We start from the raw sequence: 144179 nt of genomic DNA, 5'->3' as shown, positions 1-144179 counted from the left end.
TCAGTAAACATTTACGGGGGATTCACTGTGCGCCGGATGCAGAGCTAAGGATGCGCTTTCAAATGAGACACTCCTCACCCTCGACTCACCGTCATGCGGCTTCAGTCTAATGGAACAGACAGACCTCAAGCAAATAATTTTAATGTGATGAAGGGCACTGGGGGGGAGCTGGATGGGAAGGAGAATCCAGGCAAAATCCATGTGGCTTTTACTTTAGCCTGGATGAGTCCATTTCTCTCTCATGGATTAAAGGAACGTTTTAAGTTTGTTGCTTAGGAAATAATTATTCATTCACTTTTTTTTTTTTTTTTAAGGGCCGCACCTGCGGCATATGGACGTTCCCAGGCTAGGGGCTGAATAGGAGCTGCCGCTGCTGGCCTACGCCACAGCCACAGCCGCACCAGAACCTTAACCCCCCGAGCAAGGCCAGGGATTGAACTCTCATCCTCATGGATACTAGTCAGGTTCTTAATCCACTGAGCCACAGTGGGAACCTGGTCATTCACTTTTATAAGTGAGTACTTGGGAAAACGTGTCATTGGCCAAATTTTTTGTGTCAATTCAAAGGAAGAATATGAATTACCAAAGGACGGTTCAAAATGTGTGGAATGGTGAGTTTTATACACGGAATTGCAGAATCTATATCCACCCTGTATTTTATGAGGAAGGGGACTAAGGGCTTATTGTATTTGTCGTCGTGATGGATCCTGAACCTGGTCGAGGTGCTCATGTAAATACACGTTATGGGCGGTTGGGTCACATCATGGCTTCGACTTTGGCTGAGTCCCCCCAAAGAGAGCCCTGTGACAACATCTTACTTATGGGCAGTTTCTTCAGAGACGTAGCACCCGAGATAGACGTGGGGAAGGAATGGAGAGGAGTGAACCTTAGAGGGAAGACCCGTCCAGGGGCATTAGAGACCTGATCCCCTGGTGGGACCCTTTGGCCCCTTCCTCACAGGGACAGCCTGGGGACCTTGCGAGTGTGCCTTAATATCGTCATCGAGCCAATTCATGCATGGTCCCGCCCACCACCAGTCAGGAGGTGCCCACAGGAACGGGTGACTTCTCCATCATGCCCAAGAATGGCTGAGCAGCCCTTGCAGGTGTCCAGTCCCTGGTGGTGGAGCCGTGCAGGACACAAAGCAGATGGAACCTCTGAGGCAAGGAGCCGTCAGGTCCACCTGATTAGGGCAGTGTCCTGAACAAGGGACAGCAGATGTCCCTCACAAAGGACTCTTTTTTTTCGGTCTTTTGTCTTTTTAGGGCCGTGCTGCGGCATATGGAGGTTCCCAGGCTCAGGGTCGAATCGGAGCTGTAGCTGTTGGGCTATGCCACAGCCACAGCAACACAGGATCCAAACCCTGTCTGTGACCACAGCTCATGCACTGCTGGATCCTTAACCCATGAGCGAGGCCAGGGATTGAACCTCTGTCCTCATGGATGCTAGTCAGATTAACTGCTGAGCCATGATAGAAACTCCACAAAGGAGTCTTAAAAATAGCTCCTTCCTTCTTTTGCACAGCAAAGGGAACCATTGAAAAAAATGAAAAGACAACACACAGAATGGGAGAAAAATCTTTGCAAACAATACAACTGACAAGGGCTCAATCTACAAAATATACAAACAGCTCATACAACTCAACAACAAAAATTTAAAAACCCAGTTGAAAAATGGGCAGAAGGCCTAAATAGACATTTCTCTAAAGAAGACATACAGATGGCCAATAGGCACATGAAAAGATTCTCATCATCGCCAATTACTAGAGAAATGCAAATGAAAACTGCAATGAAGTACCACCTCACACCAGTCAGATTGGCCATCATTCAAAAGTCTACAAATACTCAATGCTGGAGATGGTATAGAGAAAAGGGAACCCTCCTTCACTGTTGGTGGGAATATAAATAGGGGCAGCCACTACGGAAAACAGTATGGAGGTTCCTCAAAAAAACTAAAAATGGAGTAGCCATATGACCCAGCAACCCACTCCTGGCCATTTATCTGGACAAAACTTTCCTTGCAAGAGATACATGCACCTGTATGTTCATTGCAGCACTATTCACAATAGCCAAGACATGGAAACAACCCAAATGTCCATGACAGATGAATGGATTAGGAAGATGTGGTGTATATACACAATGGAATGCTATTCAGCCATAAAAAAGAAAACAATGCCATTTGCAGCAACATGGATGGAACTAGAGATTCTCATATTAAGTGGAGTACGTCAGAAAAAGACAAATACCGTATGACATCACTTATATGTGGAATCTAAAATATGTCACAAAAGATGCTATCTACAAAACAGAAACATCATGGACATGGAGAACAGACTTGTGGTGGCCAAGAGGGAGGGGAAGGGGGAGGGAGTGGGATGGATGGGGAGTTTGGGGTTAATAGAAGCAAATATTACATTTAGAATAGGTGGGTAATGGGGTTCTATTGTACCGCACAGAGAAGTGTGTACAGTCTCAGCTTAGAATATAATAGAAGATAGTATGAAAAAAGAATATATTATATATATGAATATATATGTGTGTATGGCTGGGTCGCTTCACTGTACATCAGAAATTGAAGGAACACTGTAAATCAACAATAATAAAAAGTTAAAAAAAATAGCTCCTTCCTTTCCATGGACAAAGGTTGGGGTCACAGCACCTGCAATGTACCATGGTTTAATTGGAAGTGCAGAATCTTTTCCTTCTGAAGCTTCCTGGGCACAATTCTATGAATTCCGGGTACAAAATGGCCTGGGGGGAGTTGCCAGAACTTGCCAGAGTTTGCCAGAGAATGCGGGGCAATCCCTTCACAATGCTGATGTTTGTGGACCAATAGCAAGATTTATTCATCTCACTCTTAGACCAATGTTCTCAGGCTCCTTCTCTGGAGCCACACGCAGGCTGGATACCGGGGGTGGAGGCAGAAGAAGGGTGGTTCCTTTCCTCAAAGATGGCTCCGTCCGGCGTAGAGAAAATCAAACAGATAAAAAAACACCCCAAGAAAGTTCTGAGCCATCTGATGGATTTGGTGAGAACGAGAAGAGCACAAGCAGCTCTTGCTGGGAAGCTGGGAGGGTTCACAGAGGGCCAGGGCCGGGATAACGGTACCTTCTACCATAACCGTTCACCCCCCATCCATGGTTGTAACTTGTAGGATATACACAGAAACGCAAGAATTAACGTCCTAATGATTCGTATTATGATGTGGTGCTAATGGATGCGGAGTCAGCCTGTCTTCAGCCCGAACAGCGTGTTTAGATTCCATCAAGCAGCTTCTTAGTTGCTAAGGACTTCATAAACTCCTCTCGGTAATGGACTTGCTTTCAGACAATCATTGTTAACTGATAAATAGGGGAATTGTCAGGTGTGGCGTCAGTGGTGAGAGAAAGACCGTTTCTCCACTGCGCTTATGAAGAGCTCCGAGAGGACCTCTGATCCCATTAAGGACATCAGCTCCTCACGTGGAATTGATGACAGCCCAGGGCTGCTCGCGTCCTCACTGGCTCGGCTGCTCTCAGCGCCTGTTCAGCCGAAGGGAGATGAAATCAGTGCATGAGTTTCGTGGCCTCCAAGAAAATGACTGTGGGGGGGTGACCCAGTTCTTTGACTGGTGTCACCAAAAGCCAGGCCTCCTTGAGAAGCGCAGGTAATGGCACCTTCCAGCTGCTTCAATTTTCTGTATCATATGCATGGGCTTCCCAATGACTTTAGCATTTTAGCATAAACGACCACTTGCTTTCCTCCCAGATTTGGGGTCTGGGCATTTTGAAGGCAGCAGGCAGAGGCAGGCCTGACAAGAGCAGCAAGCCCCTCTGCATCTCGCGGGCTGGGTGGGAGCATGTGCGCTTAGGTCCCTTAATGATGAAGGGCTAAGAGAGCCGCATGAATCGATGAGTGATTCCAAAGGGAATTCCTTCCTCTCCTTCGTGGGTTCTCCTTCACGAGGATGGCAGACAGCGGTGTGAGCCTAAACCCTGGGCCCTGGGTCACAACGCCTGTGCTGGCATCGGGTGTCTGGCCTTACCCACTCACATGGCTGCACGGACTTCCGAAAACTCTTAAAAGGATCCCATTTTGTTCCTGTGAAAGATCTAGAGCTACGTGAAGAAAGTGGGTTATGGGAGTAGCAAAGGCAAGACAGAAAGCTCGAGCAGAAGCTACAGCAGTCTCTGCAAATGAATGACATTCCTTAGGATTCTTTCTTGATTTGCCACCAGCGCTGCACCTGCCAGACGCCTCCCCTCTCCCTCCTCCCCCACCCTGCCATCAGTTAGGGAAAGAGCAAAGATGGCATGTATTGTAAAGAGCTAACAATATGTTTAAAGAACTAATAATATCGGGGGCGGGGGGAGGGGAGGGACGGGCATTTTGGGGTTTTGGGGGAGGCAAACTGTTCTATTTGGAATGGATGGGCAATGGGATCCAACTGTAGAGCTCAGGAACTGTGTGCAATTGGGTCACTTTGTTGTATAACAGAATTTGATGACACATTATGCATCCACTATAATAATAATAAAAAAAGAAACAAACAAATAAACCCATATTACTAAGTGCAAGAAGCCACAGGTATGTGTATATAAAAAAGAACTAACAATAGCAGCCTCAGAAATCTTTTCAATTGAGTTGGGTGCTGACCACATGCCAGGCACGACTCGTAGCAACTTTCCCATCTTAACTCAGTTCATTCTCACAACAGGCTGTGGGGACCTGCTCTGAGTCCTCCTTTTTAGATAAGGGACTGAGGCACAGAGCACCCAGGAACCAGCCTAAGGTCATAAAATTAATGTGTCCCTTCCTTGGGCTCCACACTTCTGCTTGGGGTAAACGATCAAATGAAAAGCTGTGTAAGGGACTAAAGTTAATTCCTATCATTTATTTGCCAAACGGAAGAGCGGGTGTTGGAAAGTGTTGGAGGGAGAAGATCCATGCCTTTCCAAGGGAAGGGATTATGGCCTTTAGCCTCTCTGAGCTGGTAACATCCTTTCAGATGTGGGAGCCCCCGAGCCATCCTCAGGGAACCCCACGTCCAGACAGGTGACACCAAACACTTTGCCACCCCAACCTGAATGCATGGCTACTGAAGAGGGCGACCAGCATCTTAGAGAAAATCAACAGCAGGAAGCTCCCACAGCACACCTTCCTAGGGACCCACATATTGTCACACTCCTCCGTGGGCACGGTGTCACCAGTTGCTGTTGGCAGGAGGGTCAGATAAGGTGCAAAGTCTAAGTGGCACTGCGATCTCCTTCTGACCCAAGGTATTGGGACACAGCAAGTTTGTGGTTTCCAGGATGCCTTTGACCCAGAGGAAAAACCTTGGGAATTTAACTATAGTGGGGTCTCCTCTTCCCACATTCTCTCTTAGAGATGTACCCCATGAGGAATCGGTGAGGTGGGTGTCATCTGGGAGAGTTTTTGCTTTTTTTCTTTCTTTCTTTTTTTTTGCTGCAAGTAAAACTTCCCAGACCTGGGATTGAACCTGAGCCATGGCAGCGACCTGGGCTCCAGCAGGGACCACACTGGATCCTTAACCCACTGAGCCACCAGGGGACTCCTGGAAGAGCTTCTAGAAGGAACTCCTGGGCCTTTGTCCTTCTTGTTGTGCACCCTGGAGGCCAGTGAGCACATGTGGGCAGAGACGGAAGTTTCCCACCACTCAGTCTGACTCCGACTGTAGGCTTGGGTTGGGTTTGCCGAATGACTGACTTATTCACTGTAGCCAAGAGTTGAATGTGAGATGGTGGAACACTGAGTGAGCTCCCTAAGAGGTACCCAAAGAGCGGGCCCCCCAGGGTCCTTTGGGGGAACTCCATGGGGGGAGGGCCTGAGCTTCGCTGGCCCCACTGGGCGCTGCTAGTGAAGCTGGGCACTGGTGTCCGCCTGCTGACCAGCAGCCTGAGGCAGAAACAGTGCAAGTCCACGCTCTGTGCCCGCATGCCTCGTGTGTGTGCTTCACGCATTTGGGAAGACACAGCCCCACATCATAAAACCTCCCTGAAAGCCACTGAGGTACCTCTCTCAAAATCGTAATGGACTGTAGTGAAAGCCTTGCTTTGACGGATGTGTGGTTTGGGACTCTACCCAGGTAAGCATCCATGCAGCAAGGAGACCAGAGAAGCAGGTGACCCAGGGTAGGGCCAAACTGTTTACCAGCAGATGTGTTTTTGAAAATCTTCCTTAACTGGTCATGGCAGCGGAAAATATCCTGCTGTTAAACGCATCTGCAATCCGTGCTCTCCCAGTCCGCCTACAAAAATTTTGACCTTTAAAGAAATGATGGAGAAGCTGGTGATTTTTTCCATGGCATTGAAGCTCAGTCTATTTTAGGCTCCAAGGCAATTGCAGCCCTCTTTGCTCCCTATTTCGCGTCACTTTTAAGTCTTGTCCTGGCCACCATGAACCCTTCAGCACCTCTCTCTGCGCAGTCACTCGAATCAAGATCTGTGATTTGCAGATGACACGTACATTTCTTGGCTGGTGGTTGCTGAAGCAGTTTGCAAACCTAAGGCGGTTAAGCAGGTGGGCGGGGGGTGGAAGAGCAGGTTACACAAACTCTGATGCCGCCCTAAATTTCTATTTTCATGCAAAGGTGTGACTGCTTTCTCATTACTGGGATTGGAGGAAAGGTAACTCAGTGTTCCTGTTGGCATGAATGACCATATGCATGTTTGGTGACCAGATAACAGGCTGATTTCTGTGGTGTGTCACTCCTGTGAGAATGCAGTACCTTAGAAGAGCAGGTGGGGAGGAAGGCATTATAAAAAATACTGTTTCCCCCCCAAAATGTCCAAAGACAAAGATAAAATCTTAAGTTCCTCTCATTACGGCAGTCTGTTACAAGGATGCTTGATGACACTCAGCTGCCTGAGCTTTAGAACAATGATGGCTGCATTTTGGATCTTTTATTTGAATATCTACAAACTATGCCAATTACCGAAGTGATGAGAAAAGTTATTTCCGGTGTCATTTACTGAAATAGTCACTCATGTAAAAATGACCAGGTTAATGAAAAATAAGCCCTATTTGATTTTCAGGCAGACATGACACATGTGTGAATATAATGCGATCTGAAGCACGCATTAATGAGATTTCCATCAGAGGGATTACAGAGGTTCGGTGTTCAGACACCGAGAAGAGCGCAATGGGTGCATCAAGCCTCTATTCCGAATCTTCAAAAGCAAATTTATTGAAGTGTCTCAGTTTTGCCAAACAGCCTCCCATCTGCACATGGGCCCAGATTCCTAATGCTGTCACAGCGTGGGCTGCAGATTAAGTGAATGTATAAACAATGCCTCTGTCGCTGTCCATAAACATAGACTTCTGCTAAATCAGGTGCGGGGCGGGGGGGACGACAGAGACCCCATACCACAGGCAGACTTCGTACTGTTCAAATCCTGAAAAAATAAAAACTATTTTAAAAGAACAGTTGTAGCCTCTGATAGTTCTCCCTTTATCTCATTCAAGGGAAGTTCATTGTACGTAGAAGCTGCCATACAAATGTGTCAATAGCAAACGTGAAGCCAAGACACGGAATTAACGCTCCATCATGGGTTCCACGCGTGACATACGCTCTTCCTGTTTGTAAGCAGTCAAGAAAATAAGTACTCATTGAGATTTCCCATTTCAGTGTTCTCTAACGGAAATTAATTACCTCAGTGGTCTCTGCGGACGTCTCCTTTACCCCGTACTATTAGATATGAGCATGTTTGCCTAGGATTCCCTGAGACCTTTGCAAACCTCCTCTAGGAAACAAGTAGAGAATGAAGCCGTGGAATGGAGGTAAGTGACTCTCGCCCGCCGCCCAGTGCAGGCGAGTCAGACGCATGGCTCAGCAAAATTACAAAGGACTTCATGTTATGGGGTTGCAGGGTCATTTAAGAACATTCAAAACCACGAATGTTAAAGCCACAATTGCCAAGGGCTGATTGCACTACCTGTGCAGCATGGGGCTCGGTTGTTATTTTCAGGGACGATGCAAAGAGCTCCCCTTTAGATGAACCACCACAAGCTTTTATAGGATTTTAGATTTCTGACTAATTTGTTTAGCCTTTTGAATTACATTTGCTCAAAGTCAATAGGAGGGAATGTCTAGATGTTCCGATGGCTCCTCAGAGAAATTGGAGAAAATCGTTAGAGACAACAGCATTCACAAAGCGTGGGGGAAAGGTTGAGCTCTGTCCCCTTAGAACTTTCCAGAACAAGGAAGAGGTATGCTCGTAGGACATAGGATCGTATTTTCAGAAGTGTAGAAGGCAGACATTTACATTGTGAAATGCAAGCCACAGGTCTGTTGATTTTGTTACTGGAGGAAAAATCCCAAGTCTTCCCTTCATATGGAGAATGAAAGCAAAGAAAACTAATGCCCGCTTTGGGCAGCCTCTTCCCTTTTGCTGTCATGTCTACCTGGCTTGGGTCATATTTGCTTCCCACAGGAACCCGTGTGTTCATGTCGTCGATACGTGTTGAATTTAGAATTGCTCAGAACACTGATGTTTAAAATTCGGATTCAACTCTCTCTGTCCACCGTGCAGTTCTAGTTTTGGCAGCAGTGATCATACCAACGTTTGCCAAAGCAAAGCCTGTCCTTTGGTGTCTTTGGAGGTCAGTCTCCTAGCGGCTCCCTCTTCAGCAGCCTTGTCTAAATGTCCTCCTCTCTAGGCTCCCTCCCCATCTCCCCACTCCATCATCTTTTTCTTCGTGTGGTTTTGAATTCCTGGGGCGGGGCTGACGGCAGCCTTAAATATCTCAGGGCTACGAACACCAACCAAGGGCAGCGCTTCAGGACCAACCACAGGGATTCAGGGGCTCTCACAAAGTCCCACATGGCAGCTGCAACATCCATGCTCAGTATCTTTTATCCCAAAGCTCACAACATGCCCAGAGTGGGACTCACGCAAGGCCCACGGTGGACAGGCATTCGTAGACTGGCCTCAGCCACTTCATCAGCAACTGTAACGGAGACAGGGCAGCTCTGCCCTCCGTGATTGGTCGGCTGGTGGGTTGAGGTGGCCTGGAATGGTAGGATTGAGGGCAGAATGGGTTTAAAACAGCAGAAATGTTCCCTGGGATGGAAACACCAACATTGGCCCTGAGCACAGATCTGATCCCAGCCCGATTCTCTTGGGTAGAGGTCCCACCAACATGGCAATTCACTCTGAGTCCATAAGAGTGAACGTAAGCTGCGACCAGTGGTGCTCAACCCAGCAACCTGGGCTTTCAGGAATTGGAGCGCTCTCTTCCCGTGTTCTTATGTATGTCTCGTTTGCTGTGAAAGTCGAGTCCAAGCTGGTCATTTTACATGAATGAGTTCATGTGCCTAATTCCTAAATCCCACACATCCCTCTTCTTCCTCCTCTTCCGCCTCCTCATCCTCCCTCCCATCCCCTCTTTCTCCCCTCTCCTCCCCCTCCTCCCCCTTCTTCTCCTCCTTCTTCTTCTTTTGCCCCAGGATGGTAAACGGAAGCTCAGAGAAGGAAAGAGGCTAACCCTGAGTGCAAAGGACCTGAAAGATTGCGAGTCCCAGGTGCCCTGGTTTCACAGACCAGAGAAATAAGCACGGGCTCGTAAAAAGAATATCTTTGAACTCTACAGGAAAACTGTGGTTGTCCTCCCCTATATAAACCCATTTCACAGCCATCTATTAAGACACTGCACCCCACAAAAAAATTTCATCAAATTTATAAAGCGATTTACATGGGTGAAGAGGACTACGTAAATTAGAAACTGGCTATCGTTTTGGTTGTCCTCTAAGTTTCTTTGCACGTCTAGCTTGTGGGCATGGACTCATTTGCATGACTAGCTTAACTAACTTATCTGATTTTGAGGTCTACATCGGCAGAAAGTTAGATCAGAGGGTCTCTGGTTTCAAATTCCATTTTCCTCTGGAAGTAATGAATCACAAGAGTCTATACTCTTGTGTAGTCAAATAAATGTAACCAAATGCTCTTGTGCTTCCTGAAACCCTGAACGATCTGGCGACACTGAGGAAACAAGTACAATCGTAATGGGCAACAAGTGATAGGAAATTAGTTTCTTGGTTAACTTCATTCTTTCTGTTATGAAGTCTATTATTCGCATTAGAGGTATGATATGTAGCCTTGCAGAAAGAGCCCAATTTCATTTGTTTTCTAAAACATTTTAATTGAGAAGCCCATCTTTTGTAGAAATCACATTAAGAGAATTTTACCAGTGGGTCCAGATACCATCAAAACAAATGTCAAGCATTGCCTATTTTTAACACTAAAGCTCCCTGAATAGAAATTAGTCACAGTTGTTCAAGTGCCATTTGAGAGATTGGCACGTCCACAAAAAAAGGGGGCAAGTTCAGTGAAAAACTTGGTCAAGGAAGTATTTGGTTATCAACTGCTGTATAACTAATGTCCGAAAACTCAGCCACTTGAAGTCATCATTTATTATTTGTTATCGCTCGTGGTTCTGTGAAGGTGATTGGGCTCGGCAAGGTGGTTTTCATTGGGATTTCTCACAGGATTGCAGCTGGGGCTGGCGTCCTCTGAAGGACTGACCGAGTGGGTGTCTAAAAGGGACTCTTTCCTTGCCTGTGTCATTTGGGATGGATGGATGAGCTGGGGGCTGGCTGGGTGTCTCTCTCCACATGGCTCACTTATGTTCCTAGAATCTCCCAGAGCGAACATTCCAAGAGAGCCAGGCAGGTGCAAAGCACCTTGTCACCTAGCCTAGGAGTCCACGCAGCATCACTTCTGCTGTATCCTACTGGTCAGAGCAGCCACACGCGAGCTCAGACTCAATGGATGGAGGGTCAATGTCAACACTGGCTGGAGGAATGGCAGGTCCATGTAGAGAGGGGACGGGGCGCCCGTGGACATCGTGAAGACAAGTATCACCAGGAAAGCAAAGCATGTTCCTTCCTACCTATAATGTGAGGGTGAGATTACATTGGGGATATTTCCGCTTAGTTTCTCCATAGAGAACATGCAGATTTTAGAAGGAGACAGATGTGTTGGTCAAGGCCACGTGTTGGGGGAAACTTCTGTAACGTGTGGGTTCCCGTGAGGGCCTGGCCTCTCCGTTCTTCTCTACACGAGGGAAAAATAAAGAGGGCACGTTTCCAAGCTTTCCCCACGACCTCCCTGCATCCTCCCTTAGGAAGAGGAAGAGACGTAGGTGGTGGGGGGGGGTTGTTTAGAGGATGCAGTTGAGCTGGGGAAACTCAGCCTCTGTAGGCTTTTCTTTCACTCCCCCTTTTAGAGGTGGCCGGCAGCGCAGCTCCTCTGGAGCCCCACGTCTACTGCACATGCTCCAGGCCAGGGACGGGCTGATTCTGACATCTCATTTCTCTGCTGGTTCACATCTTGGCCCAGTTCCCACAGCAAGAGTCTCAAATACTCATTCCTCTCAAAACAAGTTCCGAGGCTAAAATTTTAGTTGAAGAGCACTTGTCTTCCTTCTACCATTTATTGGCTGTTCATCTGGTGACAGGCACAAATTTCCTGCTCAGAGTTTTACATTTCTTTTCTTTCTTTCCTTCTTTCCTTTCTTTCTTTCTTCCTTCCTTCCTTCCCTCCTTTCTTCCCTCCTTTCTTTCTTTCTTTCTTTCTTTCTTCTTCCTTCTTCTTTCTTTCTTTCTTTTTTCTTTCTTTCCTTCCTTTTGTCTTTTTAGGGTCACACCCGCTGCACATGGAATTTCCCAAGCTAGGGGTTGAATCAGAGCTTCAGCTGCCCGCCACAGCCACAGCGACACGGGATCCTTAACCCACTGAGTGAGGCCAGGAATAGAACCCACATCTTCATAGACACTAGTTGGGTTCATTACCGCTGAGCCACAAAAGGAACTCCCAGAGTTTTACATTTCTTAGCTGGTTTAATCTTCATGGCAACTCTGTGGAAAAGATATTGTCTCCCCACTTTTTGGGTTAGGAATCTGGGCCTCAGGGTCACACAGTGGCCCTGTGGTGACTGCACATTTTGAGCCCAGGTGGCCGGCCTTCAAAACCTGTGTTGTTATCACTGTGCTTCTCTGCATCATAAACCAACTGCACACATGCTTCATTTATGTGTATCTTTTGACTGATGATGTTTTCCTGTGACTTCTTTGTTTCAGAAGTTTTCTTTTCTTTTTTTCTTTCTTTTCTCTCTCTCTCTTTTTTTTTTTTTTTTTTTTTTGTCTTTTTGCTTTTCTAGGGCCACTTCTGCGCATATGGAGGTTCCCAGGCTAGGGGTCTAATCAGAACTGTAGCTGCCAGCCAATGCCACAGCCACAGCAATGCAGGATCTGAGCCCCGTCCTCGACCTACACCACAGCTCACGGCAACGCCAGATCCTTAACCCACTGAGCGAGACCAGGGGTGGAACCCACAACCTCATGGTTCCTAGTCGGATTTGTTAACCACTGAACCACGACGGGAACTCCTAGAAAGTTTTCATATCAGGCGATGGTAATGATAATAAGCATTAGTACACAGCACACGCTTCCAGTGTCAGGCACTGCTGTTCGGCTTCCCAAGGATAAAACTCTAATTGTCACAATAATCCTGTGGTGTCGGTACCATTATTGTTCTGTTTGCACAAGTAAGGAAACTGGGCACGGCAGGTCCACGGTCATGCCGTAGGATGCTGGGAAGAATGGTTTCTGGGATACTGGAAACCTCTGTGGCACCCCAACATCCTCCCTACTTGTTCACTGCTGTCTGACACGCCTTCATTGGAAAACACAGCAAGGAAAGAAAGCTTAATCCATAGACACACCGAAAGGGCGGGCATTGACTTAACACCTCGCAACACGCATCAGGAATGCAGTCTCGAGAGTCGGTTGTGATGGGGTGACAGGCAAGGTATTCCGGGGCAGGGGTACCCCGAGGAAGGGGGCACCACCAGGGCAGAGGAGAAGGTAAGACACGAAAGAGGAGATGCTGCTTTCCTTCCACTCTGCATCCTTCCAGGAAAGGGCTCTTTCTCCATGGCATTCTTACCAGGAGTCATCCTTTCCCCTGAGTTCTTAAAAGCAGGAGCTATTGAGAAAGGAGCCTGTCTGAAAGTATATTTCCTGCTGTTTATCTGCTTCCAGAACTGGCCGAAGTTTACTTTTTGGTCCTCCAGAGACCTAGCTTCTTCTTGCCTTCTTCCAGTGCAGTCTATTTAATCTCCTGTCGTGTGGGAAATTACGTTCAAAATCTCCGTGATCCTCTGTCCACAGTAAGTTATGCATGTAGTGACAAGTACATGCCACAAGGTCTTGAGATTATATCTGCAATGTGTTGCTGCCGACTGTTGATCAAGATAGGCTGGAAGAAAAACATTATTTTCAGGTGTGAAAAACCGTCACCTTTATCAAATAATTTTTCTTGCATTTTTCCCAAGACGTTGTAGCCTATTTAAACTTGGGAGGTTAAGTTTGTAGCATTCATTACGACTGAAAATTTAGTTCACACAATCATGATGCTCTCTTTATTAGGTGTTACCGTTAAACAATATTAAAATAAACGCAATGTGGCTGGCCTTTTGTGAGCGACATGGCATGTTTACTTCTCTGCTTGCTTTCTTAATTGCATTTATTCATCTTTCCGACTACCAGTGCCACGGCCACTCTCCGTATTTGCTGTTGCGAGGTATGAGGTTTACATTACGTATTGTCCAATGCCAGCGCTTGATGGAAGGCCTCTTATTTGAGTGGTTTGTAGTGTGTTGTGGTTTGAATCCTTGGCTGGCAGTTTGGCATGATCCCAGCTCTTGTGTCTGTATAGTGTACCAGATGGAGGGTGGTGGCCCTTTAAAAATTCCCTTAATTAAGGAGGTTCCATGTTGCCAAAGCTGTGGTGCAGCTAGCAACTGCGACAGAGGTTCGGTCCCTGGTCCGGGAACTTCCAAATACCACGGGTGTGGCCAAAAATAAATTTAAAAAATTAGAAAACTAGTGTGTGTTTTTTTTTAACTCAGTGAAGAGTCTCATGAGAGTAGAAGAGAGAGACTGTGGAAATATCAACGTAAACCTCTCAGCTTCTGAAAATCACAGAGAGGATCGTGAAAATGATTGATGCCAACGTGTTCGCACAAAGAAGCCACCTGTGAGATTAAAGGCCCTGCGCCTGGCCATTTAAAAACAATGAAAAAGGTAAACTTCCTCACTCACTTTGTTCCCCCAAATTAGACAGACTGAACTAGCCAGACCCCGTTTTAGGGGAAATGCCAAACACTGAAGGAGGCACTCTTGGTAGCGTCAAGGTCTTTGAAGCCATCGAAGCAACACTGAGGACAAATTTGAGTGCCGGAAAATCACACCGAATCTCACTGTCCTAACGTTTATCACCTACAGGACGGAGGTTGTCTGTCCCAGGCACCGTCATAGAATATACCTTCTCTTCTCCAAGGGCTTACTCGTTAACAGGGCGTAGGGGACGCACGGCTCCATGCTTTGCCTTAGCCACCTGTATGGAAATGACTTGATAACTTCCATCTCCTTGCTTTCGCAGAAGGAGATCTGCACAGGTACCTTCACCTCTTTTTTATTGTTGACTAATACCCTTAGAATGGATTTTCATAAGCGAGGTTATCCGTTCAAAGGGTAGGAACACTTTAATGGTCCTTAATTACTGGCCGTATTGGTTGCCAAAGAGGTGCAGGCAGTGGACATGCCAACTCCAACAGAATGAGCCTGGCCATTTAATTCCGATGTAACAGTGGGGCTACCACGGTTAGATATTTCCCAGCCTAATGGAGAGCCTTACAAATATAAACCAACTTTGATTACTGTCTTTGAGGAGCTGCTGTTCAGCCAACACCTTGGCATCTTTGTTCTTGGGAAGAAAGGAGCTAAAATGACCACTAGGCAATGCGTGCTCCCTGGAGCCCCTGGGGGAGAGGCTTTGCAGAGTGGCTCGTGGTGTTTTCTGGCAAGGGGCCAACGGCACCAGCGCTGCTTCAGACCTCGGGCCCACGGAGAAGACAGGTACAGCCTTGTCCGCATCAAGGAAGAACATGAGTAGCAGGAGACCGAAGAGTGAACGAAAATTGAATTATCTGTACTTCTAGGACTTGTCTATTGAGAAACAGCAGCGCTGGCAACCATTTACTACCAACAAGAGGCAGTTTCAAGAGAAGAATATAAAATATGCTCTGCTCAACCCCACGAAACTCAGAGTGTCTCACAATGGCCAATTTATTATTTTTACCCTGTCCAGTGACATGGAAGGATACATCAGGGAGCTGCTAGCCTCTGCGATGAATAACTTAAGTCAGGCTGCAACATGTGAAATAATTCAGCTGACCAGGATTTATAACACTAGCTGGAGTTTTTGCTTTCTTGGGGGTTCATGAAGCATGGTGCTGCGAGATACCACAGGAGTCCTGTGATGAAGTTACATATCTATTTCTCTTCCTTATTTTTATTTTTTGGTATTTTCATATTATTTTATTGCCTAGTTCGGATGTCTTTCTAAGCAAGGTCCAGTCTCCTAGGGGACGCCTCTCTTCTGACTTTGAAAATTAGAGCTACAGACAGATCTGGCTTCGAAAGGCTCTGTTTTTATACTTGTTCTTTCCCATATCTAGTCCCAGATGGTTTTTCTGCCTGATGCCTTGTGGGCTGTGTTGGGCGGCAATTTATTTTGCTCAATTATTTATGTGCACTTTGCCCAAATAAGAGGGGAGGCAACGAAGCACGTGGGTACCACCCAGCCCAGCCCATTCCTCAGGTCCTGCGTCAGTTTGCAGGCCAGCTGGCTAGATTTGCAGGCGGGGGTGGGGGTGCGGGTGGGGGAGCCATCCCCTGTCACTGGGAAACAAGGCTTTGGGGCGCTACCTGTGGCAGGACTCTTCTCTTTGCAGGTGAGGTCCGGGCATCATTTTATGGCATGAAGCAGGGTCTGAATCTTTGTGCTCAGCTGACTCAGAGGGCTTGGACCCAGGGCAATGGCACATCCTGATCTTTATACACATTATACATGGATATTAGAGCTGGAAGGGACTTCAGAAGAATAGCTGGTCAAACTCTCTACCTTTCTATCCCCATTTTTCAGGGGCCAGTGATTTGCAACATTCCTCTTGTTATGTGTTGTCATTCAGACAGAGTAACTTTCCCAAGTTACTCTGTGGCCCTTCCAATTCCTGTTTTAACTGGGAAGTTTTTTTTTTTTAACTTTTTTTATTATAGTTGCTTTACATTGTTCCATCAATTTCTGCTGTACAGCAAAGTGACCCAGCCATACATATACATACATTCCCGATCTTATATTATCTTCCATTATGATCTATGCCAAGAGACTGGATGTAGTTCCCTGTGCTATACGGTAGGATCTCATTGCTTATCCATCCTAAATGTAACAGTTTGCATCTACTAAGCTCAAACTCCCAGTCCTTCAAGCAGTTACATAGGGAGAAAAGCACTTGTGGAAATAGAATTCAGAGTAGCCATGGTCTTTGTTGACAAATCCCCTTTCGACTTTTTAACATCACTGAATCAAGTCCCAGGGTCTTGAGGGGTTATTGCCTGACCATGGGTTAAATATTTTAATATTCACTGATTGGGGGAAAGGACCACGGCAACTAATGCAGGAGCCTTGAATGCTGAGGGCATTTGTGGCTCCATAAAATGTAAATGCCTTCTTAATTATCTCAAGTCACTGCACGCCCAAGTAGTTCTCTTGCAAGAAAAACACAGCTTACTGATAATGAGCACGAAAATTACTAAGAGATTGTGGGGTAAATCTCTTAAACCTCTTTTCCTTTTTTTTTTCTTCTCCAAATTTGGATATGACTTTGCTAATTTGCATGTGTGCCCCCTTCTAGATTCTACAGATGAACATGGAGCCTCACAGGGATTTAGGGGGTTGCAATTACAGCAGTTTCCAGCTTGGGAGCCAGCTCTAAAGGGTATTAGGATTATCATCATGACTTCCTTTATTGGATCCACGAAGCTTTGGGGATCTGAAGAAAGCCAGGGATACTAAGTAGTTGCACAGTGATTTTATTTTTACATGTACATTTTATCTGCTACCTCCTTTTACGGCCACAGCATCCCCACAAGGCAGGTGTTTTATTCCCATTTTTCAGTGGGAAAGCTGAAACACAGCAGGGCCAATGACTTCTCTCTGGCCATTCACGTGGAAGTGGGGACTGGGGGCTGAACCTCGGGTTCTCCGCCTTCAGCCCTGGGCTCCGCCTTTCCCAAAGCCCCCCGACTTCTTCAAGCCCAGTAACAGGGGTGATTTGAAAGCCACCTGCTCTCGTAGAGGGAGCCTGTGGTGGCAGCAGATGAGCCTTAACAGAGGTCCCTTCCATCACTACCCCCACCCACACGTACCCAAGCAGGGCTGGTCAAGGATGCTCGTGGGGCATCTGATGAAGAGCAATCACTGCAAGGGCAGAGGCTGGACGCCGCGCACCGCGACAGGCAGAAGAGCGACGCTTCCGGGCGTCATTGGTGCGGCCTGTTCCACCGCCTCGAAGGACCGAGACACCTCTGCCAACAATGAGGACCCCAAGTGGCTGTGACCTCGGCAGGACGTAGCAGCATCGCCCGCCTGCTTCCTGAGCATCTTCACGGGGGTGTCTGCTAGGCCTCTGCCCGGGAGCGGCTGTGCACCTGACTCCCCCAGACTTGGCCTGGGTTTCAGAGCAAAGTTAAGATCTTCGAAGCCCCTGAAATCCGGGGCGGTCCTACCACGACTGAGCTGGAGAGGCGGAGGAGGGGATCACCTTGGGGCTGAGCCCTCTGCGCCCCTACCCTCGCCCTCACGAGACCTTGTGCTCAGCCCTCTTCCCTGCCCTCCGTGTGGTCACTGCCGCCCCAGCCTGCCACGTGCTCTCTGCCTTCCCCAGAGGGACCAGCCCCATCGCTGGCGCTGACACCTCTGCTGGCTTTGTGGGATGCCAGCTGTGCAGCCAAAGTACTCAGAGTTCAGAAGGGGCCTGCCCTTGAGTTTATGCTCTTTTGTTGCTGTCTTGAAATTCTCCGTAACTTTTGAGCGAGGAGCCCCGCATTTTCATTTTGCCATACCCCAGAGCCAATCCTGCCAACGCTACGGGGGTTCCTGGCTGCCCGGGTCCCAGATCCGCTAAGAAGCTTAGACGCCATGGTCTGACTCCACCCTCACAGTTTACAGAGAAGGACAGGGAAAACCACCATTGGGTGACTGGCCTGAGGTCACCCAGAAGACCAGAGGCAGGGCTGCAGCGGAGACCAGCTGGGCTCCCTCTCCTGTACATGACTTAAAGCCATCTCTCGAGCACAGGAATGAGTCTGCCTCAGAGTGGCCCCCAGCAGCTGCGATGTCTATCTCAGGCACCTCTTCTCCTCCTTGGCTTTGGCCATGGGAACAGGGAGGGACAGTAATATCAACGTTCCACCCTCTTGGTGCACCTGCATTGCCTCCAGAAAGCAACTCTCAAAAGCTTGGAGAAAACGACTGATATTGGAGAGCTTTGGCTTCAGACAAGTGTTTCCACCACAGCATCAAAACAGAAGTTTGTCTCAGTCAAAAAAAAAAAAAAAAAAAAAAGAAACATCACAGGAAGATTATCGTTATTACACAAATTAAACTGATGGTGCTTGTGGATGATCTGTACACACACCTGCACAACCATACGAGAGAGCGTAATTGACTTTCAGAGAGTGCCATTTTCCCTGGGATTATGATGGGCTCTGTGGGGTGGGAGCTGTGCTTAGTACTGAGTGGACCGTAGGCAGGCAGTCCCGCATCTGCTGTCCTCTCCGGTGTGAAGAAGAGTGGCTGAGAACTGAGGCTGTGTGAGGTATTTACTCCTCTCAGTCCTGCGAGATTTATGCGAAACCAGATCCGGAGAAAGCCACCTATTTGTGTCTCATTCCTTTAACCTCTTAAGTTGAATTTTTACACAGAATCACAGGCATACCTTATTTTATTGAACTCGCTTTGTTGCATTTTTTACAAATGGAAGATTGATGACAACGGCTTTTGCTCACTTTGTGTCATGTTTTGATAATTCCTGAAAGATTGCAAACCTCCACCAGCAAAAAAGATTATCACTCGTTGAAGGCTCAGGTGATGGTTAGCTGTTTACAGAAAAGGTTTTTGTTTTTTTTGTTTTTTTGTTTTTTGTTTTTGTTTTTTTAGCAATAAAGTATTTTAAAATTAAGACACACTCAGTGTTCATATAGACATAAGGCTGCTGCACCCTTAATAGATTATGCTATATCTTAAATATAGCTTATATGTGCACTGGGAAACCAAAACATTCACGTGACTCACTTTATTGTGATAGCCAGTTTATTGTAGTGGTCTGGAACCGAACCTGCGATATCACTGAGGGCCACCTAGAGAAGCTCACAGTCTTCCAGATTACTTTCTGAGAGCCGATCGAAGTCACCTCCAGCTCTACTGAAATGTCTTTGCATTTTTGTTAGCATCGCTGTCAAGGACCTTGTACATGATGTCAAGCAAGGTTCTTCATATTGAAATCCACACGCAGTTGAGACCTATGCTAAAGCAGAACTGGGGAACGGCTTAACCCGCTAAATCTGTTTCCTTCGCTGATTGGTTTGGTTGCTAGGAAGCAAGGATGCTCAGAACGAGGTGTTCTTGTTTTCACCTGCTCCCTCCTTTTTATTTTAGCAAGGGTTTCTCTTTCCTTCTTGGCTTTTCCTTTTAATAAATTTAAAAGCTACAGAGACATGCAAAGAAGATAATAAGCACCTGTATTTCCAACCCTCACCATTAACATCTGTTAATATTTTCTTACATTTGTTTTTAGTAGTTATTTTTAAAGCAATAAAGCATTACCACTTAGCTAATGTCCCACTCTCACCACCCCAGTCTCACTCTCCTCAGTGTCCCCGTGGCCAGTCACTGAGGTGAATTTGTTGTGTTCTTTGGAGTTCATTTTCTATACTTGTGCACAAAGACATGTGCATTTGTAAAAAAAAATTGGAATTTAAACACTTGCACAAATGGTATACAATACATACAGTTATGCTTTTTGCATTTAATGTTTTTCCAGATCTGATCATGTTGATGCATATAGATTTAGCTTATTCCTTCACCAGCTGTGCAGTATATGAAGTTCCATCATATAAAACTGCCATATTTTATTTATTCCTTTACCCAATAAGGAACATTAAGGCTATTTCTGATTTTTTTTCCTATTTCAAACAATAGTGCTATGAACAGCCTTTAATATGTTATTACGCACAGGCAAAGATTTCTCCAGGGTGTGATGTGTACACACACGTAGCATTTTCTCCAGACTCTAGAGCAATGAACAAACCAACTAGCAAAGCAGTTTCTGAGTTACAGTCTCTCTTTACTACATGTATCTTTTATTCCATGTTAATAGGTTCACCTCCCTGGCATCCCTGAACTTGTTCCAAGCCACTTCACATCCTTTTAAGAATTAAGTTCATCTAGATAAAAAGAACCAGGTAAGTCATGAAATATTCTAAAGATTTGTGAAATAGACATAGGATGAAATATTAAAATGAAAGTGCCCATAAGTGTCTAATTTCTTCAGGGTCAACGTACAGATGCTTGGGAGAGAGAAAATGCTTCATCTGGGGCCAAAGTTTATTATTTGGAAGGTAGCCCCAAAGAAAAAAAGAGACAAAAATCAGTTTTCAAAACAGGAAATTTCATCTTTAAAATTCCAAAAGAAATAGCGAAGGAATAATCAGAAGAGATCAGAGTTACCAAGAGGTGAGTGGGCAGCAGCCTTCCTTTTTCTTCAAATTCTTTTGTCATCATTTCTTCAATGTCCCAGAAAGGCTGTTGGATGGTGCTTGGGAGCCTTTTGTGTTATCGATGTTGGACCAGTGTGCTGACGTGAGCTCTCCCCTCTCCCTTCCCTCCTCCCCAGGATGGCTTCCCCTGCTCCCCACCCTCTTCCAGGGTATAAAAGAGCTTTCCCATAGCCTCATCCCATCCCAGCAGTCAGCAGGGCTCATATTAACAAGATCTTTGGCTGCAAGGAAGACATGAATCCAACTCATTTGGATGAAATCTTAAGGAACCTTTATTATTTCACAGAAGTTCCAAGGTAGGGAAGTCCCAGGGCTGGTTCTTGAGCAGCCCATCGGCATCACCAAGGACCAGGTTCTTCCCACCCTTTTGTTCTGCCATCTTCTGTGTAGTGCCCTTTACACGTCAGACCACCTGCTCCGTAGCTGCAGGATGACCACAGGACTTCCAGGCATCACACCCAGCGTGATAATGTCCAGCCAAAGAAGAGGGGCTATTTATTTCTGTATCTTTCTTTTCAATCAGAGAGCAAAATTTTTCCCAGATGTCTGCCAGCAACACTCCCCTTAAGTCCTGTGGATTAGAACTTGCATCACATGATTACACTAAACTGCTCTCTGGGGGGAACACAACCACAGTGTTTCCCAGTCAAGACGTGAGCAAATGTATTTTGTATTTTTGGTCACAATGACTAGAGAGGCTACTGGCATTAGCGGGTGAGGTCCCGAGATGCTGAACCAACTTAAATGTGTAGGACACACAGCAAAGACTATTCCCACTGGAGGCCCAGCAGCACCCATATTTAGGCTACCTTAGACAAATCATAGACTCCCGGGGATAGTGGCCACATGGGGAGGGGCTTCCTTTGCCAAACTGAGGTATCTGTTGTGAAGGAGGAGGGAGAAACCAACCCTTCACTCCAGCTTCACGCCACGTCACCTGCTAAGGCAGTTGGAGGCCCGCACGGAGAGTCACTAAGAGACTGTGCCTCTGGCTCCCCTGGGCCTGCTCCTTAAACCAGGGAGAAGTGGGCACCCCACAAACTCAGTCACGTCCGGGTAAGGACTCCTCTCCCCTTAACCTGACCTCAGGCAACTACACCTGTGATATCCTGGTATAAGAAGAAATATGATGCAGCAGGTGCAGCCCTGAAAAGACACAAAGAAAGCAAGAAAGGAAGGAAGGAAGGAAGAAATAAAAAAAGGAGAGAAGGAAAGAAAGAAAAGAAAAGAAAAGAAAAGAAAGAAAGAAAGAAAAGAAAGAAAGGAAGGAAGGAAGGAAGGAAGAAAGAAAGAAAGAAAGAAAGAAAGAAAGAAAGAAAGAAAGAAAGAAAGAAAGAGGAAAAGAAAGAGAGAGGAAATACGTATTTGGGTCTTTGTCCCTGGTTCCTGACCAGACTGTCTAACACCTTTGTAACTTCCTAAGGGATGGTGCTAAGAGCATCTTTTGTTCTAAATTTAGTCTTTGTCTCCAGGTCCTGACACAGCGCTCCTAAGCCTCTTGGAATTTCCTGGGTGATGGGAGCATCTCTTGCTCTAATGAGACAAGGCTCAGTGTCATCTTTGATTGCTTCAGCTCAGGGGCCAGTCACCAGAAAGATCAAGTCAAGTCTCAGCTTGGAACTTCCCAGCATCCTCTGGGAAGACTGTGTGGTACAAACTCCATAAAAATCTCTGAACTATGGGGTTCAGGGAGCTTCTGGGCTGGTGAGTCCATTCACATACCGGGAATGTGGTGCACCCCAAAACCTTGAGAACAGAAGCTCCTGCACTTGGGATTCTTCTGGATCTTGTTCTATGCTTCTCTTTATCTGGCTGTCCATCTATATCCTTTGTCATGCCCTTTATTGAATAACAAACTGGCAATGTAGTGCGTGCTTCCCTGAGTTCTGTGAGCCCCTGTAGCAATTATTAAGCCCAAGGAGACAGTCTGGAAACCCTGGGTTATAGCGAGTTGTTCAGAAGCACAAATGACAAGCTGGGGCTCATGATTGGTGCCTAAAATAGGGTGAGCTTGTGAGCCCTTAACCTATGAGATCTGCCTCCAGTCAGAACTAAATTGAATCGTGGGACACCCAGCTGGGTGTCCCTCCACACACTTGGAATACAGAGGTATTCAGTGAAACAGGAGTGTTGTCCACTTACAACACTTTAAAGGCTTTGAGATCTGCCTCCACTCAGAAGTATTCAGTGAAACAGGAGTGTTGTCCACTTACAACACTTTAAAGGCTTTGAGTAAAGATGACTTTTAGCTTCTTCTTCTCCACATTGTTGAAGCACTAGTATGTATGGTTCTCTGGCATCATGGCACTGGGACTGCTAGAAGTTATTTATGGGCTGGGACATCACAGGAAGAAGAACACTGAGCTCAGAATCCCACAAACACAGGTGGTTCTGCGCTGTGCCACTTTCACCATAAACAATGCTCTCAGCATTGTCAGTGCTCTCCAGTATCAATGCTATCACCAATATCAGGACTATCACCGGTACCAGTGCTATCATCAATATCAATGCTCTCAGCATTGTCAATGCTATCTATCTCCAGCATCAGGACTATCATCAGTTCGGTGCTCTCAGCGTTGTCAACGCCCTCACCACATTTCCTTTGAAACTTCTAAAGCATGATAGATGACCAAGAGGTGGGTGTCTAGCTAATAATGTTCCTTGGATACACTATCCCAGAAGGTGAGATGAATAGAATGGTGTCCAAAATAAACATTCTTATAGCCACTTGCAGGTTGCTTTCATCAAGTTGGAAAGTCTGAGAGAGGAAGCAAGACAGCTCTCCTGAAAGCTCCGAAAAGGCCAAGTACTTCTCAGGATGTTGCCAGCATGTGCATGCTATTACCCAATTCTTTTTCCTGAGTTTTCAAGCCGCTTTTGAAAGTGGCTGTGGCTATATAAAACCATAGTTACAGAAAGAAGCAATCTGTTGATCTCTTCATGGTGGAGTCTATATATCATTCACACTTCACTTCTCTGTGGGTAGAAAAGCTTTTTTCATGGTTTATTTAGCAGGAAGTCATTTTGATCAGCAAGATGAGTAATACTTTACAGCTGTTTGCAATTACTGCCTTTGCTCTGCCAGGAGTTTTAACTATTATACAAACTGAAATACCAAATGAGTTGAGGCAAGATGGGGAGAAAAGAAATGCATATTTCATAGGTCCATTCATGTCATGAGAAATTACCCATCACTTGTTTTTCCATTCTAGGTTTCCAAATTCAAAGTCACCTTTCAAGGTAATTCCTAATCTCCTTTCTAATTCTGAAAGTTTTTTTTTTAATCAATTAGGTACAACCCATAACACTAGGTTCCATCCACCATTGGGAGGTCACCACAGTTTAAATTCCCTGTAAGTATGAAGCCAGTTTAGCAGGAAAAACCTTCACCTTCACCTGCATCTCTATCGCTTCGAAACACCCATTGTGAAGGTACAATGATCAAAATAATTCAATGACCAAGTGAAGAAAATGCCAAATCTTTTTCCCTTCTTATCTAACAGAAATTTGATTTAACAAATCTACATCCAGGGGAATCTGGAGCTCTCTGTAAATTGTTAATTTGGTGAATAACCTATTTGTGGAGCATAAGAGCTGGGAGCTGGAGGACAGACCTTGGTTTAAATCCTGACTCTCTAGTTGTGTGACTTTGGGCAAGTTTCTTAATGTGCAAAATGTGGATAACGGTGATATAATCTACCTCAAGGGGTTAGTGGGGATTAATGATGATCCATATAAAGAGTTAGTACAAATTAAAGTCCTCCCTACATAGTAACAAAGATCTTTCTAGAAATGATTCTTCATGGCTTTAAGGTCCAGGGATCATGCTTCTTACTTGCCTCCCAACCCTGCTCACCTGGGCATACCTACATCAACTGAGCCTTCTTCAACCACCCTACTTGCGCGCATTTAGCTGAGGGAAAGAGCTGGGGTGGGGTGTCTTGGGACTATTGGGATTGTTCTGATTGTCTCTGATTGGATCACATGCCTGAACCTAAAGGATGCCACACTCCGATTGACAAGGTCTGGGTCGCAAGCCCACCTCCAGGGACGGAGGAAAGATCGGCTTATTTAATTGGCCTCTTTGGGTTGAGCTCTGGTGGATCTCCCAGAAAACTATTAAGTGCTGTTTGCAGAAAGAAAAGGAACAGAAAGAGAATGAACAACAAGCTTGCATTTCCACTCCAGATATTTTTCTCCGCTGGGCGATTGACCATGGGGTAAAGTGATCCAGATGGCAATGATTTACTGAAAAATGCCACACCTGTTCAAATTGCCCTAGTCAAGCTGACAATAATTTATGAAACTTGACTAGACCCCAAAGTCAGCCCTCTACCTGTATGGTCAGGCCACTCAAGAGGGCTGTTCTCATGCTCTCTGTACATCCTCTGCCAGACCAGTGCCTGGTTGACTTGAACCCCATAAACATGCTTGCCCCAGGCCCCAGCTGGTGATTGTTCTCATCAAAGGGGAGCTTTGGGGCGTGGCCTCCACTGGTTTCCTAGGGAACTAATGAGCCAACCTATAACTGGCTCAGTTAACTGGCCGCCTTGTCCTGCCTGCCAAACCCCTCGTCTCATCGCTGGCTGGCTGGCTGCTGCACAACCTGAGATGTCCTGCTCCACGACCTGCCTCAGACATGTAAGCTCCCCCTTCCACAAAACCACTGGTGTCTCTCTTGCTGACACTGGCCTCTTCCTTTGGTCATGAAGCTGGGCAGGCACAAGCCTCACAGGCCTGCGGGGTGCAGTCTAACTATGGGTGGTGCAGCCGGGAGAGGAGGAATCTCCTGTGAGCACCGAGAGGTCAGGAGATGCAGGACAGAAATGGAGAGCCGTGAGGGCCGCCCACGAACATGTGGGACCCAAAAGTTGCAGTGGCTGCCCACTGGTGTGTGGGCTCTGTGGTGGCAGTCCTGGATGAGTGGGGGCTGCCCAGGGGTCTGGAGAGCAGTGGCCCCGTCCGCCTCTGCTGCTGTAGGAGGCGAGCCTTTTGTCACGGGTTCAGGCAGCTCTCCAGAAGGAACTGGCTTTTCTCGTGCCTTGGAGGTGGAAACGATGTACCTGGGCTTTCTGGAACTTTTCTCTCGTGTGATCTGCGAGAGTAAAAGAGGACAAAAGCTTTTAGGTAAACGCTATGGAACTAATTATGTTTGGGGAATGGCTATTTAAAATGGTCCCTCCTAGAGTTCTGTTGTGCGGTGTTTTAAGGGTCTGATGTTGTCAGCGCGTCGGCTTGGGTTCCTGCTGTGGTGCGGGTTCAATCCCTGGAACTTCTGGGTGCTGGGGGTCTGACCAGACACGCAAACATAGTCTCTCCAGATGTTGGTAAGTTTAAACGAGGAGAATTCCTTGACTACCTGGGTCCTTTCAAGTAGGATAAAATATTGGGACATTAATTGCTGGGCAGGGCTTTGCCTTCTTGGGAGAGGAAGGCCTAAGTATAAGGGTCCTGGTCGGGAAATGCTGGTAACAGTTCAGCATTACCTGCTTCTTGGTTTTTAAAGGATTAAGGTTATAATCGGTCATAATGCTAGTTATTGTAACCAAGTTTCTCTACCGGTGACATTGTCTTAAGTATTTAACTATGCCTTTATAAGTCTTCTGTCTTTATAGACAGTGGTTGCTGTGCTCTGTTGCTTTTGCAACAGCACTTCAAGAAGGTTTGTAGGAAGGTATTTTTTGACAATAACCGGTCTCTGTAAACCTCAGAAGATACTGCCACACTGGGTAAGAAATTAAAGAATCCTAATGGAAGAGCTGGCAGCTTCATGAAAAGCTTAACAGAACGATTGGTTACTGAGTGAACTGGTGGTTATAATTTTTCTGGGTTTTGCCTGGAATATTGCTGGGTTTGATCTGTTTTCCTGGCTACAGGGAAGCCCTTCTCTAGTTGTGACTTAATAACAGCAATCTGATAAACTGTATCTGTGGACAGAATTGAAACATTTTTCTCTCCGCCTGGTTCCTCCATAAACTGGAGGCTCTTGGGTTCTGTGCAGCCTCACTGGGGCAAAGGAAAAGACTGTCTCCTGGCATCTGCAAGAAGCTTGATATCTGGGGGAGCCCTGGGAGAGAAATCCACCGAGGTGGTGCCTGATGGGAGGCTTTTGGCCCAGGGTTGAGAGGCCTTTTGGGAATTCAGGCTAAGGCTCTCTGAGGAATGGCACAGAGCCAGTTGGGGGAGCCTAAATAATCAATTGACCAGACTTCTTTTGCAAACTAACCAGCCTTGACTTGGCTGGGTTTGGTAGAGATGAGGGTCATTTTTAGGGGAACAATGATGTCTCAATGGATGCTCAATCCTAGTTCTCCTCTTTGAGGTCTAGGTTATGAAAGCTGCTGTGCTAGCCCCGTTTCTGCCCTGATGTTCAGGAAGGGAAGAGAACGACTGAATCGAGCTGTCACCTGAGGATAACTAGTCACGAGGTGTGACACTGCTTGCTTGTCAGTCTGCTACTAAAAGCACACGTACAATGCCTGGGTGACGAAAAATAAGGAACAAAATGTCTGACCTCTAAAGGGTTTCCCCATGAACACACTTCTGAGCCTATTCATGAGACCGGATTAGTTTTCTCCCAACATGAATGACAAGGTGAATAGAAGGGAGGCTTTAGCCCCCCAGCATCATGGGACAAATACTTTGAGAGTGGGTGTAGTGCTTCCTATTGAAAGATTTCAACCGAAAGGGGAGCTGATGGGAGAATCTGCAGTATTGGGGTATGGGGAAGTCGGAAGGCTTATACACGGTTTAACCTACGTTGTACTGACCAAGGCGGTCTGTTATGTGGGCTTTTTCGGATATGCATTATACACCTGCTTTGGCCATCAAGGAAGGGGATGCATTTTAAAGTCCAAGCGGAGTAGATGTGAAACTAGGCAGCCTGTGTAGGCATGATTTTATTTTTATTTTTTGCTTTTCAGGGCCGCACTCATGGCGTATGGAAGCTCCTAGGCTAGGGGTCCAATTGGAGCTATAGCTGCTGGCCTACACCACAGCCACGCAGGATCTGAGCTGCATCTGTGACTTACACCGCAGCTCACAGCAATGCCAGATCCTTAACCCACTGAATGAGGCCAAGGATCGAACCTGCAACCTCATGGTTCCCAGTCGGATTCATTTGATGATTTTAGGCACATTCCTGTATTACTGAAAAGCTGGGTTTTCTGAACTGAATTACAGACCAGGACAAAAACCACAGGTGTTAACCCCGGAATGTGGTTGCTGCCTGTGCATTGTTCGGCCGTCACAAACTGCCCACGCTGTGCCTGAGCGAGGGGAGTCTGATTGAGGACTGAGCAGCAGCAATGACCTCACCGTGGAATGAGTCTGATTCTGGGTCTGCAGCAAGATGCTGTTGTCTGCTCTGGACTCCTGTGAAAAATCCACCTGCCGCATGCGACTGTGGAGTGGGGGTGGCTGACAATGAGGGGACAAGACTCTCCCACCTTCCTGTCTCACGGGCCAGTACCTCAGAAGGACGCCCCTGGGTGAACATGGCTGTACAGCGGACGGCCCGTGGGCCCCTGGGCGAGGCCACGCAGAGTGGAATAGTTGGCTTCTGGACGAGCAAGTCCAGCCAGTGGGATTAATGGGCTTTTGCTGTTGTTTGGAAAGACCTAAGGGGTGCCCCCCCCCGCAAGATCACATGGATGGTAGACCTGGACTGGGACTGCTGCCTCCTGACTAGGCCACCAGAATGTGCCTTTCAGAGCCAGGGCCTGCGGTTCCCAGTGGGGTGGCTCTGGGCTTGTGAAAACCAGGGGTGGCCTGACCTTCTGTCTGTGTTCTATTTGTGGTATGTGGTTGCAGCGCCCTCTGTACCTGACCCCTGGGACATCACAGAAGGGGGGCGAGATTGTGCGGGTCAGCCAGGGTGTGCAGAGGTGGAGGGCACGGTCAGGCCGCTCAGGACGGCTGTTCTCTTGCTCTCTGTACGCCCTCTGCCCAACCAGTGCCTGCTTCGCCTGAACCCCATGCACGTGGCTGACCTTCCTCCTACGTGCCCCAGGCCCCAGCTGGTGACTCTTCTCATCTAGGGGGTGCTAAGGGGCGAGCCCCTTACTGGTTTCCCTGGTAACTAATGAGCCTTCCTGATGGCAGCTCCCCTATAACTGGCAATCACCCCTCCCCCTCGGGAGCCAGGACTGCCGCCATGTCCTGCCCGCTCTCTGCCACACGTGGCGGGGTGTTGCTCCAGGACCTGCCCCAGACGCATCAGCTCCCCCATCCATGAAACCCCTGCCATCTCTGTTACTGACTCTGGCTCTTTCTTTGGTCTTGAAGCTGGACAACACAGGCCTTGTAGGCCTGCGGAGTGCATGCGGCCCAACACCAGTGAAAGGGGAATGCGATGTATTATTAATACGTATTAATAATTGATAACTACTCTTAGGGATACCCTGCTCCTCGCTTAGCAGAAGATGTTAGATGATAGATGAGCCATTGATCAAAAGGTCAGAGGGGCGCAGGCAGTCTTGTGATGTAGCAGGCACTGGAGACCTTGTGTCGATAGCCCGGGAATTTTCCATGGGTATCAATAAAGCCAGATTTTGATTCCCAAACACTGACCCACATTCTAGTTTGGCAAGCTTTGTTTTTTCTATTCATATTTAGCTCCCAGTATTTTCAAATGGAGGTTAATGCAGGGAGATGACCCAAAGGAGAAGGAGGGGAAGATGGGGTTTTTTTCCCGCAGACCCTGTGATATACATGGAATAACAAATGCAGGGATGTAAACAATGCTGACAGTTGTAAACGTCCACTAACTCTGGGGCCAGAGGAAGAACATGGAGAGAGAACAGGATTCCGATGCCAGATTTACCAGCATCGGAAGAGGTCCCAAGGGAATTCAGAAATCCAGACCCAGACCTGACTCGCCTGAGCATCTACAGGCCAAGCCCTGGGCCAGTCCTCTCCCACACATGGTCCCGTCTCATCCTTACTAGCCTCCCGGGAGATGGATGGGGCATATTCGCCTCCTTGTGAAGAAGAGGAGGTTGAGGTCAGAAAGGTCACGACCACCGACCACAGGACTTCTCAGAGCTGGGAAGTGGAGCCAAGCCTTCTAACGCCAACCTGCTCCAGTATCGTCCTGTCTTCCTAAGATGAAATGTACCGTCAGTCCAATGTTTCTCAATTATTGTAGACGATAGTTTTAATTTTTTTTTTTTTGAAAAACGCAAGTGCGGTTTTATTGAACTGCAGCAAAAACACCAAAGCACTGACCTCTCCCCTGCATGGAAGGCCGGCACCACCAAGGCCCAAAGACTGTAAAATCCGGAAAATGGCTACTTCTCTAAAATGGGGGTGAGGGACCAGTGCTTGCTACTAGAAATTAAGTATTTGGATGACTGTCTGGGGCTTCAGGAGGGAATAATGGGGGTTAAGCTAGAAGGAACTGGTAAAGCAGCGTGGGCATTGAGTCAGTAGGACCTAGAGGACCTAGATCTGAAGGCAGGCATAAATAATAACAGGCATAGCTTTGGAGAACCTTACTGAGCCTCTTCTGGGGAATGAAAATAATAAAACACCTACCACAGAGGATTATTCTGAGAAGTAATTAAGATCATACATATAAAGCACTTAGCACAAAGCCTGGCCCATGGTAAGGATGTCATAAATGATAGTAATTTTATTGGTAATACTAATAGTATTAAAACTATTAATGTTCCTTAAGATTGCTCAGCACTAAATCCCTTTGGTTGGAGGAGGGGAAGTGTATTAATTTAATTTATAGAAATAGGACCCGCTAAGTCCATCACTTGTGGGAAGCCGTGGGTGCAGCAAAGCCATGAGGAGGAGACAGCTGTGCTACATCCTAGGGGCGGGGGTCAAGGGCAGAGCTGGTGTCCAAAATGCACCTGCTGCCCCAGAAACACAGAGTGGCGGTGGTGTTGGTAAATCTCCCGTCAATGAAGTCATCCCGAGAAAAGTCCTTTGTAAACACGGAGAAGAAAAATTAAGCCTAGAGAAACACATGGTCCTTTTAAGTGCGATTTAGGAAAGGGTTAGGTCCAATTTAGGGGACATTCTGGAGTAGCATTTGGTTTGCACAATGAGTGATGGATTAAATGACAAGGGCACATTATTGAATCATTTAAATGAATGGTATTGACTGAACCTACAAGCTCTGGAATATCTGGGGCGAGTAAGAGCAAACCAGGTGTTTGTGGATTCACTTGGTGCCACCTGCATGGCCACCTCTGTGTGGAGGAACCCTGATTTGCAGGTGGCTCTTGTGCATCAGCTGCTTCAGTTTTCTTCCTGTTCCTTGTTGACACCGAGGAGGACCAAACTCCACTAGAGATTGAGATGGGCAGAAGGGCCAACCATTTGTGTTAGTGTCTGGGGTCCCTTGCCAGTTCTGACTCATTTAATAGGGAATCTCTGGGGGAAGGAACACAGACCGCCACTGTTGTGGGGAAGAAGGATCTGCAGGGTTGGGGAGAAGTTGGAATGTCTCATTTGAGACAAGAGTCGTGCTGCCTTTGGATGGCGCTCTATCAGGGAGACTCAAATCCTGAGAAGGAGGGATGGTGCCTGGCAGGTGGGGGAGAATCTATGGGGGGAGGTGGAGAGGAAAAGAAAAAAGATGAGAAATCTTCTTAGGACTCTTCTTAGGTAGAGATCTAACAGAAGTCAAAATGATACTCGGTGGTTGAGCATCAGAGGGTCTGTATGGATTACGCCCTCACTGATGGTGTGGAAAAAAGAAGAGCTAGTGTCACTGATTGGATTGGAGGTGGGGTTGGGGGTGGATGCAGACATGCCCTGAGCTGGCAGTGCCCTGGATGGCCCCAGGGGACGTGGAGGCTTCCTCTAGTGCGGGAGGTCTTTGCCCGGTGTGGTCAGGGCCGGGGGCATCTTCACCCCTGATCTGAGTGCTCCCCATGGATGCTGAGGGACCCTGGAGCCCTGTGGGACGTGGGATGCCTGGCTTCTTTACCTGCAGCAAACACGTGGCTTCACGATTCTTTCCTGTGATTCCTTTGAAACACAGTCATTTGGATTTGGAATTCAGAAGACCTGGGTTTAGATAGGACATTACCGCGGACTTTGGGGGAAATGACTTTTCTGAGCTTTTGATTCATCACCTATACAAGGAAGATAAGGCAGCTTTTCACAAGGTAGTTGTTAGGATTCAACGAGAATTTGCATATGAAAATGCTACAGTGACAGAGTTGTTTGGAAAATCTTAGTTATTAGAAACCAAAACATTGGGTGATAGAAGGATCTAAGATCTAGACTCAGAGACGCTTGCTTTCAAATCTAGGATATTCTGTCCCTAGCTTTTTATTTGGGGTAAGTCATCGAAAATCTCTGGTTCTATAGTCTCTGGTTAAAATCAAAGTAATAATACGAGTGATGCTGTGTGAATAGTTGAAATACTATCAATGGTAGTTATTGTCATAATGGATTCAGCATTTATTGGGCTTCTAATATATGCTGGAGCCCTTGAAATTCAAAAAATATAGTTTCTGATTTCAAGAACTCACCATCTCATGAAAATTATATACAAATGTTAGAAATAGAAGTTTGGAAGGGCTGGTAGAGGCAAGAACAGGGAGCAGGGAAGAGGTTCCATTTCAGCACTGCTTTGGGGACAGAAGGAATCCTGCAGCACGGGACCTGGGAGGTTACATGACCTGGGAGATCCCACAGGTGCCGGTCAGCCAGGACCAGGGGTGGCGCAGCGGTGAGGAGGTCGGCCAGCCAGCAGGGACTTGGTGGGAGGAGGGCTGACGAGGCCAGACCACATTCACCTGTGTTAAAAAACAAACTTCAACCCAGTACACGGTAAAGGTCTTATTGGGTTTACCCAGTGATTCATGAATTGGGCAGCATCCAATCCACCAGATAGACAGGAACTCTGAGGAGCTCTGCAGAGTGCCGTCCACGGGCAGAAGGGCACAGGAACAAGGAAGTTATTCCAGACAAAAAAGTGGATTGGTTACTGCAAGGTTACTCCGGGGCATGGTAGGGGTCTGGCAGGCAGAATCCTAACTGATCAGGCTGATCAGGCAACTCCTGATTCCATTTAGAATTCTTAAGATTCCATTTCTGGGGGAGCCGAAACTGTAACTAAATCTTGGTTGATGACTCGGGGCTTTGGGACTTTGGGCTAGTTATCTTGTTTCTAAGACCTGCTACAAAATTTGAATTTTTATTGCAATTTTTCTCTTAAGTTGATCTCTCTCTGATAGGCTGTGATCAATTGGTTTGCAAAATGAGAACTTTGTGTCACCCAACTGAATTTTCCTGGTGGAGAGACTGTCCAGATTTCTAAAGGGGAGTTTGCTCCTCGAATAACCTGTCTCCCGGTGCTGTCAGCATCCCTGACAAGGGAGAGCAACATGGAGAATTTTCTGTGCAGGCTGTTTATAGAACAAAGCCAGAGAGGCTGGAGCTGCCCTGTATTCACTGGGGATGACACCCCAATTCATTCATTCACTCGTCCTGCAAAGGAGGCCTGGCCCTGCTCTGGCTGGCAGGTGGGGGTTGGGGGGGGGAACTCACGCCCCCCCTTCCTCAGATGTCGAGCTGCTTCATAATCACCAAGCAGTGGCACCTCACACTGTCCCATTAGAGAGGCGTGTGCAGCCTGCTTGTTGGGCATGTCGATGCAAGCTTGGGAAGGAAAACATAATTCACTTTTGCCAGTGACAGAAATGTTAACACTTACTTGAAATAGCTGATAATCTGACACAGGAGAGTTAAAGGATTACTGTATTTCATTTGGCTAATAAGAAAAGCTGTTTAAAAGCTACATTAAAAAGACTTAATGTATGGTGACTGAGCATTGCTTTAATGTATTCTGTGTCATCAACTATGAGAATGCTTCCTCTCTTATTATGCTACCCGAGATTTCTGCCTCTCTTCTCCAGGAAGAGAAAATCAGACGCAACCTCCATTCACAGAGATTGTCCAAAGACACGTTCATTCAACAAACATTTCTTGAGCACCTACTGTGTGCCAGGCGCCATGCTGAGCAGTGGCGAATCAAGGACAAAAGAGAGGTGGTCCCTGAGCTCTGAATAGCGGCATGTTTTTGGAAGAACTGATTGGAGAAGACGGCAGACAAAAGAAAATCATGTTTGAGATTTAGTCGATAGGAAATATTCTTACTCAACCCTCATTTAATAGACAAGGAAACTGTGGGAGTCGCTGAAGGCACGCAGGCTGATGAGTGGGAAATTGGGGTCCTCCATCTCATGCTTCTCATTTGGGTGCCGGGCATGATTTTCTGCAGTCCCACCCCCTGTGGCAAGGACGACAAGGATGAGGACTTGATCCTTACACCCCCGCAGGATGGCATGCTCCTTCCTCCCCAAGAACTCTACCTGTGTCAGGGGAGAAAGCCTGGTGGGGATCTGGAAGGGCTGTGACTGCCGGACATGCCTTGGCAAGCCATAGGACGGGAGCGACTGTGTGGGACTGGACTTTGTAACCACACAGCACAGTGCAGACTGGACGGCTGTCCTCTGGCCCTACTGAGCAGACCTGCTGTGCCCTCTCAGGGAAGGCCCTGAACGTGGAAGAAGAACTTGGCCCATAGAGCTGCTCCCAGTGGTTCTGGACATCTGCCCTCTTCAGGCCTCTCTGCCTCCCTCACCCCACATCCCATCTTGCAGTCTGTGGGCCACCCCGTGCTCTCTTTGGAAGGCAGCACTTGGTTTCCTGGTGAGAGCAAAAATGCCACACCTGGAAAGTGTACGTAGGCTCTCCCTGCTAGGAAGGCTTCTAAAGTTATGCAGCTTTTTCATGGTTACAACCCTAACTCTAAACTTGACGTTGGGGAGACTAGCACGTGCTCATCCTGCAGGTGGAACCATCAGAACAGGTGCAAATAAGGCCTAGACTTAGAGGTAGGAGTTAGGATGACACCCAGGCACTCGAACTTCTAGACTGAACCCTTTCTCCCTGGATTCTCATCCCAGATCCCATAATCTGTGGGGTTGCTGATTTGCCATGAGTGATCAATTGCTCCTGCACAAGGAGCGGCAACCAGTAGAAGGCTTCCTCCCTGCCATTAACAGGAACCTCGACTTCACTAATTTTAGACTTAATATGAAAAATCCCATTGAAGCAGAGGACACTTAAGACATCAAGCATAGGTATCTTTCAAGTAAGAAGAGTAGACGCTGAGGTCCAATGTCCATCTTCCCAGCCCCTGGCACATTCCTCATTCATAGCAAGGGCTGAATACCTGTCAAGTGAATGGAACAGTGAGTCAGTACAAAGTAATAAGACAATTATTTCTACTCTCAGATGAATATAGTCAGAGGTGGCTACATAAACTGCGGGGCTCAGGGTGCAACTAAAATATGAGGCCTCAGTTAAAATAAAAATGCTTTTAGAAGTTCTAAAATATAAAGCTTTTTTTTCTTTCTTGTGCCCTCTTTCAGTTCGTCATATACTTACTTCATGTCGTTCTGAAATATTAACGTGGATTTAACTGTTAAACATTGTATTGTGCCCTATTTTAAATGCAAATATAAGCGCATTCACCATGATTGCAGAATCCCTGAAATGACTCCATTTGTATATTGTAGCTTGTACACAAATATATATTTTGCTCGTACTGGGAGTGTGGAAACCCTGCACAAAATGAACTTTTTTCCGTCCTTGATATGAGTACATTTTACTAATACTTCCTTCCTACAGCTTCTCAATAAGTAAGGAAGAATTGAAAACAAAAGGATTATGGTTTGCCATCCTTTCCTTCTATGCTTCCATTTTTATCATAACTGGAGAGAAAGAAAAAGGATATGATAGGGTTTCTCGGGCATTTGCAGTTTTCAGAATGCCCCTGCCTTCTCTCTGCATTGACACAAGTTTAGGTTCAACTTAGTCATAGAACACACTCATCTTGCGCTGGCTTTGAGGGCCACTGAACCCCACCCATCACGGGTCCACCGGCATTCTGTGCTCATGGAGTGTCATGTATGCCACATGCAAGTGCAGTGACATGAAGTGGGGGACACACTTAGGAGCACAGCTCTTCTGCTCATGCTCCATGTTCCATCACGTTTGGCTTCACAAAACACAAGATCAGAGAAAAATCGTGAAGAATTTCAATAAAGGGAAAGTCGGGCATTAAGCCAAGAACAGCATAACCGCACTGGGCCACCGACCTAGGAAGCCAGCTCTGCCAGCTCGTGGCCAGGGTCACCGGGTAGAATTCCCATCCCGTTTATCCTCATATAGAGCAGGAGCCCATATGCAACGAGCAATGACCATTGCCAAAGACTTAGAATAATGTCGCTTAAGCAACAATGTTCTTTCAATCCACGTTTATTGTCTGCCTGTCATGGAGGAGAATTGTGCCTTTTCTGGGCTTATTTGTAATTTTATTTTATATAGGGTAAGTTTCTTCATTGCTTGGTTAGTACAAAAGTAAGGTTCAAACAACTCGTCTGACTATCACAAATCCCAAATGAGTGGCGTCGGTGGCTAACTGATATTTTCCTACTAAAGTCAAACCATCTCAACTGTGGGCCTGCAGATTTGGAAAAGCCCTGTGGCGAGGGCGTTCACTTGGGAGGAAATAAAGGCCTTAAAGGCGACTGTCAAATTGAGATAAAGGTCAGAAATATTCGTATGAAGCTCCTACAAATTCGTGTGCATTAAAAATCCATAAAAGTAAACACTAAATAGTCAGTCAACAGGCAATATGGTCGAGCACACCCGAAATTAGTAGCGATGCGCGGCGCATTTATTGGCCTTTCCACACCCAGCGTGAAACTTTGCAGATCTGCTTCCCCTCTCTTTCAAAGGATGGCTATCAATTTGTTCGGCTTCGTTAAAGGTAATCTGCATATGCAAACAAGCATTTTTCGGGGACTCGCACCGCCAGCCAAATGTTCCTGCCTTTCTTCTTTTGTGGGGGGGGGGTCCTCTTTTTCCAATGTCCCCTCCAGTCTGTGCAGTGGCATCGGAGGGACTCAGCTGCGGGTGGAGCAAGCGGCGTGGCAGAGCCGGGCCTGTGCTCGGCCGCCGCGGGCTTGGATGGTTCGGGTCTGCGCGGGGCCACGTTTCCGCCCCCTGCTCTGTCCCCAGGCCCTTCGTCTTCCCTTCTCCTTCCCAGTGCGCAGTGCAGGATCGTCTCCTCCTTGCCCTCGGTTTCACTGCCCCTACCTATTCCCAAACCCCGCTTCTCTCTTTTTAAAGTGACTCCCGCTGGGGCTGGGCTGCGGTTCCCTCGGACTGCAACTGGGTTGCTAAAAGGGGGGTGCATTTGTGGGCCGTGGAATTTTCCTTAAAGGGAAGTTGCAGTTCCGGGGAAAACTGTAGGCTGCTTCTTTTTTGGGTAGAAAGAGCGTGTGTTTGGATCAGCTAGATTAAGTTTCAGATTTTAGCTCTGCGCCCTGAGCGGCGAAACGACTGACCTTGGACAGATGTGCACAACCTCTCAGAACCTTGGGTTTGACTCCCTACTGATGGAAATAACGTTATCTCCCTTGCAGGCACCTGGACATAGTGAATTCAAGAGGCAGATTGCAAAATGCATAAACAATAAACAATATGATGTCATTTACAGAAGGTGTGTGTGTGTGTGCGCGCGCGTGCGCGCAAAAGGGAAGGAGTATGGAAGGATTTTCAACAAAATGTTGACAGTAGCTGGCTTTGGGAGACATTTGCTTTTTGCCCTTTTATCTTCCTGTAGTGTTCGATTTTTTTTTTTCCTACCAATTAGTATTTTAGCCAAGGAAACAGGAAAAATGTTTCTTGCTTAAATAACAAGATTATTGCAGCCTTGAAAAAAAAAATATATGTATATATGTTTACATAGATACACATATGTAGACATATATAGGTGGATGTATGTAAATACTTATATACATATGTGTGTGTTTATATTCATGGGTACATATGTATACATATATGTATCTATATAAAACATGATACAGATAGCCACAGTTTATTAAATTTCTGCTAAATGCCCAACATTGTGCCATGTTCTTTGTGCCTGTTGTTTAATTTAATCCTTACAACATCTTACAAGGTTGATGCTGCTCTTAGCCTAGCATGATGCCTCGTTCATAGTGGGTACCTGGGAAATTCTGGTTTTCCTTCTTTCTTCTCTGGATGATTATTATTTTTTTTTCTTATTCACATCACCAGATACAGAAGCTATAGCTTCTATTTTTTTCAGGGCTTTGAGACACTGAAGATTGCACTAAACATTTGGGGGTGGGGGAGTGATGAAGTGTTCCGGGCAATACCTTACACGTAATTTGGGGGGAAAGGGCTTTTCTACTTTTCTGCTTTAACATACACTTTAAGCCTGACATCTCTTTGTAAAAATTTACTTGGCTTTCTATTTTTCTAATGACTGCTCTAGCTGGCAAGGGCAGCTTTGTCACAAGGGCAAAATATGAGATTTGCATAAATTTGATGCACATTATCAATTGTTGTCTTTTGCGTGTAAATATTAACTAGGTTTTATTTTTTTTAAAAAGAAACATACAGCGGCAAGTACTTAAATAGTCTAGAGACACAAAATAATTTACTTTCTTCTAAAAGGTATCTTTTGGACACATCCAAGCATTAATTACCCAACTTTCAGACTCCGCAGATCAATACTTATTCATGACTGGGACCCATCAGCAGCTAGTAAGTGCTTTGTGCCATTTTCAGGTCACTTTTGTAGGTGAAGGTTTTCCATTCTGTCGCATGGAAATCCTTTTCTGCAGAGCGTAGTGGGCATGTCTCAGCTATGCTCCACAGGGGAGAGGCAATTCTAAGAGGGGCAGCGAGAGAAATGGAAAAGGGGAGTCTCAACCTTTCTGGATGAGAATGTGTATTTATTCTTTCAGAAAAGTAAACCTTTGAAAAAAAATATTTACAAAGAAAGACAGTGTGTACAGGGGCTCCCAATGGCGGAGGGTGGCTGAAGAGCCCTGGGTTACGAGGGCAGGTGTAATGGGAGGTACGATTTCCACGGCTGCTGAAGGGCAGAGCCCACTGAAAATGCCAGTGCAGCCTCTGCTTTCCTCTGACATGCCTATTTCTGGTAATATAAGTGCTGAGCTGAATTGCTCTAAAACTTAATGTGGCTTTTGCTTCACAAGACAGGGCGAGAGCCCAAAAGGAGATGGCGTAATTCTTATTGCTGTTGATTTGTCCCGTGTGGATTACATCTAAAAGCTATTTGGCAGCTCTTCCCTTTTCTGGGTCTATACCTACCCTTCTGCCTCTTACATCCCCGGATGACCCAGTGGCCAAGAAAACAAAACCCTCTGGGCGTCTTAAGCTTCACTGTCTTAGTTTCGGGTGTGTGGCAAAGTGAATCAGACATACATACAAATATACCCATTCTTTTTTTCCCATATAGGTTATTAAAAATGACTGAGTAGATTATTTGGCGCTATACAAACATTGTAAGTCAACTCTACTCCCCTAAAATTAAATTTAAAAAAAAGCTTCATTGTCTTATCACAGCCCTCAGTAGAAGATGCTGCCAGAAGGATCCGGACAGGGTGGGAAGATCAGCTAGGTGACTTTTGCCGCCGAGGTCGCTTCCAATTCAGGGTCTCGGATATTTTGTTAAAGAGGCAGACCCATCCTTTCATACATGAAAGTGGTCTGATGAATAAACGCCGGCAATATTCACATTTAAGAAAAGCACCCTCCCGAAGTACAAAAGAAGGCCAATTTGTGTGTTTGCCCTGAAAGGAACACACACATGCACACACGCTGCATCTAAACCCTTGAAGTTCAGGCTGGACCAAGAATTTTCACTTCTGTTTTGCAAACGTAAAATCTAATTACAGATTCTGAATGTGAGGGTCGGCACTGCTTTAGAGACCAACAGACTGGATAAGCATCTTCTGTTGCAGGGCCGCCAGTTCGTTTCTCATCTCAACTTGAGTATTTTGCATTGGCCTCTCACCGTTCAGGGAGGAGCCCGGCTCCACATCAGGAGCACAGAGGGAGTGGAGACTCTCAGAGAAGGCTGCTCAGTGGAATGGAAAGCACAGAGGATAACTTAAAAAGGAATTGTTTTGAGGCATGACATAAACACAGTGAGGTGCCTGAGCTTAAGGGATCAGCTCGATACAGTTTCACATGTGTGTACACGCTCACGATCCCATCCAACTCAAGACAGAGAAGATTCCAAGCACCCCAGAAGGCTCCCTCCAAATCTCATACCCCTTCCCCAGAGGTGACCACTGCTCTGACTTCTAGCCGCACAGCTTGGTTTCGCCTGTTGTTGAACTTCACATAAATGGACCCCTTCAGCATTGACTCTTGTTCTGCTGGCTTCTTCCTTTCCATGTTCTGTCTGTGCATTTCTTCTATGTGACTGTTTCTGAGATGGAGTTTTCAAGAACTTGAGAAATACACATTTTCAACTGTGCATTTGCCGTTGACACGGTCCCCTCAGGAGGCGGCACCTTCATGCTGAAGATGTAGCTGGGCGCCAAAGCCAGTGGGCAAAGCTGAAGATGTAGCTGGGCGCCAAAGCCAGTGGGCAAAGCTGAAGATGTAGCTGGGCGCCAAAGCCAGTGGGCAAAGCTGAAGATGTAGCAGGGCGCCAAAGCCAGTGGGCAAAGCTGAAGATGTAGCTGGGCGCCAAAGCCAGTGGGCAAAGCTGAAGATGTAGCTGGGCGCCAAAGCCAGTGGGCAAAGCTGAAGATGTAGCTGGGCGCCAAAGCCAGTGGGCCAAGCAGGCAGGCAGCCTATGGGAGCACGTGAGAGCTGCATTTCCCTACTGACTCCACCCTGAAGTAGGACCCTCCTCTTTGCTTCATCAGACCTGTTTCTAGGTAACTTGTGCAGAATAAAATTTGCTCTCCAAAGGTAACAGTCCTGACGCCTCTGTGCAAGGCCGTGTGCTCCCACACTCTACACAGGCCACCTCTATCCCCGCAGCACACCTGCGATTGTCCTCAGGATGAAAATGAAACGGAGGCTCCGAGGGAGTACATCACTGGCCCAGGATCATACAACCCGTAAATCACGGAGCTCAGATTTTGAACCCAGACCCATTGGGTTTACAGAGCTTCTGTGGGTCCTGAGGACACATCTCCAGGACTCTTCCAGTGATGACAACAACTGGCCAACATGGAAGGAAGTGGATGGAAACCCAAGGGATTACTCACTTCACTTACGGCTGCCCTCCCTCCGAGCCCGGCCCCCAGCACTGCCCTCCGTGTCAGAGCCAGGCGGCAGCAGCCAGGCTCGTGGTGGTGAGAAGGGGCAGGCTGGAAGGTTCCAGCACATGATGTAGTGAGACGGGCTGAAAAACGGGACCGTACTGGCTCTAACCCTTACTGGCTGCTGTGATGTGGGGACATGTATTCATTCCACCTTCTGTAGGACGGAGAAATGACAATGATGTACGCGTGACACAGTTTCGCTGGGATTAACTGCTTTGTGTAGAGCACTAACACAACGTCTTAGATTCCCGATCACTATTAACTCACGCTCTCATACTTAATATAAGCAAATGCCGCCTCTTGAGTCGAACATTTAGAACAGAACTTTATCAAAGTAACGTAACGCCAAGGGAGGGCATCAAACTGGAGCGTCGGGCAGGTTTATGAAAGTGAAAAAAGAATTGCATTGGCAGCCCAATATCGGCCACTCATTTAATCAATTCATTTACTTCTCACAGCCCAAACACAGCCATTAAAAGGGTTTACTCGGCTGCTTCCCTCTGTCTGTATTGATTCCTTTTCAGTGAAAATATTGATAAGTTTATATAGATCGAGACCTTCAAGTTACTTAATTATTGATTGAAAACAGTTGCTCAGGCTGAGCAGGTGGGGTTTTACTTTGTTTAACAACTAGAAGAAACAAGAGGGTCTCTGCAGGATAAAGCTGGCACCAAAGCCCCTCCTGAGTGGGCTAACCCTTGTCGGCTCTAAGCCTCAGCCTCGCGAGCTGCAGCATCTGTATCCCAAGATGACCATGCATGAGCTTGATGCTTATCAGCAACTGGGAGTAAATTAGAGCAGTACCACCCAGAGTGATTAGACCCGGTGCTGGGCTAGGCTGAAAAATGAATATGGATTTGAAGTTATTTTTTGAGTGTGTGTTTTGAGCTATTCCTTACCTCTGTCAATGCAGAAGCAATCCAGCAGTGCCTACCAGCACCTGAGGTGCCCTGGAGGATGCAAAAATCAATACGGTACAGCCCCTGACCTCAAGGAGTTGAAAAATTACTTAAGAGTATGAGGTTAGCTTTTAAGTCTTCATAATAAAACGTAGGGAGAGGCTGAAATACTATTACAATAGAGCACTATGGATGGCCAACAAAGGAACATTTTTATCAAGGGGAAAAGTCTTCCTAGAAAAGCGTCACCAGTTCATTGAACATGTGTATGACATCAAGCTAAATATTTTGTTGTATTTTATTTTATTGCTTCTTAGGGGCGCACCTGTGGAAATGGATGTTCCTAGGCTACGGGTCCAGTTGGAGCTACAGCTGCCGGCCTACACCACAGCCACAGCAGCATGGGATCCAAGCCACATCTGGGACCTACACCACAGCTCACGGCAAAGCCAGATCCTTAACCCACCGAGAGAGGCCAGGGATCGAACCCACAACCTCATGGTTACTATTCAGATTTGTTTCCACTGTGCCACAATGGCAACTCCTCAAACTAAATATTTTTTTAAAAAATTTTATGGAGGTGGAGTTGATTTACGATGTGTTAATTTCTACTGTGTAGCAAAGTGACTCAATTATATATATAGTATCTTTCGTGTTCGTTACAGTTTATCATGGGATATTGAATGGAATGTACTTCCCTGGGCTATATAATAGGACCGTGTTGTTTATCTCAAACTAAATATTGTATTTTGTACAGCTTCCTTTGGCCATGAGGCTCCTTGTTCCATGGTTCTCCCCAAGCCCAAACTCTTCACCCCTTAATGCCACCTGCTTGGTTGATGGAGATTCTTGAGTTTGCAGAGGCCTGCTGGAATCTTCTTCAAAGAGCTTGTGCCTGCTGCGTGGAGTGTGGTGCCGTGGGGAGAACCGAGGGACATAAGCGGCACAGTTTGCCCCTGAGAGACAGAAACCCCGAAGTAAGGGCCTAAGCAGGAGGGAAGTTTATTTCCTCTTTGGTAAACAAAGCAGATAATCTGTCCACAACTGGATTTGTGACTCTATCAAGTTTATTTCCTCTTTGGTAAACAAAGCAGATAATCTGTCCACACCTGGATTTGTGACTCTATCAAGTTATTCCGCTCTCTTCAATACGTGGCTGGCTTCTCATGGCCTAATATGCCTGCTTGTGCCTCTATAGTCATAGCTGCGTTTCAGAGAGAAGAAAAAGACAAAGGAAGAAACGAAACACAGGCCTTTAAGGATGTTTCCTAGAGGCTGCCTATGAACCTTCCGCCTCTGTCACACGGGCAGAACTTGGGCGTGTGGCCGCACGTCTGGCTAAAAGAGAGGCTGGGAAATCTTGCCTTTATTCTCGCTCATCTGTCCTCAGCTAAGGATGGAGGATCTTGCCCGTAAAGGGGAAGCAGAGAAGAGGGAGGTACAGCAGCCTCCGTCACAGAGGGTATTGCAGACGCATGCACATCTCTCCGTGGCAGCTGGCAGGATGCACCAGGCCGTAGTAGATGCCTGGCAAGTGCTGTGGGAGGATGGCATGGGGGTAACTGGGGGACTTGGGGAGAGGGGGGGTTCCTGAAGGGGCTGGTATTCTGATGGGGAAGTTGGGCACAGGCCTTTTTAAGTAGAGGGAATGGCTCTAGATAAACAAGCACGTGGCGACAGAGAAGGAAAGACACGTGGTCCACTGTTGCTGATCTCAAAACACCAGGGCTCAGCCAAGGCTGAGGGCCAGGGAAGTGGTAGAAGATGAGGTAGATGTGTCTGTTGGAGCCAAATCTCGTCGTCCTGATTATGAGTTGAAAAGCGGACGCCTTGTTTTGTAGAGTATGTGGCAGAAGCTTCTAACTGTCCCATGCACGCCTTACCCTGAAATTGACCACCTTACGGCAGACCCCTCGCATAGAGCTACCTGTGCCCTGGCCCGGCCTCGGCTGATCAAGATCCACTTTCCCGGTATTTTTGCCTTGATCCTGGGCCTCATTATGCATTCTTACTCCGGGCAGTCACTACCAACATCTGAACTTAAAATGAGAGAGAAACCCTGTTTTCCACCCGAATGGCACGATCTTCTTGGTTGGTTCTTGCTATAAAACGTCAACCATCTGTACTTCTCTAAGAGGAATGCGTTCTGACTCAGTTTCAGCTGAAGATGCAGGAATTGAGGCTGAGCACAAAGCAATAGGTACCACAAGGCCCTCATGCCAAAGCAGGAAGTTAGACTGTGCATGTCACCTGCTGGTAAACCAGTTCATGCACCTCAGCTCATTGCTCGCCTTGATGGTATAGAAGGGCTGACGTGCAAGAGACTAAAAGACATGACTGAAGAAAGAGTTGGAATGCTGCAGTGCTGGAGGCCAGTTGGAGAGCTTTTTGTCTGCCCCTGGAGTTCGGGGATGTGGCGGACTGCTCCACAACAAACCAACTCACTGGTACATTTAAAGAAGCTCCAGGGGTAAAGTGGTTTTCTGCTTTGACCTTCTTGAGACTGGCTTATTCCATGTAATGCTTCCAACTCTATGACTATTCTTTCATTCTACATTTGTTTGTTTTTGGTCTCCTCTCTGCTCTGTTTCACACAACACATGAAAACGCAGTGAGTGTTTGGTAAATAGTTGAATGAATGAGACAATTCCACAAACAATCATCATTTCCAATGTAATTGAGCTCTGACAGTCAGATATGGGCAATGGCAAATTAGGTGGGTGAGGGACAGCTGAGTCCTTCTTAAATGGACCTCAAGTGGGAGGTCCCTTTAAGGAGAGGGAAAGAGCCATGCGGAGTAGAAGCCCACACTAAAAGGGGCCTCTTGCCTCTACTTAGACCGTGTGCATGAGGTTAGAAGTCAAGAGTAATCCTTGTGGGTGTTGTCAAGTGTAAAACAGCAGAATAGATTGTTTTAATACAACCGCCTTGGTTACTTTTAGAGCTTCAATTGACCAGATGTAAAGGTTCTGAAGATGGTTGAGAGAATTATGTATAGCTTTCCTTGACTTTCCCAGGTAAAAAGAGCTTTACATACCCAGATTGGGAGAGAGTTGGAGGCCTCTAGTTATTTATTTCTTGAGCACAACAAAAGTAGAGAGTCTTTAAAACTTTTTAGTATGACAGCAAGATATCAGATGCCACATGTTTGGATAGCAGTGGAATTAACCTGTGGACAAAGGTATTTTAGCCCCAGTCCTTTGTTACTGTGTTTGTTTGTTTAATGTTAAGACTAAAATAGGGCCCTTTGCCATGAGCAACAGTGTATCCTGCCTAAACTTTTGCTTCAGGGCCCAGGGGTTATTAACAGTAACCACTTAGCCAGATTCCTCCCATCATTTATTTTTAACAGCTCTATTGAGTTATAATTGATATACAGTACCACAGAGCTCACATAGTTAAAGCGTATACTTTGATGAATTTTGACATGCGTACACCTGTAAAACCATCACTGGAATCAAGATAATGAACAGGTGCATCACCTCCACATGTTAACCTGTCTTTGGTCGTACTTCCTCCCTCCTGCTCTTCTTCACCTTCCCCTGATCCCCCAGGCAACCCCTGACCTGCTTTCTGTCTCTGTAGATTAGTTTGCATTGTCTAGAATTTTATACAAATGGAATCATACAGAACATACACTTTTTTTTTTTGGTCTGGCTTCTTTCACTCAGGATAATTATTTAGAGATACCTACCTGTCGAGTATATCAATAGTTCATTCCTCTTTACCACTGGGTAGTCTATTATTTGGATATAGCATTGTTTATTTTTATCCCTTCACCTGCAGTTGGACGGTTAGGATGTATCCTGGGGTTTTTTTTGGCTATAGCAAACGAAGTTGCTGTATATATTTGCAGACAAGTATTTGTGCAGACAGATGCTTTTACTTCTCTTGGGAACATACCCAGGAGCACACTGGCTGGATCATTTGGTAGGTGTATGTTTCACTTTTAAGAAACCGTGGAGCTATTTGCCAAAGCGGTAGTACTATTTTATATTCCCACCATCAGTGTATGAAGAAGGTTTCAGTTCCTCCACATTCCTCACCGACACATGGTAGGGTCAGTCTTTTTATTTTCAGTCATCTACGCATAGATGCATAGAAGTAGCTCATGGTGGCTTTAAGTTGCACTTCTCTAGCAACTAGTGATACTAAGCATCTTTTCATGTTCTCATTTGCAAACCATATAGATCTTTGGGGAAGTGAAGATGTCTGTTCAAATCTTTTGCCTATTTGTGTATTTTCTTATTGAGTTAAGAGCTATTTATATATTCTAAATGTAAGTCTTATCAAGTATATGATTTGTAGACATTTTCTCCCAATCTGTGGCTTTTTTCCCCCATTCTTTTAGCAGGATCTTTTGAAATGCAGAAGCTTGTAGTGTTTTTAACTTCCTATTTATCAATTTTCTCCTTATGAGTCATGCTTTTGTTGTATTCTTCTCTTTGGGAACTCCAACTGCATAGGTGCTTGAAGCTGTCCTACAGCTTACTAATTTTTTCTTAAACCTTTTTCCCTTTGAATGTTTCACTTTGGATAGTTAGTATTGCCATGTCTTCAACTTCACTAAATTTTTAAAAAATGCCTAATTTGTTACTCTCATCTGGTGTATTTTTCACCTCAGACATTGTATTTTTCACCTCTAGAAGTTCAATTTTGGTTACATATGTATATTTAGGAAAGAGGATGGAAATAGATGGCCCGAGGAAAGGGGATATCTAAAATGATGAGGTTCAAATTTGACATCTTTAAGAATCATTTGGAGAATCTATTAAACTGCAGACTTCTATGGACCACATGCAGAACTATCTTCATAGAGAGCTGGAGGTGATCCAAGAATCTGCATTTTAAGGGGAATCTCAAATAATTCTGTTGCAGGAGCTCTACAGCCCACTGTGGAAACAGTGATCTTGATCTAACATTAGGTCAGATGCCATGAAAATTCCTAGGAGCAAAAATTTTGTTGTGGTCTAAAGTGACAATGAAGTTTTTGTCATGATAGTCAGCTTGTTCTTAGGCATGTTTCTGACCCATTTCTGCTGAATAATTAGTGAAAAAAAATGAATGTCTGGCTGAATGAATAAATTGATGTAGATTCTGCTTTCTGTGCTCATAAATTGATGAAACTCCTAATAACCCTATTAATTATTGATCTAAATATAATTGGTGCCATCATCCCTTATATTGGCTTTCTAAGAACACATTAACTGATGGCCTAGTGATCTATTTATACTGTAAAACAACTTAGCAAATCCTTTTCAAAATAGTATAAATGCAAATTCTAATCCAACACCAGCAATATACTCCTAGCTTTGGGGTTAGAAATGTAGGAAATATTGAAGCCTCCCTAGGCTTATGAATGTTTTAATAAGAAAAAAATCACCCATTAAAGAAATATTTTATACCTATGGTCAATTGTAAACAGTTATTCTTTATGATATGTCTTATTTCCTCAAGCATTTATTTTTGATGCGTAACAAATAATACACAAGTGACACAAATATGTTAAAAGATGTTCACTTTGATGTATCACGGCAAATAAAATCTGAGTAGAGAAACTTTTCTTGGTTACAGAGAGAATTTCTTTCCTTCCACATCTTGGAATAGTCAATAAATTAATAATTAATTTAGTACTGTAAAAAATTCTTTCATTTTCAAATCTGTTTCACCAAGGAACCATTCTATCTCTGACAGTTCATTTGAGCCTGTCAGTAAATGAGAGCGCGAGTTTGAATTTCATAAATGAATCTCATAAAAGGGTTGTAAATTAACTCCACTGTAAAGGCGATGGATTTTTAAATCAACGAATGTTTAATTTTTTTCTTTTTTTTACAATTGAGATGCCTAAACACAACTTTTATTCAGAAAAACGACTACCTCTCTCAGAAGGTGAAATTGAGAACTTTTAAATCCATGACCATCTGTGTCACGCATAGACAGCAGCACACACATCCGTGACAGCGTGTCATTGGCTAAGACACAGAGTGATGAATCATGATTCGAGCCAAAGCAGGTTACCCACATCTCCAGAAGACCTGCTGTATTTCTAGAGAAGAGCCACTCCATTGACCGTAAAGAGTATTCTGATCTTTGCTTTCAATCCTGAGTCAGTGAGTCATTTTCAAGACCCAGAAAAGAGACAGAGGGTGTGAAGGAGGCTTAATTTCTGATGTCTGCCTACGACTTTTCCCGGCAACATTCTCGCTCTGGGATACATCTGTCAAGTTGTGTTCCTGGATAACACCTCTGTAGGTATGCTCTCAATAAGGCTTCCTTCCCAAACTCTTCATTTGACAGACTCCTTCTGATCCTTAAAGAAGCATCAACCTCATTGAAGCCTTCCCAGGCTGACTGTGGCGCTTCTTCTGTTGTTATTGATGTGATTGTTTACATCGTTGCTAGTCTTGGTCCCCTTACTTGGTCCCCCTTGGTCCCCTTGGACTTACTACGTTTCAGCTCTGAATTCCTAACACTTTGCACAGGGCCATGTGTGTGCACGTACACACAATCCCTAGATGATGCTAAGACTAGATAGTAATACATGCATGTATAATACGTATACACACACATAGTCATGAGTTCCAGAGAGAGCTAGGACTTTATTTATTTATTTACTTATTGTCTTTTCAGGGCCGCACCCACAGCATATGGAGGTTCCCAGGCTAGGGGTCAGATTGGAGCTGCAGCTTCCGGCCTACACCACAGCCATGGCAATGCCAGATCCAAGCCGCATCTGGGACCTACACCACAGCTCACAGCCAACACCGGATCCTTAACCCACTGAGCAAGGCCAGGGATTGAACCTATGTCCTCACGGATGCTAGTCAGATTTGTTTCAACTGAGCCACGATGGGAACTCTGGAGGACTTTAAAATGTAACATAATAACTTTACAATTTTTAGAGGAAAATATAGGAGCACAAACATTCACACACACAGACACGCATATACATACACAAATTCACCTCATAAGATGAGTTGGGAGTGGTTCCTTTTCATATTCACTGAATAATTCATGTAAGATTGGAATCATCTATTCGCTGCACATTTGATAAAACTCACCTGGAAATCCTCTTGAGCTATTAATTCCTCTTTTTATTATTACTTTTTAAACATTTTACCTTTGTTTTATTCTATGGTTCCCCCCTCCCCACCCCTGAACAGTTTCATTTGGGGATTATTTTTTCAGCCATTTTTTAAAACCATAATATAAGCATTCAGGATTATAATTTTTTTTGAAATGTAGCATTTTATTATTTTTCTTTTTTTTTCTTTTTTCTTTTTTTTTTTTTTTTTTTTTGCTTTTTATGGAAGCAACTGCAGCATATGGAAGTTCACAGGCTAGGGGTAGAATTGGAGCTGCAACTGTCAGCCTACACCATAGCTCACAGCAACACCAGATCCTTAATCATGAGCAGGGCCAGGGATCGAACCCGCATCCTCATGGATACTAGTTGGGTTTATAAACCACTGAGCCAAAATGGGAACTTCAAAATGTAACATTTTAAAAATTGTTAAGTATCATCTAATTTTCATTTTAGTTTCTTCTTTCACTCATGAGGTTAATAGAAGTATAGTTCTTAATTTTCAGGAATTTGCATTACCCCTATAACAATAGCTGATCTAGTTGTATTTATGTTTGGCTGTATGATACTAATTTTTATTTTAATTAGATGGAATTCACATTAGGTCTGGTCAATTTTTATTAATATTCCTGTGTGCTTGAAAAGAATATTCCTCCTCCAGGCATTGCAAGTAGTGTTTTACATATGTGATTTAACTTGTTGCTTATGTTGTTAAAGATATTCCGCATCATTGCTGCTTTCTTGACTGATCTACCAATGGTAACAAAACCACCCGCCAAGGGATTGATTTATCACTTCATAGTTCTATCACCTTTTACTTTAAATATTTTGAAGCTACCTTATTAAGTGGATACAAATTAGAGTTGTATCTTCCCGGTATTAAACTTTAAATGACAGGTATCTTTAGTATGTGTATTGCCTTAAAGTCTGTTTTGTCTAGTATTAATGTACAGCTACATCAACTTTCTTTTGGTAATTGCATTTTTATTCTTTCAAAAAATTCTCTGAGTTCCTGCTGCAGTGCAGTGGGTTAAGAATCTTACTGCAGCAGCTCGGGTCGCTGCAGAGGTGAGGGTTCAATCCTCGAGCTGCTGCAGTTTTTTTAAAGGATCTGGCTTTGCCATAGCTGTGATGTAGGTTGCAGCCATCTGTAGGTTCAGATTCAGTCCCAGGCGCAGGAACTTCCATATGCCAGGGGTGTGGCCATAAAGAAAAAAAATTCTCTAATTGTTTCTTTGTGTTGTGGTGTGGTCCTTGTAAAGAGCACATATATAGTTTGGATTTGTATGTTTTATCCTGTGAAATTTGACTTTAAACTGACAATTCTAGTCTATTTCCATATATCATGATTGCTCATCTATTTGGATTTACTTTATCACCTATTTTATACTTTGTTTTATCTTGCTTAATTTTTAAAAATTCACCTTTTCTTCCCATTGCTTTGGATTGAGATTCCCCTTTGTTTCCTCCATTAGTTTGGAAGTTTATATTTTATTTTTATTCTTTTAGCGATTATTCTAAAATTTTAATAATTTCAATCGGGAGCTGTCTTTGTCCCAAACAATATAAAAAAAAATTTAGAATTTCTATACTCTGATTGTTTCCATCCTCCGTTTACATGCAGTTGTGTTCCATCTTATTTCTTCAACTCCCTAGATGAGACATGGTTTTATACAATGTTACCTTTTTCAGTTCCCACCATTTCTTCTTGCATTCCAAACGTTCCTTCTGGAATCCTTTTTCTTCCTCCACAAGTACAGTCTTTGAGAATTCCTACGGCGAGGGTCTGTCAGTAGCACGTGCTTTCAGTTGCTGTTTGTCTCCTACCTCCTAAAACATTAATGGAATTCCCTGGGCCAAGAGAGGGGGACCACTTGACTGCTCAGTTTGTCCATCTCTGCTGCAGATGGCTGGCAACAGAATCCCTGGCTGGTGCCAGGAGCCTCCTGTCCCCAAGGCAGCGACAAGGTTCTCTTCAGAGAGGTGCTTTCCTAAGCATGGCCAGAGCCCTGAGGGCAGAGCATCTTAACCTTGGCATTGCTGATATTTGTACATTTGGGACCAGATAATTCTTTGTTACGGTGGACTCTCCTATACATGGTAAGATGTTTAGCAGCATTTTTGGTCTCTCCACTAGAGGCCTTCCATGTGTGATAACCAAAAGTGTCACCAGATAGTGGCCCATGTCTTCTGGGGAGCAAAACTGTCCACGGTTGAGAACAGTTCTTCGAGGCTCCATTGGATCCGCAAGTTCAGGTCACACTCTTTACTGTCTCCTTTCTAGTGTCACATTTTCTCATTGGCAACAGAGCCGACTTCATCTGCATCAGATAAGTTAAACCCAGGTTACACGCACACATTTATATCGCATACTATGTATACACACATATATATTCCCAAATATATTCGACCAGCATTACCACAGCCTCTTTGGTATAGAGCATAGAGCAATAGTTGCTTTACTGAAGCTCAGTCAGTGTTTAATTGATCTTTAGATCACTCAATACGCATACCCTTTAGGTACTGCCTAAGGAAAGATTAATTTTCAGCCCCAGGAAAGATTTAAAATGGGAAATTCCAGGCCATGCTAATGTGACTACGGCTTTACCTTAGAAGTAGCAAATCTGGAGAATTAAAAATGAACCCCATTTTGGCAAAAAAAAAAAAAAAAAAAGGCGCAGTGGTGCTGTTTCTAGATAGTTGAAATTTTTTAAGCAAAAAGGAAGAAATCCAAGTGTATTCTGAGTGATCTAAGTAGAGTCGAAAGTTGAGGGTGGTACGAAGAGGACTGTGGACTGAACAGAAAAGAACTAGGACTCCAGATCGCAAAGGAGAGCGAGTGGTTTCACGGGAGTGGTTGCGATGGATGAAACAATGAGGAAGTGGAGGAAAAACACGAGTGAGGGAGGGAGTGCGTGGGTGTCGCAGGCCTGGTCCCAGGAGGGTGACTGGACTAGCTCATCATGGGGGCCACCCCCCACCAACTCCAAGGAGATGAGAGACTCCCTTTGTTCCCGAGGAGGGTCTAGAAGCCGAAGCAACTTGTTTGTGGTCACACCCAGCAGGTGCCTGAGCTGAGAGGGTAAAAGTACAAAAGCAGAGACATGAGAGTAGAACTTGGGCCCACAATCAGCCTAGAGGGAGATGCCTAAGCTGGGACTAGCCCCCTAGCTCCCTCCCACTACCCTGAAACTGTAGGCAAAGTGTTGTATTTATGAGCGCCATCGTTGTCGTGGGAAAGAGATGTGGAGTTTCATCAGATTTTCCTAATAAAAGATTGAGACCCTATGCTGTAAAGATTTGTGGGGTTTTAGTCTAAAAGACTATCTCCATAGTTCTGTAATGGTACAGAAAAATATACCCCAGATTTGCTTGGCAATTCCAAGTAGTTTTTTTCACTCTCAAATACTTTCCAAAGCTTACGTCATGAGAAGTTAATAGCAAATTCTTAAGCCAAATTCACGAAGTGTATCCGTGTTTTCTATCTTTTGGCCAAAAGCATGAAGTGAGCAGTCACAAAGGCTGCTGAGTTGGGCTGGATAGGAGTGAAGCGATGTAGGCTCTTGTGTCATCTGTGAATTCCTGGAATTATGATCTTAGATAATACAGTTTGCATCCATTGTCTTATCTTTTGATTGCCCTTGTGAAAGCTAACAGGTCTGCCTAACTCAAAGCAAAACAGAGTGGTAGAATTTGAGTGAGAAGTGTCTTTCCTGAATATCTGTCCTAAACACTTTATTTAAAAGGGTTGGGTCACTTCCTTGGGCCACTTAGACCAAAACCCTTCCTGACCTGTGTACAATGCTGTTTCCATGACACCAGGCTGGGTCCTATGTCAACACTGTAAAGATGCTTGAGTGAAATGGATTTTCGCACCATTCATTCATGCTATCAGCCATCAAGTCCCCAGTATTGAAGGTGACCTTAGCTCCTTTGTCCCAGGAAAACTGAAAGAAGATTAATGCATGTCTACCATGTATCAAAACTGTTCTAATTGAAATTTAGAACTCAGCTTCATGGAAACGAGGTTGTTCAAGTGGGTCACTACCCTCTGCTTCAAAGAATTTCTAATACATGTATTGGAGTACCTACTGAAAGGAGAAACACAATGAGGTAGGAAGAAAGAGTTCTTAAAATCTTGCAAGCCGTAGTCTCTGCCCATATGGACTATGAAATTAACTATGGAAAGAACTCTCTGTGGGAAGATACACTGCACCACCATATAGCCATAGCGGAACCACAACAAGGGTTAGACCAAACAACACATATGGATGTCTCTACAAATCAACCTCAAGAAAGGAACACCATGAGACTCTGGTCTGTATTGGACATCCTTCATGAAGTCAGCTACTAAGTTCTGAAAGAGGAAAACTGTAAGAGCAGCCTTCTTGCATGTCCCAGGACAGCATTTAAAAATAATTCTTCCTTCTCTCTTGTTCCCCTTGCCCAGAATATGGTGGGTACCTTTGACCCTGTTGTTAGTACAGGATTTTAAAATAAACTATCCTGCGTCGGAATGAACTGCGAGACCGCTTGTTTCCAGGTATTGCCCATGCCCAGCATCTACCGACTCAGTCCTCTTCTACACCCTTTATTTGGGTTCAGGCAGGTGCCACTCACTAGAATGTGAGATCCCCCAAGGGCAGGGACTCTGTCTGACCCATCTTGGTATCCCTAGCATCTTATATAGTGCCTGGAATACTGGAAAGACTTCACACTTCATTAGCAAGGTGAACTGAAGATATGAGATTGTTCTTCAAGTAGAGAAATTAAGGCATAGGGAGAAAAAATACGAGTTCAAAATTGCCTGGCATTAGAAGAGGTGGAATGCTCAAGTCTCCAAAACTAAGTATTTACACTTAGACTGCAATGTTCCTGATCCACAGAAAACCACTCATCTGATTTTAGGGTAAAAAGTCTGCTTTTTGAGTTTTTAAATAGAAACCAACTGTAAGTGCAGAATACTTGATGGGAAAGAGAATGAGACAAAGTAATTGATGAAACCAGTGTACTAGAATAGTAATCAACAATGTGTCAATTTCAACTCTCCCAATGACAGCCCAATCAATGAATCTGTCTTGGCAGATAATTACTTGCTATATCCTTAGTCCATAATGTTATCAATAAAGTCAAATGTCCGGTTTAATATGTTACATTTAATGATTATACAATAACAGGCAGCATACTATATGTTGAAGGAGATTAATGAAAGGATTAGACATGGTGCCGATACTTTTTTCCTTTTAATTAGTGAGGCCCTAATGGAGAATTCAAAATATGCTGAAGTGAAGGCTTTCTTTCTTAGCAGCTAAAATTATGTTCAGAGATTTGGTTATTGAGTTTCTAATTGTCTAGCAATTCAAATGCTTTGCGGAATGCTTTGAGCCTTGCCTGTCCTTCCGGTTGAGGAACTGGCTTGGTGAGCCCAAGTGGCTGTGCTTTTTCAGGGGGAGACAGTGTTCCCACCCCCCAACCCTTGTGCAGGGTCTCCGGCCTGGCTGCGCTGTTGGCCAGGTGATGTCGTCCCCAGGAGGAGTGGGGGCTGATCCTTTCTGTGGTCAGGTTCCTCTGAGCCCTGCCTGCCCCTGCTCACTTATCATGAACTTGGCTTCACTAAAAATTCACCACAAATCAATTTTGTCAGTTTCCATTATTTTATTGCTCACCAGGGAGTAGACCAGGCAGGTACTGAATAATTCATGATGGCAGTGGTGTTGATCCTATTTTGTGGGTAAGAAAAATCTAACGCCCCAGAAGGCCTCCGTCAGTGAGTCAGTCCCCAGGCGTTGCAGTGCCTGCTTAGCACCTGCTACTGGGCAGGGAGGTTTAAATGGCCTGTGCCACCAAGAAATGCACCTTTCTCGCTGGTCCACGTGTGAGCCATGTACTTATCAGTAGGTGTCGTCAAGGGGGAGAGTTTCCAGGTTGGAACTTAACGTAAGATATGTATATAGAGGCCTGGAAAGATGAGAGTTAGATGGTAAGAGTCTCAATCGGCGAAGTCTGAGCAGAGAATCAGAATCCGATTCCAGGACTCTGTCAGGACAAAGGTGGACACAGAAAAAGACGCAGAAATAGGGAAATGTATTCTTATATATGCATGTGTCTACATTCGACGGAATCTTGGCTGCTAGGCAACTCGGAATAGAAAACAGTTACAAGGATGGTAAAGAATTCTCAAATCGTGAATAAGCAAGCCAGAGACACTGAGTTGCTGTCTCCAAGGCAGATTTCCCCGTTTTTAGGATACAGGGTGTAGGCTCCCTCGAAGCCAGCATTCTACGTTATTGTCTTGGTTAAAGCCAAAAAGCCAGGACAGAACGGCAGGGAGCAAGGGTGGCTGACTGCCCAGGATGAACAGGAGGGGACCAGCACTGGGGGAGCCCTGGCTTTCAGCCTACAGCTCTGACCCGGTCTCCTCAGGGTGCTCTGCAGAGAGTGGACATGATGGCAGGGACTCAAGCTCCACTCCCAAGAGACTGCTGCTTAACCAAGATGACAGGCTGTCCCCTTACAGCCAGACTCCTTGACTGCCAAGGGGCCTGGACCACTGAGGTCTGCGGGCAGATTCTCTCCATGGAATGCCCACCTGAGGGGCCACTAAAATCAGAAAGCCACATGGGAAGCTGAACAAGTAGGGCAGCAATGAAAAAGCTTCTGCCACAGCACAGCCAACAATCAACAAAATGGAAAGGCAACCTACGGATTGGGAGAAATATTTGCAAAGCACCTATTTCGCAATGGGTTTAATACCGAACTATGTATGGAACTCATACAACACAGTAACAAAAAAGGAAACAACCTGATCAAAATATGGGCAAAGGACCTGGGTAGGCATTTCCCCAGACAGCATATACGAATGGCCTACCTACGACAGGTGCATGAAAAAGTGCCCAGCATGACTAATCCTCGGGAAAATGCAAACCAAAACCATGATGCGATGTGACCTCGCACCTGTTAGAATGACTACAACGAAAAGGTAACAGGTGTTGGCAAGGACGTGGAGAAAAGGGAACCGTGTGTGCTGTTGGTGGGAATGTATAGTGGTGCAGCCACTCCGGAAAACAGTGTGGAGGTTTCTAAGGAAACTAAACAGAACTGCCAGGAATCCTCTTTCTGGGTTACAGCCAAAGGAAATACAATCAGCATCATAAAAGAGCTATCTGCACCCCTCTATTACAGCATTATTCACAGGAGCCAAGATATGGAAACAAGAACCCACCATGGATGAATGGAGGAGGGACTCATGTATACAATGGCGTGTTACGCAGCCTCAGGAAACAAGATCTGGGCATTTGTGACAATGTGGATGAACCCAGGAGACATTATGCTAAAGGAAGTAAGCCAGGTACAGAAAGAAAAAAACCGATCTACTTACATGTGGCGTCTAACAAAGTCAAATACATAGAAACAGGAGTTAGAACACTGGTTGCCAGAGGTGGGGAGGCAGGAGAAATGGTAGCGAATGGTTACAAAGTTGAAGTTATGGAGGATGAAAAAGCCTAGAGATCAAATGTACAGCTTGGTGACTATAGTTGAATACTGGAAATTTGTTATGAGAATAGATTTCAACTGCTCTTATCACATGAAAAAAAATGCTAATCATGGAGTTCCCCTGTGGCTCACAGGTTAAGAACCTGACCTAGTGTCCATGAGGATGCAGGTTCGATCCCTGGCCTTGTTCAGTGGGTTAAGGATCCGGTGTTGCCGTGAGCTGTGGGGTAGATCACAGATGCAGCTCAGATCTGGTGTTGCCACGTTTGGGGCTGTGGCGGCAGCAGCAGCTCTGATTCAACCCCTAGCCTAGGAACTTCCATATGGGGTGGTGTCATGGGGCAGGTCACTGAGGCTCTAGGGAAGCCTGATAATCTATGCTAGTTTTAATGTGTTCAGGTACATTTTTTTCCTCCAAGTCTGGATAGATATGTATAAACACTAAAGTCTGAGACTTTGCCTTTGTTTTTCATTTTTTGTGTGTGTGGCAAAATATCTACCTACCACGTAAAATTTGTCTTTTTTTTAAAATTTTTTGGCCACCCCGCGGCATATGAAGCTTCTGGGCCAGGGATCAGATCTGAGCCACAGTCTCACTCTAAGTTGCAGCTGCGGCAACGCTGGATCCTAAACCCACCGTGTCGGGCCAGGGATGGAGTCCACATCCCAGCAGCTCCCAAGACGCTGCTGATCCTGTTGTGTCACAGCAGGAGCTCCAGAGTTTACCATCTTAACCCTTTGGAGTGTAATTTCAGTAATGTTAAGTGCGTTCACATTATTGTGGAGCCATTGTCACTGTCCATCTCCAGAACTTTGCATCTTGCAACATTGAAACTCCGCTGTCATTAAACAATAACTCCCCATTTCCCCTTCACCCCAACCCCTGGAAATCACTGTTTTCTTCCTGACTGCTCTAGGTACCTCACATGATAGGAATCATGCCATATGTCTTTTTGTGACGGGCTTATTTCACGTAGCATAGTGTCCTCAGGTTCCTCCATGTTTTGTGGCATACATCAGAATTTCTCTGCTTCTTACTCTGAACAATATTCCATTGTATGTATATACAGTTGATCCTTGAACAACATGGGTTTGGACCGCATGGGTCTGCTTATACTTCGATTTTTTCAATAAATGGTACTCTAGAACTAAATGATCCGCAGTTAGCTGAATCTACAGACGCAGAACCATGGACATGGAAAGCCAACTGTTAAACGATACATGGTTATTGGCTTTGAAGGGGGTTGGTACCCCAATTTCTGCATTGTTCAAGGGTCGACAGTACCACCTTTTGCTTACCCATTCTTCTATCAAGGAACGCTTGGTTCGCTTCTGCCTTTGTGCTATTGCGAATACAGTGCAATTTTCTCTATACCGCATTTTCACCAGCAGTTGGTGGGGTTATTATATTTTCTTATAGCCATTCAGATGGGTGTTTAGTTATAGCTCATTGTGATTTGAGCTTGCATTTCTCAAATGGCTAATGATGCTCAACTTCTTATTTGCCATCTGACTATGATCTTCAGGGATCTATCTGTACCTGGCTTTGGTCCATTTTCTATTTGTATATTTTTTGAGTTTTGAGAGTACTTTACGTGTGTGCTGGTCTTTTGTTGGATATGTGGTTTACAGACGTTTCCTCTTCGTGTGTAGTTTGTCATTTTCCTAACAGGGTCTTTCATAGTGTAAAAGTTTTCCATTGCAATGAAGTTAAATTTACTGTTTCCTTTTGTAGATGTTGCTTTTGGTGTCCAGTCTGAGAACTCTTTGCCTAAATCCTGATGATTTTTGCCTACTATTTGTTTCTACCTCTTTTATAGTGTCATATTTTACATGAAAGTCTGATTCATTCTGAGCTAATTTTGTATAAGATGTGAGACTAAGGTTCAGGATTTTTTTTTTTTTTTGTCCTATTGATGTCTAGTTGCTGCAGCAGCATATTTTGAAGATCATCCTTCTCCGATGAATTGCTTTTGTACTTGTGTCCAGTATCAGTGGGCATATTTTTGTGAGTAGGGGTAGGTCTATCTTAGGTTCTCTCATCCACCCCATTGATCGGTGTCTATCTCTGCCAAAACCATAAAGCTGATCACTATGGTTATATAATAAGTTATAATCAAGTAGTCTGATTCCTCACATTTTATTCCTTTTCAAAATTGTTTTATAGTTTTGAGCTTCTTTCGCTTTCTAAATATGTTTTATTAGAGTTATATAAGACTAGAAAAAAATCTTGTTGGGATTTTGATAGAACGGATTTGAACCAGCATATCTTTTTGAAAAGAATTGACATCTTTCCTATGTTGAGTCTTTCAATTCATGAAAACAGTATGTCTATTAATTTAGAACTTTATTTCATTGGCATGTTGAAGTTTTAACATATTTCACCATCATTTTGTAGTTTATTACAAACTACATTTTCCTTCAGCCCCAAACCCAGTTGTTTTCAGTTCCAGACAAATATATGGTCATAGCCTAACTTACAAATGAACCTTATTTTGGCCAAGCCTAAAATAAAATCCTGTATGTGATTGATTGACATCTAAGTATTCCTCTCTTTTCTCAGTGATTGTAAGTGGTATTGGGTTTTAAATTTTGTTGTTTATGCGTTCATTGCTTGTACAAAGGCCCTTAGTTGATTTTTGGTTGCTTATTTTGTATTCTGAAACTAGCTTATTAATTCTAGTACGGTTTTTTCTTTTTTTTTTTTTTGTAGCTTCTTTGGGATTTTTTATGAAGACCATCAGATCAACTGCAAATAGGTAAAACTGCAGTTTGACTTCTCCCTTTCTGATATGTATGCCTTTTAGTGCCTTATTGCACTGGTTAGAACTTACAGCAGTGTGTCAAACAAAGCAGTGAGTTAGACGTTCTTTCCCTGGTCCTGATCTCAAGGGGGAAGAACGTGGTCTTCCACCATCAAGTAAAACGTTATCTGTAGGGTTTTTGTAGATGCTCTTTGCAAGTGAAGGAGCTCCTCCTGTATTCTTGTTTTTCTTAAGTTTTTACCATGAAAAGGTCTGGATTTTGTCAGATGCTTTTTCTGCATCAGTTAATACTATCATGCGCCTTTTTAAAAATGCTTGCTAATATAGTAGAGTACATTGATCGATTTTAAAATATTGAACCAGCTTTTCAGCCCTGGAAACATGGCTTGCTGCTTTGTTGCTCTTGGCTTATAATTTTTTTGAAACATTGCTGAATTTTATTTGCTAATCTACTGTTCAAAATTTTTCGTCTATGTTCATGAAGGATGTTATCCATGGTTTTCTTACTTTGTACACCTATTTGTCGGTTTTGGTATGAGTTTCACAAAATGATTTGGGAAGCATTCCTTCGTCTTCTGTTTTATGAAGAGATTATGTGGAAATGGTGTTAATTCTCCTTGAAAAGTTTGGTAGAATTAGCCAGTGAAACTATATGGGCTTGGAGCGTCCTTTTTTGAGAGTTTGAAAATTATGAATTCAGTGTGATTGATAGTTACAGGGCTATTCAAATGTCTCTTTGATATTGAGTGCGCTGTGATCATGCTTGTTTTCGGAGGAATTGGTTCATTTTATTTAAGTTGTCAAATTGGTACTGGTAGAATTGTTTATTGTGTTGCCTTGCTATCCTTTTGAAGTCTGCAGGGTCTGTAGTAATATCACCTGTTTCATTCCTGACATTGATCATCTGTGTCTTCTATCCCTTTTCTTCATCTGTCTTGCCAGAGGTTTGTCAATTTTATTGATCTGTTCAAAGAACTAGCTCACTGTTGCATAAAAATTTTTTTTTGTTTTCAGTTTCACTTATTTCTGCTCTTATCTGTGTTGTTTCCTTCTTCCCAGTTATTTGCATTTATTTTGTTCTTTTTCTAGATACTTGAGGTGAGATCTTAGATTACTGATTTGAGGCTTTTCTTCTGTTTTCCTATAAATTTCCCTCTTACCACTGTTTTAGTTATATTCCCTAAATGTTAATATGTTGTATTTTTTTATATGTTGTATTTTCATATAATTCCATTCAATGTATTTTTATTTTCTTTAGAGCTTTTACCTTTGGCCTATGGATTATTTAGAAATATGTTGTTTCACTTTTAAATGTTGGAAATATTCTTATCTCTCCATTATTGTAGTTTATTGTATCGTGTTGGAGAATACACTAGTATCATTCCTCGTCTCTTAAATGTGCTCTGGACTATTTTAAGGCCCACCATACTATCTTGGTGTGTGATCCATGGCATTTGAAAAGGAAATTTATTTTGCTGGTTTGGGGTGAAATTTTCTGTATATGTTGGTGATGTTGATTTCTCCTATATCCATGCTGATTCTCTGTCTAGTGGGTCTATCAATTGTTAGGAGTTTTAGTCTCCAGCTGCATATGTAGATTTGTCTATATCCCCTTTCAGTTCTATCAGTCTTATTTTATAGCTCTGTACATAAACATTTAGGATGTCTCTGTCTTCTTGGTGAACTGACCTTTTTTTTTTTTTTCATTATATAATGCCCCTCTCTGTCCAGTACTTCTCTTTGCTCTAAAGTCTACTCTATTTGATATTTCTATAGCCACCCCTGCTTTCCTTTGGGACCCATCTACCTGATAAATCTTTTCCCATCCTTTGACTTTCAACCTGCATATACTGTTATACTTGCTGTGGGTGACTTGTTGACAACATGTAATGGAGTCATGGTTTTTAATCCACTCTGATAATCTTTGTCCTTTAATTGGTTTATTTATTTGATTTTTATTAGAGTATAGTTGATTCTCAGTGTTGTGTCAATTTCTGGTGTACAGCATGGTGACCCAGTCATATATATATTCTTTTTGTCATAATATCTTCCATCATGTTCTACCGCAAGAGATTGGATAGAGTTCCCTGTGCTGTACAGTAGGACTTCATTGCTTATCCATTCTAAATGTAATAGTTTGCATCTACCAACACTAAACTCCCCGTCCATCCCACTTCCTCCCCCTGATCCCTTGGTAACCACAAATCTATGCCCTGAGTTTGTTTCTCTTTTGTAGGTAGGTTCATTTGTGTCATATTTGAGATTGCATAAGTGATATCATATGGTATTTGCCTTTCTCTTTCTTACTTACTTCCCTTAGTATGAGAATCTCTAATTGCGTCCATGTTGTGCAAATAGCATTATTTTGTCCTTTTTAATGAGTGAGTATTATTCTACTGCATATGTGTATACACCCCCCCCCACACACACACATGCATACACACACCACATCTTAACCCATTCATCTTAGGTTGTTTATATGTCTTAGCTATTTTGAATAGAGCTGCAAAGGACATAGGGGTGCATGTTTCTTTTTCACTGAAAATTTTATCTAAATATATGCCCAGGAGTGGGAATGCTGGATCATATGGTAGTTCTATATGTAGTTTTCTGAGAAAACGCCATGCTGTTTTCCATGGTGGTTGTACAAATTTACACTCCCACCAACAGTGAAGGAGGGCCCCCTTTTCTCCACACCCTCTCCAGCATTTGTGATTTGTTGTCTTGTTAATGATGGTAGTTTTGATTTGCATTTCTCTAATAATTAGTGATGTTGAGCATTTTTTTCATGTGTCTACTGGCCACACATATACCTTCTTTGAAGAACTGTAGCTTTAGGTCTTCTGCCCATTTTTGATTGGGTTGTTTGGATTATTTGCTATTGAGCTGTATGAGCTGTTTGTAGATTTTGGAGATTAGGCCCTTGTTCGTGGCATCATTTGCAAAGATTTTCTCCCTTTCTGTGGGTTGTCTTAAATTTGAGTTTTTTGTTTGTTTGATTTAAATTTGATTTCAACTTAAAGCTGTGCAAAAGCTTTTACGTTTAATTAGGTCCCATTGGTTTATTTTTGTTTTTATTGTCGTTATTTTAGGAGGTAGATCAAACAAGATGTTGCTGTGATTTATTTCCAAGAGCATTCTGCCTGTGGTTTCCTCTAATTTTATAGTACCTGGCCTTACTTTAAGGTCTTTAATCCATTTTGCGTTTATTTTTGTGTATAGTGTTAGAGACTGTTCTAATTCCATTCTTTTACATGTAGCTGTTTACATGTAGTTTTCCTAGCACCACTTATTGAAGAGATTGTCTTTCCGCCACTGTATGTTCTTGCCTCCTTTGTCACAGATCAGTTGACCATAGGTGCTTTGGTTTATTTTTGGACTTTCTGTCCTGTTCCATTGAGCTATATTTCTGTTTTTGTGCCAGTACTATACTGCTCTGATGACTATAGCTTTGTAGTATGGTCTGAAGACAGGGAGCCTGATTCTTCCAGTTTTGTTTTTCTTTTTCAATATTGCTTTGGCTATTTGGGTTCTTTTGTGTTTCCATACAAATTTTAACATATTTTGTTCCAGTTCTGTGAAGAATGCTATTGATAGGGATTGTATTGAATCTGTATATTGCCTTGGGCAGTATAGTCATTTTGACAGTGTTGATCCTTCCAATCTGAGAGCATGCTATATCTTTCCTTCTGTGTCATCTTTTGATTTCTTTCATCACTGTCTTACAGTTTTCAGAGTACAGGTCTTTTGTCTCTTTAAGTATGTTTATGCTTAGGTATTTTATTCTTTTTGATGTGATGGTAAATGGGATTATTTCCCTAATTTCTCTTTCTGATTTTTCATTATTAGTATATAGAAATGCAACTGATTTATTTGTATTAATTTCATAACCTAAAAATTTACCAAACTCATTGATGAACTCTAACAGTTTTCTGGTATTGCCTTTAGAATTTCCTAGATATATAGTATCATGTCATCTGCAAACAGTGATAGATTTACTTCTTTTCCTATATTTCCTTTTCATCTCTGACTGCCATGGCTAGGACTTCCAAAACTATGTTGAATAACTGTGGTGAAAGTGAACATCCTTGTCTTGTTCCTGATCTTAGCAGAAATGCTTTCAGTTTTTCAGCATTAAGGATGATGTTAGCTGTGGGTTTGTCATATATGGCTTTTGTTATGTTGAGGTGTGTTCTTTCTATGCTCACTTCCTGGAGAGTTTTTATCAGAAATGGGTGTTGAATTTTGTCAAAGGCTTTTTTTGCATCTATTGAGATGATCGCAGGGTTTTTATTTTTCATTTTGTTGATAAGATGCATCACACTGATTTGTTGATATCGAAGAATCTTACATACATCCCTTGGATAAATCCCACTTGATCATGGTGTATGATCCTTTAAATCATTGGCTTGCTAATATTTTGTTAGGATTTTTGCATCCATGTTCATCAGTGATATGGGCCTATAGTTTTCTTTTTTATAGTATTTTTGCCAAGTTTGGGGATCAGGTTGATGGTGGCCTCATTCCATGAGCTTGGGAGTATTCCTTTGCAATTTTTTAGAATAGTTTTAGAAGGGTAGATGTTAACTCTTCTCTGAATGTTTGATAGAATTCACCTGTGAAGCCATCAGGTCCTGGACTTTTGTTTTTTGGAAGGTTTTTTTTTTTTTTTTTTTTTGTCATCTTTTCTAGGGCTGCACCCATGGCATATGGAGGTTCCCAGGCCTAGGGATCTAATCAGAGCTGTAGCTGCCAGCCTACACCAGAGCCACAGCAACATGGGGTCCAAGCCGCATCTGTGACCTATACCACAGCTCACAGCAATGCTAGATCCTTAACCCACTGAACGAGGCCAGGGATAGAACCCACAACCTCATGGTTCCTAGTTGGATTTGTTAACCACTGAGCCATGAAGGGAACTCCATTTTTTGGAAGTTTTAAATCGCATTTTCTTTTTCAGTTCTTCTGATCGGTCTATTCATGCTTTCTATTTGTTTTCTGGTTCAGTCTTGGTAGGTTGTACCTTTATAAGAATCTGCCCATTTCTTGTAGGTTGTCCATTTTACTGGCATACAGTTGCTCATGGTAGTCTCTTATGATCCTTTGTATTTTTTGGTTTGGTTGTAACTTCTCCTTTTTCATTTCTAACTTTATTGATTTGAACCCTCTCTCCTTTATTCTTGATGTATGGCTAAAGGTTTATCAATTTTGTTGATCTTTCCGAAGAACCAACTTTTGGTTTCATTAATATCCTCTATTGTTTTATTTGTCTCTATTGCATTTATTTCTGCTCTGATCTTTATGATTTCTTTCCTACTACTAATTTTAGGCTTTGTATATTCTACCTTCTCTAGACATTTTACATGTAAGATTAGGTTGTTTGAGCTTTTTCTTGTTTCCTAAGATTTATTGCTATAAATTTTTCTCTCAGAACTGCTTTTGCTGTGTCCCATTGGTTTTGGATTGTGGTATCTTAATTTTCATTTGCCTCCAAGTATCTTTTGGTTTCCTCTTTGATTTCTTCAATGATCCATTGGTTGTTTAGTATAATATTGTTTAGCTTCCAGGATTTTGTTTTTTTGTTGTTTTTTCCCTTGTAGTTCAGTTATAGTCTCATATCATTGTGATCAGAGAAAATGCTTGAAATAATTGCAATTTTAAAAAATTTACCAGGGTTTAATCTGTGGCCTAATAAAATCTATCCTGAGCATGCTCTATGTTCACTTGAGAAGAATATTTATTCTGCTGCTTTGGGATGGAATGTTCTATAAATATCAGTTCAGTCTATCTTCATTTAAGGCCCATGTTCCTTGTTGATTTTCTATTTGGATGGTCTGTCCATTGATGTAAAAGTCCCCACTATTATTGTGTTGCTGTTAATTTCTTCTTTTATAGCTGTTGGCAGTTGCCCTATATGTTGTGGTGCTCCTATGCTGGGTGCATATGTATTGACAATTGTTATATCCTATTCTTGGATTGATCCTTTGATCATTTTGTAGTGTCCTTCTTTATCTCTTGTGACCATATTTATTTTAAAGTCTATTTTGTCTGATATGAGTATTGCTACTCCTGCTTTCCTTTGATTTCCATTTGCATGTAATACCTTCTTCTGTCCCCCCACTTTCATTCTGTATGTCGCCTTAGGGCTTGTAAACAGGATGTATATGGCTTTTGTTTTTGTATGCATTCAGCCAATCTTTGTCTTTTGGTTGGAGCATTTAATCCATTTACATTCAATGTCATTATGGATAAGTATGTACTCACCGCCATTTTCTTGATTTTTTGTATTGTTATTTTCTGTCTTTTTTCTTCCTCTTTTGTTGTCTTCTCTTGTGTCTTTATTGTTTAGATTGCTTTTTTTTTAAATATGTGTCCATTATAGCTTTTTAGCTTGTGGTTCCCATTAGATTTTGATATAACCATCTATATGTGTACAGAATGTTTTTGGTTGCCAGTCTCTTACTTTCAAATGCATTTTCAGTGTTCTGCATTTGTCCTCTCCTCCTCTCATGCTTGCTAGTTTTGATATTGTATTTGTCAGTGGCTGATTTCCTACTTTATTTTTATCTTTGGCTTTACCAGTGAGCTTTCTCATTTGTAATTTTCTTGTTTCTAATTATGGATTTTTCTTTTCTGCCTAGAGAAGTTCCTTAAGTAGTTGTGGTAGAGCTGGTTTGGAGGTGATTTCTCTTAGCTTTTGCTTGTCTGAAAAGCTTTTGATCTCTCCATCAAATCTGAATGAGAGCCTTGCTGAGTGGAGTATGCTTGGTTCTAGGTTCCTTCCCTTCATTACCTTAAATATATCTTGCCACTCCCTTCTAGCTTGCAGAGTTTCTGTTGAAACAGCTGTTAGTATTTCAGGGTTCCCTGTATGTTATTTGTTGCTTTTTTCCCCCTTGTGGCTTTTAATATTTTTTCTTTGCATTTAATTTTTACCAGTTTGATTAATATATTAGTGTCTCACTGTGTTTCTCCTTGGGTTTATCCTGTATGGGATTCTCTGTTCTTCCTCAACTTGAGTGTTTCCTTTCCCATATTAAGGGATTTTTCAGCTATAATCTCTTCAAATATTTTCTCTGGCTCCTCTCTCTCTCTCTCTCTCTCTGGAACTCTTATGATGCAAATGTCAGTATGTTTAATGTTGTCCCAGAGGGCTCTCAGGCTCTCCACATTTCTTTTCATTTTTTTCTTCATTCTTTTCTGTGCCAGTAATTTCTACCACTCTGTCTTTCACCTCACTTATTTGTTCTTCTGCCTTTGATATTGTGCTATCAATTCCTTCTAGTGTATTTTTCATTTCAGATAGTTTGCTATTCATCTTAATTTGCTTGCTCTTTAAATCCTCTGGCTCTTTGTGAAACATACTCATACTTCTTGATCTGTGTCTCCATTCTTTTTCCAGTATCTTGGATCATCTTTACTATCATCACTCTGAATTATTTTTCAGGCAGATTACCTATCTCCTCTTCACTTAGTTGTTTTTGTGTTGTTTTGTCTTGTTCCTTTGTCTGAAAGTTATTTCTTTGTCAAATCATATCATCGAAATGTCTATGTTTATTGTCCCCTTAACAGCAGGTATGTAGATGCAGCAGCTGTGCCCTGTCCTGGAGTTCTCAGGGGTGTACCCAGAGCACGTTTGAGTTTATCTCTTTATATAACATATTTAGTACTTGCTTTAGGTATTGCATTGTGTACACATAATATACAATATATTGGTATCACCTTTTTACCAGTTAAAGCAGAGAAAGTTTATAATACAATTTGTAATACAATTGTAATACAATTATAATGCATTTATAATACAATTGACTTAAATATTCCTCCATGCTTATTTAGAACTGCTTCAGACTGTATTATAATTTTTGCTTTTTTTAAAGTTCAGTTAATATTTTTCTACATTGACTGTCAAGGTTCACAACCTGAGGAAAGATAGGACAGAGAGAATAGTGGGAGTGAAACATTGGAATGTAAAATTGTTGTTATTTGTTAATTTCCTGTGTACATCATTCAGTCTTTTACCAAGTATTATTTGAATGCCTATTGTGCACTGGACACTGTCCTAGGATCTGGGATGTCTTAAGTTTGGTTCCCTGGGAATCAGACTTTGAGATGGCGACTGTGGGCAGATTTGTTGGAGGGGGGCTCTCTGTGAGGTAGTGGGGAAGCTGGGCTTGTCAGAGGAGAAGCTGAATTATGATGCAGTTGCAGTTGATACTTGGCTGACAGAACAGACATTAGGGGTGGTTGGAACCTTTAGAGTTATCCTGAATTTAGGTAATGAGGCCACCCCTTTGTGTGCACACACAGACCAGTTGTTGGATGAGGGTGAATGTTTAGGGCAGCTTTATTCAGCTGTATGAAATTCCAGAAAAGAAACTCAACTGGGAGTTGACAGCAGGCAGCAATCTCAATAGCTGGGGGAATGGAAGCCTTGTCCGGAGAGGGATCCAGATGACATACCATAGCACCTATAAATGAGCTTACAAATACATAGGACAGAATTTCTGCTCTGTGGAGTTGGCAGTTGGCATAGGTGAGACAGGTATGTGTAACACATATATGGAAATAAATGCTTATGGTCAGCCATGGTAAATTTAAGGAGAGCAGTAACAAGAGCCATAGGAGCTCACATCAGGGAGCCACTAACTCCTCTGGGTGAATCAGGGAAGACCTCTTTTCAGCACACAGTTGCTTTCCTCATTGAGTTTTGAAGAGAAAACTCCATCACATCTCACAGAATAGGTAGTGAATTACAAAAGCTTGGATTTTGCTTTTAAAAGATGGGGTCTATACTTTGCCAAGTAAAGAGAAGTAAATCATGTATTAATGGAGCCAATATTTTCAGTGAATCAGCGCCACAGGCTGATCCGGCAAAGATGGGAAAGGTGAGCATGCAGGTTACATGTAATGTGGAAAATAACCTTTTAAACTTTTATGCCCCTCTCTAGGGCAAGAATGCTATTCTTTAAAAGGTTAGTCTACCACCAAAAAAAAAAAAATAAGACTACTTCATGTTTCATTCTAGAATCAATTTTTCTATTAAAAATAAATTGCACTTTAAGTAACCTGCGATATGTTCAGCTAGAGCTAGTGGCTAGATGAAACTTTTATGTCTGCAGTGGTGGTGATTTGGAAGGACTGTTGAACTACTCAGAACAGAATATAAACATCTCTGATCTTGTGAAACTTGGGTTGCCTCATCTAACATTAATCCTAGTGGAATTTCACTGATGTTTGATGGGCATTAGGCCCCCAGTGGCTTCTTTGTGCCCAATATTTTGTGATCATTAGGAAAATCTAGAGCTCTTCTCCTTTTTATCTCCATTGACAGAAGTTCACTGCCCTTTAGGAGTTTAGAATTCAGTTGGACATAAAACAATGGGAGAATGATTCATAGGCAACATGTAAGCATGTGTGGATGTACTAGAGAGAGTCCTTGAGAAGCTTAGAAGAAAATAAAAAATCAGGACGTTCTCTTAGAAAAGGCTAGCATGAACCCAGATGTTGAAGGAGGTGATGGATTAGAAGAGGGTACTGGGACATTCAAAATGGCAGGGGTAGCTGAACATAAGCTCAACGGAGGAAATGATCTAGATGCTACAGGGTCAAGAGAAGCCAAGTCATCATACCTTCTCAAAGAAAATTAGTTTTCTTTGAGAAATAACCAAAAAGAATAATGAGAGTAGTCAGACGTAGAGAAGCTTGTCACCCAATATAATAAACCTAGACCATGGCCTTGGACTTTTCTACTTGCTCACTTCCTTAGAAATTAAAAAAAGATCAAATCTATATCTGGGTAAGAAAATTATTGGTCCTATGAGACTGCAAATTACCATAAGTATGGTCTGTGGTTGAAAGGGATCTTAATGGTGTCTGGTCCGAGGAGAATCTGATATCTGATCCTCCTTAACAGTGAATGCCCCAATCAGAACTTCATTTGGCTGATGCTTGAACAACCCTAATGTTAGGAAATGCATTCTCTCCTTTCACTCTTGAAATAAGGATAAAAGGCTAAAATCTGACACCTTGTACCAGATCAGGTGGTCTGCTGGATCAAGCAACCTGAATGGATGATGCCCCTCATTCTAGGCTCCAGGCCATGTGTCTACATATCAAGCAAAGTTACATCTATTCTTTATTTGGTAGCAGCATCATAGTATTAACTAAATTGAGTTTAGTTTCAAAATAAAAGTTCGGGAGTTCCCGTCGTGGCTCAGTAGTTAATGAATCCAACTAGGAACCATGAGGTTGCGGGTTCAATCCCTGACCTCACTCATTGGGTTAAGGATCCAGCGTTGTCCTGAGCTGTGGTGTAGGTCGCAGACACAGCTCGGATCTGGCGTTGCTGTGGCTGTGGTATAGGCCAGCAGCTGTAGCTCCGATTAGAGCCCTAGCCTGGGAACCTCCATATGCCACAGGCATGACCCTAGGAAAGACAGACAAAAAAAAAAAAAAAAAAAAAAAAAAAGAGTTTAAGGTTTTGTTTTGTTTTCTTCTTGTAGTCTGATCCTCCTGTATCTGGGGTTTGTTTGGACTCAAACTGAGGACCTTACACTTGTCCTATTACATTCTATCATGTTAGATTCTATCCATTTTGAAAAGTTTGAATTTTGGTTCAAATGCTTTCTTTGAATGTGTTTGCCATTTCTCTTGGTTTGGTATAATTTGCAGATTTGATGAATAGTTTTCATGAGTTAATTGATACAATAATCAGGGTACAGTCATGGAAAGGACCCTCAAGGTAGAAGGGTGAGAGAGAATATTACCTTAATTGATTCACCTAATGCTAAAGAAACAGATGTCCAAAGGCTAATCCAACAGATATATCCCAAAGTGGGTGGTGACCAGAGGAGGGGGAGAATTGTGGGCAGGTGTTACAGCTCAAATACCTTTCAGCAAGGATGTAAGCAGTGTAGGATGGCTGCTATTTCCTGGGCATTTACTGTGTGCCAGCACATAGCTAAGTGCATTGCATAGCACATGTATTGTCATATTATCCCCATTATTTTATAGAGGAGGAAGTGACAGCTGAGTTTGATTCACCTCTCTTGTCCCAAGGTGGAAAGGGTAGGGACAAGATTCACACTCAAACTGTCTCTGAAACATGCACTCCTAACTACTGAGTTAGTGGGTCTTACAGTCAGTCACATGGAACCATAACCAGAGAAGTCCTGGCAGGGGAGGGTCCCAGTGTGAGGACTCTTGGTCTATTCATTGCGAGTGTTTTGAGGTGTGTCAGTAGCGAAGGAGTCCTGGTCTCTATCTGGTTCGTGCTTTTACTAATGAGCTTTTATTAGTAGAATTATTCTGCCCGTCACTGAAATCCTACTTGTATCATTTGAAATAACTCCAGATGAACTAATTATGAGGATAAAAGGGATCCTTTCACAAGAAAGGTCCTAATGGCAACTAAGTTAATCCCAAATAGTCTGAACAGATGATAAAGAAACATGAACCACAAAGAAGTTGGGTGTCTGACCTGGCTTCTGAGCAAGGGACTGGTTTGAAAAGAGCAGGGTGTCCCAGGACTTCTTAGAGACCATATCTCCTTACTTGATTGGGTCACGTCTCAGTAGATGTAGGTACTTCAAGGACACTGGGGCTTCTCTCTCGGCTTGGCTTTCTTTTCTGGGTCTTAGCAGGGTGTTTTCTGTTAAGGAGACAAATAGCATCTCTTCTGTTTCTGAAGGCTTGAGTCCACGCTATCTCCAGATTTCAAGTTTGCATCCTTTGATTGACCATGTAGAGAAAAAAAGAAATCTTGGTTGTGTGGGCAGTACCTCCAGAACAGAGCAGTAAGGGGGACCTGTCTACTGTCACTGTCCTAACACACCTACCCCCAAGGCAAGGTCAACTCCCAGCCGCTGCTTCTCCCTCTTCACTCTTTCACCTCCGCACTCCACCCGATAACTTCTCACCAGGGACAGGTAAATTGAAATGATAAGAAAACTTATGTTTCAGTTCTCCTTCCATCACTTACAAGTTGTGTGATCTTGAACAAATTAATCTCTCTGAGCCTGTTTCCTGATCTGTTAAAAAGGAACGCTAATGTCAATCTCTGCGAGTGGGTGGAACTAAATGAGATTGAGGTAGAGAAGTATATAGGAGAAAGGGATGCCTGGGCTTGTGAAATCCGCTGTCAGAACAGGTCGGAGTGGAGAGGGAAGGGGATGAGGCTGGCATCCTGATGATGATGGGGATGAGGCTGACAGCTAACAATTACTGAAGGGACAACTACGTGCCAGGCACTGCCCCAAGCGCTTTTACATAGACTGTTTTATTTAGTCTTCACAAGTCATCTCAGATGCATATTAGCTTTATACCCATTTTATAGAGAAGGAAATGGACGTTTTCAAGACATGCATTCACTTTGACCAGGATAAATCAGCTGTGAAATTACTAAGCCAGGAACTAAGCCAGGCCTCTGTCCATTCCAAGAGAACGACTGGTCGTCTCGTCAGCTGAAATCATCAGTGAGCCTCAGAAACTGCACCCTAGGAGCTGGTGATGTCTTCTGGGCCCCCAACCCCTCCTACAGACCTCTGAGCCCTCCCACCCAGAGGAGGAGACCCAGCACAACTCATACACTGCACTCGCCATCTTGAGAATGCCGTCTTCCTTCCCTGAAAATGCCTGGCACACTGCAAATGTCCAATTTCCATTTAGGAGACTTGGGCCTATTCCCAGCATTTCTATTAACCAGCTGTGTGGCCTCAGGCAAGTCAACCTCTTTGAGCCTCAGTTTCTCATTTGCAAAATGACACCTATATAACCTCGAGGATCTGCTTCCAGGATACTTTAACTCCTGGACTCTACAGGAGAACACTTAGTCTTAGCATATGAAAGACACAGAAAGAAATACCTGAACCAAGGCATACTGTCCAAGGCATAATGTTATTTCCATGTTTACTTACAAAGATTAATGGCTATTACCTTTCTGCTATGGTTTTAGACATTCTGTACCCATCTGGGTAGCCACATAATTTATTCTCCAAATCAGGACACGTTGGGAGTGAAGGCAGATGCTGTTAGTAATTGCACAAGGACAGCGGGCACACCCAGGACTGTCACCTTCCCATGAACAACCCTGCCCTTGCCCCCTTGGTGGCTGCTCCTCCCCTACCTCCTCCCCTTCTCTTCCCAGGGCTTCAACAAGAGTGAAAGGTGTCACAGACTGAGGTGTGAGCTCCCTCATCCCCTTAATGGAGTGTTAAGTTCAAAGCCAGAGGTGTGACCGTTTAAATGCTAACACTTTTAAGCAAGTTTGTCTGCAACAGAAACACCCTGTTTAAGGCTTATTTCCCCCTCTAGTTTAAAAAACCATTTTGCATTGTTAATTTCCACTCTCCAGTAACTTGCTTCTTACTTCTTTTCTGCCTTGCTTCATTTTAAACAATTCTTTGATTTTTGTGATTGGCTTAGAGAATTCCAAAAGGACCCCAACAAAGAACACAGCCTTGAGCAATGCAGTTCATTTTCCTGGCTCCGGCCCTGGTGGTTCCTGAATGCTCTGGGAATGCTAAGGGCAGCAGATGGGTTTAATGGAAGTCAGTGGTCAACCTGAAAGTGACCCCATCCTTTTTTGGGGCCACCGCGATCCCCAGGCCTGATTTCTACTCCAAAACTAGTTTTAAAAATAGAAGTTGGAACAAGTTAAATTCTTCTTAAAAAAATGCTATTATTATCAAATATTGTATCTAAGTGCCTCATAGTAATTATAAATTCATACTCTGAATATTAATACACTTTTGCTGAACAGAATTGCCTTTTAAATTAATTCTTCATAGAACTTGGCCATTTTATTTTAGGTGATAAAAGAATAATTTTAGTAAAGGAGTAAAAGATGATTTTTTACTATTAAAATAGTTTGGTGCTATGGTGCTTGGTGATTCATCTAAAAAATTCTCAATCATTTTACCTTGCTTAACTAAAATCCATTGATTTAATGACATGTCCCATTGTTAAAAATCTTTACATGGTCACTATTTTTAAATAATTCATTAAATGGCCACACCCACTGTATCTGGAAGTTCCCAGGCCCGGGACTGACTCCGAGTCATAGCTGCAACCTGTGCTGCGGCTGCAGCAGTGCCTGGACCAACCCATGAACACAGGATGTTTTCACGATTATTTAAGCCTTGAATTTCTTTCAACATGGTCTAGTTTTCAGGGTACAAGTATCACACTTCTTGGTTAACTTTATTCCCAGTTTTATTCGTTGGTGCTATTGCAAATGGACTTTTATTTTTCCATTATTTTTACTTTTTTATGGCCACACTCACAGCATATGGAAATTCCTGGGCCAGGGACTGAATCAGAGCTGTGGCAGCAATGTTGGATCCTTTAACCCACTGTGAAAGGTCGGGGATCAAACCTGTGCCTCTGCAGTGGCCCCAGCTGCTACAGCCAGATTCTTAACCCACTGTGCCAGAGCAGGAACTCTGGTCACTATTTTTTAAATGTATGATTTATCTTGAGTATTTGAGTGAACCATTAAACTACCTTGGAGATCACTGATAGTCCCACAATTGCAAACAGATTATTTTCTCTTCTGCCTGCAAGCTGATGGGCCTTTGTTTTTGAATGTTTCCTTCTGCAAGTTGTGGAGAAGATCTTAGCAAGCGGTTTTAGCCAATTGCCGAAAGGGCCAGGTGGAACGTGAGTTGACCTGGAGGGAAAGGAACAGCATTAAAAGGGCTGAATCCTCAAGTGTGTCTTTTCTTCTATCAGCAGTGTCGGTCCGCTGTCCCACCTGGGAGAGTAGGTGGGTGGGCCCGGGGCGAGGCGAGGCGGCTCAGGGGTCTGTGGCTCTTGGGTCCTGGTCTGCTGGTGTCTCTGACCAGAGTGCCAGCTGCCTGAGTCACAGGGCTGGCTGTCGCCAGCCCCTCACCCGTCTGACATATGGTACTGCTTCCATCACGAAGTGGGAGATGGCTGAAAAAAAAATGTTTTGAAAGCTTTATTTTTTAAGAAACACTGACTAAACTCCTTCATATTTTTTTAAAGTGTGATTCGGATTTAAGAAGGAAAGAGGAGCAAAGCTTTCTCTGAAAGAGCGGACACTGGCTGGCTGCCGGGGGGAGGGTATGAAACCCGCTCTGCAGCGCAGATACAGAAACTGTCACCTCAGGAGCTGGGGCCACTAGAGCAGGGCACTCGAGGGGTGGCGGTGGTCATGAGGTTGGGTCATCAGGTCTGGGGGTCCAGAGGTTGTGAAGCATCCTGGTTCCTAGTGGTGACGGTCCTTGGGGCTGTTCCCCACGAACCCGTCACGCCAGACGTTGCTGTCCACAATCGGTGCAAAAGGAGTAGTCTCCTTTGAGAACTGTAACCCGAATTGTGGGTCTACATAGCAGGCCAGGTCATGACCGGAAGGTTGGGACAAGCTGGGGAGGTGAGGGCTTAATAGCTAAGAAGTCAGGGTTCACACAGACACAGAAAGCAAACTGATGGTTACCAAAGGGGCAAGGTGTGCAATAGGGATAAAGTGGGGGTTGGGATTAACAGATACACACCACTGTATAACCAACAAGGACCTACAGCATAGCACAGCGAACTCGACTCAACATTTCACGATAATCTATACGGGAAAACATATACATAGTGTGTGTGTGTAGAATCACTGTGCTATTCACCTGAAACTAACACAGCATTGTAAATCAACCATACTTCAATTAAAAAAATTATAACATTAAAAAAAAGCCAGGGTTCCGATGCCAAAGTCACCGGTGCCTAGCTGTGTGACCTTGAGAAGTACGTTCACTTCTCTAGGTTCGAGTCTGTCCATCTGTTAAAGGGGGGACTCATAGGGATAGAATAAGAATCAAATGATTTTTAAAAAATACTTAGGAAAAGGGCTGTTACATGGTAGTTAAAAACTGAAAGATTTGATTTAATAGAAATCATTTTAGAGCATTATTCAGGACAGTGAATTAAAGAATAAAGGATTAATTCTTCCCTCTCACCTGAGGTCATTAAACGTGGCCAACACCAGTACAACTCACAACCACCACAAGAACACAAGGGACTCAGTGTTCATTTATAAAAGTTGAGCCCAGGTTTTCTGGCTCCGGCTGCCTCTGTCAGTGTTGGCATTTTAAGTGACCGAAGGCTGATGATGTTGGGAGCAGACGGGGACTTGCCTGACCCCGACGCTTCCTTGCAGCCTGCTCTAGTTTCCTAGCAGTTATCGTCACAAATTAGACCCTTGTAAGAGAGTCTTGGTTTCTTGTTTGTGCTTCATTTCACAGAGGCTCATGAATAGGCCCTGAGAGTTAGGCTTTTTACTCAGTGGCTACAAGATCTCAGAGCTGGGTTCATTACCACCACATGCAAAGCCAGACGTTACCCAGTTGGGACCAGGAGGGCTTGGGTGTGAGCAAAAGTCAGTGCCGTGGGTGTTCACTTCCTGGGAGCACTAATGGTTCCCACTTCCTTTCTCCAACAAATGTCTATTGGATATTCACTATGTGTTGGGCTTTGTTCTAGGAGCTCAGGATTAAGCACTAAACGAGGAATCTTGCATTGTGGTAGGGAAGACAGACAAGAAAGCAAGAGAGGAGAGTGAACGAAAAGAGGGAGAAATAAGAGTGTACAAGAGCTACACAGAGAATCAAAGTGATGGAGGAGATGCAGGTTCAACCCCTGGCCTTGCTCAGTGGGTTAAGGATCCAGCGTTGCATGAGCTGTGGTGTAGGTCACAGATGCAGCTCAAATCCAGGATTGCCATGGCTGTGGTGCTGGCCTCAGTTATGGTCCCAACTCGACCCCCAGCCTGGGAATTTCTAACCTGTGGCCCTAAGAAAGAAAATAATAATAATAAAGTGACAGGACATAAAGTAACGCTTCACCAGGTGCTGTGAAGTGTGATGTCTAAGCTGAGCCCTGAATCGAAGGAGGACAGACGATCATGGATGTGCAGAGATAAAGTGTGTGTGACATCCCTGGCAGAGGGTACCATTAATGCAGAGGTTCCCCCGTGGGCACTGGCTGGTGATGGCGAGGACCCAACCAAAGATCAGAGTGGCTGGGGACAGCCTAGGAGAGAGTGTAGAAGAGGTGGGCAGGGTCAGGTCAGCAAGGGCTCTGGAGGCAGAGAAGGCATTTGGAACACCTGCTAAACGTGATGGGAAGCACAGGGCAGGTTCAGGCACAGGACTGCCCATAGCTGAATCTGTATTTAATTAAAAAAAGTCTCTCCAGGATTGTAGCAAACAAGAGGAAGCAGAGAGACGATCCACTCTAGAGAAATGCTGGTCACCAGGATGCTGGCTGTGGCAGATGGAGGTGGTGGGTTTGGGATCTATTAGGAGGCAGGGTCCTCGGGACTTGCGGAGGGTTTGGTTGGATGTGGAGAGTGCGGGAGAGGAAGTAAGGATGACTCCCCTGTCCTTGCCTGAACAGGTGCACACTGCACAGAAGGTGCCTTTTCTGAGGTCAGGGAGACAAGAGGAGAAACGGGTTTGGGGGAAAATGTCAAGTGTGTGCTCGGAAGCTCTCCTGTAGATCAGCATGGGTCCTAAGGCAGGTGCACTGTTGACTTGTCCATGTGTGCACTTGCTCTCGTGCACGGTCTACCTCAACTTACCGCGAGGCCAAAATGAAACTGAAGACATCGCCTTCGGGTGTATTTAGCCTTTCAGTGAAAGAAGAAATTGAAAAAAATGATCTTAAAATGAAGTGTTATTGTTATTATAGTTGATTTACCATTTTCTGTCAATTTTTGCTGTAGGCAGTGACCCAGTTTTACATATATATAATATATGTATGATGTGTATATATATACACACACATTCTTTTTCTCACATTATCCTCCATCAAGTTCCATAAGTGATCAGACATAGTTCCCTGTGCTCTACAGCAGGATCTCATTGCTTACCCACTCAAAATGCAGTAGTTTGCATCTACTAACCCAAACTCCCAGTCCATCCATCCCACTCCCTCCCCTTCCTCTTTGGCCACTACAAGTCTGTTCTCCATGTCCATGAGTTTCTTTTCTGTGGAAAGGTTCATTTGTGCCATATATTAGATTCCAGATATAAGTGATATCGTATGGTATCTGTCTTTCTCTTTCTGACGCACTTCACTTAGTATTAGTCTCTAGTTCCATTCATGTTGCCGCAAATGGCATTATTTTGTTCTTTTTTATGGCTGAGTAGTATTCCATCATGTATATATATATGACATCTTCTTAATCCATTCATCTGTCAGTGGACATTTAGGTTGTTTCTATGTCTTGGCCATTGTGAATAGTGCTGCAATGAACATAGGGGTGCATGTATCTTTTTCAATGAAAGTTTTGTTCAGATAAATGCCGAGGAGTGGGATTGCTGGATCATATGGTAGTTCTAAGTTTAATTTTATGCGGTACCTCCATACTGTTTTTCATAGTGGTGGTACCAAATTACATTCCCAGCAACAATGAAGTAGGATTCCCTTTTTTCCATGCCTCTCCAGTATTTGTTATTTGTTGACTTGTTAATGATGGCCATTCTGACCTGTGTGAGGGGTACCTCATTGTAGTTTTGATTTGTATTTCTCTAATAAATAGTGATGTTGAGCATTTTCTCATGTGCCTATTGGCCACATGTATATCTTCTGTGGAGAAATGTCTATTCAGGTCTTCTGCTCATTTTTCAATTGGGTTGTTGGTTTTTTTTTTTTTTTGCTGTTAAGTTGTATTAGTTGTTTGTATATTTTAGAAATTGTCAGCTGCATCATTTGAAATTATTTTCTCCCATTCCATAGGTTGTCTTTGATGTATAGTTGTATATATAGTTTCCTTTGCTGTACAAAAGCCTGTAAGTCTGATTAGGTCCCAATCAAATTTTTTGTTTTGATTTCTTTTGCCTTGGGAGACTGACCTAAAAAACATTTGTCTAGTTGATGTCAGAGAATGTTGTGCTTATATTCTCTTCTAGGAGTTTTATGGTGTCTTGTCTTATGTTTAAGTCTCTAAGACATTTTGAGTTTATTTTTGTGTATGGTGTTGAGAGTGTGTTCTAGTTTCATTGATTTACATGCAGCTGTCCAGTCTTCCCAGCAATACTTGATGAAAAGACTCTCTTTTTCCCATTTGTTCTTGCCTCCTTTGTCAAAGATTAATTGACCATATGTGTCTGGGTTTGTTTCTGGGTTCTCTATTCTATTCCATTGGTCTGTTTGTCTGTTTTGGTATCAGTACCACACTGTCTTAATTACTGTAGCTTTGTAATATTGTCTGAAGTCTGGGAGAGTTATGCCTCCTGCTTGTTTTTTTCCTCAGGATCGTTTTGACAATTCTGGGGTTTTATGGTTCCATATAAATTTTTGGAATTTTTGCTCTGGTTCTATGAAAAATGTCATGGGGAATTTGATAGGGATTACTTTGGGTAGTATGGCCATTTTAACAATATTAATTTTTCCAACCCAGGAGCATAGAATATCTTTTAATCCTCTTTAATTTCCTTGATTAATGTTTTATAGTTCTCAGCATATAAGTCTTTCACTTCCTTGGTCAGATTTATTCCTAGGTATTTAATTTTGGAGGGTGTGATTTTAAAAGGTTTTGTAATTTTATATTCCATTTCTAATACTGTTAGTATAAGAAATGCAACTGATTGCTGAATTTTAATCTTGTTTCCTGCTACTTTGATGAATTCATTGATCAGTTCAAGCAGTTTTTGTGTGGAGTCCTTAGGGTTTTCTACATATAGTATCATGTCATCTGCATAAAATGACAATTTTACCTCTTCTCTTCCAATTTGGATACCTTTTATTTCTTTTGTTTGTCTGATTGCTGTGGCTAGGACTTCTAGTACTATGCTGAATAAAAGTGGTGAGAGTGGGCATTCTTGTCTTGTTCCAGATTTAGTGGAAAGGCTTTCAGCTTTTCTCTGTTCAGTATTATATTGGCTATAGGTTTGTCATAAATGGCTTTTATTATGTTCCCTCTATACCCACTTTGGGAAGAGTTTTATCATGAATGGATGTTGTATTTTGTCAAATGCTTTTTCTACATCTATTGAGATGATCATGTGGTTTCTGACTTTTCTTTTGTTAATGTGATGTATGACCTTGATTTGTGTAGGTTGAACCACCCTAGTGAATTTGGTCATGGTGTATGATCTTTTTTTTATACGTTATTGGCTATGGTTGGCTAAAATATTGTTGAGAATTTTTACATCTGTATTCATCAAAGATATTGGCCTATAATTATCCTTTTCGGTAGTATCTTCATCTGGTTTTGGTATTAGGGTTATGGTAGCTTCATAGAATGTCTTTGGGGGTATTCCTTCTTCCTTAAACTTTTGGAAAAGTTTAAGAAGGATGGGTATAAGTTTTTCATATATTTGGTAGAATTTGCCTGTGAAGCCATCTGATCCTGTACTTTTATTTGTAGGGAGTATTTTTATTACCTATTCAATTTCATTTCTAGTGATTGGTCTTCTCAATTCACCTATTTCTTCTTGATTCAGTTTTGGTGGGATGTATGTCTCTAGAAAATTGTCCATTTCTTTTAGGTTGTCAGATTTGTGGCAAATAATTGTTCATAGTATTCTCTTTTTTCTTTTTGTATTTCTGCAATATTTATTGAGAGTTCTGCTTTTTCATTTCTTATTTTGTTTATTTGAGTTCTTTCTCTCTTGTTCTTGGTGAGGCTGGCCAGGGGTGTCAATTTTGTTTACCATTTCAAAGAACCAGCTCAAGAGTTTTATTTTTTTCCTGCTGCTTTTTGAACCACTATTTTATTGATTTCATCTCTGAACTTTATGATTTCTTTCCATCTGTTGACTTTAGGGTTGTTTGTTCTTCTTTTTCTAATTTTTCTAGGTGGTAGGTTAAGTTGTTGATTTGAGATTTTTCTTCTTTCTGAGGACAGCCTGTATTGCTATGAATTTCCCTCTAATAACTGCTTTTGTGGCATCCCATAGATTTTGAATGGTTGTGTTTTCATTATTTGTCTCGAGGTATTTTTTAATTTCCCTTTTGATTGCCTTGTTGACTAATTTGTTTTTTGGTAGCATGTTGTTTAGTCTCCATGTAGTCAACTTTTTTTCCCTCATTTCTTTTCCTGTGATTGATTTCTAGTTTCATGCCATTGTGGTCAGAGAAGATACTTGAAATAATTTATTTTCTTATTTTTTTTTTTTTTTTTTCTTTTTAGGGCCATATCCATAGCATATGGAAGTTCTGAGGCTAGGGGTCAAATTGGAGCTATAGCTGCCAGCCTACACCACAGCCACAGCAATGTGGGATCCAAGGAGCATCTGTGACCTACATCACAGCTCATGGCAACATCAAATTCTTAACCCACTGAGAAAGACCAGGGATTGAACCCATAAACTCATGGATCCTGGTCAGGTTTGTTTACCACTGGTCCATAAAAGAAACTCCTGAAATAATTTCTGTATTCTTAAATTTGTTGAGGTTAGTTTGTGCCCAGTATGTGGTTATTCCTTGAGAATGTTCCATGTGAAATTGAAAAGAGTGTACATTCTGATTTTTTTGGAGGCAATGTCCTGAAAATGTCAATGAAGTCTAAATTTTCTATTGTGTCATTTAGGATCTCTGTTGCCTTATTGATTTTCTGTCTAGAGGAGCTGTCCATTGATGCGAGTTTGGTGTTAAAATCTCCTATTAATTGTATTCTCATCAATTTCTCCTTTTATGTCTGATAGTATTTGTTGTATGTATTTGGGTGCTCCTATATTAGGGGCATATATATTGACGATTATAATATCCCCTTCTTGAATAGATCCTTTTATCATTAAATGGTGTCCTTCTTTATCTTTCTTTATGGCCTTTATTTTCCTTTATTTTGTCTGATATGAGTATTGCAACTCCTGCTTTTCTGTCTTTTCCATTCACATGAAATATCTTTTTCCCTCACTTTCAATTTATATGTGTCCTTTGCCCTAAGGTGAGTCTCTTGTAGACAGCATAGTATAGGCTCTTGTTTTTTTATTCAATTTGCCACTCTATGTTTTGATTGGAGCATTCAGTCCATTGACATTTAAGGTAATTATTGATAAATACATATTTACTGACATTTTAAACCTTGTTTTCCAGTTGATTCTATGTTTCTTCTTTGTTCCTGTCTTTTTTGGTTGGATGGTTTCCTTTGATTTTATGCTTGTGTCATCGTCTTTTTAGATTCTGTGAATGAAATGTTTAGTTTTGATTTGTGGTTTTCCTGTTTTTCAAGTATGTTAACTCCACCTGTATCTTCTTGCTTTAGCCTGATAGTCATACAGGCTCAAACACATTGTAAAAAAACAAAACAAAACAAAACAAAAGTCTAGATTTTCTTTTTTGTTGTTGTTGTTTTTTTGTTTTTTTTCTGGGCTGATGATTTAATGGTCCTTGGTTTTCTTCTTAAAACACACACACACAGATAAGATTTGTCTGACCTGATAGCACCATTTCTTCTGAATACCCACAGTTTGTTCACCGTTGTGTCCTTAGCACAAAGATTCTCTTCTGTTTCAATCACTGTGCTCGACCTCTGAGCTGTATCTGTGATGTTGATAGGGCATGTGCAGCCCCTAGATTTTCTTACTTTCCTTTCCCATTTTTATGATTTTGAAGTCTTTAAACATCTTCATGTTCGTCCTTTTGCCGTTCCTTGCATTTTTTGATGCTTTTACAATAGTTTCTTCTTTTTTCTTTTAGATCTGCATACTGGCTTAGTTTGATTGCTTTCCAGTTGTGATTTCCCCCATCCTATTTCTTCTTACCTCATTTTTTATTTAGAGGAGCCCTTTCATTATTTCTTTTAGAATGGGTTTAGTATTGCTGTAGTCTTTTAGTTTTTGTTTGTTGGAGAAATTCTTTATTTCTCCTATTTTATTTTATTTAATTAATTAATTAATTTATTTATTTATTTATTTTGTCTTTTTGCTATTTCTTTGGGCCGCTCCCGTGGCATATGGAGGTTCCCAGGCTAGGGGTTGAATCGGAGCTGTAGCCCCTGGACTATGCCAGAGCCACAGCAATGTGAGATCCGAGCCACGTCTGCAACCTACACCACAGCTCACAGCAATGCCGGATCCTTAACCCACTGAGCAAGGGCAGGGACCGAACTCACAACCTCATGGTTCCTAGTCGGATTCGTTAACCACTGTGCCATGACGGGAACTCCTATTTCTCCTATTTTAAATGATGTTCTTGCTGGGTAGAGTATTCTAGGCTGAATTTTCCCTTCCAGAACTTTGAATATATCTTGCCACTCTCTTCTGACCTATAGTGTTTCTGTAGAGAAATCAGCTGATAGACTTATGGGGGTTCCCTTATAATTGTCTTTATTTTTCTCTTGCTGCCTTATCTTTAATTTTTGTCATTTTTACTATAATATATCTTTGTGTAGGCCTGTTTGGGTTCCACTTGTTTGGGGCCCTCTGTTCTTCCTGTATCTTGATATCTGTTTCCTTTAGATTTGGAAAATTTTAAGCCATAATTTCCTCAAATATATTTTCTTTTTTTAACTCAATGATTTTTATTAAACATTCATCAGAACCCAATTTTAGAGCATTTCCATCCCAAACCCCCAGCCCATCCCCCTCCCAAACTGTCTGCTTTGGAAACCATACGTTTTTTAAAGTTTGTGAGTCAGCATCTGTTCTGCTAAGAAGCTCACTGTATCCTTTTTTTAGATTCCACATATAAGTGATAGCATATGACGTTGGTGTCTCACTATCTAACTTCACTTAGCATGATAATTTCTAGGTCCATCTGTGTTGCTGCAAGTGCCATTATTTCATTCCTTTTAGTGGCTGAGTAATATTCCATTGTGTACGTGTACCACATCTGCTTTATCCACTGTGGATGGACATTTAGGTTGCTTCCATATCTTGGCTATTGTATATAGTACTGCAATGAACATTGGAGTACATATATCTTTTCAAGTCATGGTTTTCTCTGGATAGATGCCCAGGAGTAGGATTACTTGATCAAAAGGTAATTCTATTAGTTTTCTGACGAATCTCATGCAGTTTTCCATAGTGGTTGCACCAAATTACATTCCCACCAACAGTGTAATAGGGTTCCCTTTTCTCCACACCCTTACCAGGAGGTAATGTTTGTAGACTTTTTGATGACAACCATTCTGACTGGTGCAAGGTGGTACCTCATAGTAGTTTTGATTTGCATTTCTCTAATAATAAGTGACGTTGAACATCTTTTCATGTGTGTTTTGGCCATCGGTATGTCTTCTTCAGAGAATTGTATATTTAGATCTTTGGCCAATTTTTTGATGGGCTTGTTTGTTTTTTTGGTATTGAGCTACAGAAGGTATTTATATATTTTGGAGTTCAATCTCTTGTCATTCACTTCATTTGCAAATATTTTCTCCCATTTTGTAGGTTGTCTATTTGTTTTGTTTAGGGTTTCCTTTGCTGTGCAGAAACTTACATTTAATTAAGTCCCATTTATTTATTTTTGTTTTGATTGTCATTGCTCTAAGAGGAGGATCTGAGAAGATATTGCTGTGGTTTATGTCAGAGAGTGTTTGGCCTATGTTTTCCACTAAGAGTTTTATAGTATCTGGTCTTGTATTAGTCTTTAATCCATTTTGAGTTTATTTTTGTGCATGGTGTTAGAGTTTTAATTTCATTCTTTCACATGTAGCTGTCCAGTTTTCCCACCACCACATACTGAAGGGACTGTCTTTTCTCCATTGTATATTCTTGCCTCCTTTGTCATAGATTGACTGTAGGTGCATGGGTTTAATTCTGAGCTTTCTATCCTGTTCCACTGATTTATATTTCTGTTTTTGTGCCAGTACCATACTCTTTTGATGACTGTAGCTTTGTAGTATAGTCTGAAGTAAGGGAGCCTGATTCCACCAGCTTCATTTTTCATTCTCAGGATGGCTTTGGCTATTTTGGGTCTTTTGTGCTTCCAAAAAAACTTTAAAATATTTTGTTCTAGTTCTGTGAAAAATGTCTTTGGTAATTCGTTAGGGATTTTTTTTTTTTGGTCTTTTTTTTTTTATGGCCACAGCCACTATATATGGAAGTTCCCAGGGTAGGGATTGACTAGGAGCTGCAACTGCTGGCCTACATCTCAGCCATAGCAATGCAAGATCTGAGCCAAGATCTGAATTACACCATGGCTCATGAGAATGCCAGATCCTTAACCCACTGAGTGAGGCAAGGGATTGAACCCACATCCTCATGGATACTGCTCAGATTCATTACCACTGAGCAATGATGAGAACACCTTGATAAGGATTGCATTGAATCTATAGATTGCCTTGGGCAGAATAGTCATTTTGACAATATTGCTTCTTCCAATCCAAGAGCATGGTCTTTCCATCCGTGTCATTTTTGATTTCCTTCTTCAGCATCTTATAGTGTTCAGCATACAGGTCTTTTGTCTCTTCAGGTAGGTTTATTCCTAGATATTTTATTCTTATTTATGATGATGGTAAGTGGGATTGTTCCCCTAATTTCTCTTTCTGACCCTTTTTTGTTAGTATATAGAAATGCATGCAGTTAATTTCTCTATTAACTTGTATCCTGTGACTTTACCAAATTCATTTAAGAGCTCTAACAGTTTTCTGGTAGCATCTTTAGGATTTTTCTAGGCATAGTATCATGTCACCTGCAAACAGTGATAATCTTACTTCTTCTTTTCCAATTTGGATTCGTTTTATTTCTTTTTCTTCTCTGATTGCTCTGGCTAGGAGTCCCAAAACTGTATTGAATAGTAGTGGCTAGAGCAGATATCCTTGTCTTGTTCTTGATCTTAGCAGGAATTGTTTCAGCTTTTCACCATTGAGAATGATGTGAGCTATGGGTATGTCATAACATGGCCTTTATTATGTTGAGGGAAGTTCCCCTCTATCCTCACTTTCTGGAGGATTTTTATCAGAAATGATGTTGGATTTTATCAAAAGCCTTTTCTGCATCTACTAAGAGGATCATATGGTTTTTATTCTTTAGTTTGTCAATGTGGTAGATCACACTGATTTGTGGATATTGAATAATGCTTGCATCTCTGGGATAAATCCCATTTGGTCTTGGTGTACAATCTTTTTAATGTATGGTTGAATTTGGTTTGCTAGTATTTTGTTGAGAATTTTTGCATCTATGTTCATCAGTAATTTTCTTTTTTTTTTTTTGGTATCTGGTTTTGTCTGGTTTTGGTATCAGGGTAATGGTGGTGTCACAGAATGAGTTTGGGAGTGTCACAGAATTCCTCTGCAATTTTTGGAATAGTTTCAGAAGGATAGGTGTTAGCTCTTCTCTAAAAGTTTGATAGAATTCGCTTGTGAAGCCATCTGGTCCTGGACTTTTGTTTGTTGGAAGTTTTTTAAGCACAATTTCAATTTCAGTACTTGCAATTGGTCCATTCATTTTTTTCTATTTCTTCTTGGTTTAGTCTTGGAAGATTGTACTTTTGTAAGAATTTGTCCATTTCTTCTAGGTTGTCCATTTTATTGGCATATAGTCATTTGCAGTAGTCTCTTATGATCCTTTGTATTTCTCTGATGTCCATCATAACTTCTTTTTCATTTCTAATTTTAATGATTTGAGTCCTCTCTCTCTTGATGAGTCTGGCTAAGGGTTTATCAATTTTGTTGATCTTTTCAAAGAACCAACTTTTAGTTTCATTAATCTTTTCTACTGTTTTCTTCATTTCTATTTCATTTATTTCTGCTCTGATCTTTGTGATTTTCCTTCTTTTAACTATGGGTCTTGTCTGTTCTTCTCTAGTTGTTTTAGGTGTAAAATTAGGTTGTTTATTTGAACTTTTTCTCATTTCCTGATGTAGGCTTGTATTGCTACAATCTTCCCTCTTAGAACTGCTTTTGCTGCATCCCATAGGTTGGATTGTTGTGTCTTTGTTACTTGCTTCTAGGTATTTTTTAATTTCCTCTTTGATTTCTTCAGTGATCCATTGGTTGTTTAGTAGCATGTTGTTTAGTCTCCACATGTTTGTATTTTTAGCAGTTTTTTTCTTCTTGTTGATTTCCAGTCATACAGCATTGTCAGAAAAGATGCTTGATATGATTTCAATTTTCTTTAATTTACTGGGGTTTGATCTGTGACACAGGATGTGATCTGTCCTAGAGAATGTTCCATGTGCACTTAAGAAAAATGTGTATTCTTCTGCTTTTGGATGGAATGTTCTATAAATACCCATTAAGTCCATCTGGTCCAATGTATCATTTAAGGCCTGTATTTCCTTGCTGATTTTCTGTCTGGGAAATCTGTCCATTGCTATAAATAGGGTGTTAAAGTCCCCTGCTATTATCATGTTATTGTCAATTTCTCTTTTTAAGGTCGTTAGCAGTTGCCTTATTTATTGAGGTGATCCTATTTTGGGTGCATACATATTTGCAGTTGTTATATCTTCTTCTTGGATTGATCCTTTGATCATTATGTAATGTCCTTCTTTGTCTCTTGTAGTATTCTTTAAGGTCTATTTTGTCTGAGTATCACTACTCCAGCTTTCTTTTGATTTCTGTTTGCATGGAATATTTTCTTTCGTCCTCTCACTTTCAATTTGTATGTGTCCCTTGAACTGAAGTGGATCTCTTGAAGACAGCATATATACGTGTCTTGTTTTTGTATCCATTCAACCAGTCTATTTCTCTTGGTTGGGCTTTTAGTCCATTTACATTTAAGGTGATTATTGATATATATGTTCTTATTGCCTTTTTATTAACTCTTTTGGATTTGTTTTTGTTGGTCTTTTTCTTCCCTTCTTCTCTTGTTTTCTTCTCTTGTGGTTTGATGACTATCTTTAGTGCTGTATTTGGATTGCTTTTTCTTATTTGCGTGTGTTATCTATTATAGATTTTTGGTTTGCAATTACCCTGAAGCTTTTATATAGGAGTCTATATATATGATAGTTTTAAGTTGTTGGTCTCTTAATTGCAAGTGCATTTCCAGTGTCCTGCATTTGTACCCTCCTCACGATTTCTGATTTTGATAACATATTTGTGCGTGGATGATTTCCTGCCTTTAATATATGTATGCCTTAACTTATGAGCCTTGTTACTTGTAATATTTTTGCTTCTAGTTGTGGCCTTTTTCACCTAGAGAGGTTCCTTTAGTATTTGTAGTAAATGTGGTTTAGTGGTGCTGAATTATCTTAGCTTTTGCTTATCTGTAAAGCTTTTGATTTCTCCTTCACATCTGAATGAGAGCCCTGCTGGGTAGAGTGATCTTGGTTGGAGTTTTTTTCCTTTCATCGCTCTAAGTATATCATTCCACTCCCTTCTGGTCTCTAGAGTTTCTTATTGGGGTTCCCTTGTATGTTATGTGTTTATTTTCCCCAGCTGCTTTCAATATTTCTCTGTCTTTAATTTTTGTCAGTTTGATTACTATGTGTCTCAGGGTGTTCTTCCTTGGGTTTATTTTATATAGTACTCTTTGTGCTTCCTGGATTTGAGTGAATGATTCCTTTTCCATGTTAGGGAAGTTTCCAGCTATTATCCCTTCAAATATTTTCTCTGGCCCTTTCTCTTTTCTTTTTCTTCTGGCACCCCTATAATATGGATGTTGGTACATTTAACATTATCCAAGAATTATCTTAGACTGTCTTCATTTCTTTTCAACCTTTTGTCTCTTTTATGTCCTGCATCAGCAATTTCTATTAGTCTGTCCTGCTCCTCACTTACTCGTTCTTCTGCCTCCAGAATTCTGCCGTTGGTTGCTTCTACTGAATTTATTTCAATTATTGTATTTTTTCCTCTCTGTTGCTTAATCCTTAAATCTTCTGTTTCTTTACTCAGTTTTTCTTGTAGTTTATCAATCTTTGCCTCCAATTTATTTCCAAGACCTTGAATCACCTTTTCTATCATCAGTCTAAGGTCTTTTTCATGGAAGTTGGTAATCTCCAGATCACTTAACTGTTTTTACTGGGTTTTTTTCTTGCTCCCTTATCTGAGTCATGATTCTCTGCCTTTTCATTTTGTATGGATTTTTAGTGTGGTATCCTATTTGCAGACAATAGTTACAGCCTCTTTTGCTTCTGATATCTGCACTTCCACTGCCTTGTGGATGAAATTGGTACAGGGATAGCTGCAGGCTTCCTGATGGAAGGGACTGGTGCCTGCCCACTGGTAGGTGGAGGTGATTCTTGTCCCTCTGGTGGGTGGGACATTTTCTCTGGATGAGATTAGATGTGGCTGTGTGCCCGGGTGGTCTTTAGGCAGTCTGTTTGCTGATGGGTAGGGCTGTGTTCCCACCCAGATTATTGTTTGGCCAGCAGGGCTTGTGTGCAGGAGCCCCACAGGACTGGGGGAAACAGAGACTCCATTCTTGTAAGGCACACATAGGCTTCCATGTATACTGGGTCCCAGGACAAATCAGAGACTCCATAGGAATCTGGGTCAGACCTGACTGTGGTTCTTGGAGGATCCTGGGAAAACAGAGTGTGACTGTGGCTCATTGTGGGGGAAGGACATTGGAGGCAAAGGTCTTAGGAATAACCATCAGTGTGAACTTCTCTAGACGTGGCCATTTTGCAAAAGTCTGCCCCTACCCATCAGATTTGAGAAGCTCAGGCCAAACAATAATATGGTGTATCACACTGATTGATTTCTGGATATTGAAGAATTCTTGCATTCCTGGGATAAATCCCACTTGATCATGATGTACAATCCTTTTAATGTATTGTTGGATTTGGTTTGCTTATCAGATAAGGGAGCATGCCAAATGCTCCAGGGTCTCCTTCTCCTAGTGCCAGATCACCAGGCATGGGAACCTGATGGAGAGCTCAGAACTCTCACTCCTGTAGATGAGCCTCTGTGATGTAGTTACTTTCCAGTCTGTGGGCCACCCACCTGGTGGGTACGGGGTTGCATATATCATGTAATTGCCCCTACTACCATCTTGATGTGGACTCTTCTTTGTCTTCTGGAGTAGGACATCTTTTTTGATAGTTTGCCTTCTATTTGGTTGAAGGTTATTTAGCAGTTGGTTGAATTTGTTGTTTTTATGAGAGAAGGTGAGCTCCAATCCTTCTACTCTGCCATCTTAATCCCATCTCCAAATATATTTTCAATCCCCTTTTCTTTTTCTTCTCCTTCTGGAATCCCCATTATGCATAGATTGGCCTGCTTTATATTATCCCATAGATCTCTTATATTGCTTTCATGTTCTTTCATTTGGTTTTCTGTCTGCTGTCCTGATTGGGTGATTTCCATTATTCTATCTTCCAAGTCACTAATTCATTCCTCTGCATTATTCATTCTGCTCTTAAGTGCCATTAACTCAGCTAGTATCTCTGCAAGTGAATTTTCTGATTTTTCTTGGTTCCTCCTTATATTTTCTAGGTCCTTTCTAAGGTAATGTGTATTACTGTATATGTGCTCTAAATTCCTTCATATTTGCTCTTAACTCCTTCAGTATTTTCACTATCTCCTTTTTGAACTCAGTGTCTGTTAGACTGCAGAGGTCTATTTCATTGTTTGCTTCTTCAGGTGAATTCTCCTGTTCTTTTACCTGGGAATGGTTCCTGAGCTTCATCATTTTGCTTATATTTTTCTTATTCTGTGAGTTTAGGGAAAACAAATACTGTAGTCTTGGAGGGCTATTTATATGTGGAACTGCCCCTGGGCATTTTGTGAGGGCTTATTATTTATTTTTAGGGCAATGTGCATGCTTCCAGGAAGATGGAGGCAATGGGCAGGGCTAGTAGCCAGTGCCTGGTTGCTGGGCCCTTGACACTGGCAAGGACCTGAGAGAAAGTGGTGCAGGATGCTCCTAGTTGCAAGGCCCTGGGAAATGACAGTGATCTTCAGGCTGGTGTAGGGGGCACCTAGAGCATTTGTTGGTGGCAGCAGCAGGGTGTGTGCATTCCCAGGGGAGTGAGAGCAACAACGGGTGGTGCTCAGTTGCAGTTCCCTCCTGTGTGCCAGCCTCTGAGGTGACTGGGGCCACAGGTAGTGCCTGTTCATGGACCCCTAGAGGTGATGGACTATGCCCACCTCTGGTGCCTGAGATGACTGCTGTGGTTTGTCCCTGCTGCCTGTAAACCATGCAAGAGGTGCCTTAGCCTCTTAGTCCCCTGCTGCGCTTAGTTTGCATAGGAGGTGTCTGGCTGCCTGTAGCCTGCACAAATGGTGCCCCTCCTTCTGAGTCTGTGTGTGTGCAGGGAAAGAGATTCCTATGGTGATCTGCCCCTCCTCCTCTCACCCTCCCCAGCAATGGCACCTTGCTTCTCCTGCAGGCCAGACCTCCTCCCAGGTTCCCTCGGCTGTGGTGTTCTACTCCCCAGCCCATGGAGCACTGCTCCTTAGCCCCTCAGGCTGTCTCCCCACAGCCAAGCCTAGTGTTCTGCCTGGAACTGACCTCCGGAGCCTGAGTCTCAGCACCCAGCTCCTGCCCAAGCATCTCAGGCTGTGGTGTGTGGGGGCAGTGAGACCGATGGTCTGTGCAGCTCTCTCTCTGCTTTGCCCTCCTCAGTCCAGCTGCTGTGCTTTTCTTTGAGACTTTGAGGTCCCTCTGTCTCAGCTGATCTCTCTGTTGGTTAGGTGGCTTCCCAGAGTGTGGGTTCCTTTCCTCTTTCACAGTTCCCTCTCGGGAGTGCTAGTCCTATCCTGATTCCTTCTCTCGCTCTCTTTTTCCTTCTGTTCTACCCAGTTATGTGGAGGGTTTCTTGCCCTTTTTGGAGGTGTAAGGTCTTCCACCAGTGTTCAGTAGATGTTCTGTGTGAATCGTTCTACATGTAGATGGGGTTGTTTTTTTTTTAAAATGTGTTTGTGGGAGAAGGTGAGCACTGTGTCTTACTCCTCCACCATCTTGATCCCGCTATGAAATTTTCTTTTAAAAAGCTAATTTTCATTCTTAATGTTGGCTCAGATGTAGTTCACAGCAGGATTTGAATCAGTCAGCTCTAAAATTGTGCATATATATTTGTACACATAATTCTATTAATGACAGAGTATATACACACATATATATCAACACCATGTCATATAGTCCTTTTAACTGTTAACTCTCATTAATCATCAACCGCTTGCCTTTGCCTTTTGATGAATTTAACCCAGCTATCAATGATGGAGAGCAGCATTAGAGGGGCCAAGCCCTTTGCATCTTGCTTCGATTCATCTTTAAGTGATGGTATCACAGGTGATTTTTACTTTTTCATTATCTTTTAATAAATTTTTAAAGTCACGCAAACAGCTATTAATACCTGCACAAAGTTATAGACCACTATCCAGGTAACAATAGAGTGTAGGACTGGAAGAACTCTTAGCAAGAGAGAGATCTCTTCTCTAGTGTCGCTGCTGAAATCTCTAGTGAAGGGGCATCCACAACGTCCCCAGGACATCCACCCAACAGCTGGTAGTGCCAGTTGTCAGCAAGCCCTTTCTTAAGTATCAGCTGCCCCTGACACTTTTCACTTTGGTTCCCATGGTGCCTTTGGCAGAAACAGCAGCAAGCGAACTTCTGTGCCTTTGTAATAATTCTTCAAATATTTGAAGACACTTCTCCCTTTGTTGTTCGTTCATTTTTTCTTTCTTTGTTTCACCAAAGCACATCCAATTCTTTCAATACTTTCTTCTGTGAAAGGGTTTCTTGACCTATCATCACCTTAAAGTGTAGCCCCTCTCAAGGCTCTGTGTTTCAACAGGGGTTTAGCCTTAAGAAGCGATGGCCCCAGTAGGTGAACTGCAGGTATGGGTTGCTGCTGCTCCTGGGGTGGGGAGGGGCCGATCGAGCACTGCTGCAGGAGGGCTTTCTTACCATTAACCTAGTTATACAGTGGAACTACACATTCTGGGTCCAAGCTCTTGGTTCTTGAGCAATTGGCATCTTTGGGTACATGACCATAGAGAGAATGACGGCATCAGAAAAATCACAGCATTAGAAGAGAATGTGGGAGTTCCCGTTGTGGCACAGTGGAAAGGAATCCAACTAGTCTCCATGAGGATGTGGGTTTCATCCCTGGCCTCGCTCAGTGAGTTAAGGATCCAGCATTGCTGTGAGCTGTGGTGTAGGCTGCAGATATAGCTTGGATCCTGAGTTGCTGTGGCTGCAGCGTAGGCTAGTAGCTGCAGCTCTGATTCAACTCCTAGCCTGGGAACCTCCATGTGCTGTAGGCACAGCCCTAAAAAGCAAAAAAAAAAAAGGGGGGGGGATGCATTTCTCACCTCCCAGTCACAGCAGGATTTCAAGAGAGAGGCACAGGAGTAAGGGGTCCAGTGCACAGGACCAGAGCTAGACTGCCCAGCTCTGACTTCAAGACTTGACTTGAGCCTCAGTTTCCTCAATGACAATGACAGGCATACCCTCCTAGAGTGCTGTACGTGCCAGGTTTGGAGCAAGACCCTTATAAATGCTAGCCCCCATTATTGCTGCTGTTGTTATTCATACAGAGTGCTCTCTGTTGGTGTCGTTATTCGTACAGCTGTTCATACAAAGTCCTCAGACTTTTAGTGCTGGGAAGCTCCTTCCTTCCCCAGCTGATTCCTTCCTGGGGATCAACAATCCTGGTACTAAAATGCCCTTATTTCACCCGAGTTGAAATGTGTCCTGGTAACTGCCACTCATGGAACCCAGATCTGTCCTCTACATTTCAGTTTAGCCTCTCTTGTGAGATAGCTCTTTATATCTTTGAAGGCAATTATCATATATCATTATATCACCTACTAACTTTTACTAAATACCTTTTAGATAAACTAGACTCTAAGTTTCATGGGCCAAAGTTCCTGTGGTTTTGTTCATCACTGCAAAGCCAGCATCCAGTGCACATACCAGGTCTTCAAACTGAATAATAGAGAAATGAATGGCTCTCTGCCAGCTGGTAGTTAGAACATTAGTAAGAATTTCCTCAAAGCGAGGAGTGCTTTGGCAATGATGCCCCAAGTCAGTAATATGGCAATAATTCAATTCAGTCTAAACATTAAGCGCCTTCTATGTGCCAGATACTATTCTAGGTATTAGAAGCACAAAGAAAAAATGGGAAGTGGTTTTCCTCCATCAGTGATCCATTGAGGCAGCTCACAAACAGGTCGTTCCAAGGGATGTCCGAGTGAGAAGATGCTCCAGCTGGAAGGAGAACGAAGTCTGGAAAAGAGAAAAGGTGGGACGAGAGGTCAGATGTTGGTTCTTGGGGCAAAGGAGGGGAAAAGCAAGAGAGATGTAGGAGGGATTAAAAAGGGAGAGTCAGAGGCAAAATAAGAGGTGGATACATTGAAGGCTGGCTCAGCAAAGGAGTCAGTGAACCCAGAGTGTCTGCTAGGTTGTTACTGGAATATATGGCTTTGATGGGAGTCTTTGATGGGACAAGAGCTGGGTCATTTAAATTATCTTAGTCTGACCAGAGGATGTCCTGCAGATTAATAACTATGTAGGGTAACCTTACCCGTCTGAAAATTCGACTAGAGACACCCAACATTGCTGATGAACGTCCCTGATTTATTAGCATACATTTGCATAATGGCAGGACTCAAGCTTCCAGGGATGTTTTCCCTCTAAAGAGAGTCTTGCATGTGATAAGGGACCTGTCTGCTCATGGTCTTCTACCTCTGTCCTCTCAACAGACTTTTTGAAGCAGCATCCCTCCCCCGACTCTCGGCTAAAGCAATAAAATGCAACACTTCCTGAGAAGCAGAGTGGCTTAGCAAGTGGTTCTGGCTCAGGATCTCTCATGACACGTAGTCAAGCTGGGGTCAGGGCTGCATCTGCCAAAGGTTGGGGATCTGCTTCCAAGACGGCTCACTCACGTGGCTGCTGGGCACAGTTCTTAGTCCTCACTGGCTGTTGGCCGGAAGTCTGAGTTTCTCGTGCCCTGGACCTCTCTCTTTCTGAGGCTCCGGACATGGCAGCTGGTGTCTCCTGGAGCAAGGGGACTGGAGAGAGGAGGAGAGCAAAGACAAGACAGGGACAGGAGTGTCTCTCACAGCCATCAGGGCAGGCACGCTGTCACTGTGGTGTGCGCTTGCTCACCTAGGCCAGCCCCGGGGCTAGGTGGGAGACGCCTGAACAGGGAGGGCAGGATCACGCTGGCTGCAACCGGTAGTATTGCGTAGGCAGGAGGCCTTTGGTTATTTCGGCAGATGCCATGAGGACTGATGCTGGTGAACTGGTTGTTGGGAGGTAGAGAGGCGTGGGTAGGTGTGGCTGGTCTGCTGGATTCAGAAAGAGCTCTGTCCTGTCTACGCTCAGCTCAGGCTGAAGCAGTAACTCTAACTTTCTAGAGAGAGTCTGTGGGCCACAAGCGGGGGACGTTCCAAGCTGGACGTTGTGTGACACCTGTGGACCTAGATGATAAAGGGTCGCTCGGCGTCGAGCTGCTACCTTTTGGGTACATTTGTTATACAGGGATAGACACCTGATGCAAAACCAGAGAGGCAGTGGGGGAGGGGTCGCCCGCGGACCCCATAAACCTATATTCTTCATGCCCTCCGCCCGGCCCGGCCCGGCAGGGTGGCGTCGGGAATCTGAGGTTGCTTATTTCATGTCTGGTAATGGGGAGAAGGCAAGCAAAGTCCCTAACGTTCACTGCTTTTCCGGGAGAATGTTCTCGCTCCGTCACCATGGTCCTGGTGACACTGGATCGCGCGTCAGGACCCAGGCTGCCTGGGGGTGTGGTGGAGTAACCAAGGCCCCGTCCAGCCTTTGTGGAGGTTAATACAAAAACTCTCCGAGGGTGCCCTGCAGATCCGGGGGGCGCCCCTCCATCTTCACGGGAATTGACAAGGGCCACCTTGGCCTGCGCGCACTTCCGGTCTGAACAAGAACCCAGATCTCTCTCAGGGCCGCCAGGGTGACCCACCGAGGCAGGAGCCGCCTCTTCCTCCTCAGCTGGAAGCCCCGCTGACACCTGTTATGTTTCCTGTTCAGTGAAGGCGAGTTTATGGACTGTGGGTGAAACGGGAGCTTTGCCAACCGGAAGAAAGGCCGGCGGTAGCCCTTCCTCCCGGCAGCCGGGGGCAGCGTGCTGGTGGTCAGCCTACAGTCGTGAATGCCTGTTTGCTCCGAGAGGAAGGCTGCCGTGCCAGCGAACATGCCAGCTCCCCTCTTCCTCCTTCTCAGCCCTGCAGATACGACTTCATTAGTACCAAGGCTAGGTTATGAAGCCTTCTTAGACCTGCAGGTTGTCATTCCGTCGTAGTCACTAATCCTGGTCACACATTAAGGGCTTTGATTAAGCAATTTGCTTTTTTCCTTCCTCTCTTCCATCTCATTGAGAGATTACAGAGTGTGAGCATGAGGTTAAAGGATTACATCTGAATCCTGAGAGTCCCGACACAGCTCCAGCTGTCTGTCATCTCCTGGAGTGGTTACTTATCTGTCAATATTTCTTGCCTTTCTTCCCAAGTCCCAGACCTACTTGATCTTGTGCGTTTGGCTCGGCTGGTGGAGGATAACAAGGGTCTTCCCATCATGCAACACTCTGGGATACATCATGACAGAGAAATCTCAAAGCCCAGGTCAATTATAACACAGGGTCTGCACCACCTCTGCCCTGGCCGCCTTCTGGGGCTGCAGTTGTTTAAGACTCAGTCACCTGAAAAATGCAAGGAAATGTGCGTCTGGTTCCTGCCTGGCTTTCTGCTTGTTTAGCCAGATACAAACAGCAGAAGACCAATCCTCTGTGTGTGGGGCTTGTGGGTGGGAAAAGGGAGTACAGTTGGCAGCTACCTCGTTGTGCCGTAATTACTTTTTAATTAGAATTCATTGAATACAGATGGATTCTTCCCATTCGTTTGCCCGCTGATGTTTTTAATATTCCCACATCAGACATTATGAGTCAGTAGCCAGCAGCGCATTACATAAAATAACTCTGTAGCTGGTAGTGACTTCCAGAAAGTAACCAACTTAACCATTTGTCTTAGATGAAAAATGATCTTACACCTTTCTGTGGATTCTATTGCTGGTTTGTTGATATAGTGTTTGTTTACCCTCGTTCCTGCAGGAAAAAAATATCATAGTTCTTGTATCAAATTACTGTAACTGACTGGAACATTTTTATTTCAAATTACGTACCATCATCTGGTTTTTTTTCATGGTGACACTGATAAATGTGCAGGATTTCTCATTTTTTTCCCCCTCCTGCCAACGAATAATTTCAACCCAAACGTGAATGGAATGTACAATTTCGTGCTGTTCAAAAAAATCATTGCTCGTCACATTCTAATTGTAACTAAGTTTGAACCCGAATAGCTGTTTGCAGTATTTTGATAGAAATAAGAGGTAATTTCCATTTTTTTTGCTCCAGGGTCTCTCAACATGAACTGACATATGATGCATTTTTGAAGTCACGCTTAATAATTCTCTTTTCATTATAAACAGCCGCACCCTTGTTGAACAGCAGACCTACAATGAGGCTTACGCTGGCCTGTGTAATATACCTAAGAAACCTGATTTATTCTAATGTAATAAAGGCATAGATTTATACAGCTTGACTACTCCAATGCTCCTCGTTATGGCTGTAAAATATTTGTGGCCGCTGTGGGATTTTCTAGATCATTATTTTAAAAAAGGAAAAACCCATTTTGACAGATGAACTGGGGCCATTCTGAGCAAATCACAGATACTTCATATAACAAGGCCTCCAAAGAGGGGCGCGTACACTTATTACTATGGCAACCTGGATCAAAACACTATTTTAGCAGAGAGTTTCCAGTTTTACAATGCAATGATGATTGTTTATAGCGCCACTGAAACCAGATTCAGCAAAGGTTTAAGAAATGAGCTGACAAGAGGAAAATCATTATAGATAAACTGGGGATACCTGAATGGAATGGCATGGAAGACCTGCCATTATTTGATCAAATACTGACATTTACGGCCCAGGACAGCAGAAATAATGGAAGCGGATTCGGATGATGAGAGAGATCCTGAAATTTCTTCTGGTACAAATGGTTCGGACTGAGATCAGTCCTATCTTAAGTTAAAACGCTGAAAGCAAAGAGTTGTTTGTTTTTTGCAAGTACACCTCTCTCTCTCTCTCTCTTTTTTTTTTTCTTATTTTTCTGTCTGCAAAATACCTACTTGTAACTTTAAAGTTGTGGGCTAACGCTTCTTTTCCTAACATATTCCATTTGACAGAGTGTAACCCGGCACATCCCGAGAACGGTGCCCGTCACACGGGGCTTTGTGCTTGCACATGTCTACAGGAAGTGACAGCTGCTTACAGCCCTGCTCACTTATTTTTCTATAATGGAATTTTTACGCAGAAAGAGAAGAATTGTCTGGATCACGAGTTGTCCATTTTGCTGAGGCTGTCTTAATATCCAAAGACGCGATGGGGTGGACCCAGTGCACGGAAGTGAGGGACCGAATAATCATTTACTTGCTTGGCAGCTCTTTATCGTGCAGCTCCCGGGTGCCAGCGGGTGTGCGCAGTGGGTGTGCATGCTGCTAGGTGTGCAGTGGGGAGTCTGTGGTCTGGTGATGAGGAGGGCCATGGTGAAATGCTGAAGGAGCCAAGAGCAGCAAAGAGCGGGATGGGAACGGCATTTGGACCTATTGCGATACTTACTAACCGAATAGTAATCTAGTCTTTGAAGGGAGAAAAGGGAAGTACATTTATCGAATGTCTGCTTTATGCAAAGCTCTGGGTGGGGAGCTCTACAAATAATCTAACATCCTCAGAAATTGTGGGTCCTGGCCCACAATTTTATTTTCTGCAGATAAGTAAACTGAGATTCAGGAAGTTAGCACATTTGATCAACAGGGACCTGCTGTGTAACATAGGGATCTGTACCCAATATTCTGTGAAAATCGATATGGGAAAAGGATCTGAAAAAGAATGGATGTGTGTTAGCTGTAACTGAAACACTCTGTTGTGCAGCAGACGTTACCCCAACATTGTAAATCAGCTATAATTCAATAAAAAGTAAAACTATATAGATGAAGCACTTCTTATGCCCTAGTACACATATGAACTCATTTAATCCTTGTCAGACTGGGTAAAGGGGTACTACAGATATTCCCATTTTACAGATAAAGAAAATGAAGCACAGAGAGGTTGAGTAACTTGCTTCAGGCCACACAGCTAGTAAATGGCAGAGGCACGATGTAAGCCGGCAAAGTGTGCGCTGCTACACTGCTGCTGTGCAGTGGAGACATAAGCAACAGCCATGACCTGCTGCCTGGAATCAGCAGTCTGTAACCTGTAAGTGATCACAGCTGTAGGTAAGCAATAGCCCTGTGATCCAAGCCAGGTCCGCTGGCTTTGCTCTCCGCCTCTGCCCACGTAGTTGGATACACACCGTAACTACAAGTATTTGGAGTATCAACTGTACACTGCATTTGTTTTATTCATGTAACTTAATTATTCCTTGTCAAGAATCCAATAATGCAAATCCAAATCATTTCAAAGATTTCCCTTAATTGTGTTTTCAAAGAGAGAAGCATCTGTCTACAATGAAGTGGAAATGTGAAATGAATGGCCACCAGCATCCGTCTGGCCTTGCTTTGAGAGTGGTACCCTGCGTTTCCTTTGGGGACATGCCCCCGCCCCTGCCCTTTCTCATGCTGCTGTATTGAGAATGGATCCAAGGCTGTGTGGTTGTCTCCTGCAGAAGGAACCATTCTCTTTGTCTTTAGGTTTGTTGATACGGAACAGGCTCTCTTTGCACCACCCTGTGGGAGTTGAGAATAACGCCAGCACAGAGGGGCGGGGGGTAGAACCAAGAACTGGGAAGCGGTGGGATCCCACAGCTTCATTTCAGCCTCTGACAAAGCGGTACCTGGACTTAGATGTAGCACTCAACTTTTCAGTTAAAGGAGCCAATAGCTTTTCCTTGATTGCTAAGCCACTTTGAGTTAGAATTTGTGTCCATTGCAACCTAGAGAGTCCCGCGATTACAAGGTGACAAGCCCATTCTAATAACATCATTGGTCCTTCATCCTCCCCACCTTCTCTCCCACTGTCCATATCCATGGCCTCAGGCAGCCTTATCTATTTTACCTCTTGAATAGTTCTCAGATCCTGCTTCTCTCCTTCACTGTCATCACCTTAGTCCAAGTAGCCATCACCTCTCATCCAGACCGGGTGGGGTACCCTTCTCTCTGGTCTCTTGGCATCCAGAACGGATTAGTCATCTTCTAATCCGTTCTTCTAATCCACCCTCCATCCAGAGCCGTCTTTCCAAAATGCAAATTTCCTTATTTCACTCCTCCATCCCACCATCCTCTCCTCCCCCAAGGTCATTCGTGGCTTCCAACTGATCTTAGGGTACACGTTAAAATCCTTACTGCTGCTGTCAGGGTCCTGCTTGGTCTGTTCTCTCTCTTTTCTGGCCCCAGATCCAGTCCCTGGGCCTCTTTTTTTGCCCAAACCCCAAAAAGATTTTGATTTCAATTTTCAGCTGGAAAAATTCACCTTCAATTGATAAATGCTTCTCCATGTTTCCTTTTACTTTGCTCTCATGGCTCCAACCTCATTTTCTTAGATATTATTCTCCATTTTTCTGCCATTTTTATTTACAGCTTCCAGTGCTGACCTTCTTTATATAACTCAGGTTTTGTGCAGTTTCTTTATCAACTGAGTGGAGTCATTGGAATGCAGTTGCAAGGAGTTCTTTGCAGCGTGTCCCACTTGCCTCCTCCACCTGATGGCGTGTGCCAGGAAATGCAATTAAGCACGTTTGGAGGGTACATTGGCTTTCCTGGAATTGCTTCCCCAAAGCAAAACTGCGTTTCAAAGCAGTAAACAATGATTTGGTCACTGTCTTCCCTGGAGGACTTCCTTCTCCCTCGATGAAAACCAACGATTGACTCTCTGTTTCACTAACTTTGATCCCTTTGTCAGCTCAGTATTTTTCTCCTTCTTTCGAGCTTTTGTCTAGCTCCTCCTTTGTTCCAGGATGTCCACGCTTCATATGTGACTCCGTTGATTTCACTTGCTGTTATTTTGCCTGGATCACAGCCTCTTTGGGCTATTCCTCCTCACTGTCCATTCTACGCTCCACGTTTTTCCTTGGAGTTCTATTTCCTTCTCTAGCCTCCCTTTCTTAGTTGGTTCATTGGTTCTCACCAGAAGGAACTGCATGCTGTCACAGTAACTCGACCAAAGGCTCGGCCAAAGTTCCAAACGGAGCTTTTTCTGATGTTAAATTTGCATCATACTTGGCAGGACCTGGGAGTGATGAGTTGGGTTTCTATTTCAGCATCAATACTTTGTGCAGCCAATCCCTTACCCAGGAGTATGAAATGTTATGTTAACTGAGGAAGTACTTAAATGTTTACTTATTTAAACATTAGGTATTGAAGTATTTTTTAAAGTCATAAAATTATATTTTTATACTTCTAAATATGATGAAGGCTGGATAATATATTTTAACATATGTGTAAATTATAAAAATCTGTCTAGACTTTTGCCTCAAGATTGAGGGACAGGCAGCAACATGCAGTGGAGAGAGAAGCTTCCCAATACTTGGGAAATCTGGCTTTGTTACTTATTTACTGGGTGCCTTCAGGCTTTGTAACATAGGGATAGATCATAGGATTTGGAACAAGACAGGCTAGGGTTCAGGTCCCAGCTTTGCTGTATTAGCTTTGTAACCTTCATTTCTACCTGTAAATTGGGGAAAATGATACCTTTTTAGTAAGAAAGTATACCAAGCATAAAAATTATTTCTTGGCATATAGTAAGTATTCATTTAATGTCATGTTCATTTTCTCTTTTCTAATTTGCATGATTCACTTCGCTTCTCTGGGCCTCAGTAGTTACACCTGAGTCCTCAGTTTGGGTCATTTTGGGGACTCAATTACATGAAAATTCTTTCCAGTTGGGTAAGAGAAGTCACTGAATCCTCTGATTTTCCTAAGATGTTTTGAGTCGAGTTTCTGTCACTTACAACCACAAGAGAGCTGACGGTTCAAGACATTGCTTAACTTTGCATCTCTGAATACATTGGCTGTCTTTTCTCCAAGTGTAGTTTCCTAGGAGATGAGACTTATGGCCCCAGGAAACCCCTACCTACCTAGTTTTTTCCAACTCTACCACCAGATAAAAAGTTGCTCTCTTTCCTTAGTTTCCATGGAAACAGTTCTGGAGAAGAGCTCTGATTGGCCTGTCTTGGGTCATGTGCCCTTCTGTGGCCAGGGGAATGGGGCTCTAAAGTTAGAACCCCCTCCCAGAACCTTAAGATTAGGTGCAAAGAATGCTCTATAACATAACAGAGAAATGTTCCCCCAAACAGGCAAGAAAAGCTGGGCAGACAATATAGTATGGTGTCTACCACATCTATACTTGGCCTGTGTACTTTTGAAGTTCATTGCAAAATAATACATGTAATAATACATGTGAAATACCTGGAGAATCTTGCGATATAAAACCTTATTACAATTTGAGTTGGTACTAAATAGATAATAGATACTCAAGTATATCCACATAATACTTTTCCTCCTGAATGTATTTTTTCAGACCAGAATATTGCCCTCAAATAATGTTTTTTACTTATTCCATTGTTCCCATAGAAGACTCTCTATTAGAGCAGAAAATTAGGAATTATTCCAGCACGCAAATCAACCACAGAAGAGTTCTCTGGTTAATCACACACAGACTCTGCTTTAGGCGAAACTTCCTTTCCCACTCCGTTCACTTTCTCGTGCCTCACCCAGCAGGCTATGGCGATGATTTCAACCACCTCGTGTCTTCAAGGCCACCAAGTGGCAGCCACTGACCTTGAGAACAACTCAAGGAGCACAGGTGTCTCCCTCTGGGTTGTGTGACGCACTCCTGGCCTCCTCACCCAGTGGCGTCTAGTTAGGCTGGAAGGAAGGGGTTGAATTCATTTGTCACCCAGCAGAAGTCTATGGAACATTTATAAACACGGGAGTGTTCAGAGAAAAAAAGATAGAGTCCTTGCCCGTAAAGTGGCTCATAGTGTGCGGGAGAACATAAACAAGCATACTATTCAAATCCAGCGTAACTGTTGCTGTGTTAGAGCAGTATAAGCTTGCAGAAAGGGCTTAACTCCATTTGGGCTGCCATAATAAATGCCATAGACCAGGTGGCTCTAAACCGCAGAATGTATTTTCTCAGCCTGATCTTGGAGGCTGAAAAGTCCAAGGTCAACGTGCCGGCCAATCTGGTTCCTGGTGCAGCCTCTCTTCCTGGCTCGCAGATGGCTGCAGCTATCCTCTTGCTGTGTCCTCACAGGGGAGAGGGAGAGAGAGAGAGAGAACGTGCTTTGAGGTCCCTTCTTATATGGCCACTAATCCTCTTTTCCTAAGGCCCCAGCCTCATGACCTCATCTAATACTGCTCACCTCCCAAAGGTCCCATCTCCAAATACCAGCCCAGGGAGGCTTGGGGCTTCAACATAGGGATTTGGAGGGGGCATAATTCAGTCCATCGCAGGCAGCAATTTAGCATCTTCTACAGAGGAGGATGGTCTGGGGTAACATTTAATAAGCCTGATAGAAGCAGAACCACAGCTATCCAACTCTAGTTGAGCCATTATGGCTGTCATACATTTGTTGTGTTTATCATGAATATTTTTCATGTAAGTAAATTGTTTTGAGCAAGAAGTACATTTTTAAAAATGTGCACATTTAGCTGGTGGTAAGACTCAGCATCCTCATAGTCGAGGCTGTTAATAATTTTACTCCGTACACTTACCAATGCTCGCTGTATGTCTACCATGTGCCAGGCACCATGGGAGACACTTCATATACTTGGTTCCATTATTCCACAGAATGGAACGTGAGGTAGGGATGCCTTCATTTTCCAGCTGAAGGAACAGAGGCTCAGACAGGCACGTAGCTATGGAGCAGGAGTTTTCATGCAACGGGCCTGCCCCTGAGATGGAGCTTTCTGCCACTCTGCTGTATTGTCAAGGCCTCCTCACTGGCGGACAAACCTTTTATCCATCCCTGAATTGGGTGCCAGGTCAAAAACACAGTCTTGGGTCCCCGAAGGCAGGTCTGCTCACCTAGAGGTCCCACGACAAGTAAATGTCCTATCACGCTACCTGTGGTCTGTTGCACCTGTCGTGTGCCGCCTCCGATGCTGAGCACAGCCGGGCTGTCAGCGTGCCAGGAAGCATTTAGCAGGGGGAGAGGAAGGGCAGAAAGTACAGTGTGTGTGTGGTGCCAGGTATTCAAAATAGGCCAATTACTTCAAACTGTAAAAGCATACTCGAGTTTAAATACCTAGGAAGCACTTTAACAAATGTAGTAACAGAAAATTCTCGCCGTTGGCTCCGTTCGTGCTGTACGAAATGCAGCTTGACTCACTGGGGGTTATATTCGCAGGCCTTTCTCTCTCTTACCCCCGTACTCGTAAGTTCTGCAAATAGAAAAAAGCAGATAAGTTTGTGCACCCAGATGCTGTTATCTTATGAAGACAGAAAAGAAACCAACGAATTTCTTGGCCCCCTTTCCTACCTGTTCCTGGGGTGGTGGTTCTGTTTGTGCATGTCGACCCTGAGTGACCTATCGGTGGCCCATAGGTGCCGGGGGAGGTTGTTGCCAAATCCACAGGAGCTGCAATGTCGGAGGTCAGGGGAGCGACCTGACAGCAGGCCACAGTGACCTTCAGGCAGCTGGGAGCCTGTTATGGAGATGCTCAGAGGACCACGTGGCAGGGACCACGCAGAGGTCCAGGAGAAAGTGGCCAGCCCACAGCCCACAGCTTCTTTCCTGCCGTAGCCCAAGGGGAGTCGGTGAGCAGGAAGGATGCGCTTCAGAACAATTTACGCTGCATTCTTTCTACAGCAATTATTCCATTTGGGGGTTAATTGCTCGAGTACGAACCCAGGCACGATCTCATTAGGAATAAGCTTGTACGCGGGCACAATAACCCAGCTAATTGGCCCCGTGCTCATTCGGCTCTGAAGACTGGGAAGTAAGAAGCAATAGTGAGAGACGGTCCTTCCAAGGCCGGGTGTTTCACAGACAGGACAGGGATGTCAGGCCTGGCAGTGACCACAGGCCCATTTGGCAAGTGAGGCCCAAGTTCAGGGCAGGCTGGTGGCCCAGCAGAGCTAGAAGGGGGCTCCCGCTCTGGAAAATCAGAAGCCAGGCCTTGGCCAGAAGGAGGCTCTGAGGAGGAAGGGAGGCCGTATGTTGGCCAACACCGGATCCCAAATTCTGGGGAAGACAGGTCAAGGAGAAGGGACCCCACATCTTCCCCGTGTTTCCAATTTCTCATTTATTTCAAGAAAACATGGATGCACTTAACAAACATGCACCGCCCCCCTCTGCTACGTGTCAGGCACTCGGCGAGGGGCCAGGAGGACAGACACAAATTGGACATGGTCCCGACGCTCACCCAGAGCGACCAGGGTGACCCCAGAGCCCTGCACTGCAGCTGGCATCCAGGGACGCCACGAATGGGACAGAGCGCCTGGACCACGTTCACGGGGAAGCTCTTTCTTTGAATGCATATCCTCCGCTACGCAGGATCTTTATTTAGCACATCCTTTGTAGCGAAAAACAAAGCGCCCATGTATCCACCTATGGAAGTTAGGGATCACTGATGACAGGGAAAAACCTCTTTTGCCTCAGAGAAACTGGGTGCATTTCCTTCAGTTTTCAAACTCTACGCAGTAACATCGTCCCGCAACGCATGTATTTCACTCGAGCTTTACTGAATGAAGCGCAAACAGACCCAAAGCTACGCTAGGACCTTTTAAGTTCCTTAGCCATTTGGGGACAAGCTGATCTCGACTGAAAAACATGACATTTAAGAGAATTCTTTGTCTTTTTCTATGGAAGCTCCATAGTTATAACGGGACTTTTCTCCTAGGAATGGAAACGTACATAGCAACTGCATGCATATTAAAAGCAGTGTCAAAACAGAGCATCTGCTGGGAGGTAGTGAGGGGAGAGGCGTGGAGGGTGACCAGCGGTGGTGTCCAGCGGAGAGCAGAGTCAGCGCCAGCTCGCTTTACAAAAAGCAGCTTGCTCTGCACGATAAACAACCCAGACCACAAGACAGCCTTCCGATGCTGGGTCATGTGTCTATTCATGATACTTTTATTCCTTCAACAAATATTTGTTGAGTCCTTAAATGGGTGGGGCCCTTTGCCAGATGCAGAGCAAAGAGCATAAAATGATACAGATGCAGTCTCTGATTCCATGAAATGGACAGTGTGTTGGGGAGAAAAATAGCAATTAACACATGGATTGGTCAATCTCAGCTAAATTATGCTGAGATAACAAATAACCTCCAAGTCCAGTGAGTTACAGCAGCAAAGACATGTTGGGTCCATTGCGGCTCTACCTCCCACCCTCTCTCTTTTGGATGGACTAAGGCTCAAAGAGCAGCTTCTATCTGAGATACGCCCCCTTGTCAGACGGGAGAAGGGCCATGGTCTGGTCGAGCCACACAACAGCGCCAGGATTTTTTTTTTTTTTCCTCTCAGAGCACATTTCCTGCCCCAACAAGTCACATGACCAAACTTGATATCAACAGGGTAGGGAAGCTTAATCCCCCCAATAGAGAGGTGCCTGGGAGAAAGGACAGCAGATATTTTTGAACAAGTAATATAAATGTGTACCAAATCTTAGAAATGTATATTAACAAATGGTGAAAGCCATGGGAAAAGAAAGAACAGCGAGCTAGGACGGAGAATGCCAGTGGCGATTGAGTGAGACCGACCTTGGCGATGCTGGTAGCTCTGGAAGGGTTTCTCTGAAGTAACAGCTCAGCTCAAACCCAAGAGATGGAGGGACGTTATTCAGTAGAAGGGCCAGGGGAAAAGCGTAAGAGATGGAAGCACAGCAGGTGCCCACATCCTGAGGCAGGAAAGAGCCTGGCATGCTTGGCATGATGGGGAGAGGTGGGACCATGTGGTGATCAGGAGTGGGGGACCTGGGGCTGGATGTCCTGGATTTAAATCCTGGATCAGTCCCTTACTAACTGTATCTTACCTCTCTGTGCCTCAGTTTGCTCACGTATAAAATAGTTCTGACCTCGTAGGGTTGTTGGGAAGGTTGGGTGTGCTTGGCTCAGGCGCCTTGCTAGTAATGGAAGGGAGACCCCAGTGGCTGGGATGTTGAGAGTGGACACAGAGCAAAAGCAATGAGGCTGAAGGTCATCTGGTAGGGCCCTGCAAGGCGTGGTAAGACTTTGGATTTTAACCCTGAATAGGATGTGTCCTAAACAGGGGAGTCATTTAGATCCACTTATATTTGATAAAAGTCTCTGATATTCTGGGGACTAAGACATTCTCCGTCTAGACAACCATCCATTGTTGAAACAAACGAAAATTCGAGAGAGCTTCTGAGAAAGGCAGGCCAGCGGGAGGGGGTAAAGGGCGAGGAGGGAGGGAGAACTGAGGTTCGGCCGGGAAAGATGGTGGGGGAGGGGAGCGAGCTGGGGGAGGGCCTCTCCTGCCCCAGTTTGCGCGATCCTGGAAAGAAGGCACTGCTTTCAGGAGCGCAGGGGGAGACGAGGTCCGTTCTCGCTAAGGTGTCAGCAGACAAGCAGGGCACACGATGAAAGACAGGCGACTGAGTGGGCTGAGCTGCAGCCTGGCTCCGAGAGGGGTCTCCTGACCTCCGGGGCGGGGGCTCTGATGCCACCAGTATGGAAATGGCTTTGACGGAAGCCGAGTTGTATGGAAAGCAGCCCAGTCGTCCAGCATCTCTAAACCTGTGCCTCCTCGCGCTGCCCCCTCTGGTCCTGGCTCTCCCCCCCCCCCCCCCGCCCCCACTGCAACCTGCAGCGGCCGGGGCCGCGGGGTGAAGGGTTGCTCAAGGTGCAGGTAGTCTGGCATGGTGTGATGCTTTGGGGGAGATGGCGTCGCTTCATCAGCTGGATGACAAAACACTGTTAATGGCACCAATAAAGAAGTGTGAATGTAATTTTCTCCTCCTCGTTATTGCCTCAGTATTTGGCATATTATTTAACAGATCAACTGGCCAGTCAGATCCCTCCTGAAGCCAAGTCTTTTTGTGCTGGAGGTTCCCTCAAAGGCGGTGGCGCTCAGACACAAGCTCATCAGTCAGAAAGGGGCCACAGGCATCGGAGCCCGGGAGACGCCCAGTGAGAAAGTGACCGGGTTCACTGCAAGTTTTGAAAGCGAAATTTCCGGAAGGCCAGTTATAGCCTTTGAAGTATGCGTGCTTTGGAGGAAAGAGCAGCTAGAGAGAAAATGTTTAACCTGGCTTCTAGCGCCACATTCAATTATATATGGACAAAGAGGAGATGGAAAAAGCCGAGAGTAGGTGCCATCAGCCTCCAGGCACAGTTTCGGAGCAAGCAAATCTGGCTGCCATCACAGCTGCCATTTTTGAGGGGTTGCTCTGAACCTGGCACTGTTTGGTGTCTTAGCTGGCTCCATCCTCACAGCTAGCACACAAGGTAGGCTACTGTGACTCGCCTTTATAGGCAGCATAACAAGTTGGTAAATTAGTCAGGGTCCCACAGTCTACAAGCCTGGGCCATCTGGCTTCAGCATCAATACACCATGTCACCATCACACTCGTGGCCCGTCTGGTACACACAATGTCGAAGAGAGAGGCAAGTCAGACCCAGGCACTCCCATTTGACCATATCCGCAACATGCTAGGAGGTAGGAAAGATACCTTTAACGCCTGATACAGCCACAGACAGGTTCAGGAGGGAAAAACAAAAAACTCCTCCTTGCAAAGCGGAACAAAGTCGGGATCAAGGATGCTGGCTTTTCATCCCCGTCCAGTTATAATTTTTGCTCATCATGTTTTACTCTGACGAATAAACATTTTGGGTTTTGGTGGGTTTTTTTTTTTTTTAAGAGAGAACTATTTCTTTTTTCTTATACACTTACTAAGCCATAAATAACTGGAGGGTCGTTGATTAATTTTCAACAAAAAACCCCAAAACACTCAAACTTGAAAAGATGTGCTGATACATCATTTCCATGTGTGCTCATTTTTAAACAACCAAGATGGAGGCTGTAATTCCCAATGCAGGGTATCACTGCTTTGAAGTTTCAGGGTTGTCTGTTCATTAATTTCTCAGGGAAGAGGAGGAAGAAGATATTCAAGCAGAAGTTCTCAGAGCTGGAGGGTATTTTCCCGCTTGCTTTTTGCCACATTCTGTATTCAACCCTTTGGCTTCAGTCTTACCTGGGACAATGGTTTTATTTATTTACTTTTTAATTCCAGAGTATCTGAAGCTAATTTAGGGGTGAATCTCATGCAAAGACTCATGTTTGACAACTCCGAGTAATATTAAAAATAATGATGTCTGTACAATCAAATACCCTGAAAAACAAATCCATCCAGAACCACTTTCTAAAAATGCCAGGAACAGTAATATAAAAATGGACTTTGTAAAAGCGTGCTGTCACCCGCGGTGCCAAATGTCCTCTCATTCAGGGTGTCCTTGGTCCACGCCTTCCTTGCACCTTTGAGAGCCGTTCCCCCCTCTTCTCGTGTGACGGATAGATGGAGACCAAAGCCATTAGCCGGCTCAATTTGACAGTTATTTTAGAAATTGGCTGTTAAATTATGAGCCGGTTCTGACTAGACATGTGGTAACCTCACGAGGGAATTGTCCCCACGCGTTCACTTGTCTAGGTGGAGTCCTGCTGTGAGACGGGTTTGAGTTGGGCCAGATAAGAAGTCAGATTTGTTTTGTGTGAAGAACAGTGCTGCTGGAGCTGGATCATCCTAGGCCAATCTGTGAGTTCAGTGCACAAATTACCACCTAATGGTTCCAATCTGAAGAAAACTGATAAATTCACCCTTCTGTTCCCAATCAGGAAGCCAGGTCCATCGACAGTATCAAATGTTACTATACATTCTTGAAACGAAACAGAGTATTTGAAAGTTTCCATTTTCTATTCATTCAGAGCCATAGATATCTAAGTATTTATTTACTTATTTATTTTAGGGCTGCACCTGCGGCACCTGGAGGTTCCCAGGCTAGGGGTCCAATCGGAGCCACAGCCACCGGCCTACACCACAACCATACCACCACCAGATCTGAGGCACGTCTGCAACCTACACCACAGCTCACAGCAATGTGGGATCTTTAACCCACTGAGCGAGGCCCAGGGTTGAACCCGAGTCCTCATGGATACTAATCAGGTACCGCTGAGCCACAGTGGGAACTCCATAGATGTTTATAAATATTCCTAAAATATGGAACATCCAGATCCAGATGCTGGGTGCTCAGGGACGAGTGAGCCCTGAAACTCCCTGGAAGAATCTTGGGGTCTCTGCGCCGCCAGCACCGGGCAGGGGTGAGAGGAACAGGGGCCAACAGCCCACCGCCACCTTCCTCAGGCCGGGGGCTCTGCCCGGAGCTTTCAACGGACTCTGCTTCAACTCTCCCCACCCCTCCCTCCGCCCCATGAGGTTCCCGTTCCCATTTTACACACACTCAGAAAGTAAAGAACTTCCCAAGGCCACACGACTGGCCCCGCTGTTTCAAGATTGCTCTAGACAGAAAAAGTTCCTTTTCCTTCTAGTTATCTCAAAGCTTTAAAAGCCACACGCTTATTTGTTTCCTATACTATCCTCTCGAAGTTGGCAGGTAAGGTCTTATCATTTCCGAGCTACTTCCCCCGCAGCTGGGCCTCACGGAGACTGAGCAATGACCCCGAGGCTGCGGGACAGGCCAGGAGGGGAGCCAGCCTAGAACAAGGAACGTGTGCTCCTTCAGACAAGGCTTGCCTCGGCACACGGACCGGGGTGTGCTGCTGAGCTGGGCATGGATTTGAGCTCCAGGAAAGCAAAAATAAAAACCCACACCCCTGAACTGGGAACTCCCCATCGGGAGTAGGAGTTAACAGCATTCTTGTTATAGCTAAAAGCCGCTGTTGATAAGGGGTGCACAGAACTGCAGTGGCATTTCTGGTGTGCATTACACACGTATTCAGCTGAAAAGGAGGTGAGATGCTGGATGAGCAGAGGTCAGGGAGAAGGGCCGAGAGCCAAGAAGCGCTGGGCCGAGTGCTTTCTGCCCCTGGGTAGGTGACTTGACCTCCTTGTCCCTCTGTGTGACCTTGAACGAGTCCCTTAACTTCCTTACCCAAGTCAGCTAGGAAATGCGTGTGTGTGTGTGTGTGTGTGTGTGTGTGTGTCTATCAGGGAGTGGGGGGAAGTGTCACCATACATCAAAGGCTGTGGCTGAAGTGAGCTCCTGGGGGAAAACGTATCGCAGTCTCCTTGGCCCCCACTGGAAAGCTTTTCTCGCAGTGTGGCGAAAGGTGCCACTTTTTAATAACATCATTGGAATATCAGCTTCTCGCAAGGTACAGTGGGACAAGCGCGGTGTGCCGTCTTGTGACATGATAAAAGAAGAGGCCCGCGTGGGCGCCCTTCGGGAAGGGGGGCCTGGTCCTTCCGGGGTCACGTGCACGAGGCGGCGACGCCGAGGTTGTCATGCGGCGGGGAACACACAGACCTCTTGCGCCGCGAGCGCCCCGGCTTTCCATACCTTGGGGTGAGTTTTTGCTCTTTCTCTTTGAATTATGCCAGCGCTCATCACAAAGGTAGGGGCAGGCCTGCGAGCTGCTGGCGCCGGCCGGCTCCGCTCCCGCTCAGAGCGCTGCCACTGCAGCGCAGACAGAGGATCCCCGGCAGAGGAGGGACTGGCTGCTCACTCAGCCCTTCCCGGGGGCTCAGCCGTGTCTGCTAGGAGGGGGTGCACCTCACCCAGGCCAGCACACACACTCACAGCCCAGGGACCGGAGCCGGCGGGGAGAAGGGACAGGGCTGCCTGGCCTCTGGGGCATGTGTCCCTGATGGCCTGAAAGAAAACCCCATATTCTTGTGGGCAGATGATCCGCGGCAGAGTCTGGAACTCAGGTTTTCTCTTGACACGGGGTGTGCTTTTACCGGGGTGGTTCGGCTCAAGTGGATGGCAGGTGAGCGTCTCTTCCTCTCCCCCCCCTCCCCAGCCCCCGGCAGACTGGGTGTGAGAGGAAGCCTTTCCAAGTCAAGAAGGATCACTCTGACTTGCAGGAGCGCTTGCCTCTAGAATCCCGAACTCCCAACCTAGCTCTTAGGCTTGATTTGCAGGAATTTTGGCACCGCCTCTATGGGATCTTGGAGGATCCAGTCACTCAGAGCCTCCGTTTCCTCATCGTCAGACAAAGATAAGGATCCTTGTCTTGTGCAGTTGTGGTGGAAGGATCATTTGAGATGCCGAGTGTGACAGTGCCCAGCAGACTCCAAGGCGGTGTGCCAAGCAGAGGGACTGTCGTTATGTTTTTAGGAAATGGGGGCTTGGAGGGGAATGGAGGGTCCTGAAAGCAGGCACTAGTTCTGCCCTTGCCTGAGCCCCTGAGAGGTGGTTCCCGGCCTGTGCAGTGGTCCTTGGGCCCCCACTTTTCTGTCCATTGAGTGGTAGGTGCCTTAGAATCACAGGCAATCCAGCTCACACAGGAATCGAAAGGTTATCTGGAACAAGTCCTCTTGGATGCTTCAGCCCTCTCTCTGATAAGGCAAAACCCATGGAGAGCCTTTCCTCCCTGTAGAATCTAGCACAGAGCCCAGCCAATCATGGAGTGGCTAGGTCTTGAAGGAATGAATGAATGAATCGTTCAAAGGATGACTTCACGAAACAGGGTAAAGCGTAATGCTGGCCAGATATTCTTGACACATGCTCAGAGCGTGGTTGGCAATACAGGAAGATGGCTGTGCCAATAAGTGATGTGCGAACAATCCGATGACAGTCATTTCAAGCAGGGTATGCCGCGTCCTAGGAACCCTGTGAAGAGCTTTCCAGAAAGATCTCATTTACTTCATAGTGGATCTTACTGAGGGATTATTACCCTCTGCAGCTGAGGAAACTGACCTGTAGAGAAGTTAGGTTTGTTCAAAATCACCCAGCTGGTAAGCAGAGAAGCCCAGGTTAAAATCTGTGCTCTTCCCAGGGGTCTGTTTTCACTAAAACTCACTTCCTATAATGTCCTCCAGGACGCTAGGATTCCTCTTCTGCCTTGGCTTCTCCCTGGTTCCTCTGAGCAAACTACAGCCTACGCTTTGGTGCCTGGAACGCAAAAGGGAGAGGAGAGAGCCCCGTTTAACTTTCAATTCGATTCATGAGAACGGAGGCTGAACTGTCCGTGGTCAGGTGTCAATTATGACTTTGACAGAAATGTTCAGATTGTCACCGTTTTAACTGGCTGGCAAAGCCAGGTGTGATAATTCAGAGAAAGGATGCCACGGTCAGGAAGGCAGGGGAACTGGGGTGCAGGAGGATCTCATGCTCTTCAGTGTCACTTTTTCAGAAACCTCCCTGACCTCCCATGTGAAGCAGGACCGGCGTCCTCACTCTTGGTCCCCTCCCCCTGCTTCGTTTTTCTTCACAGCACCTATCACCCCCGAGGGGCGATGTGTGTGCGCCCCTGTCCTCTTGGGAAGATGGGCTCCTTGGGATCGGGATCGGGAGCTCTGTTCTGCCCAGAGCTCCATCCCTAATGCCTAGGATGGTGTCTGGCACAGAGGAGATGCTCAGGACATGCTTACGGAATTATTGTACTGCACCGTTTTGAAGAAATGGATGAACACCTAGAGCAATGACCCTACTTTTTGTCTTTTCAGGGCCACACCTGAGGCACACGGAGCTTCCAGGTTAGGGCTCGAATTGAAGCTGCAGCTGCCAGCCTACACCTCAGCAATGCCAGATCCAAGACACATCTGTCAACTATACCACAGTTCATGGCAATGCCAGATCCTTAACCCAGGGAGCAAAGCCAGGGACCAAACCCATATTCTCGTGGAGACCAGTCAGGTTCTTACCCCGCTGAGCCACATGGGAACTCCAGCCCTGGACTGTGAGACTGGACTGTGAAATAATTGAGACAGAGTTTCTCCAGCCCCCGCGCACTTTGCTGGGTGCCTGACGACCAGGTTTTTCTTTGGCTCAACCTTCAAAACCAACTTCGCTCTAGGTTGCCTCACACCCCGGTTTGTCTCAGCTCACGCGGTGCTCTACGACATCCACCATCAGACATCTAGGTGATTTCTTGCAAATCACATGAGGCAGCATCACACGTCAGGGGGAGCCTGACTGCCCCCAGGGTGGCTGGAAGATGGGAGACACCATCAGCAAATGCTCCCTCGATCAGCTCTGCATTCTCTGCTCCTTGACACGCACCATCATATGCCCTGAAACTGGCCAGACAAACGTTTGCTTCTCACTTGCAGGCAGAGGAATGGTACATATTCACACATGCCTCCAATGGAAGACACGGCTCTAGGTTAAGTTCAGGGTTACACATGCTTTGCCTGAGGAGCTGAAAACAAAACCTGCCTGTAGTGACATCACCCCATAAAGGAACTGGTGACGTTCATCTGAAGGCTCACTAATGAGATACAAATATAAAACAACTGTAGCTTCTCTACCCGTTACTGTCTCCTACCGCTTGGACCTAATTATAGGAGTCTTGTTAAAACAACTTGAAAACCTTAGAAACCTAACCGGTCCAATAGTCGATTAAATAGATTAGACACCGGGGAAAAGGAGATGTGTTTTTTTTCCCAAAGCTGAATGAATCCACAGTCCAATGCTTTGGTCACTGCTGATAACACGTCTTCCAAAAAGCAGAGTGAGGCTCTTCAGTGACAATCGTATATAGAGAACAGTTCTCTCCAAAGTGAAGCACCAAAAATCCACTAAAACTTTATTTTCTCTGTTTCTCCCAATATTATTTTTTGGTTGATATGTGTTTGGTTTTCTTGGCCACGCCCATGTGATGTGGAAATCCCCTGGCCAAGGATGGAACCCGCGCCACAGCAGTGACAACGCCAGATCCTTAACCACTAGGCCACCAGGACACGCCATTCCCGTTATTATCTCCCCTTTTCTCCCCTAACATTGAATAAATACAGTTGTTTTAATTGAAACTGATAGATTATAGCCTTTGTGGAAATCAACAGACTCTTCTGTATTAACAATTTCTCCATCACCTCCACCTAAAGTCTCTTAACTCTGCAAGCAGGCAGACCAGCATAAAGGAAAACAGTTTATGTCTTTGGTCCAGATCAAAAACGCTAAGAAAATAGGCAATTTTGTCTTCAATCATTCAGTCACTACTTTCACCGTGGCCGGTACCACGCAAGATGCTGCTGGGGATCCAGAGGAGGTAGGATACATGGCCCCTGCTTTTAGTCTATTCGAGTGACTATAAGTCACCCTCCCAGAGCTAAGCTGTATAGTACTAACAAGACTATTAGTTAAAAGCTCATGGAACTGTGACCCCAAAGAGCCTTAAAATAACAAGGACACTTAAAAAAAAAAAAAGGAAAGAAGGGGGAGTTCTTGCAAATTGTAGTTCATGGTCGCCTGGTTCTTCCTTAAAAATATCCGTAAGCAAATGTCCTTAAAGCCTCGGTGAGGTGGAGGCTGTGTGGTTTTTCGCTTCCCCATCAGCCTGGATACTGAGGGATCCCGCAGAGGGTTGCAGGAGGAGCAGCCACAGAAATAAACAGAAGCCTTTGCTATCACATGGCAAGTAAGTGTCGCATCTCCTGAGCATCCCAGGTATCTGGGGCAGCCCCCTGACAATGGATGAAATGGTATCACATCCAGCCAGCAAACAACCCAGCAGCAACAGTGAGATGACACATAAACCCACAAGCTCGGCTTATAAGATGAAGCAACAGTACATGAACACATCGTCCTTCTGCAGCCACTCTAGAGAAAGAAAGAGAGTAAAATGTGTGAGAAAGCCACAGTTAAATTACTCACTATTAGCCCCTACAGTGTGCTTCCAGCCTATGTGGATGAAGACTGTGTACACACACGCACGCACACACATGCAGGGACACAGAATGTCACAGCTAAATTTTTTACTAGTATAATGAGGAAAGAGACCAACAGAAGGAGCTCCCTGGGCTAATTTTCCAGCCAACAGCCATTGCAGTGTTCCCACTAGGAGGGTGAGGAGAGAGAGCAAAGTACAATAAATAATGATTGGCTCTGCTGGTCAGGAGAAATTATCACTACGCTTGAGGGATCTAAGCATATGCTCATCCAGGAAACATACCAGGGGTGCAGGCTGAGCAAAGGGAGAGAAGAAAACATGCAAAGGTTTGGACATAGCTCTGGGACATAGTCATTTAAATTAAAAGAAAAATCTAAAAACAAAAGTCAGATATGACTAAACCCAAATGTGGCCAAACCCCTTTGTTCCCCCAAATTTAAATTGCTTTTTAACTTATAGCTTTATCTGGCTTTATAGGGAGAGCCGAGCTATTTTATGTTTCTCATAGGCATCTGCTCCAATCCAGTGTATTTCTTTTGTGTTTGCGTCTACGTCTTTGCACAGCAAAAGACTAAGAATCCTTATTCCATGCTCACCTACAGAGATCTGTTCTGTGTAGCAGGAAAATAGGACCTAGAAAATTCAGGGAAATGCAGAGGCAAAACATTACCCAGCTCAGGAAAACTGGTTTCGTCTGTATTTCAGGGCTAAAATTTACTCTGATGTGTCACAAGCAAATAAGTCAGCAACAAGCTAAGGTGGGCTTGAATGCTCACAGGATAAAGGGAAAGGCTAAGCATTATTTATCTTCTATGACTTTTCTGGAAAGTGAAGGAAATAAAATTTATAGGTTTAAGGTTTTTTTTTTTTTTATAAAAAACCTAATTGATAGTCTGTGCCCAGTATGTGACCATGTATCTTACATATAAAGAGACACTGACAGACCAGTAATATACTCTTCAATCGCCAGAGGAGTAATAGGGTCTGGGCTTTCATTCCTGTGTGAAACCAATTTGAAAAGAAAGAAAAGAAAAAAGACAACATGATTTTGGACATCAAGCGATGAAGGTGAGTGATACTTGAAAGGTAGGAAAAAAGTGAGGTGAACTCTGACCCAGATGAGAATTTTGAAGGGTTTCCTGGCTACAGTGCATGGAAAGGGGTACATGTTAGGTGGAACCTCATGGTCTTCTTGAGATGAAGAATACAAAGCTGGAAGTCCAGGGAGGCCAAAGCAGCTATTGCTTGCAGGACAAAGTACCAGAGAAGAGAGCTGTGCAGAAAGCAAGCTCCGGAAATCTTTAGGTACTCTCTCTAAGTCTTTAGATGACTAACAACCAGTGCAGGTACCTCAGGAAACTAAGAAAAAGCCAACAGAAAATATCAGAAGGAATACTATCTGTAGCTCATACAAGTGCAGGAATAGTAAGAAACAACCAGAAAGGAAGAAACCTCATAATCTGGGGCACTGGATAGAGTAATTGAAGGGTTTCACTTCAGTAGTGGGAAGAAAAAATCATCCCTAGGCTGGTTCCACCTAAACAGCACCTAAAAATGAGACATGGAAAGATCATAACCACATCCTTCAAAAAATTTAAGATTTACTGGAATACAAAATATCTAGTACCCAAAAAGATAAAATTCACAAATGTCTGAAATCCCATAAAAAATTACCAGGCATTCAAAAAACAGGGTGTAAAAAGGCCAATAATAAGAAAAAGCAATGAATTAAAACTGACCCAGAAATGATCCAAATGCAAAAAAGTATATAGAAGATTAAATGATTACAATATCTATATCTGTTCCAGAAACCAAAGGAATGGTGGACCATAATAAGTGTAGATGTGGAAAATCTTATGTCAAATTTCTAGTGATTTTTAAAACAACATCTGACATGAAAAACATGATGGGATTAACAATGGATTAAAGATTGCATAAAATTAAGGAACTTGAAGGCATAGCAACAGAAACCATCTAAAATGAAACAGAACTAAGACTATGAAATAAAAAGTAAGCGAACATCAGTGAACTGTGGTACAGCCCCATTTTACTTTGCCTCTCTAAAGGAGAATGGAGAAAGAAGGGATAGAAATTGATGGTTGAAAAATGACCAAAAATCTCCCAAATTTGAGTAAAAACTATACACCCCACAGTTCCAAGAAGCTCAATGAACCCCAAGCACAAGATACATAAACAACATGTAAGTTGTTTTGTTGTTGAGTTGTATGAGTTGTTTGTATATTTTGGAGATTAGGCCCGTGTCAGTTGCATCATTTTCAAAGATTTTTCTCACATTCTGTGGGTTGTCGTCTTGTTTTATTTAACCCAATTGAAAACCTGGAGCAGAACACCTAAATAGACCTTTCTCCAAAGAAGCCATATGGATGGCCAGCAGGGGCATGAAAAAATGTTCAATGTCACTAATTATTAGAGAAATACAAATAAAAACTATGATGAGGTACCACCCCACACTAGTCAGAATGGCCATCATTAACAAGTCAGCAAATCCAAATCCTCCTGGACATAAATCTGTACAAAACTTTCATTGAAAAAGATACATGCACCCCTATGTTCATTGCAACACTATTAAGAATAGCCAAGATATGGAAACAACCCAAATGTTCATCAGCATATTAATGGATTAAGAAGATGTGGTACATATATATAATGGAATACTACTCAGTCATAAAAAAGGACAAAATAATACCATTTGCAACAACACGGATGGACCTAGAGATTATCATGCTAAGTGTGGTCAGTCAGAAAGACAAATACCATACAATATCACTTATATGTGGAATCTAAAGTGTGGCACAAATGATCCTATCAAAACAGAAATACATCACAAACAGAGCAGACTTGTGTTTGCTGAGGGGAAGGGAATGGGATGGACTGGTAGTTTGGGGTTAGTAGAGACAAACTATTACATTTAGAATGGATAAGCAAAGGCATCCTACTGAACAGCACAGGGAACTATATCCAGTCTTTTGGATTAGAACATGATGGAAGACAGTATGAAAAAAAATTGCATATATATATATATATATATATATATACACACACACACACATATGCATGACAGGGTCACTTTGCTGTATAGCAGAAATTGAAGGAACATTATAAATCAAATATACTTTAATAAAACTTTTAAAAGAGAAATCTTGTGAAGACACATTGTAATCAAAATGCTTAAAAACCAAAGAAAAAAGATAGTATATATGGAGGAACAAAGATAACAATGCTAAGGGTAAAAACCCCTTGAGGACTCTTTTGCATGGCATAAAGAGTTCCTGCCAACAACCTTTTCTGAATTTATTAATTTCATACTTCCAATGTTTTCCACTGGGTAGATTAAAGTTCGGTTAATTTATAATGAAAATACCTCCAGGCCTAAGTCTTCATACTTTAAATGTACTGCCGGGCCCTATAAATGCCAGTTTCCTGGGTCACGTGCATGGCATTGTCAGGATCAAGATCTATATCTAAAGTCATCCAGCAACCAGTGTGCTCTACTCTTCCTGTTGTGTCATCGAGAAGAACAAAGGACAGTTTTAGAACATAGACACTGCCTCACTTCCAACAGAAGAAGTGGAGTCAAATGTGGTAAAAGCCAGGACTATCAGAGTCTAGACTTACCATCACCAGTAAAAGTTCCATGCTATAAAAATAACTTCACAGAATTTCACCAATAGAATGACCTGATTTAAAATATTGACTATGTGGCATGTGCTTGAAGTCTAGGGAACCAGAAGCAGGGAAGTGAGGGACAATGGAAGGCAGGGGTACCTCCCAATCCTAAGGCACATGTCATATAAATAAGTCATGGTCAGAGAGTAATCATGGTACCCAAATCAAAAATCCAAGGGAAGGGAGTTACTGCTGTGGCTCAGTGGTTAACGAGTCTGACTAGGACGAGTCTGAGGTTGCGGGTTCGATCCCTGGCCTAGCTCAGTGGGTTAAGGATCTGGCGTTGCCATGAACTGTGGTATAGGTTGCAGATGAGGCTCAGATCTGGTGTCGCTGTGGCTCTAGTGTAGGCCATCGGCTACAGCTCCAATTAGAGCCCTAGCCTGGGAACTTCCATGTGCCACGTGTGTGGCCCTAGAAAAGACAAAAAGACCAAAAAAAAAAAAAAATCCAAGGGACATTTCAAATAGAAGGGTTAATTTGCAGTGGGGGTGATTTTTACATGGGTGCATCCATATAGCCATTCTTCTAAGTAATTGCTACCAAAGGTTTATTTATAAAACAATGGCTAATAAGTCTCCAGGACAATGCAGGGAAGGCCACATTGTACAACATTCTACCAATATTACTTACTTTTATACAGTACTTTAGTAACCCCCTTTAAAAATATTTATTAAGCATGCACCACATGTTATGAACCCAGGATGGAAGAGTGATTAAATAACACAAACTCTTGCCTCATGGAGGTTTTGGTCTAGGGAGGGAGACTGAGCAGTAAACAATTTCATCTGAAATATTGTGCAAGTATGTGGGAGGGGTTAACTCACTTAGTCTGAGGGGATCACAAAAGACATTCTGGAGGAAGTGATGCTGAGACCAAAAGAAAGAGAGTTACTCAAGTAAAGAAGCAACATTTCCAAAGTCTGGAGGAGAGAGAAAGCATGGCTCCTTGGAGAAACTGAAAACGTTTTGAAGTGCATTATTGCCTTTGGGCCCTACCATGACTCTGGGAAGCATGTCAAGCAAAGCATTGTCCATTCCACCAATGAAGAAACTGAACCTTAGAGACAGTTTATAGGAGTGATAGTGTCAGAGATGGAACTAGAAAACTCAGATCTCCAGACAGTCAATCTGATGCTCTTGCTCCTTGTATTTCACCATGTTCATATTATTATTGTTGACTTGGTTACAGTACTTTGGTGAAACCAAATTATCTAATCGTTATGTCCAAAGCAACCCAAAGGAGCCTGGAGACAAGTAGAAATAAAGCGGCAAAGCTCTTAGAATCCCAAACCAATTCTAGAAAAGCCAACAGTTTCTTATCTAAGACCAATGATATCATGGTCAAAAATATATCCATTAACAGTGGTATTTTCTATGGGTAGACAGAGGTGAATATAGAGTCACTCAACCAGCAGTGTTTCCAGAATTCTTCTGAGCAATTCCTCAGTGACTGCCAATGTTTCTACCATTCCAAAAGTTTTCTAGTCCCTTTAGAAGGTCAGAAAAGTGGTGGCTCCTTTGGGTGTTTCCCCAGGGAAAACTTAGGTCTCAGATTTGCAAATGTCTCTACTGGTTCATAACCAAAATTACTACTTCATTTAGGTTGCTAGAAGAAAGGTTACAAATTATTTGCACAAATGGTTTGAGAAAAAACAAAAACAAAACTCCTGAGCCCCACTCCACACCTACTGAATCTTTAGAAGTTGTTACGAGGAATGTGTTTGTTCAAAAATTTCTCTAGGAGATCATCATGGTCACTCAATTGTGAAATCTCTGAGCTAGAATAGATTGTTAATGAGGGTGAAAAGATGTCTCTGCTGCCGTTAGTGAAACTGTTTCCCTTTCAGGATCCCTGACCTCATCTTATTAATGTCTTAAATCCTAGAAGATCTGAAAGGAAGTGGTGATGGACTTATGTAATCACTTCAGCAGTTTAAAAACTGATATTCTGGCAAAACTATGGGGACAGTAAGAAGATCAGTGGTTGCCAGGGGTTAAGAGAGAGAGAAGGAACAACAGGTAGAGCACAGAGGAATTTAGGGCAATGAAAACACTCTGGATGATACACAATGGTGGATACATGTCATTAGAACTCTGTTAAAACCCATAGCACCAAGAGTGAACTCTAGTATAAATCATGGACTTTGGATGATAAAAATGTTCAAAGTAGTTTCATCAGTTGTAACAAATGTACCACTCTGGTGAGGGTGTTGATAATGGGGAGGCTATGCCTATGTGAAGGCATGTATAGAGGAGATGGTGTATAGGTAATCTCAGTATCTTCCATTCAGTTTTGCTCTGAACCTAAAAGTGCTCTAAAAAATAAAGTATTTTTTAAGAACCCTCTAAATCTCCATAAATACACCAATAAAAAAGTATTAACCAGCATAAAGGCAGATATATAGGACAATGGAATAGAATGGAGTGCCCAGAAATAAACTTCTCTCATATAGTTAATTGATTTTCACAAGAGCACCAAGACCACTGAATGGGAAAAGGACAGTCTTTCCAACATATGGTGTTGGTAAAATTGGATATCCACATGCAAAAGGGTGAAACTGGATCCTTACCTCACACCATATACAAATATTAATTCAAAATGGATCAAAGATCTAAACATAAAACTATAGAACTTTTAGAAGAAAACATAGGAGGAAATCTTCATGACACTGAATTTGGCAATGATTTCATGGATATGACACCAAAAGAAAATAGAAATTTTGGAATACTACAAAATTTGAAACGTCAGTGCATCAAAAGATACAGTCAATAGAGTGAACAAGCAATCTATAGAATGGGGGAAAACATTTGCAAATCTTACATATGATAAGTGGTTAATATCCAGAATATATAAAGAATTCCTACAAATCAACAATGAAAAAACAACTTCATTCAGAAATGGGAAAAAGTTAGACTTTTGGTTTCTACTTTGGCATGTAAGGAGCTTAGAAATCACCATTATGTCCTAATAAGTAAAAGCTTAAAAAAAAAAAAAAAACTCAGAGATGTGAAGTCACCAAGCAAACAACTGCCCTCCCAAAGTGGAGAGATACATGGATATAAAGAATCACAACTTGGAGTTCCCATTGTGGCTCAGTGCTAACAAACCCAACTAGGATCCATGAGGATGTGGGTTTGATCCCTGGCCTCACCCAGTGGGTTAAGGATCTGGCGTTGCCATGAGCTATGGTGTAGGTTGCAGACTCAGCTCGGATCTCGTGTGCTGTGGCTGTGGTGTAGGCCAGCAGCTGTGGCTCTGATTCTACCCCTAGCCTGGGAACTTCCATATGCCGAGGGTGCAGCCATAAAAAGACTAAAAACAACCAACCGACCAAAGGAACAAAAAGAATCACAACTTACTGGACAAGAACTCCATTAGCAGAAACCTTTGTAGAAACCAGTGCCAGGACAGGAAAACATGAACTGTAACTGATGAATTCTGCAGGCTAAGCATGGACAACTCTGAGAGTTAAAAACTCTGGGGGGACCCAATACTTTCACACTTCTGTGAATTTTATGTCCAGGTTCCCTCCTCATGCTTCCAGCAGGGGAGGAGAAAAGCATTTTGAAATGTACAAGAGAATTCTGTTCTTAACAAGGCCCACCCTCAGAAGAAATTCTTTACCACAGTCTAATCTCCTGGGGTTTTATCAGAGCCTAACATTCCTCAGGAAAGGGAAATACTCAGTTCTAGTCTGCTCTGATCTTCCATGTCGGGAAAAGAAAATAGCCAACTCTAGTTCCTTCTACCTTTCCAAGTAGGGGAAGGGAAATACACAACTCCAGCCTCCTTCAGGGGAAAGGGGAAAAAACAGAAGCACTGATGAGGTTCATAGTCCAGGAACACAGCCTCACCAAAAGATTGAGGCTTTAGTCTTTCTAGTCATAGGACCCTACAGAGTTCCTGCGCCTCCCCTAGCTCACTGTAACCTTACTGAAGGCCTACTTACTACCATTACTTTTACCCAGGACATCATGTCTATTCTTCAACAAAAAATTACAAGGCATACCAAGGCAAAAAAACACATTTTGAAGAGATTGAACAAGCATCAGAATCATAGTCAGATATTGTAGGAATATTGGTATTATAAGACCATGGATTTTTTAAACTATAATTAATATGGTAAGGACTTTAACAGAAAACATACAACATGAAAAAAGAGACAGGCAATCTGAGCAGAGAAATGAAAATTCTAAGAAGGAACCAAAAACGTGTTGGAGAAGAACAAAAACATTGCAACAGAAATAACATGTCTTTGATGGGCTTATGCTGTTCTAAACATGCTAAAGAAAGACTCTCTGAGCTTGAGGATATGACAATACAAACTTCCAAAACTGAAAAGAGAAAAAAATATTTGAAAAAGAAAGGGAGAGAACTACAAAAATTATAACACATCAACACTGGGAATATCAGAAGGAAAAACAAAAACACAAGATAAAGGAACAGCAGCAATATTTGAAGCAAATAATTGACTTAATGTCAGACGCCAAACTACAAAGGCAGGAAGCTCAGAGAACACCACACAAAATAAGTGCCCAACAAACTATACCCAAGTATATGGTATTCAAACTTTAGAAAATCAAAGATTAAAATATAATCTTGAAAGAAGCCAGGGGCAGGGGACCACCTTATCTATAGAGGAACAAACATAAGAATTACATCCAACTTCTTAGAAACCAATCAGGAAGAGAGTAAAGTAAAATATTTAAGATGTTGAGAGAAGAAAAAACTAACCAACCCAGAGTTCTCTGCACTGCAAAATCATCCTTCAAAAGTGGAAAAGAAATAAAGAGCTTGTCAGAAAAACAAAATTTAATGGATCTGTTGCCAATAGACCAGGCTTGAAAGAAATGTTAAAAGAAAATTTTCCTGGGTCACCTTGCTGTAGAGTAGAAAATTGACGGAACACTGTACACCAGCTATAATGGAAAAGAATAAAAAAAAGAAAATTTTCAAATATAAGGAAAATGACGTAGGTCGGAAACTTAGATCTGTATCTAAAGAATGGAAGAATAGCATAAATGAATGTGAAGGTAAAATAAAAAACCTATTTTTCTTACTTAAACTGACAACAGTAATTCAAAATAATAGTAGCAATGTACTTGACTATGTTTCTGAGTGTATATATAGTTCGGTATATAAATTCATGTACAAGGGCAATGAATGACAGCCACGAGACAAAGGACAGGAGGGAGGAGTCAGGAATAATTTGTGGTGGTAAGGTACTCACAGTGAAGTGGTGTAGTGTTAACTGAGAGTGGATTTATTTTAGTTGTAAGTTACATTGTAAGTTCTAGGGCAACTATTAGAACATTACTTTTTCATTTTTATTTTTTGTCTCTTTTTTTTTTTTTTTTTTTTTTTTTTGTCTTTTAGGGCCATACCCATGGCATATGGAGGTTCCCAGGCTAGGGGTCCAATCAGAGCTGTAGCCGCTGGCCTACGCCACAGCCCAGCAATGTGGTATCCAAGCCATGTCTGCGACCTATACCACAGGTCACGGCAACACCAGATCCTTAACCCACTGAGTGAGGCCAGGGATTGAACCCACAATCTCATGGATGCTAGTCGGGTTTGCTAACTGCTGAGCCACGAAGGGAACTCCTAGAAAATCATTTTAAAAGAGTATAATCAATATGCTAAAAAAAAAGTGGGGAGAAAATGGCGTCACACAAAATACTTAATTAGAAAAATAGTTTGTTCCTATGGGAACAAACAATAAGGGCAACAAATTGAGATCAGTTAACAAATATGGTAGGTATTAACCCCTATAAATCAATAATCATTTCTAATGTCATCATCTAAATACACCAATTAAAATACAGAGATTATCAGAGTGGATCAAAAAATAAGACCCAAATATATGTTGTCTCCCCCAAAACACTTAAAATATAAAACACATATAGATTAAAAGACACATATGGACTAAAAGATAGATTAAAAAAATATACCATGCTAATAACACAATCACTAATCAGGGGAAAGCGGAATTAGCTATATTAATTTCAAGCAGAGCAGACTTCAGATCAGGAACGTTACCAGGGGTAAAGAAGGAGATTACGTAAGGGTGAAAGTGTCCATACTCCAGGAAGGCATAACAGTCCTTAGTTGTGTACGCACTTAACGAGAGCATCAAACACAACGAGGCAAAAATCATATAGAATCGCAAGGAGAAATAGGTGAATTGCGTACTGCACGTGGAGACTTGACACTCCTCAATGAAAATTGGGCAGATCCAGCAAGCAGAAAATTAGTAAGAATATAGTTGAGCTCAATAGCACCACCAATCAACTGGACATAACGGGTATTTGTAGACTACTTTATCTGGCAACATTAGACCACACATTCTTCTCAAGATCACATGAAACATTCAAGACAGACCACGTTTTAGACCATAAAACCCACCTTAAGTTTGAAAGAGTAGAAGTCATACCATATCTGCTTGCAGACCACTAATTAAACTGGAAATCAAAATCAGAAAGATAGCTAGAAAATCCCCAAATGCTTGAATATTAAATAGCACACGGGTTAAAGAAGAAACCCTGAGAGGAATTTAAAATATTTTGAATTAAATGAAAATGAAAATGCAACTTACCAAAATTTGTGGGATGCAGTGGAAGCAGTGCTTAGAGGGAAATTGACACTATTGAATATATATATAAAGACAAAAGACCTAAAATCAATCTAAGATTCCACTATAGGAACCTAGAAAAAGAAGAGCAAATTAAATCCAAAGTAAGCAGAAGAAAAAAAATTAAAGCAGAAATCAATGAAATTGAAAATAGGCAATTGCTAGAGAAAAACAAAAGTTTTGGTTCTCTCTGAAAAGATCAATATAATTGATAAGCCCAAAGCCAGGCTAATGAAGGAAAAAAGGGAAGAGACACAAATTGCTAATATCAGGAATGAAAGGGGATGATCACTACAGATCATAGAGACAGTAAAAGGGTAAGAGGAATATTATGAACAACTCTATATTCATCAATTTGATATTGATAAAGAACACTTACAAAAAAAAAAAAAAAAACCCTACAGCTAAAAATCACACTTAATGGTGGAGTTCCTGTCGTGGCACAGCAGAAACGAATCCGACTGGGAACCATGATGTTGCAGGTTCGAGCCCTGGCCTTGCTCAGTGGGTTAAGGATCCGTCGTTGCCGTGAGCTGTGGTGCAGGTCACAGACGCAGCCCGGATCTGGCGTTGCTGTGGCTATGGTGTAGACAGGCAGCAACAACTCCGATTAGACCCCTAGCCTAGGAACCTCCATGTGCTGTGCGTGCAGCCCTAAAAAGACAAAAAAAATAAAATCACACTTAATGGTGCAAAACATGAAACTAATAAGCAAAGCATAGGTGTCCCCTCTCACCACTGCCCTTCAATACTGGAAGTCAGAGCTAATAAGACAGTTATAGGCAATAAAAGCTATAGAGATTGGAAAGAAAGAAATTCATGTAGAAAATCCAAAAGAATCAACAAAAATACTCATGGAACTATTAAGTGACAATAGCAAGTTTGCAGGATGCAAAGCTAATATACATAAATCAATGATTTTCCTATATACCAGAAACAAGTATAATTTGAAGTTGAAAACAGTACTATTTACATTAGCACCTGAAAATGAAATAGTTAGGTATAAATCTAAAAAGATATGGATAAGATCTACATGAGGAAAACTACAAAACTCTGATAGAAGATATTAGAGAATAAATGGAGAGATACACACAATGGATAGGAAGATGCAGTACTGTCAAGATGACGTTTTATGGAGTTCCCATCGTGGTTCAGCAGCACACAGGTTCAATCCCTGGCCTCGCTCAGTGGGTTAAGGATCTGGTGTTGCCGTGACCTATGATATAGGTTGCAGACGTGGCTTGGATCCTGTGTTGCTGTGGTTGCGGTGTAGGCTGGTGGCTACAGCTCTGATTGGACCCCTAGCCTGGGAACCTCCATATGCTGCAGGTGTGGCCCTAAAAAGACAACAACAAAAAAATGTCAGTTTTTCCCAACTTAATCTACAGATTCAGTGCAATCCAATCAAAATCCCAGCAGTTTATTTTGTGTTACTGGCAATTGTTAACGTTTCTGGGAAGAAATCTAAGACCCAGACAGCCGACTCAGTCCTGAAGCAGAACCATGAAGTCAGAGAACTAACACTACCCAACTTTATGACCCACTATACAGCTATAGTAATAAGGAGACTTGTGCTAGAGAAAGAAAACTAGTCCAAGAGAGTAAAATAGCCCAGAAATAGACCCACATAAATAGAATCAACTGATCTTTGATGAAGGAGGAAGAGCAAAAGCAATACGACAAAGCAAGAAAAATCTTTTCAGCAAATGGTGCCAGAACAACTGGACACCCACATGCAAGAAAAAATCTAGATACAGACCTTACGCCCTTTACAAAAAATTAGCTGAAAACGGATAACAGATCTAATGTAGAATGCAAAGCTGTAAAACTCCTAAAGGAAAACGCAGAAGAAAATCTAGGCGACCTGTGTGTGATGATGCCATGTTAGTACAACATCAGAGACAATCGAAAGAAATAACTAATAAGACAGACCTAGTTCAAATTAAAAACTTCCGTTTTGCAAAAGACAATGCCAAGAGAATTAGAAGGCAAGCCACTGACAAAAAAATATTTTCAAAAGACAAACCTGATAAAGCATTAATACCCAATACATTTAAAAAGCCCTTAAATCTCAATAGTAAAGAAATGAACAACCCACTTTTAAAGTAGACAAAAATGTCTGGACTTCTTTGATTGGGGGTGGACAGTCTAGATTTTACTTTCTGAGGTTCTAGATGTTTGTGTAAGACTATAATGACTATATTACCATTTATTTCATCTCCGGTGTACTCTAAAACGATCATTACCTTTTAAAACTAAATATTTTTGAGTGGAAAAAATAAAAAGTAGGCAAAAGACCTAAACAAACACCAAGAGCATATATAGATCATAGGTAAGCATATGAAAAGGTCAACATCATATGTCATCAGGGAACTGCAAATTAATAATGAGATACCACACATACCTATTAATACAGACAAAATTCCGAATGCTGACAATCCTGAATTCTCATGAGAATGTAAAGCAATGGGAGCTCTCATTATTGCTGGTGGGCCTGCCAGATGTTACAGTCACTCTGGAAGATCGTTTGGCAGTTTCTTACAAATCTAAACATACATTTACCATATAATCCAGCAATCATGCCTCCTGATATTTATCCAGGCGAACTAAAAAGTTATATTCATTTAAAAAAAAAACCTGGGCATAGATATTTAAAGAAGCTATTTATAATTTCCACAGCTGGAAGCAGTCAAGATATCCTTCAGTAGGTGAATCAATAAATAAACTGTGGTCCATCAAAACAACGAAATATTATTCAGCACTAAAAAGAAATCCACTAACTATGAAAAGACATGGAGGCAACTTAAATGCATATTATTAAGTGAAAGAAGCCAATCTGTAAATGTTACATACGATGTGATTCCAACTACATGACATTCTGGAAAAGGCAAGACTACGGGGACAGTAATAATATTAGAGTTTGCCAGGGGTAGAGGGAGGGAATGATAAATAAGTGGAGCACAAAGGATTTCTTAAGCGGTGAAACTACTCTGCATGGTACTTTAATGCTGGATGCATCTCATCAAACATTTGTGGAAACCCACAGAAGGTATAACAAAAGTGAGCTCTAATGTAAATTAGGAACTTTGGATGATGTGTCCATGTAGCTTCCTCAACTAACAAATGTCCCACCTCAGTGAGGGAAGTTGGTGATGGAGGAGGCTGTGCATGTGGGGGGGCAGCAAGTGTATGGGCACCCATGTACTTTTCACATTTTCTGTGAACCTAAAACTACACTTAACAAATAACACTTGTTAATTTTTTTAAATGGACTTGAACAGATATTTCTCCAAAGATACATAAATGACCACCGAGCGCATGAAAAGATGCTCAATATCACTAATCATCAGGGGAATGCAAATCAAAACCATGAGATACCAGTCACACCTACCAGGATGACCAGTATCACAAACAAAAGAAAAAAACAAAACAAAACAAAACAAGTGTTGGTAAAGACATGGAGAAAGTGAAACTCTTGTGCACCATTGGTGGGGGAGGTAAAATGGTGCAGCCCCTAACGGAAAGTAGGTGGTCGTTCCTCAAAAAAATAAAAATAGAATTACCATATGACCCGGCAATTCCATGTCTGTGCTTATAGAACCTTATAGAACTTTATAGAACCTTATAGAACTTTATAGAACCTTATAGAACTGAAAGCAGGGTTTTAAAGAGTTATTTAACAGCATTACTCACATTGGCCAAAAGGTGGAAGTAACTTAAGTGCCCATGGACAGAGGAATGGATGACAAACTGTGCATGTCTGTGTGTATGTATGTGAATAAAACGGAATATTATTCAACCTGAAAAAGGAAGACACGATGAGCCTTGAAGACATGATGCTATGAAATAAGGCAGTCACACACAGATACACATTGTATGATTCCAGTTATACGAGTTACCCTGAGCAGTCAAATTCGGAGACAGGAAGTGGCGGTACGGTCACCAGGGGCTTAAGGGGAGGAAGAATGGGAGTTGTTATTTAATGGGCATAGAGTTTCACTTGTGAAAGATGGAAAGTTCTGGAGACTGGTTGCACAACAATGTGAATGTAGTTAACCCTTCTGAAGTGTACACGTAAAAATGGTTAAGGCGGTTTTTAAAAATTAAGGCGATATATCCCCATAGCTACAAAGGTTGGCCTTTAGAGTTATCTAGATCCATTTCGTAGCTGTGTAACTAGAATATGTCACTAATTTCTCTAAATCTAGTGGTTTGCGCACAGAGATAGGTAGTAATAATTTCTCATGATTTTTGTGCGTATTAAATTTCTTTCAAATGTATTACACTAATTGCACACGATAAATATTCACTGTGTGGTGGTGGTGATGGTGGCGGCGGCGTCCCAGCCATTCCTGTATGCTGAGCACACAGACTTAAGGAGAATGCCAAGGAGACAGGCCTTCCCTGTCAGGAGTTTACAAGAGCCATTATCATGCAGAGGCCAACATAGCACCACCTTTTTACTATATTTTAAGCATTTTTAGGCATAATGTATTTTCTAAATTTCACATTTAGAATCAAGGACAAAAAACACCATTTTCTTAGGTCAAGGAAAATGACCTTCACAGAACACTTATAAACTCTTTCCCAAGATTTATGGAAAACAGAATCTCAGCGTTTTTGAAGTTGTGGCAATGACCTCCCTGACCTCTGAGAACAGCCAGCCGGCAACCATCTCTCATGACAGGCTCCCTCTCGTAGCTAGGGCTACTGAAATTCTCATGGGCAAGCCCAGATCTCTGTCAGGTGCTAGACCAACTCTGAGGCAAGGGCTGCTTCAACATTCGCTCACCTCTCCCCCAGCAGTCTGATACCATCTGACTCTCCCAGACTCTCCCAAACTGAATGCCATTGAACTTAATGTATTTCCTCTTGACCTTCCTCCAGCCACACTTCTCCACCCCTCCCAGCTCCTGGTGCTGACAGCAGACCCCACACTGCTCCCAGACTCAGACCTGCAACTGAACACATGTGAGCCACAGGCCACCACTGGACTGCTATGATCCTCCCTAGCATAAGCCTCTTGCACGTGCCCTCTTCATGGACAGGGCTTCTAAAGAGGCTCTGTCCTAAGGTTCTGTGCCAGCAATAACCCAGGGAAATCTGTCTATAAATCCCGACCATGCAGCTTGGGTCTCCTGGTGTATCAGTTTCCTTCTGCTGCTCTAACAAATCACCACAAACCCAATGGCTTAAGGCAGCACAAATTGATCCTCTTACAGTTCTGGAAGTCAGAAGTCCGAAATGAGTCTTGTGGGTCTTAAATCAAGGTGTTGGTTCCTTCAGTGGCACAGAAGGTAAGCAGCATCAAAGGCTGGAAGAGGCAAGGCATGGCTACTCCCCTGCAACCTCCTCTCTCCTGGAGGGAGAGAGCATGGCCCTGCTGACACCCTGACTCCATCCCACGATGTTGACTGTGGACTTCCGGCCTCCAGAACTATGAGAGGACCCATTTCTGTTGTTTTAAGCCACAGAGATTGTGGTGGTTATGGCAGCTGTAGCAGCTAATACAATTTCTAGGTAGAAGGAACTCGGACGTAGAGTTTCGATGTGCGGGCCTTGATGCTTTCATCTGTGGTCTCTAAACGCATGTTGGGATCACTGGAGAGCTCAGTAGAATTGCAGCGGACTCAGGACCCATTCCCAGATCTACTGGATCTGACTCTGCATTTGAATAAGAGCCCAGGTGAGTCAGAGGCACGTTACATTATTGAGACACATGTCCGAGAGAAGGAGAGAGCAGCCAGACAAGAGAAACCTGGGTATCTGGAAGCCCTCAAAGAGCTCCCAGCCCTTGGAGCACACCCTAGCTCAAACCTGTATGTGGAAGAAACGTTATGTTTGCTTAGGTCATATTTCATTTAGACTACTAAGAAGCAGCGATATCCTAACAAATACCCCATCTGTATCGCAGGCAAAGCGCAAATGATTTGAACAGAGCCCTTCACATTGAAACGTGTGCACATAGGGAGGTGAGTCTTTTCATCTCACATAGGAAAAATCATTCCCACAACATGTTTCTGCCACTTAATTGTGTATTGGCGGCTCGGAGGAGCTCCATGGATTCTCCCCTGGGGGAGTCGTGGCTAACCATGCCCGGGTCTCACTACTTACTGCAGGCTAACCGCTGAAACCACACCTTCAGTCTCACAGCCACTGGAGGCTTTTCATTCCTCGTATGTTATAATAGGCCCCTTAGACTTGGAGGCAACGTGTTTAAATATTTTGCTCATCTGGGTTGGATTAATTAAGAGAAAAAAAGGCTGTCTGTCTATGGGCTCAGCTACCTTTGTCACAGATCAGGTGTCAACTGATCCATGGATTTGTTTGTGGACTTATTCCATTGGTCTATTTCGTAACATCACCACACTGTCTCCATACTGTAATTTTATGTCTTGATACCCTGCAGCATTCTTTTTCTTCTTTTTAAAGATTATCTCAACCAGGAGTGGGCAACCTATGGCCAGCAGAATCAACAATGGGTTTGGTAAATAAAGCTTTATTAGAAAGCAACTATTCCCTCTCAGTTTCATACTGTTTTTGGCTGCTCTCTGGCTACAGTGGCAGAGTTGGGTGATTACAATAAGGACAGGCTGGACCACAAAACCTAAGGTAATTGCTACCTGTCCCTTTACAAAAAAAGTTTGCTGACCTCTGGTCTTGATCATTTTTGCTCCTTTGCATGTCCTTGTAAATTTTAGAATCAGTTTTTCAGGGTGTAGAAAAAGAACTACAGAGATATGGTGTGGGGTTACACTGAATTTGTAGGTCAGTTTGGAGGAGACTGGACATGTTGCTTTCACGACTTATAGTCCACAAATATGGTAAACTCTCCTTTATTTTTTTAAAACAATTTTCTTTCATTTTCCGAAGCAATAGGTTTCATTTTTCTTTAAGACGGTCAGCAAAGTTTTTCTTAGATTTTTTTTTCTTGCTATTTATTTGTAATTCTACTGCAAAGGTATTTTAAAATGTCCATTTTCTAGCATTTGGTTGCTTGTACATAGAACTGCAGTTGCTTTCTGTATATAGATTTGTCTGCTGAGCATTTTTATCAAAACGTGTTGACTTTAGCAACTGCTTCTTATGCATTGTCAAGATGGTCATGTGGTCTTTCTTTTTTATTAACATGGTAAATGTATTAAAATTTTAATTCAATCTTTCATTCTTGGAATAAATCCCACTGGGTCATGATGAATCACATTTGCATATATGGCTGGGTCTTATTTACTAAATTTAGTTTGGATTTTTTTGTTACTATGTTCATTAGAGATATTTTGCATTATTTTTTTCTAATGTCTTTATCAGATTTTGATTTCATGATTACGTTAACTTTGGAGTATTTTCATTTTTTGTTCTCTGGAAGAATTTTTGTAATATTGATATATTTTCATCCCTTAAATATTTGTGAAAAATCACAAATGAAGTCATTTGGGCCTGGAGTTTTCTTTGTGTGATGGTTTTAAATTAGAAATTCAAATTCTTTCACATTTATAGGACTATTCAGATTTTCTGTTTCTTCTTGTGCGTGTTCTGGTAAATTGAGTTTTTCAGAGATTTTATTCCCTTTATTTACATTTTCAAATGTTTTGCCTTAAAGTCCAAATATCCTCTTATTATCTTTTTAATATCTTAGAATTTATGGTGTTATCTACTTTTTTGTCCCTGATGTTGATAATGTATGGCTTCTCTCTTATTTTCTTGAACAGCTTTCCAAGTGCTTATAATCTTATTGGTCTTATCAAAGACACTTTAGCTTCAAGCATCCTTTTGAATATTTCTTTTCTCTTCAGTTATTGTGCTTTGATTTTTTTACTATTTAGTTCCTCCTACTTTCTTTGGGTTTAATTTTCTGTTTTATCTAATTTCTTGAAATAGATACTTAAATCATGTATGTCCAGCTAGGCATGGCTTTACCTGTATCCCAGACAATTTGATGTGCCATATTTTTATCATTCATTTAACATTGTTTGCAAATTGTGGTTCCTTCTTTCTAACTTGGATTTTCAAGTTATGGAGTTTTCCTTACTTTCTAACATTTGGAGAATTTATTAATTATCATTATGTGTGCACATGAGAGTTCCCTTGTTGCACAGCAAATTTAAGTTATGTTTTTTGGAACTTTCTGGAATTTTTTTTTCTGAATATTTTTGATCTGTGATTGGTTGGATCCATGGGTGTGGAACCTATAGGATACAGAGAGCCAACAGCAATGTCTTTCTATCTGGATTTTCTGTGTGTGTGTATTATTATTGTTTTTAGCAGTTTTATTATAATATGCCTAAGTGTGATTTTCTCTATGTATCATGTATTGGGTGTACAGAGACCGTGAATCTGTGGCTTAATATCTTTCATCAATTTTGTAAAATTCTGCCAATTATTTATTTTAACATTGCTTCTATACTATAGAGTCTCTCTCCTACTGAGACCATAGTTACTCACCTGATATATCTTTTCATTACTCTTATTAGTCCTGTATATCTTTTCTTACAATTATCATCCTTATTTTCTTTATATTTGTTTTTTTAACTGATATATCTTCCATTTCAATAATCCTTTCTTCAGCTTTGTTTAATCATCTCTTAAATCCATATGTTGCTATCTTAATTTTAGTTTTGTATTATTCAGATATAAAATATCCACTTAATTTATTGTAATAGATTCAATTTATCTGCTGAGTTTTTTACTTGTTTCTTGTCTACAGCATATTAAACATAATTATTTCAGAGTCTAATAACCCAAGTACCTGGATTTCTTGTGGATACTTTTGTTTCTAGTTTTTTCCCTTCTGTTTGCATCCTATGTTATTGTCTTCTAATATGCCTTTTTAAAAATTTAAATCCCATACATTGTGTTTGAAACATAGAGAGAAATTTAGACTCTCGATAATGTTATGTTCCTCCAGAGTTACTGTACTTTTGCCTCTGACAGGCAATTTGGCCTGGGGGGAAAAATCTCCTTAATACAAGGATTTGAACCTAGGTTGCAATCATTATAAGACTGGTCTGTTTCAAGTTTTTCCTTACTCCTGGGATATAAAATATGAGTTGTCTGGAGTGTTGCACAAAGCCCTATATCTTGGCAGATCCCAAACTTAAATTTTGTCTCTTCAGTCTCATAAAACTGCAGCCTCTTGGTCTCCCTTATAAACTGAAGAGAAAGGTAGAACTGCATGCCAGTCTTAACACATAGTACTTTCTGGCAGAGTCTCGTTCCCTTCAATCTTGATTGTCTTGGTAACTCTATTATATCTTCAAGTAGATCTTTTACAAATGTTTATCTAGCTCTCCTATCTGTCCTTAATGACCCAGAGCCAAAGAGAAATATTCACCCCCTAAACTTTTTAGACCTGTGCGTCACTTTTACTCTTTACTGTTTGTTTTGTTTCTTTGTCTCCAAACTCAGAGGTTCTTTTGTACAGTTTATCCAGAAAATAGCCCTTTGATTACCTACATGAAGGTAAGTTGTCTGTCTGGGGTGGAGAAAGAACTAGGGTTTCATTCTGGCTATGTAAGAAATTTTAACTAGTTACCTTGATGTCAGCACCACTTGCCAAAACACCCTGTCACCACTTCCCACACTACACCCATACCCATACACACACACCTGTGTGCACACACTCACACAGCTGCGATACCGGGAATCTCCGAGTCGGAGTCTTCCCAGAGTTCTGCAAAGTGAATCACTTACGTCTCATTGCTCTCCCTCTGTGTAGGGTTTAGGCTGAGTAGCTTCCTCTACTCTGCTAAAGCAGTTACCCCTTGTTTATCAGTTTTCATGATGACAAAAATGTGCTGAAATCTCTCATTCTTTTATATTCCTTTTCCATTCTCCTTGCGCTTGTGGTTTATATCTATTTCTGTTGTCATTTCATTGAATTTGGGGATAGAAAGGAGCTAAGTTTGTGTGACTGATTTGCCAAGTTGCATAGAAGTTCTCTGCACGATATTTCTAAAATGATGTAATTAGGTAGGCCTTATCCATGAGAGCAATGTAAGCAGCTGAGCAAGAACCAGATGTGTTGTTCTTTTACATCTGGGCCATTTCATGCATTGAAGTTGACCACCCCTGCTGCAGTGGAATTGGAAATAGAGCTTATTCAAGTCTTCTTCTCACCTCGAAAGTTGTATTTCCCCCTTTTTTTTTTCTTTTAAAAGCAGAGGGGCAGAAATAGGAAATAAGGAGAGAGAGAACCCTGGATCTGAGATTTGAAAGTCAGAACGCAGTTACTTCATATTTAAAATAGGTTAAGACTCTATAGTTGGAAAGTTTGTATCTAAAGGAAGACATCCATACCTACTGCAATGTTTGGTCAAGATTTTTCAAGCTTTGTTTACGAAGCAGATAATATGAGTAATGTGGAATGTTTGAATCATACAGTGTTAGAGGTGGAAGGAATGTAGAGGTCAACTAGTTTGAATTCCTTGTTTTAGATATGAATAAAGTGGACCCTAGAAAGAGCAAGTGATGTGCCCCAAGTCAGCTAGCAGTGCAGCACAGTAGATAAAAGCTGTGGCTGGGCGTCACACAGAACTGGAGTTTAATCATGGCCCTGCAACTCAACGCCTCTGAGCCATTGGGAAATTAACATTCATTTTAGAAGTGCCAGAATTCTCATTTGTAAAACTGGAATAACGATACATAAAAAATTTAAAAGAGACAGTACCGTTTTAAACAGTTGAGATATCATTTGACATATGATAATAACGTCAATAAGTATTCATTATTATTGGTAATTACAGTTGGCCAGTGGCAGATTGAGTCAAACTAAGATGACTCCAGACTCTTGATTCAAAACCTCTTCCACTACTCTTAGTGTCTTTCTCAAGAGGTATCCTGGGGTACATGTTCAATGTAAATCTGGGTCACTTCTCCAGCTACTAACCTGTGCTGCCTTTCTCGGTGAGAAGTTTTTATTTGTTAAGGAATTCCTATGTGTCTGCACCCAATAAAGGACTGTCATTCATGGTCTCATTTAATTCTTACAAAAGGGATTATTATTCCCATTCTATAGATGTGGAAACTGAAGTTGATTGTGGTTCAGTGCCTTGGCCAAACTCTCAGAGGTGGTTAGCAGCAGAGCAATGCTTGTTCTTCTAAGTCCCACAGTATCTTAAATAAGTATTTGGTGATTTAAAAAACCATACATGCTTTTCCTCTGAATGCAAAACACCACGATTCCCCCCTACTTTTTTGGGGGGTGGGGGGGCAGGGATTTGACAAACTCATGCTGCATTTACTTTCCAGGAGAATACATTATAAAAATACCACAGTATTAGGATAGGCACATTGCTTTTTCACTTGTTCATTCATTCATTCACGTCACAAATATCTGCTTAGAGCTTAATCTATGCCAGGCTCTGCTTGCATTGGATCAGATATAAGTGCAAAGACACACAAACTGTGGCGCTCTTTTGTCTAATGGTGACTGCTAATGTGGCTCCTAAGCCACATGCCTCTGGGTATCACGGCCCCAGTTAATTCTTTCCTGACATAGCTGTTTGCCTCTAGGTGCTTATCCAAGACAGTCACTGGCTTCAGACTCCTGAAGGACTCAGGTCAGATGGGGTGAGTGGAGCTCTCACTAGATTTGAAAGAGCTTCGGTTGACACCTGCTAGGAAGATTTACCTTGCCTGCTCAGGCCACTCTACTATAAATCCCTATTCTGTAGCCAATTGCAGATTTTGTAGGCATTTAAATTTGCTGTCCACTCCTGGAGAATAATTATAGCTCTTTAATTGTATTCATAATTTAGCATACACCTGAAAAATATGCTGTGCAATATCAGGGGTAACCTTTAATACTGGTGTTCCATTTACAAACTGTCACATTTATAAAGCGTCTTTAATCTTCTAGGGTTTGCTAGAATTTTTTTACAGTCTGCTTTGTGCTTTAAATATTAAAGATTCGGCAATACTTCAAAAGGTGATAATGCCTGATGCTCTGATGGCACTTAAACCTCACCAGCTAAATATATTGAGGAATGTTCAGTGGCCCTGGCTTAATTAAACATGCATGTATACTTTCAAATGCAATATTTTTCTGCTCGTTAGGTTTTTGACAAACCTCCAAACAGGTCCAGGTGGAACAAAGCATGTAAACAGGCTTGTGAATGAAGCTTTAAGTACTCAAATTAGCACGTTGCCTCAATTAACATGCAAACCCTGGAATCTCTGCAATTGATAACACCATTGAACACTATTGCAGCTGAACAGTGCATCTTTGTCGTTTCAGGTTTCTAAAACATGTCCAGTTTAATTATGTGAAAAGACATTGGTGACGGCTTTTTAGCCAATGAGACAGTATCTTTTCTCAGTAACTTGCTCTTCTCTCTCTGCAACATGGCACACAGTACAAGGCGGCGGCAGGCTGGAAATGTATCATTGTTTTCATTCTACAGCACTTAAAAGGTGACCTTCTAATTCAGCATGTCATGGTGAAGCAACCAGGGTTCTCTAAGCCCTGACACCAAATGACCTCTGGCTGTGGATCCTTGAAAATTACTTAAGCAGCTTTTGCAATTAAACAAGACAAAATTACATTAATGCAAAGTCTGTCTATATACCATCTTTAAAAATATCTCTATTTGGCGTTGCCCCATTTTGGGATTTCTCTGAGAAACGTGTATCAAAGAAACTATTTTGTTTTTGGACACGTACCTTTAAATGTTTGTCACAAGAAATGAGATATTAAGCTCAGATATTCAACCTGAGACTGGCCATGTAATGTTGCTTAACACTAAAATCCCCAATAAATAACACTTTGAATAGCTGTTCATCTATTTGGAAATATTACTTGCTAAAGCTACCCAAATAGACACTGGCAGGAGTTGGGAAAAGGAATAAGATGTTTTACAGACAAGCCAAAAAGACTGGCTTTGAACAATTCAATCTGCTATAGAATCAATGTGTTACAATTGCTAGACCAGCATAATAAAAATATATGTGGAGGCTTCCAATAAAAGTTCAATTACTGTGCTGTAATAGGTAAGCTTGTGCCAAAAAAAAAAAAAAAAATTTTTTTTTTAAATAAAAAAGGTCTGTGAGATCCGAGGCAGTATTAGAGCAATTTTCTAGGTGAGGCCAGCTAGAGGGATATGACAGGTGAGGTATTGTTATTATAATACCTAAGGCAAAGCAGCAACCACACGAAATGATAGACAAATCTGAATGAATATGACACGATCGGCGAGGTGGCATTTGAATATGATCTTCCTGTACTGTGGAGAGGGCTGCATGCATATCATCCAGCCAAGGAATTACAGGGAAGGCTGGAGCCAGATGACTCAGTGGGAAGAGAGAAACGTGGGCGAGATTTCAGAAGCTCTCTGGGCTTTGCCGGGCAGGGAGGGCCCTTGGAAATTGGATTTGCGAACAAATTAAAAACTGATTTTTCCCCCCTAAAGCAGCGTTTAGTGGGTGTTGACAATAAACACGTAACCCTGGCAATTGGAGGCCTTTGAAGCGCCTCATTGGGGGTGGGGAGGGGGCCATTTTAATTTCACTTCCTTTCTGATAATCCATCGTTAGTGGTTCCTCCTGGATCTGGGAGCCTAGGAGCCAGATGAGCTCCCGGACGGGAAAAGGCCGCCTTCCCTGCGAATCTCAGCCACCTCTGGCTTTCTTGATCTACGGTCACCGCCCTAATTAAACGTCGAATCGCAATCCAGACCCTAACCGCACGAGGGGGACCACAGCCTACTGGAAACGGAGCATTTTATGAAGCGGCAGAAACGCTCAGAACCCTGAGCCTGCAGAAACCGCCTGCGTGAGATCTTTAATGGATTTTTAAAGATGACAAGAAAGGAAATGGGAAAGTAAGCAAGGCAAGGCAGAAATTCCCTGAAGGGGCATTCTGAAGGAAATCAGTGCAACTGAAAAAGTGAACTCCTAGGGCCTGGGGAGATGTCCCAGGTTTTTCAGCTGGACACTTATGGCCTGTCGGGTCCCCGAACACCGCTGCTCCGGGCCGACGTTGACAGAGCGAGTCACAGAAAGATGGACGACAGCACCTGAAGTGCTGTTTGCGGGGCAGAAAATTGCTCCCTCTGCTCGCCGGGCTGCCTGGGCTGCCTGGCACATGACTCATGACAGCCTCCCCACACACCAGTGCCATTTATGGATGCTAACGGGGCGAGAGCTGTAATGGCATCTTCCGCGCCTTCCTTTGCAACTGCGGCTTTTGGGCAATTAAAACCAAAGGAAGCAAATGAGATCAGCCCTCGTAAGAATCTGAGTCTAGAGGGACAGACACCCCGAGACCGAATGGCCTCAGAGGCGGCTTCAGGGGAAGGAATCCGTGAGCAAGGAAACAGCCCTGCTTCCCACGGCTTTTACTTAGATATTTATTTTTTTCGGGCAAGAAGCGGATTCCAGGATTTTAAAAAATCAACGGCAATGAGGTACAGCGTCTGAGGAGTTTGGTAATGTGCTGCTCATCCGCTGATGTGCCCCACGCAGAGCAGGGATGTAAACGAGAGCCGCTTCTCTTTAATCTTTTGGCACAAAGACCAACATGTAACCACCCCGTAGAATTTTATCTCTACCGGCTCTTGAAATAGCAGCTCTATTGATGTTGCACGATTACAATAAGCGTTTGGAAATGTTGCGAGCACAGGTAGTCAACGACACCTCACCCTCTTTTTCTGATCCCAGCCTTGTGATCACAGGGATTTCGAAAAGCTAATTAGAAGAACCTTCCCGCTTCCCCGAGGTGTGGTTTAAATAATGCACTATTCCTTTTTCTACATCCCTCGGCATCTACGGTATGCAGCCTACACTTCTTGGCATGTAAGACAATCCCTTAAGGAGAGAAACGGCTCTCAAAATCAGAGGTGACTTACAGGATGTCCTGGTTTTACTGCTGGAGCTTGGCTATGGTCCCTGAAGCTGCCCCTAGCCCCCGAGGCCTTCCCAGCCTCCGGGCCTCCAGGGTGTGCTGTAAGAGCCGGAGAAAGGGGCTGGCGAGAGGGAGGTGGTCAGCGGGAGCCGCTCCTCCATCAGCTGCTGCGGGGGATGCAGCAAAGGCAGCCTTCAAGTTGACCTAATTACTTCTATTTTCTCCCTGTCTCCGAATATTACCTCCTAGATCTTAAAGTTGAAGATACAGACGGCCACTACTCTAAACTTGACTCTGCAATATCCACAAAACTTGACTGCACAAATATCTCTATAAAGAAGAAGGAAAACCAACAACAGCAACAACCCAGGAATCATCAGGCCTCTTTGAAGGCAGAGGCTCTCGCAGGACCACTGCAGGGCTCCATGGTGGCCGAGAAGGGACAGAATTTTAACATAATATCTGAGTGTAGTTTTTGGCCTCGAGAATTAAGTCGAGTTTCCCCTGGACCACTGACACGCAGTGAGCGGTGTGAGAAGTGGCTTTGTTTTTCCCGTATCTGGACAGAGATACCCATCTTTCCTATGAAATTTCTGGCTGTACCTCATGTAACATTTTTATCAATTTACAGATTGCCTTCTGTCTCCTGCCACTTTAGTCTAGATTATAAGGTCTTTACGAGGAGGAATAAGTCTTACACTGATCTTGGGTTCTCTTTTTTTCTTTTTACAGCTGCATCTGCGGCATATGGAAGATTCCAGGCTAGGGGTTGCATCAGAGCTGCAGCCTGTGGCCTACGTCACAGCTTCTGGCAGTGCCAGATCCTTAACCCACTGAGCGAGGCCGGGGATCAAACCCACCTTCTCAAAGCCACTACATCGGTCCTTAACCCACTGAGCCACGATGGGAACTCTGGAGTCTCACTTGTAACAATATTTTGCATATCACTGGGTACACAGAACGCACTTCAGAATTGACTGATGGATATGGGAGAAACGGCAGCACCTTCACCCATTATATTCACATAAACAAAAATATGCACCACTTCTGCTCTGTGGATTGCGAGTAACAGAAAGTTGGGAGAATGCTCCTACTCTAAACAACAGATTCAGATGCAAGAAACACCTGGAATGCTGGACTGAGCTAATGGCATAGGCAGAAATTCTGGGACAGCATGGCTCATGCATCTCAAAGGCATCTCAAATTCACATTCATCCTTTTAGCAAACAGTTCCTGAACACCTGCTATATCCCAGACTCTTCTATCGCTGGAGTTACAACATGGAACCAGACAGATAGGATTTCTACTCTCATGGAGCTTACATTCTATGGTCCAAACATGTCTGCCCTATCCCTAGCCTATAGAATGGTCCTCAAAAGATGGTGATGCTTCATGGATGTTTTCCCCATTCTTCCGGGTCAACCTCTTGAGGTCTGTAAAATCTCTTTAACATCCTGACCACTCTGAAAACATTCTAAATACAAATGCTTGCCTTTGTTCTAGGCTGAGATGAGATAACCGGAATTACAAGCCGTGATAACAAGTTGAGCAAAGGCAGAGAGCCATCCAAGCCGCTGGGCTGAAAAGAAGAGGAAGGGGCCCAGTGCTCCTAGAGTAGCCGTTCCATCCCTGGCTGGGCCTTTAGAGTCACCTTTCAAAAAATACACTCATGTCTGCGTCCTGTGCACCCAGATTCTCCGTTGATCTCAGGTTGGGTCCAAATTTGTTATTTGCTGAAAGCTCCACCCACAGGTGGGTCTGCTGTCCTAGACCAGAGCATGATGCAAGGAGATGAACTTGGAGAGAGTGTATCAGCGTCACACTGCGAAGGCCTTGCATAGCATACTAGTGAGCTGGGAATGAAGACTGCCATAAATGAGGACCCTTAAAGGGCTTTTAAGACACACGGGTGACAGAATGGGCTCTGTCTTGACAAGAAGCTCTGATGGCAGGATGTAGGGTAAACTGGAGGAAGAGGAGGTCATGGGCAGGGCAACTTGGGGGTGTTTTAAACAGCATTAATGAGAGACAATGAGGCCTGAGCAGAGGCTGTGGCAGCACAGCAGAGGGGCCGGAACCCATCCGCGCAGCACTGGCCCATGGAACTTGCCACACTCGCCGCTCCTGAGGGCGGGGCCTGAGCGGCCAGGCAGCAAGATGGGGTCTAGCTTTCGACCTAGAACAGCGATGGGCTGAGAGGAAGACACGGGAAACCGAGGGCAGGGCTTCTCAAGAAGCCACTGTAACCCAGGCTGCTTCACCACCCTCGGGGAGCACCACCCCACGGGGGATGTTTCTGCAAGATCAAAGCTCTCAGGAGGAGAAGGACCGGACTAAATAATCTTTCCGAATCTTCTGAAGCTTGAAATTCTACGGCTCTGTGCTGTACGGGGGTATTAACTCATTAAAGATGCGTTTTGCGTGTTCATATTCTCCACAATGCTTAGCATTTTCTAGAGGCTCAGACCTATGTGATGGATGAAGCAATATAACAGTTAAAAGGACACTTTCAACAGGCTTCTCAGCTGCACGACTGATGAAGTTCCCATCTTACTGTCCTTTTAAACTCCCTTTCCACTCATCGAACAATGTCTGCAACTTCCACGTAACACCATGGCATGGCCAGCCCGCGCACAAGCCTGAGTTCCTTTTCTCGGCCTAGAAAACTGAGCTGCTTATAACAATAATAACGTTTCCAGCGCGAGGGGCGTGCCCTGTCACCCCTCCAGTGGGTGTGGGGGTGAGGGGATACCCGAAAGCCATACTTTACCCAATCTGCTGTGGGTAATGCAGGCAGAGGTCCATTCAGTCCTGTGCAGCCCCGGAGGCACTGCCAGGAACCTAGTGGGCCCAGTTAATATTAGCCCGCACTGGGTATACGAGGGTGTTTTGTAGATGTTTGGAGAAATGGCCAGTTTCCTGGGTGATACTGACAGCTCTCCTGTAAAATGTGCTGGCATATTAAAGGTCAAAAAGACCCAGTTTCCCTCTGGTTGCTCCCACCCAAAAGAGAATAAATCTGGGAGCTGAATCACTTCCCTGACAATAATTTATGAATCATGCATTGACTGTGTTTGAATTGAGAAAGGCTTTCATATCCTTTCCATTAGCTCAGATTAAGTTTTCATATAGATGCTGGGAAGCATGCTAGCAATATCCTTAGCTCATTTTTATGAAAATTTTATCAGTGCTTTTTTCTGTACTACACTCCAATTGGGATGTCTCGGAATCTAAAGCTCAGCTTTGGACATGAACTTCTCTCAACCTGGCTGGCTGCTGCTCTAAAGGTTTCAATATTTTATGGGCTCTGGCTAACTCAGCCGTGAGATTCAAGCTGCAGAGATTTAACTCTAATGTAAAATCATGAACGGATGAAAACTGGGATGTCATAAGTAATACATCTACAAGAGCAGGATGCAGTTACCATTTTTAAAAGAGCTTTAAAAAGGAAACAACATTCTCTGTTCTGTCTTTATGCCCCAAAATGAAAAGCCCCTGAGCTATTGTACTAACACAGGGCCATCTTTTCTTTCCCTGCTTTTCTTCAATTGCTGCTTAATTGTTGTGGTGGGCTGGGGCTTTTTCCCCTTAAGGTCTTCCATCCACATGAAAGCCCCCTAATGTCTGCATTCCAGAGAAATGGGCACCGCGTGGCCGAACGGGTATCGGCCAAATCCATTTCTTAGCATCTTCCTTTTTTTTGTCTCAAAACGGATTGAAAACATTTGGAAAATCTGTCTATTCAGCTGAAGGGTTCTCGTGCATTCTTTCCTGGAAACAGTGGGGTCACATGTGATCTGTCTGATGGGCTCTGCTGCTGCAATCTATAGCCGTTTCCCTTGACCCCGCAGAGCCTGGCAGAGCAGAGAGGAGCTCTGTAATGGCTCCAATAACAATGTGTTCTTTGTGCGAAAGAATCCAGGGGGAAGAGCTGGGGTAGACTGGCAGCCACAAAAAGCCCCCAGCATTTTGGCAGTTATTTACTTCTTCATCATGTACTTTGCCATTAGACATATTTTTAACAGTCAATGCCCCTTTCCATAAAAGATCAAGTGCAGAACATTTGACTTTTTGAAGACAGTGGTCATTACTGCTAGTTGTTAACCCAAGGCCAGTAAGGCGGCTGATGGTAGGACTGCCTGGCGTGTGTCTGAACGTGTCAAGGGAGAGGTGGTTCTAAACGGGGCTCCATTCCTCTGTTCCAAAATGTCCCCAAATGTATGCACTGCAGTAAAACCATCTCTTTCTCATTCCCAAAATACCACCAAATCCACACCCGCTAAAATAACTACAGAATCTCAGCGGGGCAGAGACCACAGCCACCAGGTGGGTGCCCCTTTCCTTCAGGGCCTGGATCTTTAGCACC

At 43.3% G+C, this 144179-nt stretch overlaps 1 long non-coding RNA gene across 3 annotated transcripts; it reads left to right on the top strand.

The window, feature by feature from the left end:
* Window positions 25076-137746, top strand: LOC110260385. Of its 3 annotated transcripts, XR_002343629.1 has the most exons (4): window positions 25076-25323; window positions 59041-59086; window positions 136486-136542; window positions 137210-137746. It is a non-coding gene; the product is annotated as an uncharacterized LOC110260385 (long non-coding RNA). The 3 variants fall into 3 exon arrangements; XR_002343631.1 differs by lacking the exons at window positions 136486-136542; window positions 137210-137746 and adding an exon at window positions 97093-97971 and having other exon boundaries at window positions 25083-25323; XR_002343630.1 differs by lacking the exon at window positions 136486-136542 and having other exon boundaries at window positions 25085-25323.

The sequence above is a fragment of the Sus scrofa genome, chromosome 4 (genome assembly GCF_000003025.6).
Source record: "Sus scrofa isolate TJ Tabasco breed Duroc chromosome 4, Sscrofa11.1, whole genome shotgun sequence".
NCBI lineage: Eukaryota > Metazoa > Chordata > Mammalia > Artiodactyla > Suidae > Sus > Sus scrofa.
This window is presented reverse-complemented; position numbering and strand designations above follow the sequence as displayed.